Source organism: the organism of the source record quoted next, unplaced genomic scaffold (assembly GCF_019419815.1).
Source record: "Pyrus x bretschneideri cultivar Hongxiangsu unplaced genomic scaffold, Pyrus_bretschneideri_v1 Contig10, whole genome shotgun sequence".
NCBI classification, from domain to species: Eukaryota; Viridiplantae; Streptophyta; class Magnoliopsida; order Rosales; family Rosaceae; genus Pyrus; species Pyrus x bretschneideri.
In genome coordinates this window covers 2086467-2200836 of record NW_025999391.1, presented here as the reverse complement: position 1 = coordinate 2200836, position 114370 = coordinate 2086467, and the positions used below count along the sequence as shown (strand labels likewise).

Sequence of the window (114370 nt, the reverse complement as noted above, 5' to 3'; positions counted from 1 at the left end):
ATATGACAATCAGTAATAAGATGGCCTTGGCGAGCGAAGGCATCCGCCACAAAGTTAGCATCTCTACAAATATGTTTCCAGTCAATGAAATCAAAATTGGTTGTCGTCCCCTTGATATCTTCAATAATTGGAACCAGATTCCATGGAGTCACACCCTGGTCCAACACTGACTGAATGACCAACTTAGAGTCACCTTCAACCATAATCTTTGTATAGCCCTTCCTCTAAGCAAAAAGAAGGCCCTCTTTGAGAGCCTTAGCCTCCATTTCAAAAATAGTGGCACCATCCATATTTAAAGCTCCACCTCCAATAATCTACCCATTAGGATTCCTTAAAACAAATCCTGTCACCGCCTTGTCCCCAACCGCCGAACCTACAAAATTTAACTTAACAGAACTCTTATCCGACAGATGCCATTTAACAATTGTGGAAGTATCATCAGTATTTCTTCTCTAACCTTTACCATTGGCTTTAAGATATCACTCACCCATAAATATAGCCAATAACTTAGATCTTGCCGAGATGGGCAAAACATTTCTTAACACCATATTGTTATAGTTATTCCAAATTTGCCAACAAAGGAGCAAACACAAGCTCAATTCACTAGGAACTTCCTTATCAACATGCTTTAAAGAATTTAGCTAGTCTACTGCCGAGTTGAAGTTAGCATTAGTGAAATTGCCCAGCTTAATTGAACAAAGGTCCCAAATCAATTTGATGACACCACAATGAAAAAATAAATGCTTTTGATCCTCGTCTACGAAATTACAAAAATGACACATTTTATCACTATTAATTACAATATAACTTAATCTTTTTCTAGTTTGAAGTCTATCATGAATGAACAACCACGCAAACATCTTAACTTTAAGAGGGATATTAAGTTTCCACATCTTATTAATGAACTTATGCTTTGTAGATTGAGTCAACATCCCTTTTTGGATCCAAGTAGCTTATTTAACAGAGAACTTACAATTTGTATTTGGACCCCAAACTAGCACATCTTTGGAATCTTGCAAGGGAATTGTAATATTACAAATTTTCCTCACAATTTCATTACTAACCACTTGCGAAAGTTTTCTCCTATCCCAACAATAATTATCAATAAATTCACCAACTTTCAAGTCCCAATTAATGTTTTGGTTGTCAATATTAGTTAAGAGATAGAATAACAGGTAAGGAAAAACTCAATGTGGGACCAGAACAAAATGTCTTTACCATTACCCAATCTCCATCTCATACCCTTAAGAATAACATCCCTACTTTTCAAGATACATTTCCAAGCAAAAGAATGATTTTGTGTAATTTTATTATCTAGAAAATTTTCCTTTTTACGATACTTACTTTTAACTAACTTCATCCACCAGTTATCCTCCTAAGTCATTACCTTCCAACCCAACTTAGCAAGACAAGCATTATTAGAATGATCAAGTCTTCTAACTCCCAAACCTCCCACTTTCTTAGGAGCACAAACCGAATCTCAAGCCATTGGAAAGATTTTCTTGTCCCTATCCCAGAAAAAATCCCTACACTCTTTATTAAGCTTATTGACAATCCTGTCAGGACACTTAAAGTAAGACATAACATGATTAGGCATACCCATTAGATTAGAATTAATTAAAGTAAGCCTCCTTGCTCTTGAAAGAGTACTTGCTTTCCAACCAGCTAATTTTTGCTTAACCCTCTTAAGTAACACATTACCATTAACTTGGTCTTTCCATAAAACAATATTATGAATTCCTAGATAGTTACCCATGGTAGTTTTATATTGAATATTTAAAATATTAACAATATCAATTCTAGTTGAAGAAGTGGTATTCTTGGAAAAATACAAGGACGACTTATGAAAGTTTATTTGTTGACCCGCCTCTTTAGAAAACATATTAAGTATTTGAAGAATATACCTCGCACCCCTCGGCGTGGCCTTAGCAAACAGGAGACAGTCATTTGCAAACACTAGATTTGAGATTTTAAATCCTCCACTACTACAAAACCCTTAATTAGTGTCGCTATAATAATCGACAAGAAACTTATATTACTGTAGGATATTAAGCAAAATCCGATAGAAAATGGATGCAGTGGCGGATATAATAAGAGACATAATTGCTAGCGTCAGGAAATGAATTTTCCGACAGAAAATACCCTAAAACCGATAGAAATTGTGTCGGATATAACCGACAGAGAATATATTAATAATGAATCAATAAGAGTATTTTTTTTGTCGGATAAAACTGACAACAAATACTCTAAAACCGACAGAACTTGTGTCGGATATAACCGACAGAGAATTTATTAATAATGAATATAGAGCATACTCTATCGAATAAAACTTACAGAAAATATATTAATAATAAAAAAAATATAGACCACTAGGAAACAAAACCTCTCATACAATGGACAAAAACAAAGGAAAACAAAAACATAATCAACCCTAAAACCGGCGAAACCAAGAGATAAGATTACTTCCTCATCTTGCATGTTTTTCTCTCCAGATGGTTCGATCCTAGATTCCTATATACAGAGACTCGTCATCCGGACTTATTGATATCTCTCCAAAGAAATCAATCTCTTGCTGCACTTTGTAATCTGCCTTTGTGCTATATCTGCACAAAATCTGCAGGTTCTGCGACCATCATGAACTAACCATATGATGAAAAGCGAATTGACCTAGCAGCACCCAAGTTATTCTTCAGAACGGCAACTGGCAATGAATGATTTGTATATGGTTGGTAATAGTCTGGAATGACAAAAAAAAAAAACAAAAAAAACGGAGTTGTTTATAGTTAGTAAACGGTTCCCATCTTTGAAAATAAAACCTGGAAAATGCTTTTAGGTGTAAATTTGGAATTTAGAAGCACAACTGCTCTGCTAACACGAAGTTAAGGTATACTGAAAAATAAACAAAAAGTAGATATCTCTATGGTGAACAATTCTAAGAATTTGTTATCGTATTAAAGATAACACTTGTATTGGTAGTTTTCCACCATTAACCATTTCCTCAAAGTCTACATGTCTTGCGTTCAATTTTCAAACAGTTTACCTCATCTTATTAGCAAGAATATTTCTATGGAAAGAAATGCAGCAAAATAAGTTGCAGACAAGAGTATCATGATCAGGAAAAAGATCTTGGTACCTTCCCATTCTGCGAATCCATGAGCAATGTATCTACATGATCACCAACAACGGCAACAAGCCTACGATCTGGGCTTATTGATGTACGCTGCAAATAAGGTCAGCTCCACGTTAAGAAAAAGAGTTATGGGAGGACTAACCACAGAAACCAACACATTAAGCAAATTGCTCTACTTCTGGTTCCTGAAGTGGTCCTCTGTCTCAACCGAGAAAAGGGGGAAGGGAGAAGGCACCAACGCAAGGAAGAGATGAGGAGGTTTTATTTTGGAAAGTTTTCATAACTGTCGGTTAAAATCGACAGAAACATATTTTAAAATAAAAACCGACAGAAAAAAAATGGCGGCAAAAATCTCCCCAAAATTTTGTTACGAATTTAAAAAATAAAATAATAATTGTTTGGTTTAATAAATAAATAAATAATATATATTTAAATAGAATACGTTTTTAAAAATTAAATAAATAATTGTTTGGTCTAATAGATAATAACCCATGTAAAATATGCGATAAAGAAACAAAAAGATAATTGTACAATGAAAATGTCGTCACACAAACTAAATATTGTTTAATCAATACTTGAAAAACATAAATAAAAATTTAGCACAAATTATTTTTCCCACTTCAAAATTTAGGCAAATTTAACGGAGATATGAATTGTACGAAACTAGTTTCCATGATCTAACCGTCAAACTTGTTTGTAGATACTACAAGATCGCATATGTGAAAAATTGCAAAAAAAAAAATTCAGAGGTTAGATAATGGAACAAAAGTTTTCGATGGTTATAAACGAAAAATCTCAATTTAATCGTTATTTTAGCTCCAATTTTGATGATTTTTTACAGTTACACTCCTCGACCTTATAAGAATGCAAGGAACGAATTCGATCTTCAATTTAAAATATTTACACCAATTGATACCATAAAATCTTATTTTATACTTAATGGAAGTATAATATTAACTCTAAGCGTTTGTTTAATCTACCGTTTTGATGCGATAGGCATTCTACAAAACTTTTTTCAATGATCCAACCGTCAAACTTATTTGTACACACTCCGAGATTGCATACGTAAAAAATCATAAAAACAAACATTCAGAGATTACGTAACGGAACAAAAGTTTTCAATGGTTATAAATGAAAAATCACAATTTAACGGTTATTTTAGCTCTGATTTTAATGATTTTTTACAACTACACTCCCCGACCCTATAAAAATGTAACGAATAAATTTGATCTTCAATTTAAAATATTTATACTAGTGGATACCACAAAATCTTATTTTATACTTAATGGAAGTATAACATTAACTCTTTAAGTGTTTATTTAATCTACCTTTTTGACGCGATACACATTTTACAAAACTTTTTTCAATGATCTAACCGTCAAACTTGTTTGTACACACTCCGAGATCGCATATGTAAAAAATCACAAAAAACAAACATTTAGAGATTAGGTAACAGAACAAAAGCTTTCAATGGTTATAAACGAAAAATCACAATTTAACGGTTATTTTAGCTCTGGTTTTGATGATTTTTTACAGTTACACTCCTCGACCTTATAAGAATGCATTGAACGAATTTGATCTTCAATTTAAAATATTTACACTAATGGATACCACAAAAGCTTATTTTATACTTGATGGGGAACTATAACATTAACTCTAAGTGTTTGTTTAATATACCGTTTTGATGCGATAAGCATTCTACGAAATGTTTTTCAATGATCAAACCGTCAAATTTATTTTTACACACTTCGAGATCGCATACGTAAAAAATCGCAAAAAACAAACATTCGGAGATTAGGTAACGGAACAAAAGTTTTCGATGGCTATGAACGAAAAATCACAATTTAACGGTTATTTTAGCTCCGATTTTGATGATTTTTTACAGCAACACTCCTCAACCTTAGAAGAATGCAATGAATGAATTCGATCTTCAATTTAAAATATTTACACTAGTGGATAAATCTTATTTTATACTTAATGGAAGTATAACATTAACTCTTAAGTATTTATTAAATCTATTAATTTGATAGGATATGTATTCTACGAAATTAGTTTCAACGATCCAAACTCAAAGATGCATTTAAACTCTTGTGGTGAAGACCGTTAGCGAATTTAACTCAAAAATGGAATTTCCGCTAACTACAAGGACAACTATGGGTTTTTGTCTAACCCACACTTGCTCCTGTTCACTTCACACTCTCTTCATCGATCTCTGTCGAGGGCCATATTTGCGCGCTATATAGCACACACTGCACACTCTATCCATCGACAGAGTGTGAAATCTAGAAACACATACATCCATCTAATTCTGAGAATTTGAACTATACTTCTCAAGTTATTTAGCCATGGTTTCTCTCCGTAGAACCACAAACCCTTGTACCCTCCACCACCAACCTAAGACCACCACCAGTTCCATGAACAACCCCTAAGCCTCCCTACTACCAAAAGCCGCCCATATACTATCCATTTCTAGTCAAACGTCACCCAGTACCTATGTGCAGATCTCATACTCGCAAGTGTGATTAATTTTACGAATGCAGATTGAATTTAATAAATTGGATTGACTTGGGTACTGAAATCAATCAGATGGAGTAGGAGAAGGTGTGAGCACATTTGAAAGAATGGAATTTGAAATTTTTGGATTTTTAATTGTCAATCCGTGATAAATTTGAATAGTTAATTTGAATTTCTGGAAAAAGATGAATGGGTTGTGAAATTGGGGGACGATGAAGCTGAAGGATGGAGAAGAAAGGAAGGGAAGGAACTCAAATCACGTGTTTGTGTCGGTTATAGCTGACAGGGCCATGAGTGAATTTTTTTTTTTTTTAAAACCATCTATTTATTTATTTATAATCAATATAACATTTTAAAATAATAAAATAGTCAATTTTTGTCGGTTATAACTGCCAGAAACTTAAATAATAAAATAGTCAATATGTCGATTATAACTGCCACCATTAACTTAAAAACAGTCGGAATATGTTAAAAATATATTTTTTTAAAAAAAAGAATTCCAAAATACTGGCGGTTATAATACTTTTATGACGGTTGCATCCGACACTAAATATTCGTCAGGAATTTAAGAAATTTATGTCGGATATAACTGACAGCATTTCGTTGTTATCCGACACTAACTGAATTATGTGTCAAATATCTTTTATCCGACATAATGGCTTATTAAACCACCACCATCATCCGACACATAAAGCTAATATTGTAGTAGTGCTCTAGGTGAGGACAAAATACCAATACGAGACTTTGGATTATTTGTTAGGGTATTGAGGTGTCTATTAACAGTTCCATACAAATGATGAAAATAAAAGGAGACAAGGGGTCCCCTTGTCTAATTCCCCATTTGGGATAAAAATAAATTGTAGTACCTTATAATTTATTTATATTTATTTTTTGCATTTTATGTTTTCCCATTACAAGCCACTAGTTAGGACCCTACCCGACGCTCGATAATAGCCTAGCGATGTTTAAACATAGGTGTGAACAGAATATGTTTGCAAATCAAACACAAAATATCTTGATTATGCTCCCTCAGCTCATTTCCGCATTGCCCTTTTGATTCTTCCTTCGAATGGCGTAAAGCCCAGGTTTGAATGTTACAACTCACAACTCTTAGGTTGCATAAATTTTTCAGAGGCCGGATGATGCGTTTGACTTCTGAGTTAGGGGTCCATGTCCCCACGCCCGTAGGCCACCTATCTTAACCGCGCTTAATAGGGCTTGAACCTCCCAAGCTGCTAACCGAACAAGACGAAATAGGCCAAAAGAAACTCCTCTAACACTATCAATGTGAATTTTTTAAATTCTTCTAACATCACATGTATTGATAAGTAAATATGGATGTAGATGAATTTGTAAAAATAAAAAATAAAAAAAAAACACGAAATGGCTTAAATTTATCCTTGCGATGTAATGAAAGAAATCCTTTTGATAAGCATGCATCAGTTTTGGTTATGTTAGAGTTTCTAGAATGGAATAGGTTAGGTGGTTTGCATCCAATGCGTTATTAGTCAGTACGTAAGAGAAAAACCAAAAAAACTAAGGGAACATAAAACTAAACACGTCAAAAGAAATAAGTTTCTTTACCTTCTGCGCTCCTAAATTTAGACCCGTAAACCCTCCTTGAGTTGTTTAATTATAAATATGATCTCCATTCATCCATTGCTCAAATCAAACAAATAATTTGTAATCACTTTAGCATGATCAATTTAAGAAACATACACCTTGAGCAATGGACTCTCCTCAATCGGATATGCAACTTTCATTTCATTTTGCTCTTATGTCTCTCATCGTCTCCAACACCATTAGCAAATGCAGCAGCGTCTTCATTAATTAGTAGTATTTAGCTTCACTTTCTATCTATCAACAAAATGGGAACCCTTATTTATCATGATATGAATCTCCAATTAAGTTAGCTCTTCTGCGAAACAAACCCAATACGATTCGGCTACAACTACTATTCATGCGTAAAATCTCTTCGGAAATATATTCCAACTCGATCAACATCTAATCTCAAAGATCTTGATATAGCCATTATTAAGTTAGCATTAACATAAGCACAACAAAGCAAAGCTTTCTTTGTCAATGCGCTCAACGCCACCGGCAAAGGTATTGCTAAGGGCTTCAAAGGAGTAAAACAATGTGCAAATTCATATGATTTTGTGGTAGGCGGTTTCGCTTTCTCAGTGCGAGGAATCAAAGATAAGGACAAATCGGTCTTCCAAATACTCACAAAAGTGCAAGACGAAATTATTCGTTGCAAAAAAAAGCATTGTACTCTGCTGAAATTGAACTTCTTGATTTAGTATCTTTGACAAACTTTTTGACCACATTATGGAGGGATGTCCCATTCATTATTACTTCCCAATTATGAGATATCTAAAAAAGATACGTGAACAATGTATTAAATTTAATATGTATTACTTACATGCTAAATAATATACATATGATTACTATTTATTTAATTTGTAAAAGAAAAAAAAAAGAACGAAAAATGAATGTATGAAAACAAAAAGCTGTTTTAATACTGAATCCTTCCGTGTTGCTCCTTTGGCTGGCCATTTGAATGTTGACAGCATCAGTGGACAATTTCAAACTATAATTCTTCGTTGATTATTCAAATTTGAAAATATGAAGGTAAAAAAACGCAAGACAATGTGCATATATAACCATGATAGCATTTTAAATGACCGCAACACATTAAGGATAATAAGGAGTAACATTGATACTGATACAATTACACTTTTGAGTTTTTGAGGTTTGGATTTTCTTTTTCTCCACTTTTCTACTGCTTTCAGTTCGCAATGAGTTTTGGGTACACAATCTTACAAAGAAAAAGCCAATTGGCAAGAAAGAGATGTAAAGTCTGGTCATCGATCAACCTTCACTTGATAGAATACAGGGGTCAAGATGAGTTCAGGGACGAAGTTGGCTCGCTCATTGAATTATCATGGTGTTGTGGGTATCTCGACCTCCATCTTAATCCGTGCAAAAAAGTGTTAAAAATTTTGAGTAGAAATTTCATTATCCTACATTAGTCATTTCCAAAAAGTTTCCTCACTTTATAAGGCCTTATCCTTTATAGAAAATGATTGAAGTGATAGGCTTTGGAGAATAAAATTGGCTCACCCTTAGGGTTGGGCTTATTGGGCTTATATATCAAAAGATGGGCCTTGGAGTGTACTATATTTAATTAATTTCCAATTTAATTAAATTATTTTTTATTTGAACATACTCGTCATCAAAAAACGCAGAGAGCACAGCACCCCTCTGAAGAGATGTCTCCCAACAGTCACATCCCATTCTCATACCTGTTGCGAACATGCATAATCCCACTATATATACATCCATTTGCATGACATTTAGAATACAGAAAATATCAAATTCTTCTTCTACATTCCTAAACCTTCTTACTAAGAGAATCACACAGAAATTCGCCAGAAGTTAAATTTTCCGATGCTAGAATTCTAACTTGATCGTTGAATCCTGGTGAAGCAAACGTTCGTAGAACTACAAGCATTGAGTAGAGACGAAATTTCTATTTCAAGAACATTGTTGTACGCAAGCCTCGATCTTCAATTTGTTTGTTTTATATTTTTGTTTTGTTCATAATTTATTAATTTTTCTATTCGCATTTATTATTTATTAACATATATAATTATATCACAGATTGTTGACATACACACACACACAACAGAAAGAAACAGAATTTGTTGAAGCAGGTGGGAATTTCAACAACTCAAAGAAATGAACCGCACTCCGCCGCACAATTTCAAACTCAAGGTCGGACGCCAATATATTTACTCTCATAGAAGAAAAGAGCAGTACTTTCCACCATTAGAAAACTAGTGGGTGCATTCCAGCAAGTTGTATTCCTCTCTTAGAGACTAGTAAAACGTTAATACCGATCACATCCGTCGTAGCAAAAACAAATTGGTAACTTTCAATATGGACTTCGACTTCGACAACGGAATACTTTAGGTTTCTATAAGGCCTAACTACATTTTGGTACAAAATTAAAACTTAAGAGCTAGTTTGTTAACCAAATAGTTTTATGTTTTTAATTTTTACTTATAATCTATAGATTGATGAAAAATATGTGGTAGGATGACCAATGAAGAAAGGTGAAGGATAGATGGTGAAAGCAGTGTGAATCGATGTTCTAAAAAACGGTTTATACAGCTGGCCAACACCACTATTAACTACCAGTCGGTTAGAAAATAAGGTATGGCACCTCTGTGTGCCTAGGCGGAATAGGTAGTTGTCTTCTTTTTTTTAATTGACAATGAGTCTTGACTCGCTCTCTCCCAAACAAAAAAAAGAAAACCAAGAATGCAATGTGTTCATGTCCCTAGTACTTTATAATTTATTTATATTTATATTTTGCATTTTATGTTTCCCCATTACAATTATAGTTTTTATTTATTGATTTGTTTTAAGAATAAATATGCATTTATTTATATGTCGTATAATAAATTTAATAATTAACATAAGAAAATTAAAAAAAAAAACCCTAGGCCACCAATTAGGACCCTACCCGACGCTCGATAACGGCCTAGCAATGCTTAAAACATAGGTGTGAGGGGAACATGTCTAGAAATCAACACAAAATGTCTTGATTATGCTCCCTTGGCTGATTTCGGCGTCGCCCTTTTGATTCTTCCTTTGAATGGCATAAAGCCTAGGTTTGAATGTTAGAGCCCACAACTCTTAGGTTGCATAAATGTTTCAGGGCCGGATGGTGCGTTTGACTTTCAGGTCAGTGGTTTATGTCTCCACGCCCGTAGGCCACCTATCGTAACCACACTTAATAGGGCACAAGCCTCCCAAGCTGCTAACCGAACAAGGCGAAATAGGGTAAAAGAGACTCCTCTAACACTATCAATGGGATTTTTTTAGATTCTTCTAACATCATACATATTGATAAGTAAATATGGATGTAGATGAATTTGTTTAAAAAAAAAAAAAAACAAAAACAAAACAAAAACAAACGAAATGGCTTAAATTAATCCTTGTGAGGTAATGAAAGAAATCCTTCTGATAAGCATGCATCACTTTTGGTTATGTTGGAGTTTCTAGAAAGGAATAGGTTAGGCGGTTAGCATCCAATGCGTTATTAAAGCCCACAACTCTTAAGTTGCATAAATTTTTCGGGGTCAGATGGTGCGTTTGACTTCCGGGTCAGTGGTTCATATCTTCAAGCCCATAGGTCGCCTATCGTAACCACACTTAGTAGGGCTTCAGTCTCCCAAGTTGCTAATCGAACAAGACAAAATAGGCTAAAAGAGACTCCTCTAACACTATCAGTGTGAATTATATTCTTCTAACATGATATAAATTAATAAGTAAATATGGATGTAGATGAATTTGTAAAAAGTAAAAAAGAAAAACAAACGAAATGGCTTAAATTAATCCTTGCGATGTAATGAAAGAAATCCTTTTGATAAGCATGCATCACTTTTAGTTTTGTTGGAGTTTCTAGAAAGGAATAGGTTAGGTGGTTTGCATCCAATGCGCTATTAGTTAGCACGTAACAAAAAAAACCAAAAACAAGGGGAACAGAAAACTAAACACGTCAAAGGAAATGGGTTTCATTACCTTTTGCACCGCTAAATTTAGACCCGTACCTCCTCCTTGAGTTGTTTAATTATAAATATGATCTCCATTCATCCATTACTTAAATCAAACAAATAGTTTGTAATCACTTTAGCATCAATTTAAGAAACACACACCTTGAGCAATGGACTCCTCAATCGGATATGCAACTTTCATTGCATCTTTACTCTTATGTCTCTCATCGTCTCCGATACCATTTGCAAATGCAACAGCGTCTTCATTAATTAGTAGTGTTTGCAAGCAAACCCAAGACCGATTCGGCTACAACTACAATCAATGCGTAAAATCTCTTTGGAAAGATATTCCAACTCGATCAGCATCTAATCTCAAAGATCTTGATACAGCCATTGTTAAATTAGCACTAACAAATGCACAACAAAGCAAAGCTTTCTTTGTCAATGCGCTCAACACCACCAGCAAAGGTATTGTTAAGGGCTTCGAAGGAGTCAAACAATGCGTAGATTCATATGATTTTGCGGTAGACGGTTTCGCTTTCTCAGTGCGAGGGATCAAAGATAATGACAAATCGGTCTCCCAAATACTCACACAAGTACAAGACGAAATTTTTCGTTGTGAAAAAGCATTGGGCTCTGCCGAAATTGAACTGCCTGATTCAGTATCTTCGACAAACTTTTTAACCACGTTATGTAGAGATGTCGCATTCATTATTACTTCTCAGTTATGAAATATCTAGAAAAGATACGTAAACAATGTATTAAAATTAATATGTATTGCTTACATGATAAATAATATACATATGATTACTATATATTTAATTTGTAAAAGAAAAGAAAAGAACGAAAAATGAATGTATGAAAAAAAACAAAAAAAAAAAAACCTGTTTTAATATTGAATCCTTTTGTGTTGCTCTTTTGGCTATCCATATTACGCATAAACCCAGATATACTACACGTGGAAATCTTAAGAAAACAATATGCTATGCATCTTTAATGTTGACAGCATCAGTGGAAACTTTCAAACTAACATTCTTTGTTGATTATTCGAATTTGAAAATATGAAGAAAAAAACGCAAGACAATGTGCATATATAACCAGGAGTCACATTGATATTGATACAATTGTACTTTTGAGTTTTGAGGTTTAGATTTTCTTTTTCTCCACTCTTCGATTGCTTTCATCAGTTCTCAATGAGTTGGGTACACAATCATACGAAGAAAAAGTCAATCGGCAAGAAAGAGATGTAAAGTCTGGTCCCGTCGATCACCCTTCAAGAGATGTAAAGTCCGGTTTCGTTGATCACCCTTTCCTTGAAAGGACACACAGGTGAAGGGGAAGACTTGACTTCAGGGACGAAGTTGCCTCGCTCATTGAATTGTCGCGGTGATGTGGTTATCTCAACCTCCATCTCTATCTGTGCAAGAAAGAAACAGAATCTGTTGAGGCAGGTGGGAATTTCAACAACTCAAAGAAAAGGACCGCGCTCCACCTCACCACTTCCAACTCAAGCTCCGGCGCCAATATGCTGACTCTCCTATAAGCAAAGGGCAATACTTTCCACCACTAGTAAACTGGTGGGTGCATTCCAGCAAGTCGTATTCTTCTCTTAGATACAAGTAAAACTTTAATACCGATCACATCCGTCGTAGCACAAATAAATTGGTAACTTCCAATATGGACTTCGACTTCGACAGTGGAATACTTTAGGTTTCTATAAGGCCTCACTACATTTTGGTACAAAATTAAAACTCCAGAGCGAGTTTGTTAACCAATTTGTTTTAAGTTTTTAATTTTAATTTATAATTCTATAGATTGATGAAAAATATGTGATATGATGACCAATGAAGAAGGGGGAAGAATAGATGGTGAAAGCAGTGTGAATCGATGTTCTAAAAAACAGGCTATACAACTGGCCAACACCACGATTAAATACCAGTCAGTTAGAAAATCAGGTATGGCACCTATGTGGGCCTAGCCAGAATAGGTGATTGTCTCTTTTTTTAATTGACTTTGCGTCTTGACTAACTCTTTCCCGGACAAAAAAAAAAAAACCAAGAATGCGACGTGTTCATCTCTCTTTGCCGTAATTCTTTAATGTTGTCAAAAAATTGTTGTACTTTATAATTTATTTATATTTATATTTTTCATTTTATGTTTCCCTATTACAAGTATATTATTTATTTATTGGTTTGTTTTAAGAATAAATATGAATTTATTTATATGTGGTACAATAAATTTAATAATTAACATAAGAAAATTTTAAAATAAAAATAAAAATACCCCAGGCCACCAGTTAGGGCCCTACCCAATGCCCGATAGCAGCCTAGCTATGTTTGAAAGTAGGTGTGAGCGGAATATGTATGGAAATCAAACACAAAATGTCTTGACTGTGCTCCCTTGAATGATTTCCGCATCACCCTTTCGATTATTCCTTTGAAAGGTGTAAAGCCTAGGTTTGAAGGTTAGAACCCACAACTAATACGTTGCAAACAAATTTTGGATGCCGAATGGTGCTTTTGACTTCCGAGTCAGGTGTCCATGTCACCATGCCCATAGGTCGTCTATCGTAACCGCGCTTAATAGGGCTCGAACCTCCCAAGCTGCTAACTGGACAAGACGAAATAGGCTAAAAGAGACTCATCTAACACTATGAGTGTGAATTTTTTATATTCTTTGAACATGACATATATAGATAAGTAAATATGGATGTAGATCAATTTGTAAAAAGTAAAAAAAAAAAAAACAAACGAAATGGCTTAAATTAATCCTTGCGATGTAATGAAAGAAATCCTTTTGATAAGCATGCATCACTTTTGGTTTCGTTCGAGTTTCTAGAAAGGAATAGGTTAGGTGGTTTGCATCCAATGCATTATTAGTTAGCACGTAACAGAAAAAAAAACAAAAAACAAAGGGAACAGAAAACTAAACACGTCAAAGGAAATGGGTTTCCTTCAATTCATTACTTTTTGCACCCCTAAATTTAGACCGGTACCTCCTCCTTGAGTTGTTTAATTATAAATATGATCTCTATTCATCCATTACTTAAATCAAACAAATAGTTTGTAATATCTTTAGCATCAATTTAAGAAACACACCTTGAACAATGGACTCCTCAATCGGATATGCAACTTTCATTGCATCTTTACTCTTATGTCTCTCATCATCTCCGATACCATTCGCAAATGCAACAGCGTCGTCATTAATTAGTAGTGTTTGCAAGCAAACCCAAGACCGATTCGGCTACAACTACAATCAATGCGTAAAATCTCTTTGGAAAGATATTCCAACTCGATCAGCATCTAATCTCAAAGATCTTGATACATCTATTGTTAAATTAGCACTAACAAATGCACAACAAAGCAAAGCTTTCTTTGTCAATGCGCTCAACACCACCGGCAAAGGTATTGTTAAGGGCTTCGAAGGAGTCAAACAATGCGTAGATTCATATGATTTTGCGGTAGATGGTTTTGCTTTCTCAGTGCGAGGGATCAAAGATAATGACAAATCGGTCTCCCAAATACTCACACAAGTACAAGACGAAATTTTTCGTTGTGAAAAAGCATTGGGCTCTGCCGAAATTGAACTTCCTGATTCAGTATCTTCGACAAACTTTTTGACCACGTTATGTAGAGATGTCGCATTCGTTATTACTTCTCAGTTATGAAATATCTAGAAAAGATACGTAAACAATGTATTAAAATTAATATGTATTACTTACATGCTAAATAATATACATATGATTACTATATATTTAATTTGTAAAAGAAAAGAAAAGAACGAAAAACGAATGTATGAAAACAAAAAGCTGTTTTAATATTGAATCCTTCTGTGTTGCTCTTGCAGCTGTCCATATTACGCATACACCCAGATATACTACACGTGGAAATCTTAAGAACACAATATGCTATGCGTCTTTAATGTTGACAGGATCAGTGGAAACTTTCAAACCGTAATTCTTTGTTGATTATTCGAATTTGAAAATATGAAGAAAAAAAACGCAAGACAATGTGCATATATAACCATGATAGCATTTCAAATGACCACAATGCATTAAGGACAACAAGGAGTTACATTGATACTGATACAATTACACTTTTGAGTTTTGAGGTTTGGATTTTCTTTTTCTCCACTTTTCGACTGCTTTCAGTTGTCAATGAATTTGGGTACACAATCATTTGAAGAAAAAGTCAATCGGCAAGAAAGAGATGCAAAGTATGGTCCCGTCGATCAACCTTCAAGAGATGTAAAGTCTGGTTTCGTCGATCACCCTTTCCTTGAAAGGATACACAGGTCAAGGGGAAGACTTGACTTCAGGGACGAAGTTGGCTCGCTCATTGAATTTTCGTGGTGATGAGGGTATTTCGACCTCCATCTCTATCCGTGCAAGAAAGAAACAGAATCTGTTGAGGTAGGTGGGAATTTCAACGACACAAAGAAATGGACCGCGCTCCACCGGACCACTTCCAACTCAAGTTCCGGCGCCAATATGTTGACTCTCCTAGATGCAAAGGGCAATAATTTCCACCATTAGTAAACTTGTGGTTGCATTCCAGCAAGTTGTATTCCTCTCTTAGATACTAGTAAAACCTTAATACCGATCATATCCGTCGTAGCACAAACAAATTGGTAACTTTCAATATGGACTTCGACTTCGACAGTGAAATACTTTAGGTTTCTATAAGGCCTCACTACATTTTGGTACAAAATTAAAACTCCAAAGCAAGTTTGTTAACCAATTTGTTTTAAGTTTTTAATTTTTATTTATAATTCTATAGATTGATGAAAAATATATGGTCTGATGACCAATGAAGAAAGGCTAAGAATAGATGGTGAAAGCAATGTGAATCGATGTTCTAAAAAACAATCTATACAGTTGGTCAGCAACATGATTAAATACCAGTTGATTAGAAAATTAGATATGGCGCCTATGTGGGTCTAGGCAGAATAGGTGATTGTCTTTTCTTTTTTTTTTTTTTAATTAACTTTGAGTCTTGACTAACTCTCCCAGACCAAAAAAAAAAAAAAAAAAAAAAACCAAGAATGCGATGTGTTCGTCTCTCTTTGCCATAATTCTTTAATGTTGTAAAAAAAATTGTAGTACTTTATAAGTTATTTATATTTATATGTTTCCCTATTACAAGTATAGTATTTATTTATTTGTTTTTAGAATAAATATGCATTTATTTATAAATGGTACAATAAATTTAATAACTAACAGAAAATTAAGAAAAAAAACAGCAGGCCACTAGTTAGGACCCCACCTGACGCTCGATAATGGCCTAGTGATATTTAAAACATAGGTGTGAGCAGAATATGTTTGGAAATCAAACACAAATTGTCTTGATTATGCTCCCTTGGCTGATTTCCACATCGCCCTTTTGATTATTCCTTCGAAAGGCGTAAAGCCTAGGTTTGAAGGTTAGAACCCACAACTATTAGGATGCATAATTTTCTTGGACAACGAATGGTGCTTTTGACTTCCGGGTCAGGGGTCCATGTCCCCATACCCGTAGGCCGCCTATTGTAGCCGCGCTTAATAGGGCTCGAGTCTCCCAAGTTGTTAACCGAATAAGACGAAATAGGCTAAAAGAGACTCCTCCAACACTATCTGTGTGAATTTTTTATATTCTTCTAACATGATATATATATATATATATGTGTGTGTGTGTGTGTGTGTGTGTATTGATATGTAAATATGGATATAGATGAATTTGTAAAAAGTAAAAAAAAAAAAAAAAAAGCAAACGAAATGGCTTAAATTAATACTTGCGATGTAATGAAAGAAATCCTTTTGATAAGCATGCATCACTTTTGGTTTTGTTGGAGTTTCTAGAAAGGAATAGGTTAAGTGGTTTGCATCCAATGCGTTATTAGTCAGCACGTAACAGAAAAAACAAAAACTAGGGGAACAGAAAACTAAACACGTCAAAGGAAATGGGTTTCATTACCTTTTGCACCCCTAAATTTAGACCCGTACCTCATCCTTGAGTTGTTTAATTATAAATATGATCTCCATTCAATCATTACTTAAATCAAACAAATAGTTTGTAATCACTTTAGCATCAATTTAAGAAACACAAACCTAGAGCAATGGACTCCTCCTCAATCGGATATGTAACTTTCATTTCATCCTTACTCTTATGTCTGTCATCGTCTCTGATACCATTTGCAAATGCAACTGCGTCTTCATTAATTAGTAGTGTTTGCAAGCAAACCCAAGACCGATTCGGCTACAACTACAATCAATGCGTAAAATCTCTATGGAAAGATATTCCAACTCGATCAGCATCTAATCTCAAAGATCTTGATACAGCCATTGTTAAATTAGCACTAACAAATGCACAACAAAGCAAAGCTTTCTTTGTCAATGCGCTCAACACCACCGGCAAAGGTATTGTTAAGGGCTTTGAAGGAGTTAAACAATGCATAGATTCATATGATTTTGCAGTAGACGGTTTCGCTTTCTCAGTGCGAGGGATCAAAGATAATGACAAATCGGTCTCCCAAATACTCACACAAGTACAAGATGAAATTTTTCGTTGCGAAAAAGCATTGGGCTCTGCCGAAATTGAACTTCCTGATTCAGTATCTTCGACAAACTTTTTAACAACGTTATGTAGGGATGTCGCATTCGTTATTACTTCTCAGTTATGAAATATCTAGAAAAGATACATAAACAATGTATTAAAATTAATATGTATTACTTACATGCTAAATAATATACATATGATTACTATATATTTAATTTGTAAAAGAAAAGAAAAGAACGAAAAATGAATGTATGAAAACAAAAAGCTGTTTTAATATTGAATCCTTCTGTGTTGCTCTTGTGGCTGTCCATATTACGCATACACCCAGATATACTACAGGTGGAAATCTTAAGAACACAATATGCTATACATCTTTAATGTTGACAGCATCAATGGAAACTTTCAAACTATAATTCTTTGTTGATTATTCGAATTTGAAAATATGAAGAAAAAAACGCAAGACAATGTGCATATATAACCATGATAGCATTTCAAACGACCGCAACGCATTAAGGACGACAAAGAGTCACATTGATACTGATACAATTACACTTTTGAGTTTTGAGGTTTGGATTTTTTTTCCCCACTTTTCGACTGCTTTCAGTTCTCAACGAGTTTGGGTACACAATCATACGAAGAAAAAGTCAATCGGCAAGAAAGAGATGTAAAGTCTGGTCCCGTTAATCAACCTTCAAGAGATGTAAGGTCTAGTTTCGTCGATCACCCTTTCCTTGAAAGGATACACAGGTGAAGGGGAAGACTTGACTTCAGGGACGAAGTTGGCTCGCTCATTGAATTGTTGCGGTGATGTGGGTATCTCGACCTCCATCTCTATCCATGCAAGAAAGAAACAGAATCTATTGAGGCAGGTGGGAATTTCAACAACTCAAGTAAAAGGATCGCGCTCCACCGCATCACTTCCAACTCAAGGTCCGGCGGCAGTATGCTGACTCTCCTAGATGCAAAGGGCAATATTTTCCATCATTAGTAAACTGGTGGATGCATTCCAACAAGTCGTATTTCTCTCTTAGATACTAGCAAAACCTTAATGCCGATCACATCCGTCGTTTCACAAACAAATTGGTAACTTTCAATATCGACTTCGACTTCGACAGCGGAATACTTTAGGTTTCTATAAGGCCTCACTACTTTTTGGTACAGAATTAAAACTTAAGAGAGAGTTTGTTAGCCAGTTTGTTTTAAATTTTAAATTTTTATTTATAATTCTATAGATTGATGAAAAATATGTGGTCTGATGACCAATGAAGAAAGGCGAAGGATAGATGGTGAAAGCAGTGTGAATCGATGTTCTAAAAAAGGGTCTATACAGCTGGCCAGCACCACAATTAAATGCTAATCGATTAGAAAATCAGGTATGGCGCCTATGTGGACCTAGGTGGAATAGGTGATTGTCTTTATTTTTTTTATTATTGACTTTGAGTCTTGACTCACTCTCTTCCAGACAAAAAAATGAAAACCAAGAATGCGATGTGTTCGTCTCTCTTTGCTATAGGAGTGAGTTTGTTAACCAATTTGTTTTAAGTTTTTAATTTTTGTTTATAATTCTATAGATTGATTAAAAATATATGGTTTGATGAACATTGAAGAAAGGCAAAGACAGATGGTGAAAGTAGTGTGAATCTATTTTCTAAAAATAGTTTATATAGCTGGCCAGTACCACGATTAAATACTAGTCAGTTAGAAAAGCAGGTATGGTGCCTATGTGGGCCTAGGCAAAATAGGTGATTGTCTTTTTTTTTTTTTTTACTGACTTTGAGTCTTGACTCACTCTCTCCCAAACAAAAAAAGAAAACCAAGATTGCGATGTGTTTGTCTCTTTTTGCCATAGTTCTGTAATGTTGTCAACAAATTGTAGCACTTTATAATTTATTTATATTTATATTTTGCATTTTTTGTTTCCCCATTATAAGTATAGTTTTTATTTATTTATTTGTTTTATGAATAAATATGCATTCATCTATATGTCGTATAATAAATTTAATAATTAACATAAGAAAATTAAAAAAAAAAAAAAAAAAAAAAAACCCCAACCCACCAATTAGGACCCTACCCGACGCTCGATAACAGCCTAGCGATGTTTAAATCATAGGTGTGAGAGGAATATGTCTACAAATCAAACACAAAATGTCTTGATTATGCTCCATTGGCTGATTTCCACACTGCCCTTTCGATTCTTCCTTCAAATGGCCTAAAGCCCGGGTTTGAATGTTAGAACCCACAACTCTTAGGTTCATAAATTTTTCAGAGGTTGGATGGTGCGTTTGACTTCCGAGTCAGGGGTCCATGTCCCCATGCCCGTAGGCCACCTATCGTAACCACACTTAATAGGGCATGAGCCTCCCAATCTGCTAACCGGATAAGATGAAATAAGCTAAAAGGGACTCCTCTAACACTATCAGTGAGAATTTTTTAGATTCTTCTAACATCATATATATTGATAAATAAATACGAATGTTGATGAATTTGTAAAAAATAAAATAAACAAACAAACAAAATGGCTTAAATTAATCCTTGCGATGTAATGAAAGAAATCCTTTTGATAAGCATGCATCACTTTTGGTTATGTTGGAGTTTCTAGAAAGGAATTGGTTAGGTGGTTTGCATTCAATGCGTTATTAGTTAGTACGTAACAGAAAAAAGAAAAACTAATGGAATAGAAAACTAAACACGTCAAAAGAAATAGGTTTCTCTACCTTTTGTGCCCCTAAATTTGGACTCGTACCCCCTCCTTGAGTTGTTTAATTATAAATATGATCTCCATTCATCCATTGCTTAAATCAAACTAATAGTTTGTAATCACTTTAGCATCAATTGAAACATACACCTTGAACAATGGACTCCTCAATCAGATATGCAATTTTCATTGCATCCTTATGTTTCTCATTGTCTCCAACACCAATGTAGCACACGATGTGCTGATAACATAATTATGATTATGTAATGGTAAATCGATAATTCTAGTCAGCATAACACTATTCTTGACCGTAAATATAATTAAGGCATCCCATAATAGTACGCATACCAATGCGTACCATAGGATTCATAATTCTCAACATTACAACATTTCTTATAAACGTTAATTTAATTATGGCAATCACATGGAAAATTCATTATTAAATATGTATGTGAAAACTAAACAAATACACACACACACACTATATAAAAGAAAATACCCACTCACAGATACTTGCGAGGTCACAACCTTCGAACTAGGAAAGCCGGAGTCTCCGATAGTAATCACACCTAAGTATAATATTGGGACCCATTAGTAGTACTCAACTAAAATGATTAGATTTGGGAAAACGGAGTGCGGATTTGGAATTAGGACGTCGAAATATACCAAGAAGGGTCCTGGGCAATTTTTATAAAAAGTCAACAAAAAGTCAACGGTCAACCTCAAAAAGTCAACCGAGTCACCGAGGCAGTCAACTATGTTAAAACTTTGGAATTTCACTAAATGAATGTCAAAAACGAACTCGGACAACGAAATTAGCCTATGAGGATTTTCGAGAAAATTTCAAAAAAGTCAACTAACAACCAATAGTTAACTTTAATGGATTATTCCATCCTTAGACAAACTACTCTGTTAAAGTTAACTGGAAGTTAATAGAATATTCCAAATGAATATTCCCTCCAAATTCTGAAATGGACCTGGGTCGGTTTCGTGGATTTGGGTTAGATCTGGTTCTCGGATCCGTGTTTGGATCCCTTTTTTTTGTCGAGTCGGGTCGACCCAGTCCCAATTGCTGGTCCAGTTGTCGGCTTTTGGAAAATTTGGCCGGAAAACTTCCACGGCTTTGATTAGCTCCAAAAATGAACTATTTTTCACATTCTAAGTTAAAGCTTAAGAGGAAAGGAAAGGAAATATACCATCATTGGGCCTTGCCATGGCCAGAAAATGGCTGGAAAAGCCTGCACCATCTCGCGAGTTCGCCGAAAAACTGGGGAGAGTCTTCCCTGAGATGATTTCATGCTAATCCATCACCAAAATGAGTATACAGACTTAGTAATCAAACCAAATATCAATTTGAGACAAAGAAAAAGTGATCTCGAGGCTTACCACAGTCGAAACAGTGGAAATTCGCTGGATTTTCCTTTGGTTTCGCACCGGATTCCATGGTGCCTATGTTAGACCAAGTCAGAGTTATGGTTGGATAAGGACTGCATTCCTGAATAAATGTAAAACTTTAGAACTCTCAGGTTTTCAACTCAGAATGTGCATACCCACCAACTGATGGGTTGCATGTATTTATAATAATTTTGAGATTACATCAGGGGTTTATCAACCGTATTTAGACGGCAATATTTGAATTTGAATAATACAACATCTGGGAAAACAAACTTTCAAACATTTAAAAATAATCTAGAACTATCAGAGTTATCATTGGATAAAGACTGCATTCCTGAATAACAGACTTTAGAGTTTAAACATGAGTTGGATTCTTGATAACTCTGACTTGGTCTAACAGCCTATGTCTCATTTCGAACCTAGCACTTCGATCTGAGGATCTTAAACTCGAGAAGAAGTGGAAGAAAGAGAGGTGGTGGTGGTCACTGTCGTTTGTTGTGCAGTGCACAGGGAGGGTGAGGAGCTGATAGAGAAATGAGAGGTTTAGGGTGAAGAGAGATAAGGAAAAGTGAAGAAGGGATGTCGAAAGAGTTCCAAGGGAGTTGGAGGGAGAGTGACGTGGGGCAAAAGGAGAAGTGGTCACGAGACCCACAATAAAAAAAAAATTAAAATTAAAGCAATAAAATAACATAAGGGAAAATATCTGAATTAGTGAGTTTACCAATACACCCTTCAACTTCGTAAGTCTGTAAAATTTTCATCGTGATTTGAATTCGATTCTGCTTGTACCCATACATTTGTAACAATGAGTACTACATGAATACGGTAAAATAGTAGCTCATACATGTCATGAAATGACAGTTAATGAAAGTCAACAATCTCTTCTCAAGGGCATTTTTGTCAATTCATACTTATAAAATTAATAAAGCCATAAAATTAGGGACGGGTTGGTACAAGAGCTTAATATTTTTTGAAAAAAATTAGAGGGAAACAACGTTCGCCAGACGAAATTTTAGAGTATTTTGTCGGGTAAACCATTTAATATGGGAAAAATTTTGATATTTTGGGTTAACATTTGCCCGACGAAAATAACGTTGTGACCCGACGAATATGTATATTTTTGCCCAACGACCTTCACCTATTCGTAGAGCAAACACCAAAAATCTATTTATTTTTTTCTTATTTTATCTATTTATTTATTTTCCAAAGGTTAAAAGACCATCGAATTTAATTATTAGGTCCCTTTAATTTGTGGTTATACTCTCAATTAGCGTTCTTAAAAAAATCATCGAAATCGTTCCTAAAATAACCGTTAATTCGTGATAATCTGTTTGTAACCCTTGAAAGAATTTGTCCCATTACTTAATCCCGAAAGTTTGTTTTTGGTGAGTATTGATGTAAACGATCTTGAAGTACTACAAACAAGTTTAATGGTTGGAAAGTTGAAATTAGTTTCGTAGACTCTGTATCATGTCAAAACAAATATTCTACAAACACTTACAGTTTATTCTACTTAAGTAAAATGTAAGATTTTGCGGTAACCACTAGTGTAAATATTTTGAATTGATGTTCGTTATTGTATTCCTTTAAAGACAAGGAGTGTAGTTGTAAAAAATCATTAAAATTGGAGCTAAAATAACCATTAAATCATGTTTTTTCATTTCTAATCGTCAAAAGATTTTGTCTTGTTATTTAATCCTCCAAAGTTTTTTTTCTTGTGATTTTTTGCGTATGCGATCTTAGAGTATATACAAATAAGTTTGATGGTTGAATCGTTGAAATTAGTTTCGTAGACTGCGTATTCTATCAAAACAATATTTCAACTAACACTTTTATTTTATACTTTCCATTAAGTAGAATGTAAGATTTTGTGATAACAACTAGTAAAATTGGTACCTGGTGGAATAACCTGTATATAAAAATTGTAATATGCTGGATTGACTAGTCAAGCCCGTTAGTCAACTAAGATAGATTTGTTAGTCGATATAAATCGAAGGTTCAATTTCCAATTTCAATTACAAAAAACTATCTTAATCAGCAAGGCTGCAATTCGTTGCAAGTTATTTATGTGTCAAGTGGCCAAGATTGTGAGCATGTACCATTTAAGTGTTCAATAGATATATGTATCAAGTATGTGTATTTGAGATGTGTGACACAATAAAAATAACTTGAACAAAAGATATTTTTTGCCAGAAAAACCGACCTCTGAGTTAAAAAGTCGGGGACTCTCCATTGAGTCCAATCCACTAGTGTAAACAAAGGTTCATACAAAGATCACACAAGATGGAGCAGCTTTACCTTTGTGCAACCTTACTTTACACGAGATAGACTCCTTCGGTCTTCACGAAGTGGCAACTTCTCCTGAGCTCATAACCTCGTGCACCGAGATTAACACGATTAATGATATGATATGATTTGATGATATGCACATGAAATCTGGATTCAAATGACCAATCAGATTCTTCAATTAAACAGTTGAAGGAAGAATCTAACTTGAACCAAAAGCTTGGTCTAAAAATGAATTTAAAGCTTAAAAACTAGACCAAGACATAAATGCAAAACCTTAAAACAATGCAACCCTAATATACAATGATTGGGTGTTTAATGCATGAGGAAGGTTTGGCATCTAAGGTTTCATAAATGGAGAAGATGCAAGCTTAAAGCCTTAAAACAACTTTCTCTCTCTAACAAATGAATTCTAAAACCACCAAAGAACAATATGCAACCCTAAAAGTAAATATAGCAAAGGAAATCTGATTTTCCATCAGCCAACTTGTCCTAAGGACACTTGTCGGATGCAAAAGAAATCTAGGCAAATCAATGGCTATAAACTAACTACCATCATAAAGTGTCAGTCAGCCCATGTGGGCAGTCTTAATCTGTGTGCCTAGACAGTTGGAAGTCAGCGCGTAAAACTAACTAGACAATTAAATTAGATAGAATGCAACACAAATAGAGATATGAGATACACATGCATGAACAAACCATTTGAGATGAAATGTGCCACTTCTTGAACATTTCCTCCAGCAGCACCAGCCCATAATCTGAGTATATCCTATAGCTAGATTGAGCATGTGTGATGGTTTGATTACAATATTTGACGAGAAAAGCCAAACACTTAAGACTAGACTTCACAATCTCCCCATTTGGCTTTCCTTGACAAAATATCCCAGCCTATAACTAATTTCACTTAAAACTCAGACTCAAGAGAAGATCAATCAACAGAAAACCGAGTAACAACTCTTGCAAAAGAACAACTCTTGACAAGAACAAGTCAAATTTATCATGGGTAAAAGACTTGCAAGATATAAAGCACAACGGAATTTTTCTCTCTCATTTTGTCATGGTAAGATAAAGAAAAGGTGGAAAATCAAAGAGAACAGTCAAATTTGTTGCAAATACACAGGACAAGAACAACAAGAGCACAACAGATAAAGAATATGCACTAGATCAAATGAATATGCCCAAGCAAAGTGTAGCAACAATTAGACTAGTAACAAGTAAGCACGAAAAGATGCATGCATTGTGATTGAACTTCCCCATAATGGAAACTCCCCCAGAAATGATGCTTGCAATATGAACAGATTCTTGACCAAGATTACCACACAGAATTAAAGAATTGCACCAATAGACAACCAACAACGTAACAACTTGAGAGAATGAGCTACGGTGTAGCTTGAATATCTATGCTTCTAAGAGATATGTAATTTGAAGAACACAAAAAGATAGACATGCAATGCAGTTCTCAATGGACGAATCTTCTAAGGAATACACAAATATTAATAATGAGATTAACACAAGCTCATAATCCTACAATGATGTGTCAAGTTATGGGAGAAATGATTTGTAATAGACATCTTAAAATCATAGAACAAAGCATTCAATCTCAAAAGCATTTTCAAGTTAACCATGCTTTTACTATTCCACTGACCTTAAGAGACAACACTTCCTACATAATATGAACAATGGACAAGACTCACAAAAAGCAAGGCATAATCCTTGGAAAAAAAAAAAAAAAAAAAAAAAAGCTAACTTTGGTGAAGAACTTGAGTGAGGCACCAATTGGAGAAATGCCAAGGTCATTTGAATGAAAGTGAAATTTTGATGAATCACCATTGATTTTTTATAGAATTTGATTCATGACCTATGGAAAAGGATCTTGAAGCACTACACATGACATTGCATGGAAGGCCAAAATGAAGGGCTTTTCCCATTTGATAATATATATACTTTTCTTTAAGACACCACTTTCATATAACACTCTCCCATTTGATTTTTTTTTTCTTTTAATTTTAGGAAGAGGACAAAAAGACGAGAATTGGCACTTGGTCCATATTAGAGTAAGTAGAGTCACTACCACTCAATTAGGACCAAGGCAACATTAAATTCAAGTACACCACCAGATTTGGATGATTGGAAAAATAATTTTTCAAAGGCCATCATGATTATAGGGAGAACCTTCGACATTACAGTGAATAATTATCCAAGGATAATCACAAAAATATCATGAATGTATGACAGTTATGATAAGCATATAGAGAGATAAAACATAGGTATTTGATGAGCATGCTGACAAGACAGACACAACCTGGAAGCGTAGCTATTCAAACAATTCAATTTATAGCAGAAATGCCAATAGATCGTCGAAGATCTTCATACCTTCGATTATTTAGGGCTTTAGTGAATATGTCAGTTAGTTGTTTTTCAATTGGCACAAAGTTTAGTGTAAGAATCTTAGCTTCCACTAGATCTCTAATGAAGTGATGCCTAATGTCGATATGTTTGGTTCTCGAATGTTGGACAAAGTTCTTAGAAATATCAATTGCACTCATGTTATCACAATAAACAATAAAAGTGGATTGAGATATACCGTAGTCACTGAGTATTTGTTTCATCCACATCAGTTAAGTGCAACAGCTCCAAGCAACCATATATTCTGCCTCAACAGTAGATAAAGAGACACAATTTTGTTTCTTGCTGTGCAAAGCAACCAAATTGTTCCCAATATAGAAAGACCCCTCCGAGGTACTCTTTAGATCATTAATGCACACAGCCCAATCAACATCACTGTACCCAACTAGGTTTTGCGTTGATGTCATAAATATATTGAAGTCCATAATCAGTGGTCCCACTCACATACTTGATAACCCTCTTAACCGCTTGTAAGTGAGACTCATTGGGATAGCTTTGAAATTGTGCACATACACCAACAACAAATGTGATGTCTAGTCGACTAACAGTCAGGTAGAGTAAGCTTCCAATCATGCTTCTATACAAAGTCTGATCAACAACCTTGCCAGTTGAGTCTTTGTGAATTTTGGCACATGTGCTCATTGGAGATCTAGCAGCTTTTGAACTCTTAAAGCCAAACTTCTTCACCAAGTTCTTAGCATACTTTGTTTGAGAGATGAAGATGTCATCTTATTCTTGTTTCACTTGAAGTCTAAGGAAGTAGTTTAATTCACCAACCAAGCTCATCTCAAATTCATTTGTCATCATATCAAGAAAATCAGAGGTAGATTTAACAACTATGTCATCCACATACACTTGAGCAATCACAACATGAGATTTAACCTTCTTAACAAACAACGTTTTATCAACAGAGCCACGAGTATAATCTTGAGTAAGAAGATGAGAAGACAACATGTCACACCAAGCACGTGGGGCTTGTTTAAGATCATATAGAGTCTTCCTTAGTTTGTACACCCCATCTAGCTTGTGAGGATCCTCAAAGCCTTTAGGTTGTTCCACGTAGGCCTCGTCATTAAGATATTTATTAAGGAATGTGGTTTTGACATCCATTTGAAAAAGTTTGAACTTTAAATGGCATGCAATAGCACAAAAAAGTTTAATTGATTCAAGACGAGCAACATGAGCGAAAGGTTTCATCAAAATCAACACCTTCAAGTTGAGAGTATCCTTGAGCAACAAGCCTGGCCTTATTTCCGATCACATTTCTTGACTTATTAGATTTGTTCTTGTAAATCAATTTTGTGACAATAACATTAGTGTTCGATGGACGATTAACAATAGACCAGACTTCATTCCTCTCAAACTGATTTAACTCTTCCTACATGGTCAAGATACATTCTTCATCAACTAGAGCATCTTTGATATTCTTGGGCTCAATCTGGGAGACATAACAAACATTTGCAACTTCATTAGCAATTTTTCTATGAGTTCTAACGCCCTTGTCAATTAGACCCGCAATTTCCTCATCACGATAACCTCAGGCCCACTTCGGTTTATCCTTGAATTGGACACGAGAATCTTGATCAGTGCTAGATTCACTCTCATTGTCCTTTTTGACACCCCACTTGACTCAACAAAAGTATCATCATCATCCTTAGAAGAGAGAAGTAACACATCGTCATTTTTAGTTTTCAAAAAGGGAGGACCATCAGTGTCATCCATCTTGACATTTATGGACTATATGATGGTTTTTGTTCTCAGATTGGAAACTCTATAAGCCCAACTTCTGTTGGAGTAACCCAAGAAGATTCCCTCATCACTCTTAGTATCAAACTTTGCTAGATGTTCACGATCACATAGAATGTAGCAAACACTCCCAAAGACTTTGAAATACTTTACCATTGACTTCTTACCCTGCCAGAGTTCATAAAGTGTCACATTAGTGCCAGGTCAGAGAAACACCGGATTTGAGATGTAGCAAGCGATGTTCATGGCTTCGGCCTAAAAATGCTTTGCCAAGTTTTTGTTGTTAAAAAACACCCTAGTCATCTCTATCAAAACACTTTTTTTTTTCCTTTCCACTACACCATTTTGTTGACAGGTGATTGGAGCAGAAAATTCACGCTTGATGCCGTTTGTTGAACAGAAATCATCAAAGTGACCATTCTCAAACTCAGTTCCAAGATTAGTTCTGATTCAAACTAGAGCAGTATGGCTAGACAAAGATTCATTCAAGTTTACTCTATACACAGTGAGAAACTATTGGAAGGTATTAGATCTTTTTTCTTAAAAAGTATACCTAAGTGAATCTAGAGTAGTCATCCACAAGTACCAAGATGTACTTCTTGCCACCAAGAGATAAGGTCTGAATATGAATCAATTGAAGAGGCTTAGTTGTTCCAATGTCAATCATTTTTTTTGTGAGTCACCCTAGATTGTTTTCCCAATTAACATAATCCACAAACATAAGAGTTAGAAATAGAAAACGTGGTAGCCCCCTCAAAACCTCATGTTTGGACAACTTCTTGAGGTCTTTGAAGTTCACATGCCCAAGTATCTTGTGCCACAATACACTAGTTTCATTAATAGCTTTATGGCACTTGGAGTATTCAGCAACTTTAGAGACATCAAGAATGTCGCAATTGTCTCCAGATCTCAGGAGTACAAGCAAGTTCTTTCCATGTTCATCCACAATCCGACAACCTTGTTTTGAGAAACACACTTCATCAGCCGCATCATCACACAAGTGGCTAAATCTAATGATATTTGACTTCAACCGATCAACATAGCTAACATTTTCAAGCTTAGGAAATCTAGGGATCTTGACATCACTTTTCCCTATGATCTGAGACTTGTCTCCACCACCAAACACAACACCACCGCCAATAAAAGGAGTAAGAGATAAGAAAGCCTCATTGTCTCCAATCATGTGACAAAAGGACCCACTGTCAAGATACCATACATTGGCTTGGTAACAGATAGAGCTTTTAAAAAGACAAGACACCTTTTTAAGGCCTTCTAAACCCATTTTGGACTTTGCTTAATATTTCCAGATGAAGAAGACTGAACAAGCTGAGCAATTTTGTTGACTTCGATGGCCAGACGATCTACCTGACCCTTCAGTGAATTGGTCTTTCCAGAGTACAATTTTCTACATTTTGGACGAATGTGCCAACTTCACCGCAGTGATGACACATAGGAACACATCTTTTCTTTGGACATTGTTTGACTTTCTGAGATATAACCTTAGATTCTCTGACAAATTTTCTTTTGGTGGGGATAAAACTTGAGCCACTTTCTACATAACCAAGACCAAATTTGTCACCGTGTAGTTTTCCAATACTTAGCATCTTGTCAATTTTTTTAGCCCCAATAGTGAGACGAATAACCTTGTCACTTGCCTCATCCAGTTCAAATAGTTGTTTCATGTTGGCCTCATGATACATCACATTATTTACCTTCAGTGCATGAATTTGATTTATCAAGTTTTCTTGAGATTCTAGCAAGTTTTGAACCTGTGCTTCAAAAGTAATAATAACATCATCCTTTTCAACTTTGTCATTGAAATTAGAAGCCTTCTCATTCAGCTCCGCAACATGGGCCTCAAGATAACCATTTTTTCATCTAATTCAGTTTTGACTAGACATAGAGACATGTTTTCTTTCTGTTACTTAGCAACCTTCTCGGTTAACTCAATCTTCTCCACTTTTGTAGTACAAGTCTCATCAAATAAAGAATCATACTTGATGCACAATTCATGATAAGACATATCCTCATTGCCATTCAAAACAATCATTATTACTCAAAGACACTTCCTCAATTGGAGCAACAAAAGCAACAACCTTTTTCTTCAATATCTAATAACTCATCAGAATGCATAGAACCTTGATCATTGTTATCACTCTAAGTAACCATCATCGCCTTTTTGTGATTTTGACTAAGGAGTTTGGTGTTAACACAATCAGCAGCACGATGCCCACTTCCCTCACATGCAAAGCAGGGACCAGCTACATTTAACACAACTTTGTCTCATTTTCTAGTGAACCCTTTGTGCTTCACTCCAGTAGATTGTTTTTCCCGATTGTTTAATGACTCACCACACCATTTAGAATCCCTTCCTTTGTTTTTGAGAATTCTTCTAAATTGTTTGACAAATAGGGCAAGATTATCTTCTGAGGCATGTCTACACACATCACCAACAACCTCACAATTCTCAACACTTTGAAGGGTCACTTCTTTTATTTTCTTGGAGTCACTTTCATCCATGCCAAGCTCCATCTCATAGGTAATGAGCTTCCCAACCAATTTTCCAAGCTTGATCTCATTTAGGTTCTGAAACTCTTGAATGGTAGCCTTCTTTGCTTGAAATCTCTTAGGCAAGCATTTCAAAATCTTTTGAACAACAGTTGTTTCATCAATAGGCTTCCCTAACCCCAAGGCTTCACTTGTTAACATTGCAACTTTCTCAAAGAAGACCGAGAAAGTCTCAGACTCGAGCATTCTCAAATTTCAAATTTTGAAAGGGTCATTTGAAGCTTTAAGTCTCTCACTTGCTTATCACCCTCATGAAGAATTCGGAGTTTGTCCTAAGCTTGCTTGGCAATTGTGCAATATCGAACATGAGCAAACTGATTAGACGAAATGGCAGAAACAATTGTATTCTTTGCTTTCCTATTAGCCATGGCTAAAGTAACTTCTCATTGAGTTCATTCACCTTTTGGCTTAATCACAGACGCTCCATTGACTAGCCTTGATGGAGCATTCCACTTAAGAGTGAGATAATCAACAGCTATAAGATCTTGAGCCTCAAGGAATATCTGAAACTTCTCATTCCAAGCAGCATAATTTGTACCATCAAAGAATGGAGGTGTATTGCACGAGCCACTGACACGATCACAATCCATGGTGAGATTCCACCCAAAACCAACAAATCCCAGAAATCACTCTAAGTATATCTAGAGTTAAGCTCTGATACTAATTGAAATTGGTACCAGGTAGAATAACCTATATATAAAAATTGTAATCCGATGGACTGACTAGTCAAGCCCGTTAGTCAACTAAGATAAATTTGTTAGTCAATAAATTGAAGGTTCAATTTCCAATTTCAATTACCAAAAACTATTATAATCAGCAAGGCTGCAGTTCATTACAAGTTATTTATGTGTTAAGTAGTCAAGATTGTGAGCACATACCATTTAAGTGCTCAATAGATATATTGATCTAGGGGTGGTATTGGTACAATTACCGTATCAAAACCCATGTACCAATTATCATACCAAACTTTTGGTATGACAAAATCTATTATCATTACCATGCCAAACTTTTGGTATATTGAATTTTGGCATGCCAAATAGTTCGGTTGGCATGGTATGGTAATGTTAATTACCACTTTGTTTTGGGCTATTCTTTTGGGCCAAAATTTATTTTTTTTTCCCAACCCAATTCAAGGCCCAAACGTGTTTTGGCCACTCCCCTTGGGTTTCTAAATTTTTTTTATTTAATTATGAGAATTTTATAGAGATTCATTTAAGAAACAAGAAGTCAATAGATGTCATATCCCGGCCCAGGGCGGATCACTTCCCGGGCCGACTCCACCACCGTAGCACGATATTGTCCGCTTTGGGCTTACCATTCCCTCACGGTTTTGTTTTTGGGAACTCACGAGCAACTTCCCAGTGGGTCACCCATCATGGGATTGCTCTAGCCCCCTTCTCGCTTAACTTCGAAGTTCCAACGGAACCCGAAGCCAGTAAGCTCCCAAAAGGCCTCGTGCTAGGTAGGGATGGGAATTTACATTTAAGGATCACTCCCCTGGGCGATGTGGGATGTCACAATCCACCCCACTTAGGGGCCCGACGTCCTCGTCGGCACACCATGGCCAGGGTTAGGCTCTGATACCAAATGTCACATCCCGGCCCGGGGCGGATCACTTCCCGGGCCGACTCCACCACCGTAGCACGATATTTTCTCATTTCTATTTTATTACTATTACGTTACACTGTCACTAGGTTAGCCATTTGATCGACGGCGCTTTAGCCGACACTGATGCTGCCATTTCGAAATCAAGGAATATGGTTACGACTTGGTTGGTGTGGGTTTACCATTCCCTCACGGTTTTATTTTTGGGAACTCACGAGCAACTTCCCAGTGGGTCACCCATCATGAGATTGCTCTAGCCCCCTTCTCGCTTAACTTCGGAGTTCTAACGGAACCCGAATCCAGTGAGCTCCCAAAAGGCCTCGTGCTAGGTAGGGATGAGAATATACATTTAAGGATCATTCCCCTGGACAATGTGGGATGTCACAATAGATGGAAGAATTGCTGAAAGAACCCAATATCCCAAAAAAAAAAAAATACAAAGATTCCTAAATTTCATCTCTACGTTCTTTAAAATTGTACAAAAATTAACTTAATAGACGAAGCCAGGGAGAAAGACATCTCAATTCGATGAAGGAGAAGATGAGATGGACTCCAGAGATAGAGAGTCACCGGAACTGGAGCAACAGAGATGAAGTCGGTGGCTAGATGAGTGAAAATATAAAGAGTCGCAGCGCAAGAAGGCTTGGATTTTTTTTATTGAGAAAGTAAAAGTTAGAGGGTGGGATGATTAGATAAATGACTAGGAAAAAAAGTATATAAACTACATATATAATGATAATAATACCTAATATAAATGATATAATATTAATAGTAGTGGTACGGTATACCATTGGTAATGGTTTTGAATCCATTAACGTACCAAAAATGTATGGTACGGTACAAATATTGTACTATTATCATTGGTACAAACTTTTTGGCACAACTTTGGCATGGTACATTTGGTAATTCTGTTGGTATGGTAATTTGGCAAAAAATTCCACCTTTATATGTATCAAGTATGTGTATGTGAGATATATGACACAATAAAAATAACCTAAGCACAAGATATTTTTTACCGAAAAACCCCACCTTTGGGTTAAAAAACTGGGGACTCTCCACTGAGTTCAATCCACTAGTGTAAACAAAGGTTCATACAAAGATCACATAAGCTCATTCCTAGACCCCTATCTATGCAGCAGTTTTACCTTTGTGCAACCTTGTCTTACACGAGATGGACTTCTTTGGTCTTAACGAAGTGATAGCTCTTCCTAAGCTCATCACCTTATGGCACCGAGATCAACATGATCGATGATATGATATGATATGATTTTATGATATGCACATGAAATCTGGATTCAAATGACCAGTCAGATTCTCCAGCCAAACAGTTGCAGAAAGAATCTAACTAGAATCCAAGAGCTTGGTCTAAAAAAGAATTTAAAGCTTAAAACTAGACCAAGACATAAATGCAAAACCTTAAAACAATGCAACCCTAATATAGAATGATTGGGTGTTTAATGCATGATGAAGGTTTGGCAGTTAGGGTTTCATAAATGGAGAAGATGCAAGCTGAAAGCCTTAAAGCAACCCTCTCTGTCTAACAAATAAATTCTAAAATCCCCATAGAACAATTTGCAACCTTAGAAGCAAATATACCAAAGGAAATCTGATTTTCCATTAGCCAACTTGTCTCAAGGACACTTGTCAACTGCAAAAGAATCTAGGCAGATCAATGGCCAGAAACTGACTACCATAAAAAAGGTGTCAATCAGCCCATGCAGGCTGCCTTAATTTGTGTGCCTAGACCACTGTTCTAAAAATCCCCGCCTAGTGTCGCCTAGGCGTTAGGCAGCTGGCCACCACCCCGATTAATGCCCAGACATTTGAAAATTAAGAAATGACGCCTAGACTTACTGAAGCAACTGCCTAGCCCGCCCAAACCCGCTTAGACACCTGTCTAGGTTGCGACTTACTTAGATAGAAAATACATAACTCTCCTTTTGCATTTTATTATTTCCAATAAATTGTAAGAGACTTATTAAACACTTAAATAACACACACATTATATGTTTACTCTGCATGTTTTCATTATGTTCCAATATTTCATAATATATATGTCATTCTATTTTCTAGTTTATAATGAAATTATATATATTTTAAGTATAAACAAACACTTATTTACACGAAATACAATAGATTTACTTAAATCCGCTTAGCCGTCTAGGCACTAAGCCCCAACCCGCTGCCCGACTAGCGCCTAGCGCCTTTTAGAACCTAGGCCAAGATAGCTAGAAGTCAGCGTGTAAAACTAACTAGACATAATGCAACACAAATAGAGATATGAGAGGCACATACGTGAACAAACCATTTGAGATGAAGGGCTGGTTTGGTATTACTGTGCTTTGAAAAAAAAATTGCTTCTGCTGTGTTGTGAGAATAAGCAGCTGTGAAATAAACTAGATGAGTGTTTGGTAAACTTTTTTGTAAAAGTGCTTTTGGAAAAAGAAAAAAAAACAGCAATATTATAGTATTTTGGTAAACTTTTATGTAAAATAGCTGTAACTGTGTGAAATGATCAAAAATGATATAATACTAGATGTGCCATTAATTTAATTTTCTTAACAAATAAAGGTGAATTACTAAATATACTTTATTTTTAAAAGAAAAATATTTATTAACTTTATCTTAAACATATAATCCAACATTTAACAAGAAATCATAATCCAACATTCAACATATAATCCAACATTTATGCTGCTTCACGTTTTCAGTTTTTTTTCATCCAAAACTGTGAAAATAAGTTGTTTTTAAGTGTTTACCAAGCACTTTTTTGAGTTCAGCTTTTTTTTATACCCACTTTTTATAAAAGCACCTCAATACCAAACCAGTACGAAATGTGCCACTTCTTGAACATTTCCTCCAGCAGAACCAGTCCATAATTTGAGTATATCCTAAAGCTAGATTGAGCATGTGTGATGGTTCAATTACAATATTTCACATGGAAAGACAAACACTTAAGACTAGACTTTACAACTAATGTAAATATTTTAAATTGATGATCAGGTATGTTCATTGTATTTTTCTATGGTCAATTAGTGTAGATGTAAAAAAATCATCATGTTGCGGGGCTAAAATAACTGTTAACTTGTTATTTTTCGTTTCTAACCGTAGAACGATTTCGTCCCATTACCTAATTCGAAAGTTTGTTTTTGGTGATTTTTTGCGTATGTGATCTCAGAGTACATACAAATGAGTTTGACAGTTGGATTACTAAAATTAATTTTGAAGATTGCGAAAATCATCGAAGGAATTGAATATACCAAAATGTCCCTCGCCTTTACTTGACGAAATAGTATATCTTGCCCTACAAATCATAAATCTTAAATATATATTTGCGACGAAACCTGAATGGTTCATGCCCAGAGGATGCCATGATAAGTGCCAAGTTTTTTTACTTGACACAAAAACTTTACCCGATGAATGACACTTTACCCGTTGAACTACTGTTGTCGGGAAAAAGCCTTTGAAGAAGAAGCCAAAATGTTGACAAGTTTTACCCGACGAACGTTTGTATTCCGGCTGGTAAAAATAATTTGTTTCGTTGGATAAATAGTAATTTCAGGTAATGTATGAATGTATGCATGCGTGGCAGATTGACAACCACTGCCTGCAAGGAGTCATTGACTCAGTAAGTTGGCCAATTCCTCATTTACCATCCTTTTCTTTTTCTTCTTAACAAGTTTGGTTAAATATATCCACATCTACATACCAAATTCATCTCATATGCTAGCAAGTATTTTCATATTGGATCGAGTTTCCTAGCTAGGGGTGTTCATTGGTTCGAAACAAATTGAATTGTTTATTTTCGAATCCAATTCGGCCTTGGCTAGTTGGAGCCCGAGACTCCTTAGGTCAAATTAGCCTTGGTTCTTGCCTATAACTCCTTACGAAGGCAGTTTAGGACAAAACTGGTAGCCAATGAAAATTAGACACCTAACACTTTTTAGTGTCTAACCGCTCTCACCATTAGAACAAAAAGAACTTTGGAAGGCTAAATTTAGTAAATTGTGTCAATTTGAGGGGCTAGATTTCGTCAATTTGAAAGGCTAAATTTATTTTAAGGAACCTCAAGTTCGATTCACTTGGTTGTTTTTTTTTTTTCCATTTAAAAAAAAAAAAGAAAAAGAGGGATAACTTGTGGCAAGCTATTGTTATCCACTCCTTCTGGGTCCAGAGAGGTTATGGGAAATTTCACTTACCTGTGGCCACAGTCAAGTAGATTCACACGGTTGTGAGTATGATATATATTTGTAGTAAATATAATACCAAGTTTGGATCATTCTGACCATGTACGAAAATGTTGTCTTAAAGCTTCATCGTTCAGAAGTTCTAAATTAGAGGTGTGCTATTCACACATCTCTTTTTACTTCTCACACACTCCTGATTAATTTTTGTCAATTAATCTTCTTCAATTCATTCGATCTGATGATTGAAAATTGAGAGGGATGCGCGGAAAATGAAATTTAGGAGGTGTGTAGATAGCACACCCCCTAAATTATTGTAGGTGGAAGTTGGGTTCACCCATACTATACTAAGCTAACTTCTGGATTATTTGAAATAAAATAGATTGAGGATTTGATTATTCTAAATTGAAATCATGTGTATGAACTTTACCTCATAAGGTATGTTAATTAGTTCTTGCTTTTTGAATCTGAACACTTTACTACCCGTTGCAAGATTTTGATAAACTTTCTCTGTTGTTAAACTACGTTAGAAATTTAAACCGACTGTTATTATTTCAAGTATAAGAAGTTAAGGGCTCCTTTCTAAAGTCATTTTAAATTACTGAAAATGTTTTTAAAGAATGTTTTTTAAATCAATCATTAGAAAATAAAGGGTAAGTTTTTTATGGAAGAGCAATATAATTGCAATAAGCACTTCAAGTGCTTTTAGAACCAAAAACATATTCTCTAAAAGTGTTTCATGTCATTCAAAAACACTTTCATGTAACATTGCCAACTACAAACTTTGTATACAAGCCCAATAACAACAACCCTACTCAGGTCATCCTTACAGGTCTAGGAAATGGCAATATGGCGGATTGGGTTCAAATGTGTCATTTCCATACCAAAATCCATTTATTTTCCCCAAACCCCAACTTGTAGAATCTCTAAATGGGTTTTCCCCATAACCGAACCCATCGAGTGGCAGATTTTTTATCAAGGAACAGTTTTCCCCATTGTGATATTTATATATTTATTTATATTATTAACTAAATGAAGAATATTAAAAAAATTATTATTAATACAATTGATACAATGCATCTAATAAGTAATACTAAAAATTTATATTACTAAGAAAACATTTACACTCTTGAAAATTATAAGCATATAATTCCTATTATTAATGATATAAAAGTAAATAATTAATTTCATATTTAATAATGCATGATTATTAACAACCCATTTTCATATAATAAATATTTATATTTTTTTTATTCATAGATGAAATGGTTCGGTTTCGGGTATGAGTTTGGGACAGATACCCCAATAACCATAACTGAACCCGAAACCAAAAAATTTACCCGACGATTACCCATAACCATAAAATACCAGAAATTTTATGCCCAAAACCGAACCATTCGGATCGGTTACTTGCGGGGATCGGATTTGACGGGTTAAATTGCCATCGCTATATGGGCCTCAAAATCAAAGTGTACATAATAGAAAAACAAACGAACTAAAAAAGTGCAAATATATTACGTAATTAACTGCAAATGAATAAATAAGAATGAGGATCCTCTTCGGATTCTCTTTGTGAGGATTCAAGGGATCCTTTAATCGTGTATGTTTATTGTAAATCGTGGGACCAGTTTTCATCAGGTACTATTCGTGTTCAATTTTAAATAAAAATTTTTAAATGATTTATGATCACACGGCGTATGATAAATGAACACGATTAAAAGATCACCAAGAATCCTCATTCAATAAATAATACATAATCTTCAAGAAGGTTACATCAATGAAAGAGACTACATCTTGATAGACTTACACCTAACTGAATTACAAACATCTTATTTACATATAACTAACCCTAATTTTAAGGGGCAAAGAATCCAAATTCTGTTCTTAATAAAAATAAAAATAAATGTGAAATCAAATGCATGTGGCGAACTTCCTACCAGAAAAATGTATGTGCCAAAATCAGCATGCTATGCCATGGCCCTTAACATCTTTTATGATCGCCATTGTTACATGATATGGATTAACTCGAGATTGAGCAACTCAATTTTTCGTAAAATTAACACGTGAAGTATCAAATATCGCCTAACATTATGGATGCAACGGTTCACATATCCAAAATATAGTACGGAAAAACGAACTCATAAGTTGAAGTGTAAGAAAAGTGACATAACGCATAAATTTGCACTAAAGAATTTTCCTTGAGGTCACATTGATCACCAAAAGCCATATGATCATTTCAATTAGATATACAACAAAAGTGTATCCTACTTTCTCAATTGGGCCTCCTCCACATTACCCGGCCCACTTGAATTTTGGGCCTCCACAAACTCCTTGATCAAATCAGGATCAACATTCTCCTCCGGCTCCCACGTGGCCTCATCTATATCCGTCCACTTCACCAAGTACTCCAGCTTCCCTTCATCCCCAACTCTCTTTCCCACCACCCCTTCCGCCACCGCGTACTCGAGCCCCGCCTCGTAGTCCGCCACCAGATCCTCGCCGATCAGCTTTGCGTTGACCCACTCGTTATCTCCGCCGTCCTTCCATTGGACCAAATACTCCGTGCGATCCCCTTTCCCGCGCTTCTCAAGCAACTCCTGCACCTCCGCGTACTCGAATATTACCCTCTCTAGCTCCCTAATCACGGCCTCCAACCCCAACCGCCTCGCGAAGTGCATCGGGTTCCCCTGCGGCGTCGTTTTGAGTATCTCCCGCGCCAAATCCAACGGCTTCCGCCCCCTCTCGTCCTCCACTTCGGGATCCGCACCCAGCTCCACCAATAATTTGACGACACCAGGACGGACATAACCAGCAGCCATATGTAACGCTGTTAGTCCCCCGCCGTTATCGCGGTGGTTCAAATCGGCTCCGGCCTCGGCCAGAACCCGAACGCACTGCTCCGACCCGAGACCCGAGACGAATATGAGAGCAGTGCGGCCGTCCCCATCAACTGCGTCAACGTCGCGCGAGTCGTTCTCGGCGCTTATGAGCTGACTCAGTGCGGATTCGTCAGCATTTTTGGCGGCGGTCCACCACGGGTTCTCGTACTCCGCCACCACGTCCTTGGCAATGGAACCCGACGGGACCCACGATGGCGAATGGCCGTCTTTCCAGGAAATTAAGTACTGCATCCCCTTGCCGCCCACCAGCGCTCTACTTCCGATGATTTTGTCTACCTCTCCGTAGGACTCGTCGTTTTCTTCCGGTTCATTGGCATCCGGGAGCGGAAGTGGGTTATGGGTTTCGATGGATTGGGTTTGTTGTTGGTTTTGGATGGCGGAGACGGTTATGAGGGTGGTAGGCTTGGTGGCGGTGTAGGTGGTGGGTTTAAGGCGGTGGAAGGATTGGGGAGGGAAGGAGGAGGTGGGGGTGGTGAGGTTTGGGGAGAGTCTGAGGCCGGAGATGGAGTACTGGTTGACGAAGAGAGCGTCCATGGAGTTTTGGTGGTGGTGGTTAGAGAAGTGACTGAGGTTTCATTGGCGGTGTTCCGAAGAGTGTTCGGGAGAGTGGATAGTGTAGGGGAGAGGAGTAGAGAGGGAGAGAAGTATTCGTTAAGGATAAGAAATCCCATCCAATCCATTTTACTTGTTTTGGAGTCAGAGTGGGACATTGGTGGTATTTTCAAGTTTTTGGTTTCGGAGGTTTCAAATTCGGCACCACAATCCCGAGGTTCAAAACTAAACCCAAAATGTTAAACTGGGCTTATAACAGATAAGCCCATTATTTTTCAATCATTGATAAGCCCATTTTATGCTTGCATTTTTGACCCACTTTACTGTTTTACCTTTTTTTTTTTTTTTTTTTTGGAAAAAAGGTAATTATATTACCACAAGAAACAGACAAACTTACAACCAGAACAAACTAGGGTCCAAACACAAAAGTACATATACAAACAAAAAGGACCAGCTCAGCAAACAAAACCTAAGCCCAACCCACAACGTGGGCCCAAAACAGAAACACCACAAGAACGCCGGAAGAACCAAGAATTCGACAGCCGCCGCCTCTGCAACAGTATTTCGAGATTCACCCAATTCCATGCCTCCAACCGCACGCCAACCCGACGATCAGAGCATCCAACCCCGAGCACCACCTGGTACGCAGCCACCACAATAGAAATCAGGCAACCAGAAGAGGAATTCTGGCTACCAGAAGAAAGAAGCCCGTGGAGATCCACAAGCAACACTGCCAACAGAGGCAGACATCGAGAAGGTGGTGGTGTTGGGAACACCCGAGCCTGTGCATGCACCGAAGCTCTACACACCATCTCAGAGAAGCGTGACTACAGATTGGAGTGTGAATGGCCGAGAAGGAGGGACGCCAGTAGGAGAAGACGAAAAGGGCAAAACGAAATAGAAAGCAGGGGGAAAACTCTGCCGAAGAAAGGAAGAGGGGACCAAAAAAGGAAGGACAGATGGGCTAACCAACCCCAGCAGAAGCTAGGGTCAGCGCCCCCTGATCTGCACTGAAATAAGGCCCTCAGACAAACACTGAGAAAAACTCTCAAGCAGAGAGAAGGGCTCTCACAAAGGAGAGTATTTCGTGTTTTACCTTTAGAGAAGTGAAACGTGCAAAGAATGCTAGTTGACTTTTTAAATTTTCTTTTGACTTGTAAATCGCAAACTAAGAAGTTGACACGTATCAAAAAATAACTCATTAAATTATTAAAAAAAAAACATTTGCAAGTGTCAAATTGATATTTATCAAAAAAGAGTGAATGACTTACTACACGTAGTGAGCATGGTATTTTTCATCTTCTATGATGAAATTTGGCAAGGGCTTTGTGTGTACTTGTGACTACTAATTGGAGAAGATATTCTCCTTATATCATGGCGAGAGTTGGAAAACTAGTCAAAACAAGATTAGATTTCATCTTCAACGATGTTTTATTCCTTTCAAATATTATACTACCAATAAAATTGTAATGTAATAATTTGGCAAGGGCCTTGTGTGTACTTCTTAGTTTACCACCATTAAGATATGTTGAATTGTTTTGCAAGCGACGGAATTTCAATTACGTAGAGAAATATTGTTTCCCTTTTCTTTTCGCACAAGCAGTATTAATATGAGTAAGTTACAATTACTATTTTTTTAATAGAGATAGAACCATCCAATATATGGATGTCTCATCTCTATAAGAAAGATAATACAATTATATTATAAAAAGTATACAAAAAATACAGGATTAGTTTCCGTACAAACACCCTACGCCCTAACCACGTAAAGCAAGTAGTAGTCAATACAATCGTGTCAAAATCGTGATTTATGGTTGCGTAAAATAAAAGCCATAGAAAAATGAATATCATCATGAGTCCATGACTGGCTGTATAACAACCGATGATCACAGGCGAGATTTCTAGATGGAACAAAATGTTTCTTGTCAATTATTATATAATCTCCACCGTCTCCATGTATTAATTTTACAAGGCCATCACACTTCATGCTTTCACAATTAGATGGACGTAGACTTTGCCATAATTCGATACACCTGCCAGTTCATCACCAAACATTATACTACTTTCCAGTCAACTCACTCCATTCACATTTAAATTGTTAGAAGTATTGGATTAATGGCTAAGAGACTGCCACTTGTCAATAGATTACATAGGTAGTTACAAAGATAGCTTATCTTGTAAGCTATTATAGTTGTTAAGATTTACACTTGTACAAAAGACTAGGTTTGTAAGAAAGAAATTAGTTAGAGTGAATGAAATATTTTTTTCTTCCTCTCTAAGAAATCTCAAGAATTCTCTCTCTGTGATCATCTTTCTCTATGAGTTTATAGATTGATGTAGGTTGGTTTACAAGGTATCATCGCCAGAGAAAGCTTAACAGCTTGACAATGATCGATCTTGGTGATTTGCTTCTGCTCTCTTGCTAATCTCTTCTATCAGTATATTTTCTTGATCTTTTGTTGCCCAATTCTGCTTTTAGGGTTTCGTCTTCTTCTCAATTCTATGATTCTACGTGTGCAATTCTCTGCACACAAGGTGTTTGATTGCAGTACTCAAACATATTTTCTCTCAGTTCTTGATTTGCAACTGCTACAATGGTGACAGCATTACAATTACAGATCTTACAATCCCCAATTACATCCCTGAATTCATCAGTCTCAATCTCTATTACTTTGAAGCTTGATGACTCCAATTATTTGCCATGGCATTTTCAGATGCAATTGTTGCTTAAGGGGCACGGTATTGCTGGTTTTGTGGGTGTGTCAACACCTTGTCCTACTCAGTTTCTTGTGACTCAATTTGGGGATTCAGAGGTTGATTATGGCAATTCTTCAACTCATACAGCTTCTGATGAATATACGACTTGGAAGATGCATGACAAGGCATTAATGCAGCTGATTACTATGACATTGTAACCTGCAACATTGTCATGTGCAATTGGAAGTACTAGTTCCCAAGATTTATGGACTAGGTTAAAGGAGCAATTTTCAACAGTTACTCACACAAGTATTTTCCAAATAAAGCTTGAACTACAGACCATCAAGAAGGGTAATGATTTTATCATTGTTTACTTACAAAAAATCGAATAAGGTAGGGATTACTTGTCTGTTGCAAGGGTAATGTTTGAGGATGATGATATTGTGATACTCACTTTGAATGGTCTACCTATTGAGTATAATACAATTAGGTATGTTATTAGAAGTCGTGAAATTGTAATTTCTTTAAAGGATCTGTGATCTCAATTACTTGCTAAGGAAGTCATGCTTGAACACTAGGGGTGGGTTCGGTTTCATTTGGTTCGATTTTTGGCCGAAACCGAAAACCAAACCGAAGTTACTGTTCGGTTCGATTTTTCTTTGGTTTTTTTTCGGTTCGGTTTTTTCCATGAAAATTGATAACAAACTATCATGAAACTAGGATCATGATGATCTTTATCTATCGAATTCAAACTCTACAAAGGAAGCCAGACCCTCACTGATGCCTAACTACGGACAATAATAGTAATGGCCCATCCACTATATTAAACATAACCTGATTTTGTAACCTGTTGCCTTACTACTATGATTTCGTGGTAGAGTCTAATGAGTTTGAACTCATTAGCATCAGCATAGGTCCTAACGTAGAAACTAAAACTAACAATTCCTTTCTAAAGGGACTGGAAATCTTGGAAACTAAAACTAAATGGGCTTACTGATAGGAGCATATTCATGCGACTTAAATGGCTTGTTCTCGTGCATTTACGTTATGTTTCTTTAGTTATTTTAGTACTTTAAGCTATTTTCGTGTGTTTGTAGGTCCAAAGGGCTAAAGGAGCAAAAAGATGCATTTTGGAGACTTTTGGAGCACTTTTGGGCTAAGGATGGATAGCTTATGCTTGGAGCCAAAGTGTTGGACGAAATTGAAGACCTAATTGAAGACCAAAGTGTTGGAACCTTGTTCCCTTTAGTTTTAGGACATTTAAACCTTTCCTATATCCTTAGCCGTGCATAACATTCCAACATTCCACTCCTTCATTTCAGCCACACTCCCACATATTATTACTTATCATAACCATTCACTTATCACTTATCAAACCATTCACTTATCACTTATCATCAACATTCACTTATCACTTATCATAACCATAACCATACCTTCCTCCTTGCAATTCCACATGCATTCATCACCAACACAATCATCAACAAACCCATCACTCCCATTCTTTAATCCAATTCAGCCATTTAACCATTCACCTTGCATTTCCAGATTATTCCTTTCTCCACTCACCACAAACAAGTCACATGCATTCATCAACATATCTAGCTGTCATTCACATGCATTTCATTCATCATTTCCACCCCCACATGTCCCTTTAATCATTCAAACATGCACTCCCTTTAATCACATGCATTTCCACCCACATGCTCTCCCATTTCAGATTATATTCCCATTCACACACCAACAACACAAAACAGCCCATCCTTGCCGTGCATTACTCATTGCATTTCCAGCCATTGCACATGCATTTCCAACCCACATGCATCCTTTAATCATTCAAACATGCAGCCACATTCCCTCCTAGCTGTCATGTTCCCCCCATTTCGCCTATAAATAAGCATCCATTACACCTAAATTCACATTCATTCTTCCATACACATTTCAGTCACAAACACCAACCATTCCCTTGTGCCTTGCTCTCTTACTAATAATCCAAACACCACACCAGAAATCATCCCATTGCCGTGGCCTCCTCCTTCCATTTTCACCACTCCCCAAACCATTCACACCATCAAACTATCCTTAGACCTTGTGCTACAACGAAGAGGAAGATAAGAGGGCCTAAACGTTCATACAATTCAAGTTTGAGTTGTTGGAATGTTTAGGTGTTTCTTTGATTTCAATGTTTAATTTCAATACTCTTTGTTTTGTACGAATGAGGAATGGAAGAGAAGAGGGCCTAAACGTTCATACAATTCAAGTTTGAGTTGTTGGAATGTTTAGGTGTTTCTTTGATTCTCTTTGTTTTGTATCATGAGGAACTAAACCCCCCCTTGGCTAGGGGGGATTCGAAATATATGTTTATGCTTGCATTTTGATTTGATTACTTCTAATTGCGTTTCATAAGTTGTGGATTCAATTCGTTTAACCGTTTGATTGATAACTTATTTATGTATGTTTATTGAGAGTGCACACTTAATTTTCATGCATGAATACGACGCTAGAATATAAGTGAGTTTCACCTAATAGTTACGAACTTATATTCACAAGTAGTGGAGGTTGCTTATAAACAATCGCGTTAAACGAATTCTTGGCATAAGTTTCATGCAATCATAGTAACGAATGTCTCGTCAACACTTATAATTTTCATAGAGCGTAATGATTCTTGCTTGTATCTCTATTATGCAATCATGTAGGGGACTTGTGGGGAATGTTTTGGGTTGTCGTATGCAATCATCCAATTCAATAACGTTAGGAAGATTTGAAGGTTAATTTAAGCGGACCTAATTAACCCGGGGTGATGAGTTTCATAATTTATTGAAATGCAATTGGAAATCTTTTTATTATGCAAGTGTAACATGTATGGAGATGAACCCCTTGGCTAGCATCCATTCATTCCATTTCATCAAATTCGTTTTACAATTCTGCCTAGTTTATTAATTTGTTTTGTTATTTCAATTATCGTCAAATCAAAACCCCCCTTTACTTTCTTGTTCTTTAGTGCTTAGAATCAGTTTAGTTTATGTTTTAAAATGTTTTGAATCAAGCCATAATCTTAAATTCGTCCAAAATTAGGTTTAAGGTCAGAAACTGCCTAGTTAGTGTTTTTAGGCAGTTTTGAGTCTTTTGAACTAATTTTGAGTCCTTTGAGTCTTTGTGAACGTTTTTAACCTTGTTTTTATGTTTTTGAGTCTTAGTTTGTGTTTATAAGTGTTTTGATTCAATTTGTTGCACAAATTCGTCCAAATTCACCAAAGTGCTCAAAACTGCCCAGAAAGTGTTTTTAAGGCAGTTTTGAGTGTTTTGGGTGATGTTTGAGTCTTTTGGTTTGTTTTAGTGTTTTAAGCATTTAGTTTCGCATTCTTTGAGTCTAAGTTAGTGTTTTAAACTTTATTTTACATTTTTGAGTCAAATCCAAGTGATTAACAATCCCTCCTAATCCCCGGTCCAGAACGATCCCTACTTATACTTATACTACAATTGACAAAAAGAGGGTTTAATTTGTGTGCGTATAATTATCGCATCACTTACAAATTAGGTTTAGAAAATAATACCAAAAACAAATAATTAAATAAAAATATTTAATTAATTCGGTTTGGTTCAGTTTCTAGACCACTGAAACCGAAATCGAACCAAAAGAATTCGGTTCAATTCGATTTTTTCAATTCGGTTCAGTTTTTTTCGTTCAGTTCAATTTTTCAGTCTCAGTTCGGTGTTTGGTTCAGTTTTTTTCGATTTTCGGTTTTTTGAGCCAACCCCTATTGAACATAATGTTGGCAATTCTGTGCTTACTGTTCTTGTAGCTGATGCCTCTGGATTTAATCCTAATAATGGTGGTTCTTTTTCTAATAATCAAGCTAATCCTCACAATGGTGGTTATAAATCTTTTCACAATAAAAACAACGGCAGAGACAGGTTTTCACAAAATTCTAATAATGGCAACTATAAATTCTCTGGGAGGCCAACTAATAATGGCAATTCCAAGTTTTCTTTTGCTGGTATTCTTGGTGGACCTCCAAAACAGCAAAATTTCATTCCTCGGGTTTCCATTTGTCAAATATGTGGCAAAAATAATCACGTGGCTGATGCTTATCGATTCAGGACTGTTCAAGGTTGTCAAATTTGTGGCAAGAACAATCATTTTGCTGATAAATGCAGATTTCGAAATGTTCATTCTCAGGGTAATTCTCAAGGAAATTTTCAAGGGTGTTACATTTGTGGCAATCCTAATCATTTTGCCTCACATTATTTTCAGAAGAATAATTTTTTTGTGATTGTTATGCATGCTAATTACCAATCACCATCTGTACCTCCTTAATTGCAATCTGATCATCCTTCACAAGTATGGATCACAGATTCAAGGGCTACAAACCATATGACCTCTGAGCTCAACAAGCTATCTCTGGTTGTTCTATATCCGTCCAATGAAACAATTCAGCAGGCTAATAATGAAGGTTTATCAATTTCTCACATTGGTTTTTCCACTCTAAATACCCCAGTTCAATCTTTGAAATTAAATTCAGTGTTGGGTGTGCCAAAGTTGACACAAAATTTACTCTCAGTTCATCGAATTTGCCTTAACAATAACTGTTGATTAATTTTTTATGCGTTTTGATTTTGGATTCAAGACAAAACCACAAGAAGGATTCTATTTAAAGAACTGTGTAGTGATGATCTGTACTGATTCCTACTTATCAATATGGTTCCAAGAAGAAGATTGTTGTTGGTGTTGCCTACCTTGGCAAGCAAGTTACTTCAAATATTTGGCACAGTAGGCTAGGTCACCCTTCAAACCCAATTATTTATCAAATGTTAAAGAAATCCAATATGCATTTTGTTGCTGATACTATACCTATCTTATGTCATAGATTTCTGGAAGGCAAGTTTACTAAACTTCCTTTCAATAATGATGTGTCTAAGTATGTAAGTCCATTTGAAATTGTTCATAGTGATATTTGGGGCCCTACTCCTTGTGTATCAATTGAAGGGTTTAAATACTATGTAACCTTCATTGATGAGTGTACTAGATACTGTTGGATTTTTTTCAATTATCAATAAAAATGAAGTTTGTTCCACTTTCATATTCTTTTACAAGTTCATTTTGAATTAGTTCAATGTTTCAATTAAGGTTTTACAGAGTGATGGTGGGGCGAATATATAGGCAATCAATTCAAAACATTATTGTTAGACAAAAGTATCAGTCATCACTTGTCTTGCCCTTATACACCAGAACAAAATGGATTGGCTGGATGAAAGCACAGACACATCACTGAAACCACAATCACATTTCTTCAATATCCCTCATCACCTACTACTTCTTGGTCTTTTGCTTGCCAAACCTTAATCTATCTCATTAACAGGATGCCAACTTCTGTTTTAAACAATAAGTCACCCTTTGCAGTTCTATATAATTCAATACCTGAAATTAATCATCTCAAGGTATTTGGTTCTTCTTGTTTCCCATTGCTTAGACCATATAACAGTTGCAAATTGCCACTTAGGACTACAAAATGTGTTTTTCTGGGTTATGCATCTAAGTTCAAAGGTTATATTTGTTATGAAGTCTTACATAAAAGGATTTATATTTCTAGGCATGTCCTGTTTGATGAGTCAGAATTCCCTTATTTTGATTTAATTCTTTAAGTGTCTCATTCCAACCCTCCTACCAAAGTCTCAGTATCTTCACCAATAGTAGTTGTTCCCGATTATCAAAATGTGTTAGTAATTCCCTAACATCACCAAAATGTGCACTCTATACCTAGTCATGCACCTGTGCCAAATCCTGCTCTTATGCCAAGTTCAATTCATGTGCTTATATCTACATCAAATTCTCAGAGTGTAACAAAAGAACACTCCATCACTCCATCAACACGGTCCTCATCCTCTCATGTCCTTATGGTTCCTGATTTCCATCCTAAGAGTTTGCAAGTGGTGTTATCCATTCCCCCACTTAATTTGCACCCAATGCAAACCAGGTCCAAAAGTGGTATTTCTAAGAAAATTGCATTGTTATTTGCAATTCATGAACATGGTGGTGTTGATCTCACTAAGGTTGAACCTGCAACCTACAAATTAGCTTTAAAGTATTCTGTTTGGACTGCAACTATGAAAGAATAATTGGCAGCACTCTATTCTCAAGGCACTTGGTCATTGGTTCCATTTCCTGATAAAAAGAATCTGGTAGGGTGTAAATGGGTTTTTAATATTTAGAAGAATGTAGATGGCACCATTGAGAGATATAAGGCAAGGTTGGTTGCCAAGGGGTTCAATCAAGAAGAAGGGTGGACTATGGTGAGACTTTTAGCGTAGTTGTTAAACCAACCACAGTGAGATTAGTTCTAGCCTTGGCTGCAAATTATGGGCGGTCTTTAAGGCAGCTAGATGTAAAAAATGTCTTCTTACATGGCATTCTTCATGAAGAGGTTTATATGGCACAACCTCCAGGTTTTGTTGACAATAAGCATTCATATCATGTGTGCAGGTTACGCAAATCATTATATGGTCTGAAACAAGCCCATCGGGCATGGAATGATAGGTTCACAATATTCTTGCTTTCATTGGGATTTCAAACAACATATTCTAATACTTCACTGTTTGTTAAAACTGTTGGCAAGTCAAGTGTGATTCTTCTTTTGTATGTTGATGATATAATCATCATTGGAAGTAATGATGTTGCAATTTCTAAGGTCTTCACTGCTCTCACATAGGAATTTGACATCAAAGATTTATGCTTGTTACACTATTTCTCGGGAATTCAAATTGTTCACAAAACAAATAGTATTTTTCTATCTCATAACAAATATGTCACTGAGTTTCTTACAAAGTCTGAGATGTTATCTACTAAGCCTTGTGCTACACCTTGTTTACCATATAATAGATTGTTAAAGGATGATGGGGTACCTTTTAATAATCTAGCACTATATCGAAGTCAGGTTGGGGCACTGCAATATCTCACCTTTACCCGGCCTGATATCGTTTTTGCAGTTCATCAGGTGTGTCAATTCATGTAGTCTCCCATGGAATCTCATGATATTGCAATGAAACGCATTCTTAGGTATCTCAAAAGGACTCAGGGTTGTGGTATTCATTATGTTAAAGAGGATTTAGATCTCAGAGCCTTTAGTGATGTTGATTGGGCTGGTGACCCTAATGATCGAAGATCAACATTGGGATGTTTTTAGGCTCTAATCTGATTTCGTGATCCTCTAAGAAACAACCAACTGTTTCTAGGTCTTTTACTATTGTTAAGCTCAATTGGATTAAACATCTTCTCAAATTTAAGCAAAATCCAGTTTTTTAAACACCAACACTTTTCTGTGATAATATGTCAGCTATTGCTCTCACTTGTAATTTGATTTTGCATCAAAGAACAAAGCATATAGAGATTGTTGCTCACTTTGCTCATGAGAGGGTAGCTAAGGCACTTCTGCAAGTTTAAGTTGTTACTTCTAATGACCAGTTTGTTGATATTTTGACCAAGGGTCTTTTTGCATCATTGTTCCAGAAGCATTGTTTCAATCACAGGCTTCAGTTTTCAACTACTGAGCTTGAGGGGGATGTTAGGAGTATTGGATCAATGGATGAGAGATTGCCTCTTGTCAATAGATTACATAGGCAGTTACAAAGATAACTTATCTTGTAAGCTGTTATAGTTGTTAAGATTTACACTTGTATAAAAAAACTAAGTTTGTAAGAAGGAAGTCAGTTAGTGTGAATGAAATATTCATTTCTTCCTCTCTAAGAAATCTCAAGAATCTCTCTCTCTTTCTGTGATCATCTTTCTCTTTGAGGTTATAGATTGATGTAGGTTGGTTTACATAAATTACAATTTTCTTCATATAAAAAGTAAAAATGTTAAGACTATGAAATGTGATTCTTGTATCGATGATTAAGGAATTTGCATGTGATTAAATTTTGAAGTTGAACTACACGTATGTTTAGTTTTGATAGTTGCTTTTGTTTGATTTATCAATTCGATTGACATAAACAAAGAGGGGTGTTTAATTTTATGGTAGAACTTTTCATTGTTTAATAACATTAAAGCATGTTAACACCACATGTTGAGCCTAACGCCTCACACACTTTAACGTCAGTCAATATGTATTGTCCACATGTCAGACTACTCCCCCAATACTCCAATATTAGAACATGTTAACCCCTACGTGTTGAGTTTAACGCAGCACACCACTTCAAAAACAAACAAAAAAAAAAACTTATATGTGATTATAAAAGATGTGAATGCAGTATATCAAATGTGAATGCAATATGGAACCTTGGACTACTCCTTAATTAAGGAACCTTAACTTAAAAAAAAAATAAATAAATAAAATCCTACTTTTTCCAAGTAAAAATGTGAATGCAGTATATCAACCAAGGAAAGAAAAAGAAAAAGAATCATTAATTGGATTGCAACATTCAATTTCATATCTGTCTTCCAATTTCAAAACAGCTACCATCCAAACCCAAAAGAAAAAAAAAATTAGAAAGCCATCCATTGGAAGCTTCACGGTGGTTGTATTTCAGATGCTTTTTAAGAAAAATCCAAAAATTAACACTCATTTGGAAGAATAAGAATAAAGTTAATTAGAATGTCCCGTAAGCATAGGGAATTATTTGTTTCCGCGTAAAATCCAGTCAAAAAATCTCCTAATTAACTTGTTCCCATAAATTAATTTCCCCACCACTTATTTCCTTTTCCTTGCGCCCACCAACAACACACACACCCTTTTTCTCTTTGGTAGACCAGAAATTTTTCAGCACATGAAAATGCCGTGTGTCGCGTCAGAATTCACGGGCTTTCCCGCTCATTCCAGCCGTGCAGATTGCACAAGAGGAAAAACTTTTACGCGGTTAAGGCGCGGCGCCACCCAAGTCCCAACTAGACATGGGCAATACAGTCAATTCACCAACCCACATATGCAAATTTTCATACGTATTGCCCATTGGTCCACATCGTTATTTGCCATGTGGGCCCTCCACCGCTATGAGTGTGTATTGTATTGCTTTCTACTGTAGCAGACTGAAAAGGACAAATTATATGGCCACTCGTTTAGGTTTTGGACCTTGGCTTGCTTGCTTGCTCTTTAAATAAGTCGTAGACTGTTACCTCTTGCCATATTGAAGTGTTTTCTTCTGTAACCTTCTCTGTAATTGCACTGAGCTCTCGAGCACTCATCTTCTCCCCCCGTTGTTTCTTCTTCGATTTCTCTTTTCGATCACCACCACCTTCTTCCAAATGCTGCTCAAGTTTCTAGCTGCTGTTGTTTTGGTTCTGGGTCTTGTCAGTGCCGAGGACCCTTACCGATACTTCGACTGGAACGTAACATATGGTGACATATATCCCCTCGGTGGTGCTCGTCAACAGGTTTTCAAAACATTTATTCTCTGATCAGCTGTGATCATGATCCTCGATCATGTCTTTCAACTTGATAAAATGTTTATGTTTTTATATGACTAATTGTTGTATAAACTTCAAATTTTTGTTGCAGGGAATTCTTATTAATGGTCAGTTTCCGGGGCCGGAAATCTATTCTGTAACCAATGACAACCTCATTATCAACGTCCACAACAGCTTGCCGGAGCCTTTCCTTATTTCATGGTCCGATTATTTTCTTCCAGCTCTTTACCCTACATTTTCTTTTCTATTTTTCATTTTTTTCCCGGCCACCATTGTCATCATTTTTTTTGGTCGGATATTTTGTCATCCTTTTTCTTTAAATTCATTGGTAGGTAGAAAAATGTATTTTTTTTTAAATGGGATTAAAGGATGTTTTCAAGAGTACTCTATTTTCAATCACTTTCATGGAAACTAAATCTTCTAGTTCGAGCAATTGATAAATTTGATATATTATTTGCACATTTCGTACATGCACAAAAATGTTATGGCTAAATCTTGACTGGTAATACAAGGCAAAAAAACTAATTAAATTATGTAATCGCAAGAATATTTATTCTTTAATTAGTAAAGGATATATAGTCTAATTTTCTTCCCAAAATATAATATTACACTACTATTTTTTGTTTTTTGTTTTAATTTTAATTTTTAGAATATAATCACAAGATAGTGAGATAAGAGTCTAAACAATAAACATGCACATGAACATAAGTCGCGATCATTTTAATGCCCAGAATTTATTTTGTCAAATCGCCAGCTTTTTATTCAAAAGTCCAAACAATGTGTGGTAGATATTTTTTTTTTCTTTTCAAATACATAAATCTATCCATAGGTTTTTCTACATTTTTCTTTAATTGGTTTGGGTTTTATACGACTATATATGTCATGTAAGATTAATTGTCACGTAATCTTGCATGTGGGTGGACAATGACAAGTCACAACATGACATGCATATTTTATGATCAATATTACACGGGGTTTGTTGCTAGCATTTGCAATTTGACATCTATAGCCGTTAGCCACACGCATTTATTTAATTTTGGTCAAGAAAACCAAACTCATAAGGAAACTTTTATTGACTATTTCCAAATTCTCTCCACTTTGTGATTAGACGGTACTCAATTCCTTCTTGTCTAGCCTATGTTGGAAGTTCTTTAATTGATTGTAGATGGAATTTCAATTGTTGACGTAGTAGTGTTAAGTTCAGTCGTTCATGCACGCATATAAATTGATCTTAGCTTACACGAATTTTAGTTATAGATACATATAGGGTTTACAATGCATTAACGATCAGATTCATGATTGATCGTAAAACGAGTTAAGTAATTACTAGACTTTTGAAGTAAAACAATTTCTATTTGAAACTTAAGTGGTAAATGGGGAATTTGAAACAGGAATGGAGTGCAACAAAGGAGAAACTCATACCAAGATGGAGTGTATGGAACCACATGCCCAATCCCACCAGGCAAGAACTTCACCTACACACTACAAGTGAAGGACCAAATTGGAAGCTTTTACTACTTCCCATCTCTTGCCTTCCACAAAGCTGCCGGTGGCTTTGGAGCCATTAAAATCCTCAGCAGGCCCAGAATCCCAGTCCCATTCCCAGAACCAGCTGGGGATTACTCCATTCTGATTGGAGATTGGTACAAAACTGATCACAAGGTAATGACGATTCAAATTTACAACGTCTTTCAATAAATGAGAATATAAATACTACTAAACTAAAAGCAAGTTGGTATTTCCGTATATGGTTAGGTGAAAATGTAGTTTATTGAATTTTTTTACCCTAATATTGCAGGTATTAAAGGCCATTCTAGATCGCGGTCACAGGCTTCCCTTCCCAGACGGTGTTCTAATCAATGGACGTGGACCAAGTGGTACAACTTTCACATTTGAACAAGGTAAATTTTTGTTACACCCTCTAAACTCTTACAGTCCATTGTTTTTTTTAATGTTTTACTGCTTTACATTTTCCCATTATTTGAGCTTTTTTTTTTGTCTATTTTCTTACAGGTAAAACCTACAGACTTCGAATATCAAATGTTGGGCTCCAGAACTCTCTGAACTTCAGAATCCAGGGACACACATTGAAGCTGGTTGAGGTTGAAGGAACCCACACTCTCCAGACCACTTACGAGTCACTTGATATCCACGTGGGTCAGTCCTACTCTGTGCTCGTCACAGCAGATCAGGCCCCTCAGGACTACTACATTGCTGTGTCAACTCGTTTCACCAGCAAGGTCCTCACCAGCACTGCAATTTTTCACTACAGTAACTCCGCCCGTCAAGTTTCCGGCCCAATTCCTGGTGGCCCCACCCAAACTGGCTGGTCTCTTAGCCAGGCCCGCTCCATTAGGTATGTGACTTTTACCATATCTAGCTCATTACCAAGTTGAATCCATTTATATAAGTGAATCCCGTCTCTATTAGTTATGCGGTATAATAATCTATACGATAGTATCAATTGAAAAGCTCTCATCAATCTCGCACCATTAGGTAGCATCTAATCCACTTTATACACTTGGGTTTGAGAAGACATCCAATTTACCCTCTTCCGTTCTACTAGAGATGTGCATTAAGTAGACAATCTATAGTATTGGATCAATGAAATGCTTCATTTAAAAGGATTCCGAGTCCGGATCCATGCTTCATTTGTAGTTGTTGTGCCCCTATCTAACATCTATAGTTTGGACATTTTTCAGGACTAATTTGACAGCAAGTGGACCAAGACCAAACCCACAAGGCTCCTACCACTATGGTCTTGTGAATGTGAGCAGAACAATCATGCTACAGAGCTCAGCAGCTCAAGTAAGTGGGAAGCAAAGATATGCAGTGAACAGTGTATCTTTCATCCCTGCTGACACACCATTGAAGCTTGCGGATTACTTCAAGATTGATGGAGTTTTTAAGGTTGGAAGTATCTCAGATTATCCCACTCACCAAAACATGTACCTTGACACTTCAGTCATGGGTGCTGATTTTAGGGCTTTTGTTGAGATTGTGTTTGAAAACAAGGAAAACATTGTGCAAAGTTTTCACTTGGATGGTTACTCCTTCTGGGTTGTTGGGTAAGTAAACAGTAATAATAATAATAATAATAATAATAATATATCTGCATAATTCAATGAGTTTAAAGATGGTAAATTTGATTTGTAATTCTCACATTTTTTTTTACTTGAATTTCAGAATGGATGGAGGTAAATGGACACCAGCTAGTCGGAACGAATACAACCTTAGAGATGCAGTTTCAAGAAGTACCACACAGGTTAGTTGCCCTAATGATGCTAAAAATTGGTTCAGCGATATACAAAAAGTGAGAAGGGTGAACAATAAGAGTGAATCGTATTAAATTCCGGCTATACTCTTCACATATTTAAATGTGGTATAATCAAGGTAGGAAGTAGAGCATGAACATAACCCTATCATATAACAATATAATCTTCATTTGTATTTTGAAGCATATATTATATATAACCGGCACATACAATAATTTGTGTTACACGTGATTAAAGTTTTGGTTTTGATTATGTGACAGGTGTATCCAAAGTCATGGACTGCAATATACATTGCTTTGGACAATGTTGGTATGTGGAATGTGAGGAGTGAGTTTTGGGCGAGGCAATACCTTGGACAACAATTTTATCTACGAGTTTACTCGCCTGTGGAGTCAACTAGGGATGAGTACCCAATTCCCAGAAATGCCCTTCTTTGTGGTAGGGCTGCTGGCAGAACAACCAGACCTTAATCAACAAGCTGCTGAGGATGATTATACACAAAATTGATTAACCATTACAATTATATAAATTAATCACATTCTTTTGCTACAGAAATTGTAACATTTATACTTTGGCAATAAAAATGAAGCTTTCAGTTAATTCTTTGGCATGTAATTAATCTGTGCTTCATGTATTAAAAGCCAAGTGGAACAAACATATTGTAGTTTATTTATCATTATTAAAGAAGAAAAATAAAGAAATTTGATTGCAAATTGGTGAGGACAAATAAACAGGCCACTGTCCTCCTTGATTGTGTCAGACAACTATGGACTTAAGTATCATGTGTTTACAAAGTAATCACTAATAAAACAACCAAATTCGTTTAGTACTATGCGTTTACAAAGTGATCAGTAATTAAACATTAACTTGTAAAACCCTAAACCCTAATCTATTTTATAATATGGGTCTCGCTTTTATTAAAGATATGTTGCATATGATTGTGTCTCAAAGCGTTGAGTTAGTAACTATTACTACTTAAACAAAATCGAACACGTGAGAGAAGTGTAGTGCACCATAGTTCTTATCATTATATTTAACATTAAGTTCATGATTATTAAATACTTAACGAAGCAATTAAATATTTGGCCAATGCTCAAACCGGCCATAGGTAAACACAGTATGACAACTCCAAAGCATTTGCATGCATATTCTAAAGCATTTCCATGCATATAAATTCCCCTTTCGATCTTAATTGATTGGAAAGGGAAAGTGAAGCTTTCACTAACATTAAATTTTTTGGGTACACCCTGTTTGATTAACTTAATTATTTCTTTTAGTTATATCTAAATCTCTCATGGCAAACAAATCATGGGTTGTTGTTTCTCTGGTCCTCTGTGTGGCTGTAGCTGTTGTTAGTTCATCAGACCCAGGTACGCCACTAATCTTCGTACAAGGTGACTCAACGGGACGTTGGAACCAATAACTTCTTGCCCACCAGCACGGCTAGGGCTAACTTTCCACACAATGGCATTGACTTTCCTTCCTCAAAACCCACTGGAAGGTTCAGCAATGGCCTCAATAGTGCTGATTTTCTCGGTTAGTATATACAGTTATTCTCTAGACAGAACGTCTATGTCTTTATCTTTATCGAATGATATGTCAATAATAAAATGAACTCTAAACCCTGCATGGATTATAAAGCTTAACTTAACCCATTGCTTTTCTTGTGGTGATCATAGCTCAGATACTCGGTCTCAGGAGAAGTCCGCCACCTTTTCTTTCTCTCAAAGCTAAATCTCTTCGCAAGAAGAGGTTTAGTGGAGTTAACTTTGCTTCTGGAGGGTCAGGCCTTCTTGACATAACTGGAAAAACATCGGTGCATTATTCAGAAAATTGTTATCTTCATAAGCATGAGATGTTGGAAAAGAAACATTTTTTTACAGTTTTCTCATTTTCTTGTTTCAGCTGAGTCTAATGAAGTTTGGAAGACCAGAGAAAACTCCGCTTGCTGCCCCATCCATCAATCAAAAAAATGTTGTGTCATTAACAGAGCAGATACAACAATTTGCTACCGTCAAGAGAAATCTTACCGCCATAAAAGGGAGGAGGAAAGTGACTAAGAAGTCTTTGTTCTTCATCAGCATTGGTAGCAATGACCTTTTCGAATATTACCACTCAAACAGTTCCATTCCAAAGGAAGAATTCTTAACTTGTTTATTACTTGCTTATGAAAACCACTTGAAGGTGATACTTTTCTCTATGTTTAGCACTACCCTAAGCCCCTTATGCACAAGTTTCGTAGTTTAGCTGAGCCCTGTATTGAAATTGCAGAATTTAATTGATCTTGGAGCGAGGAAGTTTGGCATCATTAGCGTTGCCCCGATTGGATGCTGCCCGTCTCAAAGGATTCACAACACTGCCAGCGGATGTTTGGAGGATTTGAACGATCTTGCAGTAGCTTTCCATGGAAGGTTGGATGCCTTAATGTTCAAGCTGAGCTCAGAATGTAAGGACATCAAGTATGCACTTGGGAATGCATTTGAGATGACAATAAATGTCATTCAGAATCCTCTTCCATTTAGTAAGTCAATACTCTGTCAGTTCAGTAATTTCTCATTTTGTACATTTTCTTAAGGCCCGTTTAATAACTATTTCGTTTTCTGTTTTCATTTTGTACCTTCTAAAAATAGTTATTACCAACCAACTTCCAAACTGTTAGCAAACGAGACCCTGCAGCTAGGAGTTGAAGGAAAACGCACAATCTAATTACCATCAAATTCCTCTTTATTTTTCAGATTTTACACAAGTGGAAGCTGCATGTTGCGGAGCTGGGAAGCGCAACGGTGAATCCTTCTGCAGTCCATATGCCAATCTTTGTTTGAATCGCGACAATTACTTGTTCTGGGATCTATATCATCCAACACAGGCTGCTTCTAAGTTAGCAGCTGTGACCCTCTTCAATGGTGGACCACAATTCGTAACCCCAATAAATTTTGCTCAGTTGGCCATGGCTTAATGGTACAGAGTAACCATTTTGAAGTGATAACTGTATCCATGAGAAGAAAACAATTGGAATTGAATTGACAAGTTACGTAAGCAGATTTTTAAATTTTCTGCTTCTGCAAACTCCAATCTGTAATGAACATGTTTTTATTTGCAGGAATCATATGACATGATCAATGAATTTCTAATTAAGAATACAATTTCTTGTATACAAGAAGTGAAAATAAACATTAAAATATTTTATATGTGGCTTCATTGAGTGAGTCATGCCAGGTGATTAGAACAATTAATTGGGCACAAAAAAGCTTCAAGAAACATTGGAAAACTTGTATACAACTATCAATGAAACAAATTCTTAACCTAAAATCTGAAAGTTGCCTGCAAACTAAAAATGTTTTGAGTTTCTCACGCATCGTGTTTATAACTTGGTACACAAGTTATCTTCTCATAATTAAAGTATTGAATACCAGATTAGGTGTTTTCTTCTTCTTCTTTTTTTCCTGCATGAAGGAGTAGAAAACAAGGGTCAGTGTTTTCGTAGTTGGCCTTCTAGCTATACGATGAATGCATAGGCAGAGGCGTGCAGTTTTCATCCATATTTTGCGGATCTCCTGGTGAGATTGAATCGCCTCTTTCCCAGTGACAAGTTATAGGAGCACTACTCCATAGGAGTAGATATCCATCTTTCCATCAACCTTACCAGTTGCCATACCACGTGTACTCCAGGCTAATTATCTATACGTCCCAACAACATCGGATGGTGTCTTTTGTGTTTGCAGAGATTGCTGAAGCATCATTGCTGCTTCAAAATCAGACAACTTGGATTGAAAGTTAAGGTAAATCACTGGTAATGGAAACTTCGATTTTTTTTTTTCTTTTTTTTTTTTTTGTGTGCAAGTAGATTCATACGTATCAAATTCAAAAGTGGAATTATTGAGCATAAAATTTTCTATTGTCACATTATTATTGTGACATTTATACAGTTTAGCAACAAAATGCAGTCAGTTACTTTGGCTCATAATCGATTTGTGCTTTGCGTATGAGAAGCCAAGGGAACAAACACATTGTACAACTATCTTATTTTAGAAAGAAAAAGAAGAAGAAGAAGTTTAATTGCAAATTGGTGTATTTAATTAGCCCAATGAGGACAAATGAACAGGCCACTAAGCTCCTTGTTTGTGTTAGAGAATGTGTTGACAAAGTATACTCCCATAAACAACCAAATTTTGTATAAAACTCGAAACGAATGTACGAAAGAGTTGGAAAGGCGGCAGCAAGTTTAATCAGTTCTACATGAGTCTCACGTCTATTAAAGATGCCACTGCGAGTATTTGTGTTTGAACGCAATGAATCAGTAGCTATTACTACGTAAGCAAAGTTAGCTAGTGAGGAAAGTGCCAAATCCGCCTTTAGTTAACCTCTTGTGTTTGTAAGTTCATCATCATTATACTTGACAAAGGAAGAACTTCGTCAACGATCAAACCGGCCATATATAGGTAATCACTATGCAAAATCCCCCCTCAATTAACCTCTTGTATTTGTAAGTGCACGCTCCAGGACTACAATTCTAAACCATTCCATGCAATATAAATTCCCCATTACGTAGCTCTTACTTGAAAAAACAACATAAAACTTGTTCTCCTTTGTTGGTCTAGCACCGACCTGGCCTGCGCTTCCCTGGGTCGTCAAGGAAATTCACAGATTCCGACCTAACCTTTTCACATTAGATCTTAATCTCCCATGGAAAACATATCATGGGCTGTTGTTTCTCTAGTTCTATGTGTGGCCATAGGTTTTGTTAGTCCAGCAGACCCAGGTGCGCCACTAATCTTCATATTTGGTGACTCAACTGCTGATGTTGGAACAAACAATTTCCTGCCCACCAGCATGGCTAGGGCTGACTTTCCCCACAATGGCATTGACTTTCCTTCCTCAGAACCCACTGGAAGGTTCAGCAATGGCCTCAACAGTGCTGATTTTCTGTGTAAGTATATATAAAGTTTTTCTCTGGACAGGAAGTCCGTTTCTTTATCATTATATATGGATGACATGTCAATAACGAAACAGATCCTAAACCCTAAACCCTAAGCAGTGTATCGATCACAAAGATTAACTTAACCTATTTCTGTTATTGTGGTGATCATCCATAGCTATGACATTCGGTCTCAAGAGAAGTCCGCCGCCATTTTTCTCTCTCAACGCTACGTATCTTTCCAACAAGACATTTGGTGGTGTTAACTTTGCTTCTGGAGGGTCAGGCCTATTTGACATAACTGGAAAAAAATCAGTGGTACGCGCCTTATTATCTTGCAAAAAGTTGTTATCATCATAAGCCTGATATGAGAGGAAGATACTTTTTTGTAACAGATCTCTCAATTTTCTTGTTTCAGCTGGCTCTTATGAAGTATGGAATGCCAAAGAAAACTCAGTTTGATGCCTCATCCGTCAGTCAGAAAAATGTTGTCCCATTAGCAGAGCAGATACAACAATTTTCCATTGTCAAGAGCAATCTTACCGCCATAAAAGGGGGGAGGAGAGTAACTGAGAGGTCCTTGTTCTTCATCAGCGTTGGTAGCAATGACCTTTTCGGATATTACCACTCAAACAGTTCCATACCAAAGGAAGAATTCTTATCTTCTTTATTACTTGCTTATGAAAACCACTTGAAGGTAATACTTTTCTCTATCTTTAGCACTTGTATCAAATGCACAAGTTTTAGTAGCTCAACTGATCCCTGTGTTGAAATGGCAGGGCTTAATCGATCTTGGAGCGAGGAAGTTTGGCATCATTAGCATTGCCCCAATCGGATGCTGTCCATCTCAAAGGGTTCACAACGCCTCTGGCGGGTGTTTGGAAGATTTAAATGATCTTGCTGTAACTTTCCACTCAAGGTTGGATGCCCTAATGTCCAAGCTGAGCTCAGAATACAAGGACGTCAAGTATGCACTTGGCAATGCATTTGAGATGACAATAAATGTCATTCGGAACCCTCTTCCGTTCAGTAAGTCAATACTCGACAGTTGTTATTGGAAAAAGACTTCCGCACACCCTTGTATCTTTATATCCCTTGATTCTCCGTTGATTTATTAAATCCAAAGGTTATAAATAAACAAAGCTATGCAGGGAAATCACTTCCCTTCTTATTTCGGTACATATTCATATGCTCTCAGCAGCTAGAATGGTGAAGGAAAAGGAACAATCTAATAACCAACAAATCTCCTTTTCATTTTTTTCAGATTTTACACAAGTGGAAGCTGCGTGTTGCGGAGCTGGGAAGCTCAACGGTGAATCCTTCTGCAGGCCAAATGCCACTCTTTGTTTGAATCGTGACAACTACTTGTTCTGGGATCTATTTCATCCAACACAGGCTGCTTCTAAGTTAGCAGCTGTTACCCTTTTCAATGGTGGACCACAATTCGTAACCCCGATAAATTTCGCTCAGTTGGCCATGGCTTAATGGAGTAACCATTTTGAAGTGATCAATTGTATCCCCAGAAGCAAATTATTTTCACCAATTTTTCAAATTTTGTTTTGTATTAGACGAAAACAATTGCAATGATTGATAAGTTATGTGAACGGATCTCAATTTACAAAAAGCTTAAGTGATAACATAAATCTAAGAAGCTTTATTTTGCAGAAGCTTGTGAAAATCCCTGGATGCACATCCAAGTTATTGTTTCAAATAATAGCCAATTATTGTTTTTGATACTAGGTGACCAGCAGGAAAATCCATTTGGAATCAATTTTCTTGTTGGTCATCCTGCATAAAATAAAATAAAATTTTGATATATATTTCGTGTACACGGATTTTTAATAGCAGGATGCAATCCCCTCGAGCTGCTGACTGCACGGTTATATCAACGTGATCGGTTGTCAAGATAGAGCTGTTTTGCCTCTTTCAGTTACGTTTAGAAACTCGTCTCTTTCTCTCTGCATCCTTAACCAGCTATCTGGCTTCTCAAGTAACTTCAGTATCTGCAAACAGAAACAATAATTGGAGCCATGTTAGCCCGAACAGTTTGACACAACGTTTCAAGATACATTTGCAACAGAGTCTTAAAATAGTTTATTAAAGTGGCCTGCGGAATAGTAAACATTTTGCAGTTTGTCATTCGCCGTGTTGATAACTTGATACAGAAGTTACCTTCTCGGTGTAATTATTGTGTAGCAGATTTCGGTTTGTGTTCTTTTTCTGTATGAAAAAGAAGAAAACAAGGATTACCGTTTTCATGGTTGGCCTTCTAGAAGATGAGTGCATAAGGCAGAGGCGTGCCGCTATCATCATTATTTCCATCTCTTCCTTGTTGTAGTGTTCGATCAAGTGAGGATCGATCAGACGTTCGCATATGCCACAGCTCAGCAAGGACCTTGCCTGCAAGTGCACACAAATTCAAAGGAAAATACAATTTTTCAGAATCAGTTTTATAGCTTATTGATTTCTTCGCTTACCCATAATACTAAGCTTTCGCGAATCTCCTGGTGAGTTTGAATCGCTTCTTTCCCCGTGATAAGTTCTAGGAGCACAACTCCATATGAGTACACATCTATCTTTTCATCAACCTTTCCATACATCATGTACTCCGGGGCTAAGTATCCAAACGTCCCAACAACATGGAACGGCGCCTTTGTGTTTGCTTGAGATTGATGAGTTTGAAGTAACATTGCTGCTCCAAAATCTGATAACTGGCATCAAAAGCCAAAGTGATCAGAGACAAATGTAGACCTATTGAGATAAAGCCCTTGCTCGGAAAGTTCTAGGAATTGAACCTAATTGAGTTTTAGCTTTCTGCAAGTATAAGAAATTGTTATCGAACTTACTATCGGTTCGCAATTGTGGGAGAGGAGAATGTTAGATGACTTCACATCCCTATGGATGATGGGAGGACTGTGAGAATCATGAAGGTAGTCCAACGCCTTTGCCATGCCGATTGCAACTTTCATCCTCTCACTCCACTTTAGCTCTCTTAAATTCTGCCTCAAGCTTCCCATCAAAAGTTTATACACAATTGCTTGCATCTCCCCACTACGACAGAACCCGATTATCTGCACGATGTTGTCATGCTTCATACCAGATAACAAATCTACTTCTCGAAAAAAATCCGCTGTTGAGCACCGTGTGGTTTGGAGGACTTTCACAGCTGCAGCTTCACCATTTCCAAGTTTGGCGCAGTACACCTTGCTATGTCCACCCTCTCCAATCACTGTGGCTGGGCTGAAATTGTTAGTTGCATCATGAAGCTCTTTCGGCGTGAAATGCCTGCTTGAACCTTCTGCTTCTAGTACTTCCAATCTTTGAAACAGTTTTTCGGACGCCAAATCAGCGACCTCCACCATTTTATTTAAGGCAGAGAGTGCTCTTCTAGTAGTCGTTGGCCGCATCAACGACACTGTAGAGGAAGGCGGAGTTGTTAAGGACTTTTGCAACTGGCGGGTGGTATTTGATTGGTCATGGCAAGTGTAGGTTGAGGAAAATGAGTGAGAAGATTGTAGGGCTGCTGCCCTTACAGAGCCTTGTTGGCAAGTCCCCTGCCCCTCCATTAGGACTCTTCCCACGGTATTCATCACCAGTAGTGTGCATGTTGGAGGTAACCCTTTCAAGCAAGTATGGATAGCTGAAAAACTTGGCCTGCATTGCAATTTAACATCCATGAGAGAGAGAGAGAGAGAGAGAGAGAGAGAGAGAGAGAGAACTCTCATGCGTAACTAAGTTGGCTAGAGCAGTTTACCCCCGCAACTTAGTTCCAAACCCCTCCTTGTAATTCAGATTAATTTAGATTAATTTAGAATACCGTTTTAATCTCTCATAATTTAGATTAGATTAGAATATTGCATCAGGGTAGAGAGGGGGTGGGCGCAGGGATACGACAAGTTCCCCTCCACACCCTCATTCAAGTCCCCCTCCTCGTAATTTAGATTAGTTTACAATATCGCTAGAGAGAGAGATCGGAGTTATTAGTTTCATTACCCTGAGAGGCTGCAACCAAGTACAAGGATTGATGCAAAGCCGATCCTGACTTGGTAGGTTAATTCAGAAATGTAAGAATCTGCAATGCACACTTTTAGTTGGAAATCCACCTGCAAAGAAAAAGCCATAAGCCAAAAGCCAAAAGCCAATGCCATAAGCTCCCAAGTAAAAGGAGTTCACCTGCTTGGATTTGCAGAAATCTTCATGGATGTGGAAAGTGTTGGGATCAAAAGAATCATCGTTCTCTTGAACATGAACAGCAATCACACTGTCCCTGTGTTTTACAACAGCAATGAGCAATCTCAGAAGCATTTCTCTGCTTGAATTATCCGATTTCAGACCGACAATTATCGTCCTCTTCTTCGATTTCTTGGACCTGAACGACAACATTTGGGGCCAAAAAATCAGCACCACTTCATTGCACAACCGAAGAGTAGCTTGCTTTCAATTCTGGTTATGGCACCTTCCACCTTGAGGCTTGAGTTTTCTGAGATAATGTTGAAGTAGGTGATGGGTTTAAGTGGTTACCAATAGTGGTTAGATATTAATGGCAGAATACAACCATTTCCAAAGGGAGTTAGCAACTGTTCAAGTGTTGTACTCTCTCAGAGGATAAAAAACGAGATGATAAAATGCATTATTAGCACGTGTTATATTCTTAAACAGACGAGAGATTCTCTCATGTCACTAATTTACTGCGTGTCAATCATCTACTAAATAAATAGATGGATACTTTTTTAACACAAATATTTATTAGGCGGTAACGGCATCAAATTAAATATTGGTTGGAATTTGTTTGATTTTGTCTGCAATTTTAAAATTGAATAGCCACGGTAATTAGGTATTTGCTTAAAATCATAAATGAGAGCTCCAAAAGTGGGCAACTAAAAATCACAGAATAAGTGCAAAGCTTTATTATAGTGCGGTGAATGGACCGCATCCTCTTTCACAATACTTCAAAAGTCTTGAAAAAGTTGGAATCTGCAGAGGAGAAAACGAACCGTGCAGAAATCTCTTTCAACGTACAAATATTATGAATCAAGGCGGAAAGCGTTGTTTATAACGGTTGTTACGTTTGATTCGGGTTTTATACCGTAATTTTTAAGCCACTTAAGAGTTTGGCGTCAACTCTTTCAAAATTTCATCTCTTCAACCGCAAGAAATTTTCTCCAATTTTATTCCACCTAAGTCTACGGCCTAAATCCAACCAACTCGAGTAGGATTGGAAATCCTAAACCGAACCGAACCAAACCGTATTATAAGGTTGCGCCTTTTCCGGCGTTCTTTTTCGTTTTCTTTTTTCTTCTCGTCTTTTTTCCTGTATGATTGTGTGTGCAAAGTTGAACGGTTTTAAGAGTTGGTGCAGCAAGAAATAAATTGCAAAACAGGAATTAATCAGAAAGATATGGTGACAAAAATCAAAGGATAAGATGGTGAGCTTCTTTAAAGGCTTTGTCCCAATAAACCAGCAGATACGGGTCCAATAATATGCCTGCTTCGCTAGCATGTATACAATACAAGACACTACCACCTAAAAATATGATCATCATCCACAATAATTCTAACCACGGTGTGATGTCCCGAAAATCGGGTTGTTACTTTTGGATTTTTAACGGAACATAAGAAGATGAAAATGTTAAATAACAATTACCAGTTTTACAGCAGACTCTATCTGAACAAAAGTTCTGTGAATATGTAGGGAGTTAATTAGGCTAATCGAGCGAAGATTGCATAGTATTCAGATTATGTTTCAAGAAGCGGATGTAGCACATACAGTAGAGCAGAAACCATATATGCGTTTCAAATTACACATGTACGTTGGCGGACAGGATGATGAAATCAAGAAAACCAGCCCAGGAGAAAAAGCTCAGATGCCCCGTGCATGGCGAGGATGCGAGGCGATCATTCAGCAAGCTGCAAATTTGAACAACGAAATTAGGCTGGCTCCATTGTTACAAAAAGATATCGTAAGTCCGAACACTTAACCAAAAAATAAAAGATTTCCTAACCAATGATTAACTAACTAATTAGTAACGCTCTACACATCCGAACATGTCGCACAAATCTACCAGCTTGGATGATTGACAGCACAGATATATGCTAAACACAAATCCCCATTAAATACTCATATCAAATGCCATCACCATGCGTCAACGTATTTAACAAAACACTATACACTGGGGCAACCAATATATGAATGAGGATAGCAATTCAAAGACTTAAGTCGCAAATCACTGTAAAGGAACAATAAATTTTACTTTACCAGAGAAAACGGCATAAGTAAGTCCTAGCATCTAGTGACGGGGCAGGGGGGGGTTAGACATTATTATTAGGTTGGCATTGCCATGTTATGATTGGATTGAAGGTTCTTTGTATAAAGTGTGTAACTTACTTACGTTGACTAATGCAAGTAATTATCACACAAACAATGACTCTGACTGTGTGATATCCGAGACAAAACTAAACCTGATTTAGAGGATTATCCGGAGATTTCTTCCATAGCTTCCATATCATATCCTTGTATTGATTGTGAGTAAGACCTGGTTTCTCTTCCTTCAGCCTGGGGAGCTCAGCTTCTTCAAAAGCCTACAATTATTACCCGAACTCGTCACATTATAAACACAGAAGAAATGACTAATGTCAATATTTAATTAGATCAAAGAAGCAATCACCAAAAGTTAAAATTGATTATTAACAACGGTTGAATTATCAATGAAAGTTTAAAAAGACATGGATGGAAAAGTTCCGTGGCTGTTAACCAAAGAAATTAGCGCTCCTAAGAATATGACTTAGCTTCTACCAATAGCCCCTACAATTACTATTATTCAGGAAACGACAACAATTAACTTTATATTTCACCAGCAGTCAACAATACTGTACTATCGAAGTGGGGCAGCAACGATAATTACAAGAATCATAAAAATTTAAGCAGCCATTCCACAAGAGGCATCAAATATGAGATACATCCGTGCATGAACAAATAAAATAAAACCTACAAAACTTCAGCTATTGTTTTGAGAGACGCAACAGCTACAACAGTCTACAAAAAGAACACATGAATTTCTCTCATAAGACCGCTACAAAAAACCAACAGAGCACTGCTACATCATAAATTGTGCAACATGAATTCGTCTTATAGGATGCTAGCTAGAAATTACTGAGATCACGAGTGTAAAGAAATGATGTAAAAGTTCAAGTTCATAGCTTTAGTCTACGTTTGTAATCCATGAGAAAATGAAAAACGATCAGAACTCAAGAGGCAACCCGTCTGTCTAAAAGAGGTCCTCCACTAACACATTGCAAAGATTTCAGTGCCAACACAAGCAATCAAGCACACTAATGCACACCCAAACTTTCGAGTAGCTGATCACGACCATTTGAGCGAAGTTAAATCATTGCGGCATATAACACACTAAGCTGTCTTCTAGAAGGCGCTCATTTGCGTCCATTCGTATTGTATATTTTCAATGCCGAGTCGATTTGTTACTCTAATAATAGCTAGAGCTTCAAGCTAGTACAAGTACTAGTCCTAATTCCTAAATGACAACAATTCTATGTAAATGCATCAGATTTTAGATTTCAAAGCTAATCGAAACCAATGCAATCCAATCCCCCTAACCAAACAAACCCTAAATTCTCCCAATAACACAGAAAAGGTACCTTAAACGAAGCCTTGAGCCTCCTTTCCGGGTGGCGATCCACCGGCAAGCTCTCCGCCACCGACATCTTCGCAACCGCCTCCTCCACCGTCCTAGCCTCAATAATCGAATCATCCCGATTCCTATTCTCCACAACCACAATCCTCTCATACTCCTCCTCCTCTGCCGTACGGCTCTGCTTCTTCTTCACCTCATCCGATTTCTTCTCCAACGCCGCCTGCTCCTCCTCTTTCCGCCGTGCCAGCTCGGCCTCGGTCACCTTTGGAACCGGGATCGTGACTCGCCCGACCTTCTTATCGGGCTTCTTCCCCGCCTTCTCGAGTTCCTTCTCCTCCAGCTCCGCCAATCGGCGCGCCTCGGCTTTCCGCGCGGCGGCCTCCGCTCGTTTCTCGGCTTCTTCCTCGCGCTTCTTTGCCGCGCGGGACTTGCTGCCCTCGGCCTCGCGCCAGTACTGCTCCTCCTTCTCGCGAACCTCGCGCTCCTTGCGCTCTGCTTCGGTGGAGCTCTTCCGAGCCTTGGCGGCCTCCGCCTTGCTATTCAAACCCATCTTTTTCGGCATCTTGTTCGGGCACACGCTTTAGGGTTTTGATCGTCTTCGAGTCTGCGACGACGGTGGTGATATTCTCCGACTCCGCTCAAAAGCGATGTGATGGGAAGAGTTACTGGGACTCTGGGCACGTGTTCCGTTCACAGACAGAAACAGAACAAAAAAAAAAGCGGTTACGGTTTTTGGGTAGCGGCTAGCAAACTAAGTGGGCCTTTACTGGGTTAAATCAAAAGGCCCAAAACAATAAATCCAGACGCTTGCTGGTCAAGAAACAAAAGGCCTGCCCAAATTACATCGGCCCGTTGACAAATGGTTCTTAACGTTTACGTTCGTAAAATGAGTTGATGAGTAACAAAGTTGCTAGCTTTTTCTATGTTGGTTCCTTTACGTTGAAAATCGATAAATGTCATCTCACGTGTTGTACTTTAAACATCAATGTTGTTCCTGCTGTTACATTCCGTCAAAATCACTTAAGAGCATTTCGATCTCTTCATGTCTCTACACATACGAATCGATTATTTCATAACCATGCTACAATTTTCCCCAACTCTCCAAGTGCCTAATTAAGCCGTAACATCTTTGGCATAATATTGAATTGCCATCATAGTGATCTTGTTGGAACCTTTTTCTTTATATAAATAATGATATGGAGAGATTGAAATGCCCTTGTGTCGGTTACTGCATTTTTTGAGATTTGATATTTTAGATTTTTTTCGGGTTGAGTTTGGGTATTTAACTTTTTTTTTCATCACTAATATCATGTGCAGGTCGCATAATCCCTTTTAATAAGGATTCTAACATGTTCGGATTTTGCCTTCAATTAACACATAAGTCAACGGATAAGAATCGAAAAACCAATGCCAAGCAATGACTAGAGGATCAAAAGAGAAAGTTGTCATAAGGGAAGAAAGTAGGACAACAGCCTCTGTTTTCCCTCCTCCCCTCTCCTCCTCCATTTTTTTTTTTTCTTCTTTTCTAGTCTATTATGGTGATTGGTGAATATTATTCTATCTTTTGGCGACTTAGGGCTAATTTGGAATTGTTGTTCTTTTTTAATAAATTGCTTATACTGTGCTTTAAGAATAATTAACTGCAAAATAAAGTAATTGAGCATTTGATGCTTCAAGAATAATCAACTGCAAAATAAAGCAATTGAGCATTTGATAAACTGTATTTTTAAAAGTGTTATAAGTATGAAAAACAATGTCTAGAAGGATAAATAATAATTGGGGAAACTTAATATGAGTCCAATTTTATGAGTCATTATTAGTTATAGTCCAATTTTGTTTTAAATTTTAGGTTAGGTCCAATGATTTATTATCCACTTAAGCTTATTTGTATTTTCTTGCCAAATTTAACCTCAAATTGACTAACTAAGTAATTACTGTTTTTTTAATTTGTTATGAATGTTAATCTTATCCTTAATTGTAGGGTTAGGGATTGAAATCTCTTTTTTTCTTCTCATTTCCCCAACCATTAATTTCTCTTTTCTTGTTTCTCCCTCACAATATCTTTCTCTTCCTGTGTTATTTTGCCGAGTAATCTTCTTCCATAATATTCCTCTTCTCCTCCTCTTCCATAAGAATGATCAATATACATTTGATTGGTTAAAAAAAAAAATTGCATTAGTGTTTTGGATTCTTCGTCTTTTTTTTTTCTTTTTTTTTTCTTTTTTTGCTTCTTTTTCCTTTATATATATATATATATATATATATATATATTTTTTTTTTTTTTTTTAATTTTGAAGTTCTATCGAATTAGCATTTTCTCTAGTGTTTCCTCCCTCAATATCATTTTTCTTCCCGATTTTTTTTGGTTTTATCTACCTATATCACTTGTCCTTTTTTTTTTTTATATATTATAATGTACATGTATCATGAATAATTGTATTTATCTACCTATATATATATATTATTTTGTTGATAATTTAAGATTAATTGTATTTATCTACCTGTACCATAGGATTTTTTTTTTTATAATACTCTACCCATATTAGAGATTAATTGCATATGTATCATATGTTTTTTTGTTTGTAAATTAACTACATGCATCGCAGATTGATTGCATTGCCTACTTGCATCATAGATTAGTTGCATTATCTACCTACACCATAGTTTAATTAGATATTATTTAAATATATCTTCATGACATATTTTGTATTTATGTACCTATATGATAGGTTTTTTCTTTTTATAATCTACTTTTATCAAGAATGTATATCACAGTAGATTTTGTTGGTGATAAACATGCCATGAATTTTAATTTTAATTTTTTTCCTTGGATATTGAATAGATTAAAGGCTTTAATATTCAAAATTTGGATAAATCAAGAAATTTAAATATATTTTCATTTAGATTATAAAAGGGCAAAATAGACATAAAAAAGATTAGTTGAACCTAAACTGATAAGGCACATGGAATTGGACTCAATTGGAAAGTAGCTCAATTTTTTGGACTCGGATCTAAATGCCCCTAAATAATTTCGTTGTTTAAAATTAATAAGCTTGTTACAGGAATTAAAAATATTCTAAAGGCTCAACTCTGCTTTTTATTAAAGCAAATTTTAAAAGCAACCTATATGCTGCTTTTAGAAGCTGCTGTTTGAAGGCCATTACTTTTAAAATAAGCAGTATATTTTATTTTTACCGAACACTTTTTTATTGCTTAACTTTAAAGTGAAGTAATTTTTGATAAAAAAATCCAATACCAAAATGGACCTTAGTATTTGTTTAAGTCATGCTTAGATCTAAGTTCCATATCACTTACTTTTTTTACCCCATTTTCAATCCAGTTTATTCTCCCAAAATTACCACCCCTAAATTTTAAACAATTTTCATTAGTTTTCCTTAAATTTTATCCTATTTTCTAAATTTAATGTCACCTTGCTTATGATATTGGATAAGGGCAATGTTATCCACACATCCTTTTCATTTTCCAGGCATTGAATCGAATGAATTGAAGAATATAAATGACGAAAAATTAACAAAGGTTTGTGAGAGATAAAAATATGTGTACAAAAAAATAGCACTATCCATTGGATAATTGGAGACCAACCCCCCCTAAAGATCCAACCCCATGTTCTACAATTGTATCTTGACTGTATGCTGGGTAGTTTGATGACGACGCTTGTTATGAAGATGGTGATTTTTTTTTAACAAACGATATTATCTACACTAAAGGGGAGGGGTGGACTTAGTCTCACAATGGGCTAGCAATAATATTGTTCAAATGGTGATTTAACTCATGATTTAGGATTTTGAGTTTGTTTTCGGTTGAATGGGCTTGGCAAAAGATTGGACTTAATTATTTTTTAGGATAAATTACATAAAACTATCTCAACTATTGGCTCAGTCACAGTTTTATACCTCATCTTTAAAAAATGCCAATGTCATGCATCATCTTACAAATTTGTTACAATTTCATATTTTCCGTCAGTTTGTCTGTCAATTCTTTCATTAAATAATGACGTGGCTTGAGACAAGACCCACTTTCAATTCCAACTAGAAAAAATTAATTAAATATAAAAAAATATTAAAAAAACCCAACCTACACCCAGATCCCTTTTGCTTCCCCCTCACCTTTCTGCAACTCCCACCCCCTCCTACACACCCATCACCCTCTCTTCCTCCATCTCCACCTCCCTCCCATAGCGCTCCTCCCCATCCTACACACCCATCACCCTCTCCATGTACACCTTTCTCCTTCGCCGTCGTCGTCGTCCGTACGATTCGTGACTTTTAATAAAACTCCCTCCCCCTCATACAATTAAGGAGCCATGTCGGAGATTGAGGTCGTCGTCGATAATAGCGACGACTCCAGTGCCCGCGAGGTCAACCTATTTGGGAAGTTCGAGGTTGGGAGGCTTCTGGGCTGCGGGGCTTTTGCGAAGGTGTACTGCCACTCACGGTACTTCGAGCCGCTGATCTCCGCCATCGGTAGTGGTGAGGGTGATGGGCGTGTAAGAGGGGGCGGAAGTTGCAGAGAGGTGAGGAAGCATTGACAGACAAACTGACAGAAGGTATGAAATTGTAACAAATTCGTAAGATGAGGTATGACATTGACATTTTTTAAAGATGGAGTATGAAACTGTGACCAACCCAATAGTTGAAGTAGTTTTATGTAATTTACCATATTTTTTATGTGGGCTTTCTAGGTACTAGTGTTGTCCGTGTTAGATTTGCTCTTGTGGGCATGTGTCTTTGTTTGGTGCAGTCTATCCAAACTTTGTAAGTGATTTTGTGTGCAAAGTCTCTACTATGGCAAGGTGTGTGGTACTTATCACGCCCTACATATTCAATAATATGGTTGCTAGGAAGTTGGTCAAGTTTGCAGCATTATTATTTAATTTTAAATCGCTTTGGTTTGAAAGGCCCTCAAATTTAATAACATTCTAATAAAACCACTATCATTTAATTTTAAAAAACCTAAACAAGCAATCAGGGAAGTTTTTAGCACTAATCTACGCGCATTTTAAATGTTGGGAGAATTCAAAGGGTTAGGTTCATCTTACATGTGAATCAACAACCCAAGATTATTAATTTGCATATGTCATTGGGATCGTTAATATTTTAATCTTCCCATCATTAACTCCAAATCTCTAAAATATTTCAAACCAATTAATATTCCTACCAATACCATCTTAAAAAAATAAGGAAAACTAATGAAAATAATTTAAAAAGTTTGAGTTTTAACGATAAGGACAAAATAAATGATAAAGTAAATAGTACCATGATTGATTTTTTAGTATAAAAATGTGGTTTTTCGTTAAGATGAACAATACCGCCGTCTTTTCTTTAAAACTTCCTAAAAAATACAAATAAAAAACCAAATTAATTATCCACTAAAAAAGTTCAAAAAGTCATTCACGACGAACACAAAACCATACTATCGGAAATTACGGATAAGGATCCTCTTTGTGAGAATCTAGATTCTCACATTCTAACTGTTTATCGTGTATTATGCGGTTAATTTTTAATAGGTATTGTTTATGTTTAATTTTAAATAAAAATTTTAAAATAATTTATGACCTCATGATAAACAGTTAAAATGTGATAATCCTTAGAATTCCCATAATTTGAACATAAATAGAATCCAAATCCGAAAATTACAACATGCATTGAGCTCGCAATCACGAGATTATACGCAGTCCATCACGCAAAGTGGGTCAATCCAAATTAACGTACACGACCCGCCGACTTAGTGTTTGCGGGCTACATGTCGGTCACGTGCAGTACACACTCTACGGGGGACCTCACCTAAAATTCTCACGGGTCAAAACAATACGCAAATGGACTGTTCAGTGGCGACTCGCCCCGATTCGACACTTTCGACGCAGTCACACAAATATATACTTCGTGGAAAATAGTTATCGCCAAGTGTCCGCAGATGCTCTGTCTCTCGGGTGAGTGTATCGTTGTAGACTTTGTACAACGTAGTATACAGTTACGTATACGACCCCGACCGGATACCTTGTCGTTCACACAATGCCAGACGGCTCAGACATGTTCGCTGCTCAAGGAGATTCCCTCCGCCATGGCGTTGGTCATGCGGGGCCCCACTCCTCTTACAAAAACAGATCAACGGTCCAGGTCGTACCACTTAATTAAAATACGGGAGTCGTTAATTTAGGTCCTCTTAAATATCAGTAAAGTAGGATTAAGATTAATAAACTGCGCGAAAATAATTGTTTAATAACGTAATTACCCAGAACGAATTACTAATGACTGCAATTAAAGAGTCGTGCACAGAAAACGATGTCGTATATCGAGAATAATAGTCATATTTTGGATGCGAGCGCACTGAAAGCAAACCGGGGACGTCCACACCGTTACTTTCTCTCCCGTGACAAGAAAACAAAACAGCTCTAACCGCCGTTTGGTATCTTTCCCACGCGAAATTTCTGAAGTCCCGCCGGGTCCCACCCCATGCCCCTGCACGTCAGCAGAAATCGCCACGTCACTCAAGCACAGTAATCCTCATAACGCATAAGGTGGGTCCCGTGGAAAAAGGACCGTGTCGGGTGCTCTGGCTCTGCAGACCAAACGGCGTTACTTTTGCTTTTTGGGGCCTTTCTCATCATCATCTCCTCCATCATCAACCCCACCGTGGACAGTCACACTAGCAATTCTAGAGAGAGAAAGTTGAAGAGAGAGAGAGAGTGGAAGAGTGTGGTGTGAGTAAACCTGAAAGCACTTTTTTATCCATCACTTACTGCCTCTGCAGCAATCTTCCGACCACGCGACTGCTGCTGCTTCTGCGCTTCTTATCCTCTGGGGAAGGCTTCACGGCAGCGAATGTGAGGCTGAGATCTGAGCTTGTACGGACGACGCTCGTTTTGGATCTCCTGGACGCAATGGGGAGTGTGTCGTCGGAGGACGGCTTGGACCAGGAGAGCGAGCGGTGCGGGAGCTACAGCCTGAGCGCGGACGTGAGCGAGTCTGAGAGTTGCAGCAGCTTCTCGTGCAGGAGGTTCGACGCGGAAGGGGCTTCGAGCTCCATGACGTCCTCTCCGCAGCCGGTTGCCGGAAATTTCTGTTTTCAGCCGCCGGTGATGCTTCCGGTGATCGGAGGGAAGGATGTGGTGGCTTGGGATGAGAAGCCGGAGAAGCGAGATGCTGATTTATCTGGTATTTCATTTTGTTTTGTTTTATTTATTTGTTTAAACTTTATTCTAGATTTAGGGTATTCAATTGAGAATCTGAGAGAGTTTAATAGATTTATAAATCTAAGAATTTTTATTTAATTGATTTGTAGAGATTTGATATAAAATTTTAATTCAATTATCTTAAAATTTTATGAAAAAATGAGAGATTTGTGAATGTTTAAAATACACTACAAAATTTCTTCAATTACCTCTAATTCCTCAACTTTCTCAAAATTTTTAAAATCAATTTTTAATTGAATATACCTTAAATATTATAAACTTCTTTAAAATCCTAATTGAATACACCAGATTTCGGATTTTAATAAAGTATCTTAAAATTCTAATTGAAACGTCTTGTGAATTTCAAAGAATCACTTCAAATCTTGATTGAGGACGCATAGATTCATTAAAAGAATTAAAATCCCTCAAAATTCCAATTGAATACATCCCTAAGGAGATTCTAGCTCACTGTTTGGATTCCGAGAAAATTTAGGGGAAATTATTGAAAAATGTACTGAAAATTATTGTCCTTTAATACATACAACCTGAAAACTGAGTGAAAATACGTACTAATTTCTCTGCAGCTGAGAAAATTTTGCTCAGATCTGATTCTGTTCTAATTAAGATAATTTGCTTTGTTTTTGTAGATTTTAATTATTTTGTAATTATCTATGATTGCAGAGGTTGAAATGATGAAGGAGAGGTTCTCGAAGCTTTTGCTCGGAGAAGACATGTCCGGAGGAGGGAAAGGAGTCTGCACTGCCCTTGCTATCTCAAATGCCATCACCAATCTCTCTGGTAAGTCACATCCCTCTTGGAATATGCATATTCTTATGTAATGTTGGCCGAGATTTTTTCGATTTTATGTGGAGGTTCTGTTTTCGGAACTCAATTTTCTATGTTGGAATTGCAGCAACCGTGTTTGGCGAATTATGGAGGTTAGAGCCGCTGAAAGCGCAGAGAAAGGCAATGTGGCACCGGGAAAAGGAGTGGCTCTTGTGTGTGAGTGATTCAATTGTTGAGCTTGTGCCTTCAATACAACAGTTTCCAGGTGGGGGTACATATGAAGTCATGGAGATGCGGCCACGCTCTGACTTGTATGTGAATCTACCCGCCATAAAGAAGCTTGATGCAATGCTGCTTAGTATGCTGGATGGGTTTTGTGAGACAGAGTTTTGCTATATTGACCGGGGGATAATTTTGGGTGATTCGAAAGAGGGTGAGGGGTTTATGGGTGGAAGGCCTTCGATTAGGCAGGAAGAGAAGTGGTGGTTGCCCTATCCTAAAGTTCCGCCAAATGGGTTGTCCTGTGAAACAAGGAAGAAGTTGCAGCAGTGTAGGGACTGCTGCAACCAGATATTGAAGGCGGCCATGGCAATTAATAGTAGTGTACTTGTTGAGATGGAAATCCCGAGAGCATACATGGAAACGTTGCCCAAGGTATGGGTTTCTACATCTCTTTTCATTATTTTGCTCATATGCTAACTATATTAGTGACTAGTAATGTTTTATTAGCTTTCGCAGTATATTTATACGTATCTTGTCTTGTAGTTTTCAGTTCATGCTGCATATTCTGCATACAACTTTCACTTAGTTGATCTTAAATTTCTTTTGACACCATCTGTTTTTCAATTCTTGATAGAATGGCAAGGATTGTTTGGGCGATATCATTTATCGTTACATAACTGCAGACCAGTTCTCACCCGAACATCTTCTTGATTGCCTGGACTTGTCGTCAGAACATCAAACTCTAGAGATAGCCAATAGAATTGAGGCAGCTGTGCATGTTTGGAAGCAGAAGGACCAGAAGAAACACAACAATCATAAGGCTAAACGGGCATCTTGGGGTGGCAAGGTTAAGGGGCTTGTTGCTGATAGTGAAAAGAACAATTTTCTGGCCCAACGAGCAGAGACCCTCTTACACAGCCTAAGGCATCGTTTCCCTGGCCTCCCACAAACTTCACTAGATATGAACAAAATACAGTATAACAAGGTACATTTGATCGCATGTTTTCCCTATCCATCTACATTAAAATGCATAATCCATCTACGTTACATTACTTAATACATGTCACCTTAACTTGGGATGTTGTGAAGTATTTCATCCATCAATTTTTAAACAGTGGTTTGACAAATATGTTAAATTCCTTGGTTTGGGAAATTTTGACTGTCCGAATTCCTTATTGCGCATTATTAGTTACTTCCTGCACACTGCAATAACTTCTGGATTTCTATATTTAAAAGAACAAATCCTCGGAGGATGAAGTTTCTGAAGGATTTTTCGTTGTTGATTTTACAGGACGTGGGGCAGTCAATTCTGGAAAGTTACTCAAGAGTTATGGAGAGTCTGGCCTTTAACATCATGGCAAGAATAGATGATGTCCTCTTCGTTGATGATGCTACCAAGCGATGTGCTGCAGCGGAATCAGTGTCTATCTTCAGCAGGGGAGGTTTGAGTGGCCTTCCTATCCAGAAGCGGATGTCGCCAAGCCCCTTCTCCATTCAACACACTCCTTACGCGTCTCCACTTGCAACACCGACTTTCTGCTCCTCCACCCCAGTTATTGGAAGTCCAGGAAGGACACCTCTGTGTGTAAAGCGCAGCGTTATAGTAGACGAGAAGTCAGAGAAACTACTCGCAGATGATTTTGAGAGGGTGTGGTCGTATGCCGGAAGCCTAAGCTCAAGAAGAACTACCGGCGATGCTCCTGAACGGGATTGACTAAGATAACGTTAGGTCGGTTTAAGATTAAGTAGGTTAATGTGACAAAAGGAAGGTGCAGAGATGGGTCTAAAGCCTAACCCCCGTGGTGCTGTTGAGATCTAATATTGTATATTCTTTATTAGCAGTAGAAATAGGTTGGTCTCTATAGTTTTGACCTGGTAGTAGATGAAGAAAGGACAATTTAGTTTCATGCTGGTTCTCAAATTCTCGCATGCCGTATGGTACTTGTAGCTCAAGTTGTTAAAAGCTTCTATCGATTTATGTGAAGTCCCCTAATATCTGTTGTATCGAAAGTTAAAATTCTTGGATTCACAAGTTTTGATTATATCTCTGCTACCATATTTAACACCGAGATAGTGTGAAGCACAACGTATCCGATGCACTCTTTTACTTCAAGAAATGACGTAAGAAGACTTGAAAAAAGAGTAAAGGAAAATTTAGGAAGACTTGAAAAGAGACTTAAGAAAAGATATGGAGTAGCTGGAGTTAACTAACTGAAGACTTAACGTAAAATCGAACATGATGGAATTTTAAGATTCATACAGCCAACACTAGTGGGATAAAACTTTATTGTTATCTAAATGTCAACCACGAAAACAAGATAGATGTCTCCAAGAACACTGATAATTCATTCATTAATTTACAAGTTTAGTAAAATACATAGAAAAGATTCATAATTTAAGAAAATAAAAGACTTAGTTTATTTGTTCGTTATTTACTTTTCGGTTAAACAAGGAATTGGGTCTCTTAACAACCCCCCTTGTAGGTTTAGGTGCTTGCAGAAAGTACAAATCCTTCACTCATAAAGCCCCTCGTGTCTACGGCAACTTGGATTGACTTATTTTGCTTGCAATGGCTGGCTAGGTCACCTGAACTCGTTGATGCCGAAGAAATCATGGAGAAATTCCTGAAGAGCAGGCAAAGTCTGTCCTTTAAAGCCGCCTGGTGCAGCTGCTTTCGCCTTGCACTAGACTAAATAAAACAGCTAAGCTTGAAACTCCTTCGATTTCAGATGCATTCACGACTTATTAGTGTCGTGCATCGATTCCATCTCCACCTCATATAGCCAATTCTTCAAGCTGAGTTTGCACCTGTTGCATCAACTAAATCAGCATTTGCATGCCTTGATATGATAATTGAAAATGGATCGGACTACTGATGATGAAAATACGAACGCATAAGGCAGGAATATGCAAGCTAAAGTAGCACTTATTGTAATCTACAACCAATCCAATCAAACAAATTCCCTCATGGGCTGCTAATCATTTGGTTGCTACATCAGAAGGAACGGTCATCAAACTATCAAATAAGCCATGTGGAAACGTGCAATTAGCTTAGTAAAGAATCTATGACGTGACCCTCAGCACACCATGTTCTTCGTAACCTTAGATACACCATTTTCTTCATTGCTCTACATGAGTTCATGGAATCATGACGCACATCAAGAATGTTCACACAATCAAGCTCAGAGAAATTATAGAATCTAGGGTTTGTACGTAGAGAGAGAGAGAGAGAGAGAGAGAGAGAGAGAGAGCTCAGAGAAGACCTTTTTCTTTCTACTGAGATTAACCTATTATTTTTATAAAGATAGCTATCTATACCGAGAGATTGAGCTCAACTGTAACTAATCCTGCAACTAATAAAAAATTAAGACTACCCAATCAATAGCTTAATCAAACTATCATTGCACATATGGCACAAGCCCATCTAACAGCACTATTTGACTGCTCAATATGTTCGATTCTAAGCTGTAAAAGTTCTCAAACCTAATAAAAAGTTACTCAAAAGACTGGTTGCCTGGTGCCCATATAACGGCAACAATTGGAACCTTGAAGCAATGGACTAAATAAAAACTTGAGAAACAACCACCCTTAAGCAGCTTCCTGGCTGACAAGAGGCAAGATTGGTTTATCAGGACACGCTTCTAACATATTTTGGCTAATCAACACATGTACGTGTGTCTCCTCACCCAACTTAGAGATTTCAACAGAGTTGAACCATAGTACACCTAGTAGCAATAGCAGCTGGCCATCATGGTTTCTCTGTAAGTATTCAGTATCGGTTAGCTGCTAATATACTAGTTGTTTCATATCACGGACTTAAAACAACTATAATACTACATTATGTTGTCAAAGCCCTTGAGCCAGGGCCCAGAGATTTTAAAAATCTGAACACATATAATTGGATATGCAATAAAAATCTGTCACTAACCTAAAAGGCATAACTGATGTCTAGAAAATTGGGGATTTATCAGAATAATATACTGCCTACAGCACCATACAACAAATAATTACCAGCATCTTGGCACCGGAAAATGACTGCAAGGTCGCATTAATTCTAGTTTTTCAATTAGAACTACACCTAGCAGGGTAAGAAATGAATTTATAACAATGGTCAAATGTCAAACACAACTTGGCAAGATTGATGTCATTAAGCAGCGAAAACACCACATAGAATGACATAAAACACGACACAAAATTCTAAATGCAAACAAAACTACACTTACTTCTGACGTTGTCGATGCAACCCAGTCAGGGGGTGGCCAAAACAACTTTGAATACTCTGGGTAATCAGATAACGGTGCAATACCACCATCATCCAAGTCAAACACACCTATATCGCGGGCCTTGAACACACACTCTTCTTCACTGCCCATATAGAAGAAATTATCCGTGAAAAGTATACAATTCCCTTTACAACCCGATAACTGGGAAGCCGAGGCAGAAAATGTGCAGTCATCCCCCAAAAACAACACCCTATCCCCCAAGCTTTTCATTTCAACCAACTTCTTCCCCTCTCTATCCAACTTAAAAACCTCGAACCTAACAGTTCTCTCAGTCAAACAACCACTGAATTGCATTTGTAAAACTTCATCATCGACATCCAAATCATCCAAATCCTTCGGCGCAGTGATGCTCAAGTACATATCAACCACCAGCAATTCACCACTCGATTCAACCAAAAACTTCTTATCACCACCAAACACCGGATTCGCAACCAAGCTCAAATTCGAATTCAACCCCACCGTCACAGTCCGGCCAGTGCCATCAACAGCATAAAATTGTCCTTTAAACATTATAACATCATCGTAAGGCGACGGCATATCATGAATTATAGTCCACCTCTTATCCTCAGACTTAAACATTGCTAATTTCCCAGACACATGAATCGTAAGAAGCACAAAATCGTTGCTTTCGGAACCCGAACACATAAAAACCACCTTTTCCATATACAAATTGCCATCATCGACCAAAGAATTGCCATTCCCAAAAGGCCTAAAATGGACATAATGCAAAACAAATTCTCCACCCAACTCAAAAACACTAAATTTCGATAAATCCAATACCTTCGGAAATGCTTCGGGCAGCGGCTTCAGCTGAAACCGCGAGAGAGGATTCAGCAAGTGCATCCGACCCGGTACGTCCTCTTCGATCTTGACCAGCCAGCGATCTGGGTCTCTTTGGTTGCGGGAATTGGGCAAACCCATCAGGAAAATGCTGCGCTGGGAGAGGTGGAACCCTAGAGAGGTGGCGCAGATACCGTGGTTTGTGAGGAAGGGAAATCGGCCAGGTAGACGGCGAGGTCGGGAGGTGACGGAGGACCGCCATGAGGAGCAGACGGATCGGAAACGGAGCAAGTAGAAGGCGCTCTCTAGGCGTCTGGCGATTTCTTCTAGGAGGTCTTTGGGAAGTTTAGACCAGTCGGCCATGGATTTTCAGTTCAGTTTCCCGGGGAAGTTTGGGAAAATTGGCGAGAAAATTCAAGATACACAGATACTGGAACTTGTAGGGACCATATGCTGGTCGAAACGACAGGTATTATCGTCGTTTACACGCTAGGAAATATGCGCTGCTGTTTATATTTCATTTCAGTTTTATTTGGGCCTGTTTGACAGATCAGATAAAGGATCGGATATGATTAGTTATACGGATTCGGGCGTTTGGCGTTCACTCGTACTAAATAAGTGCCGGATTAATTTAACTGGTCAGATAGGATAACACGGTATACACCCGCTTAATAAAACCAACCAAAACGCCCGGATTATTTAGTCGGGGAAGAAGAATATGGGAGAGAAAGGGAGGGAGTTTGGGGGGTGTGACAGAGAGAGCTAGGGAACAATTATTTGGGATTCTTCTGCAGTTGGGGAAGAAGAAGGGAGAGAGAGGGAGGGTGTTTGGGGGGGGGTGCGGAGAGATCTGGGAACAAAAAAATGATTTCATTTTTTTTAAAATTTGTTTTTTAAGTTTGATTCCTCCTATCTAATATAATACCAAACACAATATAAATAATACGGTCACTAGTCTGATACTGCACCAAATACCCGACTAATTTAGTCAATACTATCCGGTGACTATTTATCCTATCCGACAGAAATAATCAGTATAGTCCGAACTGCCAAATGTGACGGAGATACTGGAACTTGTTGGAATTCTTCTTATTGAAGCTTTTCAAGGCACAATTTTTTCATTCAGTTTAATATCTTGACTCTTCTTATTAATAGTGAACCCCAAACATTTCAAATTACTTTGATTAGACACACAAATTGCCTTGATATTCACCATTCTCTTCTCTACTTAGGTCTCATTTGGCAGCTCGAACTGTAATGACTATTTCAGTCGAATATGATAAATAATCATCGGATAGTACAAATTAATTATGATCGTATTATATATATTATGTTTGGTACTATACCGGATAAGAAAAAAAAAAAAACAAATTTTTTTTCAAATTTATACCAATTGAAAACCACACAAATGTATAATAGAAGAATAATGAACTTGAGAGTCCAGACATCAAAATTGATATGTCAACGAGGTCCGGCAACAACCTCACAAGGCAAATTATCTTCACCGCAGGAAACAAATGCCCAGGACCTGTCCCCCTTCTTTCAACACACACGAACAAATACAAAATCTAAATCTGAAGCAAATTGAGGACGAAGACATAATCAATTGAAAAACATAACAAGTTGAATTTTTCAATTTGTCTTAAATTTTCAGATTTGAAATAAATGAGAAACCCTAATTTTAATTAAAAAAAAAAAGCAAGATTACAAATCAATTGAAATGGGGATAATAATACTATTAGTTTGATTTATTACATAAATCAAGCAAGAAAAAACATGAAGTTGCATGAAAATTTGAGAGATGGAAGAATGAAAGAGAGAGAAACTGTGTGCGAGAAAGAGAGCATAGAGAAGAAGAACAATTTATGGAGTTAGACGCCAAGACGATGGAACGGATGAAGAATTCGCGAACGCCGATGCGATGGAACGAGAAAGGAATTCAAGGAGCATAATGTTGTTCTCCCGACTAATTATCCATGGGTTTTTGGGTGGGATAATTAAGCAGGCCTGGAGCGCAATGAAGTAGTGGACCCGAAGATTTAGTCCGGGTACTAGAATGATACATCACGCGCCAAACACCGTATTTGTATTAAATAGTATTCTGTTATGCGTACCAAACGATTAGGGTTGTATGTAGCTTCACTAAAGTTGTCGAATTTTTAATTAAATTGGAAAAATAGGGAGTCAAGAGTTTAGCATCTGCTTGCTATCTCCACTAAGGCTTTAAACATTGAAAAGGAAAAAAAAATTGGAGCTACTACGCGGAGGTCAATCCTCGACATCGAACTTGGCATTTTTAGCTAAAATGATATTTGAGATTTATATAACTTTTTATTTTGATTTTTGAGATTTGAAATCGATAGAATTGGTCACTGAATTTGTCCACAATAAATTATTTTGATCATTTCGTGAAAATCTAAATAAAATAAGGATAAAATGATAAAAATACCCTTAATTTTTGTTAAATCATTTACCCTACTGTTTATTATATTGAGAGTAATTTTGTCATTGGATCATTATTTAACATAATTTTTCACTGAATGACCAAAGTGATTGATAGTGGACAATCTTAGAAACCACTTCTATTGATTTAAAATCTTAGGGATCAAAATAAAGAGTTAGACAAATCTCAAAAACTATTTTAACTGAAAAACCTTCAATTATTGACAATAACACACCATTACAGTAATTCGTTAGATTATCGTCAAACACTATGAGCAACATTCGGATTTTTTTTTTCTGATAAATTGTTAATTATTTAACCCCTTCATTTATATTCTTATCATCATTTTATTTAAGGAAAAATAATAAAAAATATTTGAAAACTTTAAGTTTTAATGACAAAGATAAAATAAAAGATAAAATGAATAATATGAGGATTGACTTTTTAATGTAAAAATATGATTTTTCGTTAAAGTGAACAATAAAAGAAGTTTTTCGTTAAAATCCCTTTTTATTTAAGACTATAATAGAAACTATTCAAATTTATTGAAAAAATTCGGTTAACTATTCTTTTTTATTTAATTCCAAAGAATAAAAATAAATCAAATTGCTAACTTGTGTATTCTCCAAGACTTGCTAGTTAATATATTAAATTGAGCCCGCCCAAATTTCCAGCCCTACTTTCTGAGAGTTGAGAGTGAAGCTCATAGCCATGGCGGAGAAGGAAAGCACCAAAGCAAGCGGTCCAGCCAAGAGGAAGCCGAAGGTCATATTTGGCACCAAAGAACTTCAGACGAGCGACGGCGATGGAGCTTCGAGCTTAATCGGTGGCATAGTCGAGAAAGGTATTTCCGATATGCCGCTGTCGGGCCCCACTCCACCGCCTCGGCCGACGGTTCTTCCTTTCCCCGTCGCTCGCCACCGTTCCGCCGGCCCGGTAACCCCTGCAAGTTTGTTACTTTGATCACCACTGTGAAAAGTTTAAAATTTGATAATTTGGTCACATAGGTGAAAAGTTTTAATTTTTTTGTTTGGTTGATAAGAAAGTTTGATAATTTAGGGAAAACGGTGAATATATACATGAATTGTGAGTGGTTTTGGTTGATTTTACAGCATTGGGGTCCGGTGAATAGTAAATTGGGTGGTGAGGAGGATGGTGGTGAAGGGGATGATGAGAATGATGAAGATGTTATGGACTTCGAACACATCAGGGATTTCGCTATACGGGTTGAGAGGAAGAAGAAGAAGGATATGGACTTCAGTAAGTGGGCAGAGAAGGAGCTTGATGATAATAGCTCAAGAACTTTAAGGGAAACAATGGAATTTAGTGCTAGAAAAATTGAGTCAAATAAATTGCATTCCCGGCAAAAGAATGAACATGTATTTGCATTGGGTAACTCGAAGATTGAACAAGAATTTGTGTTGGGTGACTCGAAGAGCGAACAAGAATCTGTGTTGGGTAACTCGAAGAGTGAACAAGAATCTGTGTTTAACAACATGGAAATTGAAGCCGACGTGAATGCAAATTCCATGCCTGATAATATTCGAAATGAACAAGGGGCGTCTGTGTCACTTGATGCTCAGATTGATGAAGAGAACCGTGCACGGTTGCAAGGGATGTCTGCAGATGAGATTGAAGAAGCACAGGAGGAGATCATGGGGAGACTGGACCCTGCATTGCTCCAAGTACTCAAAAGGAGGGGTGAAGAGAAATTGAGGAAGCAAAGAAGCCCCAGCTCAGATAACAATGAACCAAAAGCTTCCTCTAGCTCTCACAGTGGGCCGTCTCATGTGGCTACAAAAATTACTTCAAATGATACACAAACTTCGGTTAATGATAGATTGGAGCAGAAGTCAGGCAAAGCCAGTGGTAGTTTGTGGAATGCTTGGAGTGAGAGAGTCCAGGCTGTTAGGGACTTAAGGTTTTCCTTGGATGGAACTGTTATTATAAATGGCTTCCACCAGATATCTCAGAGTAGTAAGTTTTAATGCTTGTTTATATGATTTTTCGGTAGAAGCTAATTTTCTTTTTCGTTCCATATTTGAAGAGATTATGGTCTCCTCATCACTCCTGTTTTGTTTTCTATTTTTACTGTTTTATTTTCTCCAAACATGGGACTTAGTTTTGTAGTTGAATTTTCTCTTAATATGAAATTTGTAGCATCTTAATTTTTATTTGTATGGGAAGCACAACTGCACTGAATGCTATTACTTTTAAAATGATGAATATACCTCAATAGAGCATCAGGTAAAATTTTCTCCCATTGTACAGGTGATTTATCTGAGCGTGACTACCTGCGTACTGAGGGGGATCCCAGTGCTGCTGGTTATACAATTAAAGAAGCAATGTCTCTTACTAGGAGTGTGGTAAGTTTATATTCTTGATTGCTACAATAGTACACCAACTGTTTTGATAATGTAATAAATTTGATGATATACTATGTCCATGACCCTGGGTCTATTATATTATGTGTCAAATCTTGTTGCTACTGGTAAAGTTTGTGTCCTGATTTCAATTATCTTGTTTTACCATATGCTGCTCGGTGGTTTTAGATTCCTGGACAGCGGACACTGGCTTTGCATTTCCTTTCAACTGTGCTTGATAAGGCATTACAAAATATTCAAGCACAAGATCAGTTTATTGGAAAAGATGCTAGTAAACTCGACAAATCTGCTGACTGGGAAGCCGTTTGGGCTTATGCACTTGGCCCAGAACCTGAGCTTATTTTATCTCTTAGGTGAATAATATCTGGATCCTTATGTTCCAAAATTTTGTTGAAACCAGCCATACCTAAAGTGTCCGCCTTCATCTCGTAAACTTACTCTTATGTTCGATTGTTTTGTGGTGTTATTGCATACTAGTTGATATTTCAAACACGATTATGCCATCTTTCTGATTATCTGAGTTTTTTTTACTGGATATTGTTGCAATTTAACCTCTAATTTATTGTAGGATATGTCTGGATGATAACCACAATAATGTAGTTCTGGCTTGTGCCAAAGTTCTTCACCGCATATTAAGCTGTGATGTGAATGAGAGCTTCTTTGACGTCTCAGAGGTAGGGTTTTTCTTTTCTGTTCTTATTCTTATTCTAATCGTGCAACCGATATCTACAGCTGTGGCAATAGGAGCATGATTTGGTAATACGTTTCTTTGTTCTTTTTCTACTTTTATGAAGTTTTAATCTATCAGTTTTTTATTACTTCAAGCTTAATATATTCTGCTCTCAGAAAATAGCAACCCTGCATATGGATATATTTACCGCCCCTGTATTCAGAAGCAAACCAGAGATTGATGTTGGTTTCCTTCGTGGTGGATTTTGGAAGTACAATGCCAAGCCTTCTAATGTTTTTGCTCTTGATGAGGAAATTATTGATGATGAGACTGAAGGGAAACGTACCATTCAAGATGATGTTGTAGTTGCTGGACAAGATTTTGTGGCAGGTTTGGTGCGGATGGGAATCCTTCCACGGCTTCGCTATGTTTTGGAGGTTAGTCCTTTATTTTCTTTCTATTCAGGACAACTATAAGAGCTATGCAGGGATTTGATAATCACTCAAGCTTCCCAAGATTTATAATAGAGAACCAAATACTAATCTAAATTCAGACCCTCACCTCCTTCCCTCGTAGTGGGACTTTGACATTCATACTGCATGTCTGTAATCTTTTGTTAGTTGATGTAGAGAGTTTGTTTAATGTTACTAAATTGCACAGCATCTTTAACATTAAACATGGGTGTAACACATCAGAAAGTGCATAAGTGCCAAGCTTGAAGGATTCCTAAACTCTTAACACAAGGCTATTGGTGTGTCGTGTGTGTGCGCATACATTTTTTATTTTCACAATTTTTTTCTGATTCTTCTATCAAGGTAACGAGGGCTGAACTACATTCTTAGTTCCCATTGTTGGATGGATGTAAATGTCGGTTTGTGGTATATGACAGAACACAGATTCAACAATTAATAGTGTTAAAAATATAGTAAGATGCTGCTAGAAAAGTTTTATACTTAAGGACTTTTTATGAACTTGAGGAAAGACCTACAATTACCTCCTAAAGTGTATTGTTTTACGTGGTTTCAGTCAGACCCTATGGCGGCTTTGGAAGAATACACAATCTCTATACTTATTGCAATTGCAAGGCATTCCCCAAAATGTGCGGTTGCAATCATGAATTGTGAAAGGCTTCTTGAAGCAATTATCAGCAGATTTATTGCAAAAGACACTTTAGATATCCAGCCTTCTAAAATAAAGTCTGTTAGACTTCTAAAGGTAAGCAGTTTCTGTACAACTTTTATGTCCAATTGTCTCGCATGTTTTGTTCCCGGTGAACTATTATAAGGGAATTATGCCTGCATTTAATTCTGGATAAAACTAATACTTTTATCCTTATTTTTGTGTATATAAAAGGTGTTGGCTCAATGTGATCGGAAGAACTGTGTTGCTTTTATAAAGAATGGGACTTTCCAAACTATGACATGGCATTTGTATCAATCTATTTCCTTCCTTGACAACTGGGTAAAATCTGGAAAGGAAAACTGTAAACTTTCTTCGGCTTTGAAGGTTGAACAACTGCGTTTTTGGAAGGTTTTTATTCAGCATGGCTATTGCGTGTCATACTTCTCAGATATTTTCCGTAACTTGTGCTTGTGGCTGAACCCACCTACAATTGAAAAACTTATTGAGAATGATGTACTTTGTGAATTTGCATCCATCTCTGCTGAGGGATACCTTGTTCTGGAGGCTTTGGCTAGAAGGCTCCCAAGTCAGTTCTCACAGATGCGTCTGAGTAATGAAATCTCTGAGCACTCTGGTTACGGAACTGAATTCTGGTCTTGGAGCCAGGTTGGTCCAATGGTTGATATAGCTCTAAAGTGGATAGTTTTGAAGAATGATCCCAGCATATGCAAGTTCTTTGAGAGAGAAAATGGAAGTCGTGGTGGTCTTACTGCCCAGGATTTATCAGTCACTTCCTTGTTATGGGTGTATTCAGCTGTAGTACACATGCTTTTCAGAGTGCTTGAAAGAGTGATACCGGATGATTCTGTCCACTCGTTTGAAAGTGGTGGTCATGTGCCATGGCTTCCAGAGTTTGTTCCTAAAATGGGACATGAAATGATTAAAAATGGGTTTATGGGCCATTCAGATACTCATGATGCAAAATATGGAATAGATCCCAAGGGAGATGGCTCTTTCATTGAGAAACTGTGCCATTTGAGAAATCTGGGTAACTGTGAAACATCATTAGCTTCTGTATGTTGCTTACAAGGGTTGGTGGGGATTATCGTTAGCATCGATAAATTGATAGTGTTAGCCAGGACAGGGGTCCAAACACCTCCCCAAAATTACACTTCATCTAGAGAAGAGAAAATACTCAAGGACGGTTTACTTAAGGGGTCTTTGGTTGAATTGAGAAGTGTGCAAAATACTTTTATGAAGTTAGTTGCTTCTGAGTGGCCCCGTGTGCAGTCCATTGAGATGTTCGGCAGGGGAGGACCTGCTCCCGGGGTGGGAATTGGCTGGGGTGCCTCTGGTGGAGGATATTGGTCTGGTACTGTTTTGTTATCACAGGCAGATGCAAGATTTCTCGTTTACTTACTTGAAACTTGGAAGCTTGTGTCCAATTTTGATAGCCCCACAGAAGAAGAAATGACTTTTACTATGCTGGCAATTAATTCATCTTTAGGAGTATGTGTAGGTGCTGGACCAACAGACAGGACTTATGTGGCAAAGGCGTTAAATATTTTGCTTGATGTATCTGTTCTTAAGTATCTTGATCGCTGTATTCGACGTTTTCTTTCCTCAAATGGGGGAATGAAACTGTTTGATTGGGATTATAAAGAAGAGGATTACCTACTCTTTAGTAAAACATTAGCTTCTCATTTCAGCGACAGATGGTTATCTGTAAAGAAAAAGCTCAACGATAGTGATGGCATGAAATCCTCTGATAGTAAATCACTGAAAAAGGGTAAAGCTTCCCTCAATACCATATACGAGGAATCGGACACACCACCTATGATCAGTCAAAATTGCACATCTTTAGTTGCAGAGTGGGCTCACCAGAGACTGCCACTACCCATTTCCTGGTTTCTCAGTCCAATCTCGACCCTTTGTGATAGCAAGCATGCTGGTCTTAAGAAGTTCTCCAATTTACAAGATCTCATGCAGGATCAAGGTGATTTTCTTGGAGTTGCCAAATCTGGGCTTTTCTTCCTTTTGGGTATTGAAGCACTGTCCAGTTTCTTACCAGTTGACGTCCCATCCCCAGTTAATAGTGTTTCGTTGGTTTGGAAATTGCATTCTCTATCTGTGATCTTACTCGTTGGAATGGGTGTGGTTGAGGAGGAGAAGAGTAGGGTTGTTTTTGGAGCTTTACAAGATCTCTATGGGAATCTTGTTCATCAGGCAAGGCCCTCTACCTTATTGCCAGAACCTAGAAACAAAAACAACCTGGAGGTTCTGGCATTCCAATCAGAGGTTCACGAGAGTTACTCAGTATTTATTGAAACTCTTGTGGATCAGTTTTCTGCTGTATCTTATGGTGATTTGATATATGGCCGGCAAGTTGCAGTTTATCTGCATCGTTGTGTGGAAGCTCCTGTGCGCCTTGCTGCCTGGAATACACTAACCAACTCTCGTGTTCTTGAACTTCTGCCACCTCTTGAGAAATGCTTTACTGATGCAGAGGGGTACCTTGAACCTGCTGAGGTACGCTGATTAGTCATTGACTTGTTTGTGCTATTCAGTATTTACTTGATATGAGAATTGAGTGATTTGTTATTCAGTTTTGAGTTTTGAATGTTATGTGTGAGATAAAAATTATAATAATGAGAATGAAAATTAGTGGCCTTATTACGACAAAGGTGATAAAAATTTATCTGGTGCTTGTGCAGGATAATCCAGGTATTTTGGAGGCGTACGTTAAGTCATGGACTTCTGGTGCCCTCGATAGGACTGCAAGTCGAGGATCACTTGCATATAAAATGGTTATCCACCACCTTTCGGCTTTCATTTTCAACTCATACACTGGTGACAAGCTATTGCTTAGGAATAAGCTTTCAAGGTCTCTTTTGCGAGACTTCTCTCTGAAGCAGCAACATGAGGTATGCATATTTTTCTTACAATCGTTAAAACTCTTCGTGTTCATCTTGCAGTAAGTCTGCCTAGAGAGTAGGTTGTGTCTACCAAGTGGGTGAAACATAAATGTACAAAATATGCCTTCTTACACTGAATGTATAGCATGAATGTTCATTCAGAACTCCCTCTGTGTTGAAAATGATTATGGACTGTGCCATATTACGATACTATAAATACGTAATTCCATAATAACTATTCATATCAAAACTGCTTTCTCCTCATCTCCACGAATCAACATTTGAGAGAGAATCTAATGCAATGTGGAATGTAATTGCAGGCTATGATGCTGAACCTTATTCAATATAACAAGCCATCTATACCTCATGAGACCAAGCATGAGGATGGAGTGCCTCTGGGGAATGACGTTGAGAAGAGGTTCGAGTTACTGAACGAAACTTGTGAATTAAATTCCTCACTTTTAGCTGCTGTGGAGAAGCTAAAGTCATCCTTAAAGAACAATCCGTCGTGAGCAATTCTGCACTTAGTATGCTTTTTTTTTTTTTTTTGTATGTGAGAGAGGCCGGCTAGGTCAATCAAATGTGTTTGCATAGATTGATCAATTTTCTAACTTGTAGACGACTGAACTAAAACTCCGGTAACGTCTGTACATAATAAAGTTAACAGGAATTCTTTTGACACCCTCGATCCAGCTTCTGTAAATCCAGTATGAAATAGCATTGGATTTTGGCCAAATAAGACGAGGCTCCTTCAGAGAGTTGTTGAAGTTCAAGTATCTACAGTTTTCGCCTTGAATTTGAAAACGAAAATCATTAATTTCTTTCGAATTAGATTTGCCAATTTAGTGCCCAGCCCGCCATCCCTTCCCCACCTCCTCTGCAGTTCCCTTCCCGCAGCCACAAGCCGCTTGTCCCCGTGGTGGCTTTCTTCTTTTCTGTTCTTTTTTAATATTCTTTGGCGTTTTTCCTTTCTAAAGAAAAATTAGACATATATCGGCTCATTGCACTCGGGACAATTGTGTAACTTCTTGAATTAACCGCAAAACAATACACAATTTTTCTATTTTTTTCATGCATGGATCTTGTCATATCCCAACCCGAGATCCTTCAACATCTTCTTCAAGCCAGAATGATTTAGAAGCAATGAATTTGGTTTCAGAAGCATACGTTTAACAATTTGTAGCATCATATCGTAGTTCCGGTTGGTTGTAGGACACTATGCTTTCATGTGCATCAACTCTACGACGACTATTAGGATGAAAAATCTTAACAACTAGGATGCAATTCTTGCTGAGTTTCTTTCAACAATTTATTGTACTTCTCGGGACCTGTGGACGAATTTTTGTCCGTATTGAGCAAAGCATTAGGGTAAACATCATTCAATATCACTTGTCGTCATCAACAAGGCCAGATGAAGAAGGTTCATGCCTAAGTGCCCACTACCGGAGGATGTTGACAATGTAATGGGTGATTCTCAATGATAAGTCCAATTAGAGTAAGTGTGTACCATCCCATTCATATGCAAATGATCTCGGTTTTCGTCCAGTGTCATCCAAACACAGTTGTTACATTTCACACACATACACCTCATACGGTTCTAAGCATTGCCAGGGTTGCTTGTAAATTGAATAAATTTGTCGATCCCATACAAGTATTGATCACAAATTCTATCTTGCAACTTGCTCCACTCTCTGTCCATTGTGCCTTTTTTTGGAGAATTTAGTTTATCATAATAATTTGACACACGCTTGAGAGCCTCTTTATGCCTCCGGTGATGATCCTATCCCATAAAGTGCACTTTTTGCGGTTTGCGATTCACACGACTATTTTTTATTGTAAAACATTTGGCAGGATATCCCTAGATTCCCTAGATGCACGACTTAGATATTTTAAACAAATATGTAGTATGCACTTGGAGAGCATAAAGGGATAGAACAAGATTTTGCACAATCCAAACTTAGCCACGTTCATCGCAAACAACAAATACATACTAGTGCACTTCTGAATTGACCGAACTAGTCACAAACTGCGTCTACAAACACATCTAACCGACTCTCAAATTGGTGATCAACAAAATAAAAACCCTAAAAAAAAATTTTATCCCAAATCCGAATTTGTAAATCCTTATATTGAACCCGAATTCAAAAACAAGATACCCGTCCTTCAGCTTCCTCCAAATGCCCAATCTGCAGCAGTTGCACCACAAATTCCAATTCTTTAAGGGAATAGAATGTGAGGTGAATGAAAGGAGATGAGGGAGAGGTGAGTGAAAGGAGAGCAGAGAGAAGGGTAAGTTGAGTCGTTCGTGGCAGAACGACAGAGGGAGAAAACGAGTTTGAGAAAGAAGATGCATGTTGCAACTAAGTGAAATCTTGAGAGAGAGAGAGAGAGAGAGAGAGTATAAAAGGAAAAGATGGTTGACGGCTAAGTGAAGTCGTGAGAGAGTGCTAAAATAGTATAAAAAGTTCATAATAATACTTGGATACTCAAAGATGAGTAGGAACTCCTACTTAAAATTTCTCAAAATTGTTCGTTGTCAATTTATAGAACTTTGTGTTTATAATCAGAACCATTCATATTATAAATCACCCTGTAAAGATCACATTTGCAAAAAATTAATTAAAATTAAGGTCGTTTAGTCATCAAATTGTTTAAAAACAAATGAAACCGTCTATGTATTTGCTCCAATAGATTGACTAAACGACCTTAGTTTTAATTTACTTTTTGTAGAGATGATCTTTACAGTGTGATTCATAGTATAAACGGTTCTGATCATAAACATAAAGCTAAGTGATTAAAATACTAAGAGTTTTACTAAGGGCTGGTTTGGTATTGCCGTACTTTGAAAAAAACCTGCTTCTGTTGTGAGAATAAGCAGCTGTGAAATAAAGTAGCAGAGTGTTTGGTAAACTTTTTTGTAAAAGTGTTTTTGGAAAAAAAAAAAGAAAAGAAAAAAAAAGCAATATGATAGTGTTTGGTGAACTTTTATGTAAAACAGCTGTGACTGTGCGAAATGACCAAAAAGGATATAATACTAGATGTGCTATTAATTTAATTTTCTTAACAAATATAGGTTAATTTTCTTTACAATTTTTAATCCACTATTGCCATTTTTTATTTATTTCATTCCAGCATTATCTAGTCATTAATCTTACGATATTTTAACCACTTTGCCATTTTTTTTATTCCATTCCATTATCCTCTTGTCTTCTTCTTCAATGATACATTTGCAAGCACTCCATCCAAATCCTCTCTCTCTCAAAAGCTCAAATCACCTTTTTTTTTAAAATTTTTTTTTTATCCGAATCCCTTCCAGCGCCGATCAAACGACTCTGATTTATACAAAAGCAGGACCCGATCCGAAGCCAAAATGAACCTTAAAGACTAGGAGCTTCTGGTTCTAGAGAGAGAAAGAAGAGAGAGAAACAGACTCATGAAGAGCTCTAGGAGAAATGGAGGAGGGTATTTATGAGATTGTGAAAGTTTCATTAATTAATTATAGCAAAAATTGAAAGCAAGTCGAGTACTTGGTACCTGGAAGGTGATGGCGGTGTGGTGCTGAGACCGACGGAGAGAAAGGAAAAGGAGGAGGATGAAGAGGTGCAGCGGTAGGAGGGAAGAAGGGCGTGCAAAGTGTTTTGCGAGAGAAAGAGAGAGTGCAGAGTGTAGGAATCAGGAGAAGGAGAAAGGAGAAAGGAGAAAGGAGGGGGCAATATTGGCAAATTGAAAAAATTCATTAACTTGGTATTGTAGCTCTGTGTTTTGGATAATAAGGGACTTCTTGAAGCTACAAAATGCAGCTTCCACTTTTTGGCTTTTTTTTTCATGTGAAACTTTGAAATAAAGCTGTTTTGGGATGTTTACCAAACACCAAAACCCCTACCAGCTTTTTTCATCCTAGCTTTTTTTTAATCACCTTAATCCCAAACTGCACCTAAGAGTTTTGAGTAGGAGTTCCTACTCATCTTTAAGTAGCCAAGTATTGTTCAAAAGGAAAAGATGGTTGATGGCTAAGTGAAATCGTGAGAGAGTGACGGCTAGGGTTTGAAAAAAATGTCGTAACTAATAGTTATCCAACAATATAAATATGGGGTGTGATATCGACATCCCTTTTTACTTCTCACACTCCCTTCTAATTTTCAACTGTCGGATCAAAGAATTGAATAAGATAAAAAAATATAAATTAACAAAGAGTGTGAGAAGTAAAAATGGATGTGTGAATAGCATATCCCTATAAATATATGTTATATTATAACAGCAAAAGTTGACAGCTGGCTCAGTGGCTATTGGCTAAGATCGAATGTCATGGGTTCTTGTCCATCTAGCTTCATTTTTCAAGGTAATTAACTTACGTTATTTTTAAATAATATTAAAATATATAAATGTCGGTTTGGTTCGGTTGAACCAAAAATTCACAAGCTCTAAACCAAGTTTCAAATCGAACTGGCTGGTTCCGGATAAAAGCCGAACCAAAGATGTTTCAAAACTGAAAAATTCGGGTTGGTTTCGGTTCGGGTTCGGTCGGGATCAGAATTTTCGAGATTTTTTTCTAGCCCCACACACACATATATAATTAAAACTTACTAATTCATAACTAAGAGACAAAGACAAATATTTCCTTTAATTTTCTTCCAATCCAATCACAAACCTATAAAATAAAAATTAATGAATCGCACATTAAACAAAACAATATTAACAAATAGGAAATTAACCTTAAATCAATTGGGAGAGAGAGAGAGAGAGAGAGAGAGAGAGAGAGAGAGTTAAAAAAATGGCGCGTAATTGTAAGGGTTTGCTCGACAAAATATAAGTTTGTTGGCTTGAGGTTTTTTACCAGATGAAACGTGTCGTCGGGCAAAGTGTTTATACCATTGGGCAAAGGGCCACACTGACCTATAAGAAATCCACCGACAAAAAAATTGCTTAACGATTTGATCCTTGCCCCACGAAAACTTTTCATCGTGTAACGACTTTGGCAAAACCCTAAATGTTGACCAGATTTGCTCGATCAAATGAAAGTTTTGTCCCGTAGAATTGGTTAACCCGACGAAATGTGGTTCGCCGGGCCACATTTCGAAAGGCAAGGACTATTTTCTAGTACCGTCTGCTCTAAGACGCGGTTCTTCTCGCCTTTAGCATCATGAGGGTTCTAGTACGTCTCACAATATTAAAAGAAAAAACCACAACCCAATTAGTCTCCAAAAGTAATGCAAACACCTTTTTATTGTTTTATTTTACCAAACTCCCAAAACATCTTTCTCAACACATGTATCTCGTGGAGCTTGGTCGATGTTACAGCTTAGATAAAGTGTCTTCACTAATTTCCAGTAATCCAACATTGTTAGGTCAGATACTTAAAGTAAGCACATTTTCCATATGTATCTAGTACTTTTTGTAAAGATACTGCTTCAAAGATTGAGTAATTGAAGAAAAGGATTTGAATCAATCGCGCATAGGATTCCACAGGATACATTTATAATAAAAAAAAATTAAATTAAATATTGAGTAATTGAATCTTTGTTACAGACCCAATGAAATTCATGGATTACATCAACACTAATCACATGTAATTAACCAAAGAATAAACTTAATGCGACTCTAAACTATTTGGCTTCTACTAATTGACGCGACTCTAAGCTATTAGACTTCTACAATGTCCAATTGGTCCTAGTGGAAGACCAATAGCTTAGAGTCACATCAAAACTGCAATATCTTCTCCTAAACAGTAGCGGAGCTACACTGGGGGCAATGTATGCTTACGACCCCAATAACCTAGTGCTCCTCCTTGTATTTTGTTGTCTTGACCTCATAATTAGTTCAAAGAAGACCAAATTTGAGGGTGTAGGTGGAGTGGTGCTAGGTATTTTGCATACCATCCAATTGGAATTTGGCTTCATCAATGGGACTGGAGATACGAATTTTACTTCCTAATTCATCTTTCGCTTGCCAATTAGAATATTAAAGAACTTATTTAATTACGTCTCTCATTAATTGTTTCAGCAACTATCTTCTTATTAAGTCTTGAAATTGATCACAATTTACATTATCATACCTACTATCAATGATGGAGTTTTAGTTTTTCTTTTCAATGGATTGAATTGATCTAATAATTGAGCATTTGTAAGACTCATGGCAACTGATCACATATATTTGGTAACTTTTTTAATACAACGATATATTTATACTCAAGGGTGGGGGAATGAATTGGCTGTGAACTCATCATTCACGAGACTCGAACCTAAGAACTCTCACTTACAAGTGAAGAGTAATAGTATTAGACAGTAGTATTAAGTGAGACATGTATTTATACTTACAAGTAGGTTAATTCATTAAGTTTTTTTTTCCTTGTGAAAAGCTTATTTCTCATGACCCCATTATTACAAAATTCTGGCTCCACCATTGCTCCTAAATATTATATATACAATGCTAGCTCATAGCCAAAGAGACACAGACGGAGAAATGGAAGATAACCAAAGTGTGCTAACATGGGAAGAGGAAGAAGAACATGCCAAGGTGGATGTGTGGAAATATGTGTTCAGGTTCGTTGAAATCGCGGTGGTAAAATGTGCTATTGAGCTCGGAATAGCTGAAGCAATTGAAACCCGTGGAAGCCCGATGACCCTCTTAGAGCTCTCTTCTGCTTTAAGATGCGATCCTTCTCACCTTTACCGCATCATGAGGGTTCTAGTACATCTCAAAATATTCAAAGAACAAACCACAATCCAATTAGGCTCCAAAAGTTATGCACAATCACCTTTGTCCCGCCTATTACTGAAATCCGGAGAAAATAGCATGGCGGCACTGATCTTGCTGGAGAATAGTCCGACAATGCTGGCACCATGGCACAGCCTAAGTTCCCGAGTTCAAGGAAATCTTAGGAATCCAGTGTTTGAGGAAGTACACGGTAAGGACCTATGGAGCTTTGGCGTGGCCAACCCTGATCACAACAAGCTCTTCAATGAAGCAATGGCTTGTGATGCAAGGTTGGCTGTGCCTGCATTGGTTAAAAGTTGTGTAGAGGTGTTCAAAGGGGTTGGCACGCTAGTAGATGTGGGAGGGGGTAATGGGACTACTTTGCGCTTGTTGGTTGAGGCTTGTCCTTGGATTCAAGGCATCAACTTTGATCTTCCTCATGTTGTCTCTGATGCTCAGAAGCCTGACCGCATTGAGAATGTTGGAGGCGACATGTTTGATTGTGTTCCGAAGGCTGATGCTGTAATTATCAAGGTTAGTGTTTATAGTTTGTGAAATAAATATTTAAATCATGATAAAGGAATAAAGAATGGTCTGACAAAGAAAGACAGAGAAAAGAAATGTTAGACCTAAATTGACGTATTCGTTGATCACATGATGTGTCCTTAAATGCTTACTTATTAAGATCATATAAACATTATTTATTAACACATCAACTGTTCCATCATGAGCTTCAAAAAGAGGGTGATTCCTCAACAATTTTTTTTGCTCAACAAGACATGTTACGTTAATTTACGTTTTCTTCATTTGCAGTGGGTTCTTCATGACTGGGGAGACGATGATTGCATCCGCATCCTGAAGAAGTGCAGGGAAGCTATTCCTATAGACAAAGGGAAGGTGATCATCGTAGAAGCTGTTATTGACGAAAAAGATGAGAAAGCAAACTCAAAGCTAACAAATGCGAGACTGATGCTGGACATGGTGATGATCGCCCATACAGGCACAGGCAAAGAAAGGACCATGGAGGAATGGGAATATGTTCTTGGGGAGGCTGGCTTTAGTCGACACACAATCACACCTATTCATGCTATACAATCTGTTATTCAAGCTTTTCCTTAAATTTAAAGAATACAATGTCAAGGGTGTAGATTTGTATTCTCAAATAAGTGTTTCCTTGTATTTTTCTAGTTACTTTTTGGTGTTTTTCCTGTTGAAACTTGTAAGATTGTCAAAATTGTTAAGTTAATTACCTTTACTCTTGCTTTGTGTAACCAGTTTGTAGTTTTTCGAAGATTGGCAATAAATTTTATGAAATGAGCTGTGGCTGCTATGTACCTTTCTATCTCAGTAGGAATATTTTGGGAAACCAAGTTCTTAGCTCTCCAATGTCTTTTTGCGTTAGCTTGGTCTTTTGATGTCCTTTGAGACAAAATCAAAGGATGAAACGTGATCTACTTGGCGACTTAACTTTTCCTTGTCTTTTAAGGCTTAGCCTTACGGTAATTGTTCTATTTGATATACCTAGTTAGAAGCTTTCATAGTAATGCGTCATGAGCCGTTATTATCTAACAGTTTGGAGTTATTATTAGCAAAATTGGATTTCCTTTGCCCAAGAATATCGACGTTTTGGATGAAATTTATTTCATACTTTTGTCATGATAAAAACTCAACAGAAGGCTTTCTATGTTGATATGAGGCTGTGAGCGTGAAGTTGATTTCAACAGTTATTTTCTAGACGCTAATTAAGCTCAGCTTGCTCCGTTGCACAATGTAGATGCTGGTTTTGATTTCTTTTTCCCCCACAATCTAGCTGCTGGTGAATGAAGGAAGCACTCAGTTTACCAAACCCTAATCCGAACACGTGTAGCTCGATCCATTAACTAATGTCAAGTAACAAAGCCCTGCGCATCTATGCTTATTTTTTGTTCTGGTTGTTTGGCGCCAATACTAGGTTCATTTGTAGGAACTGATCCATTCGTTATTATTTCACTCCTCTTGTAGTTTATGCCTAACCATTCTCCTTGGGACTAAAAGTTTCAGTGGTAATATCTTTCGAAATCTACATTGATTGCATTTTATTTTAACCCTTCTCTTCCGACACTAGGCATCTTCGAAAAAGTGCTTCACGTTCAAAATAGCATATACAAATTATTGGGAGGGGACCGGTTATAATTTTCAGGCTTTAAACATGAAACAGCTTTATTTTGATCAGCTTTATTTACAATTTAGTGATGTCTAGTCGGTATCGTATCTACATAGATCCTTTCTTTTTGTTGTTTTAATTTACTAAACTCCCAAAACATCTACCTCAACACATGTATCTCGTGGAGTTTGATGTTACAGCTTATATAAAGTGCCTTAACTAATTGACACTAATCCAACTTTCTTAGACCACATACTTTTTCAGCAAGCACATTTTCCATATGTACCTAGTACTTTGGCAAAAATTGTATCAAAGATTGAGCAATTGTGGAAAAGTATTTGAACCAACCGCGCATAGGATTCCATGGGATATACACTATTTATGATAGGAAATTTATATTAAACATATATTAATTGAATCTTTGGTAAAACCCAATCAAATTGATGGATTACATCAATGCTAATCACATGTAATTAACCAAAGCATAAACTGCAATCTCTTCTCCAAAATATTATATATACAGTGCTAGCTTATAGCCCAAGACACACACACATAGAGAGATGGAAGATACTCAAAGAGTGTTAACATGGGAAGAGGAGGAAGAACATGCCAAGGTGGATGTGTGGAAATATGTTTTCGGGTTTGTTGAAATCGCGGTGGTAAAATGTGCCATTGAACTCGGAATAGCTGAAGCAATTGAAAGCCATGGAAGCCCCATGACACTCTTAGAACTCTCATCTGCTCTAAGTTGTGATCCTTCTCACCTTTACCGCGTCATGAGGATACTAGTCCACCTCAAAATATTCAAAGAAATAACCACAAACCAATTAGGCTCCAAAGGTTATGCACAAACACCTCTGTCTCACCGGCTACTGAAATCTGGAGAAAATAGCATGGCGGCGCTGATCTTGCTGGAGAGTAATCCGGTAATGATGGCACCATGGCATGGCTTAAGTGCCCGAATTCGAGGAAATATTAGCAATCAATTGTTTGAGGAAGTACATGGGGAGGACATATGGAGCTTTGGTGCGGCCAATCTTGATCACAGCAAGCTTTTCAATGATGCAATGACTTGTGATGTAAAAGCAGCTGTGCCTGCGGTGATTAAAAGTTGTATAGAGGTGTTCAAAGGCCTTGAGACAATAGTAGATGTCGGCGGGGGAAATGGGACTATGTTGCGCTTGTTGGTCGAGGGTTGCCCTTGGATTCGGGGCATTAACTTTGATCTTCCGCATGTTGTCTCTGCTGCTCAGGATTGTGATCGCGTTGAGAATGTTGGAGGTGACATGTTTGATCACGTTCCAAAGGCTGATGCAGTAATCATCAAGGTAAGCAATAAGCATTTATACTTTTGTTTATGGTAATACTAATAGAATTCGTCATATGTTAATTAATACTTCAACTTTCACATATCGAGTGGTCTGCTAATGCAATAATTTGAGAAGAAAAAATAATGTTAAGGGTGGCTCTTCTAGCCTTACTCTATTATTATCTCTCTATAAATTTTCTTGCTCAACAAATTCGTGTTATGATACACAGTGCGAGTTGGTTGATTGTAGGGGGTTCTTCATAACTGGGGTGACGATGACTGCATTCTTATCCTTAAAAAGTGCCGGGAAGCTATTCCTAAGGACACGGGGAAGGTGATAATCATAGATGCCGTTATCAACGAAAAATATGAGAATGAAGACAAGAAGCTAGCAAATCTGAAATTTATGTTAGATATGGTGATGATTGCCCATACTAACAAAGGCAAAGAAAGGAGCTTGAAGGAATGGGAATATATTCTTGGGGGGGCTGGCTTTAGTGGACACACTATCACACCTGTTCCTGCTATCCAATATTCTGTTATTCAAGCTTTTCCTTAAATTTAACGAACACAAAATTAATGATGTGAATTTGTATTCTCAAATAAGTGTTTCATTGTAATTCTAAGTTTACTTTGTGGTCCTTTTGTCTTGCTTTGTGTAGTGTGCTTTGCAGTCTTTGGATGGTTGGCAATTAAAATTTGTGAAACTTGTTGTGGCTGTTGTAAGCCTTTCTATCTCAATGGGCATGTTTTTGAGCAATATGGTGCCATGCGAATATGGAACTTAATTGCAGGCAATGACGCTGATAAATAAAGGGCAAAGTTTTAAAAGAAATTTCACAAAACCACTTATCCAACTATGAGACTAAAAGCTTGAGGAGTAAAAACACTCCAACATGTACATCAAAAATTAGACCTTCGCCTTTTCGCTTTTATCTACTTTAGAATTTAGGGTATCATTGTAAGGCGTATATTTAAACACGACACATTAAGAACGACAACCATGAGCATGCATGAAACGTAGAATGAATGGAGAACTTACCTGAGGAAGGTCCTGCCATGGAGAGTCTTCTCCACTCAAGCAGTCGTAAGTCCTTTTGCTAGGGAAATAGGGTTTAGCACAAAACAAAGATGATTACTGTGAGTGCAGGGACTTCTTCATATATTAATGACTATCCCTATAATCCGACCTATTAGCTGATTATATGAGACATTCCATATCAATTAAAGTATCATAATAGTCCTAAATGGTAATGATTTCTTTGTCAACTAATTAAGGTTTTCAAGATTAATTGCACTAAATAAGGACTCTTAGACCTAACCAGATAAGGCTCCATGATTTCTTCAACTATTTACTCGGATTGGCTGAGTTGCTTGTATGTCAAGAAACATTGAGCACATGTTCTTTGACACTCACAACTTACATTCTCTTACTTAAGTATCCAAACATGATCCTTACTTGGCTAAGTGATAGGTGATCATTGAGTCCCTCAAAATTTGCAACTATACCTCTAACAACCTATCGCTAGTAGTTTAAATATTGGATTATAGAAAATAACATGTAACTGCTTCCACATGTGTCCTCTATTACCACAAATATCAAATTATGAGCACTATGTTGCTGACATCATTCGTTAATTCAGGTTGATAAGCAAAAAACCAACTCTTGAACTGAGCCTCATGCAAGCATGGCTCATATTTTGTCAAATAAAACAAAAATGTGAGAACAAAACAATCAGTATAGCAAATCCAACATATCAGTTTAAGGAAACATAACAATAAAAGAGAGAAGAGGAACATGTAAGTGTTTTACTCCCACTCATTAACAGATCAAAAGTCTCTCGCATACTCATATTGTAGTTATGCTTCTTGAACACAACAACTGCCAAACTCTTGGTCATGGGATTAGCCATCATGAGATCAGTGCCTACATGTTCAATATTCAGAAGACCCTTTCTCACTTCATCTCTAACATGCAGATACTTGATATCCATCAGCCTGCAAGCAATGGGTCTCTTGTCGTTCTTTGAAAAGAAGACAACTGCTCTATTGTCACAATATATAGTTATTGGTCTCTCAACTGAATCAACAACTTTCAGTCGTCCCTTGATAAAGTTTCTTAACCAAATTGCATGCTTAGTAGCAGTATATCAGCCAATAAATTTAGCTTCCATGGTTGAGGAAGCTGTTGCCTTTTTTTTGGAGCTTTTCCATGAGACAACGCCATCAGCCAACAAGGAAACATATCCACTAGTTGATTTTCAATTATCCACACAGCCAGCCAAGTCAGAGTCTGAGTAAGCAACCAACTCAAGATTTTGAACTTGTGTATAACACTAGAACAAGGTCTTTAGTCCTTTTAAGATACTTAAGTACCTTTTTTGCAGCAGTCTAGTGAAGAACACTAGGATTGGATTAGAAACGACCCAACATACTCACAGAAAATGCTAGGTCAGGCCTAGTACAGACTTGAGCATACATAAAACTGCCAACAAGTGATGCATAGGCTTGTCTTTCATCCATGCCCTCTCCAAATCAATTTTTTTGGGGATTGGTTAGTGCTGAACTTGTCTGTTTTTGCAATGGAAAGCTCTCCATCTGCACCCCTTGTCCATATTGAACCTCTTCATTACTCTATCAATATAGGTCTTTTGAAAAAAACTAGCATTCTCTTTGATATGTCCCTCTCAATCTCAATACCTAGTACAAAATGAGCTTTACCAAGATCCTTCATATCAAAACTCTCAGTAAGCATGCCCTTAGTTGAGTGCAGTAATGAAAAATCTGAGTTTGCAAGTAAGATTTTATCCACATATAGTACTAGAAAGATAAACTTGAAACATTGACCTTAAGGTAGATGCAGTCATCTATCTTGTTTCTTCAAAAACAAAAGTAGTTACAACTGGATCAAATTTAATGTACCACTGCCAATAGGATCGTTTTAAACCATAGGTCAATTTGTTGAGCCTGCAAACCATGGATCATTTTCCTTCCTCAGTAAAACCAGGTGGTTGATTCATGACTATATCTTCATGTAAATCACCTTTAAGAAAGACTGACTTAACATCCATTTGATGCAGTTCTAAGTTGTCAAGGCTATTATTACTCTCATGGAGGCATTGGATGAGACAGGAGAGAATGTCTCCTTGTAATCAATGCCTTCTTGTTGTGTGAATCCCTTAGCCGCAAGCCTGACTTTGTCTCTTTCAACCTCTTCTAGTGCATTTCTTTTGGTTTTGAACACCCATTTGCAGCCTATGGGTTTTGCATTTGGTGGAAGAGGAATCAGTGTCCAAACATGATTCTTTTCTGTTGCTTCAAGTTCTTCTGTCATGGCAGCATGCCAAAGATTAGCTTGATGGCTGTTGAAAGCTTGTTTGAATGACAATGGATCATCTTCATCTCCAATGTTATACTCCACTTCTTGCTAATAAACAAAAGCAGGTAATAACACATGTTTCTTTTGCATAGTCGAGTGCCTTAATGTCACTTATGCTGGTTCTACAGGTTGCATAGTTGAGTGATCTTCAATGACTTGTGCTGCAAGGTTGTGATCATTAATGTTTGTAGGGATCAGTTCTTCCAAATTCGTTGTCATATCCACATTTGGTAGAGTTGCATTATCAGGGGCCAATACGACAGGGAGGGTAATTGAAAAGTCTTATGCTGCAATCAAATCATTCTCACCACATCTTATTTCTTCAAACTCGATACTTGGATGTTGTACTTTATTGCTGCTTTCTTCTTCAAACTCAGAACTTGAATGCTGCACCAATTCCTCTTCCAATCTCAAAGAATTCAACATTGTTGGTCTCTTGTAGTTTGGTATGGGAATTAAGGCAGTAGAACTTAAAACCCTTTGATTTCTCAGAATATCCAATGAATCTACAACTTGTATAGTTCTTGGATCCAGCTTTTTCTCATGAGGGTTATAAAAACGAGCCTCTGCTTGGCAGCCCAAAATGTGAATATGATTGAAGCCAGGCTTCCTACCTGTCCAACCTTCAAAAGGTATTACTTGAAATGAGTTGCTGGGAACCCTATTCACTGTGTAATTGGCTGTTTTAAAAAGTGGTAACAGAGACCTTGAAAATATGGATTGAATCATTGACCCTTAAGGTCCTATTCTTTCTTTCTGCAACTCTGTTTTGGTGTTGAGTCCCGGAGTTGTATATTGAGCTACAATGCCATATGCTTCAAGATATGTTACAAAAGCACCTTTATGTTGACCAGTTTCTGTGATCCTGCCAAAATACTCACCACCCCTATCCGATCTCACTATTTTAATATATTTTTCAAGTTTTCTTTCCACCTCAGTTTTATATATTTTGAAACAGTCAAGCACGTATGATTTTTCTGAAACCAAGAACACATAACAATACTGTGAGAAATCATCAATGAATGTTACAAAATAGAGTTGCCACAGATGGTTTTATTTGGAAAAGGACTACACACATCAATGTGTATGATCTCCAAAAGAATTTTACTTCTTATTGATCGCATTATTCTTGTATTAGTTAGTTTTATCTGGAAGACTTTTAAAATCAAGATTGGGGGTGAGATTTTGCTTGGTTAGTGTAATTAATCTTTCTTTTGAAATGTGGCCTAGTCTCTTATGCCAAAGTTTGTCATTATGAAAGATTCTTTTGGAACCAACATGACAGACGGTGAAGCAATCGAGAACATAATCACATTGTAATTGCCACATATCAGATTGAAGTAAAGCAATGCCAAGTACAATGTGTAAATTATTTGAATGAAAAAGTTTTACCCCTTCATTGTTCCCAACAAAGGTATAACCAGACTGGACTAACTTTAAATTGAAATTAAATTACTTCTCATGGAAGAGATATAAAGAACTGGACTGAATGAAAAAATAAAACCAGATGAAAGCTTAAGTTGCACACTGCCAATGGACTCAACCACTTTGCTTCCATTCCCAATGAAAACATTGTAGACATCTTTATTTTCTCCCTTAGTTTTGTGAATCTCTGCAAGGTTTTTGTGATGTGAATTGAGAAACCAGTATCAAACCACCAATTAAAAGGAGGAACACAAATGAAATTGGACCCAAAACAAACAAAAACATTGATTTCACCTTTCTTAACGAGCCAGTTTTTAAAACCATTGCAATCTTTCCTTAGTTGACAATCTCTTTGCAAACATAACATGACTTTGGACTTTCAGAGGTGACTTTGAACTTTTGTCATCGTTTAAGAGGGTTAGTACCATTAAAAGAAGAAAAGTTTAAGGTTTTCTTCTGCTTAAAGCAGCCACAGAAGACTGGTCATTAGCAAGAAAGTGTTTTACGTTAAAATAGGTGGCATATGCAATATCTGTGAAGGATTAGTTTTCTTGACAGAATCGGAACCCTAGCGAACAACTAAAGAGAAAAGAAAACCAATCAGTATTTAAGCATGATAATAGAATTAACATTATATCTTTTGCATGACTTCATATCACTGGGGGTCTTTTGTAATAAAACTCAACACCTAGTAATAAGTGGTTAATTAAGTTGAGACAATATTGATGATGTTGGTGGTGGACCATGCTGATACTTAAATTTTATAAGTGTGTTTTTCTTCGTCAACTCTTGTTAGATTAAGGTATGGTTCACTTTTTAAATTTTAGTTCAAATCAAGCACGCTCTTAGTTGATTCCCGTAAATAAGATACATCAATAATAGACAGAGTCTCCCTTAATACATATTGAAAATTGGGTAGTTGAATCTTTGCTACAGTCCTAATGGAAGTAATGGATTTTTTTTTCACGAGTGTTCAACATATGAAATCAACAAAACTAACGTGATTATAAAAATTGTTGTTCCTCCAGCATTTACTTTATTGAATTTAACAAGCACAAAGTTAATAATGTGAATTAGTGTCTCAAAAGTGTTTCATTGTAATTTTAAATTTACTTTGTGGTCCTTTTATCTTGCTTTCTGTAGTCTGCCTTGTAGTCTTCGGATGGTTGGCAATAAAAATTTGTGAAACTTGTTGTGGCTGTTATGAGCCTTTCTATCTCAATGGGCATGCATGTTTTTGGGCAAAATAGTGCCATGCTAATATGGAATTTAATTGCAGGCAATGATGCTGACAAATAAAGGGAAAAGTTTTAGAAGAAATTTTACAAAACCACATATACAACTATGAGACTATTGAAAGAATCGGGACCCTGATGAACAACTAAAGAGAAAAGAAAATGAATCAGTATTTGAGCGCGATAATAGAACAACATTATATCTGTTCCATGAACTTAATATCATTGAGATCTTTTGTGATAAAATTCAACATCTAATAATAGGTGATTAATTAAGTTTGTACAACATTGATGACGTTTGTGGATTTTATTAGTAGATGTCAAGCAAATCAACTCTTTATCTCACAAGTATAAGTGTGCTTTTCTCCATCAACTATCGTTTCTCTAGTTAGATTAAGGCAATGATTCACTTTTTAAATTTTTGTTGAAATCAAGCACCCTCTTAGTTGAAATTAAGGATCCTTTTTCAGATTCGGAAAACAACTCTTATGGTGTGTTTACGAATCCGTAATCGAAATTAAAATACAAAATTGGATTCCGATGATAGGATATGCCTTCGTTTACTAAACTTGGAGAGTAAAATGAATGGTGAGACCTATACAAAATAAGGAATCCAATTCCTCATTTTGAAGGAATTCGATGTCATAATTAGAGGTCATATTTCAATTCCGGATATATGGAGGAACCCTATATCCATTTTTCTTGCCCATTAGAGCACTTCCAGTGTGGGAAGGCCCCCCAGGGCAATTGGCAATTGAATACCCTCCATTGAATAGTAACTGCCTTTAATGAATAGTAATTGCCTTTTCTATTTCCACTCCTAAACTGAATAGCCATGACAATAGGCAATTAAATATTAGTATTTTTATTTTATAAAATAATAAAAAATAATTTTATTTGTAATTTCGAATAGGATTTTTAACCGGTCTCGTCACGCCACTTGTCATTATTTGAAAGTACAATTTTTTGTGATAGATTTCGATAAGATTTTTATTCAATTCTGTCACACCACGTGTTGTTACCTTTTTAGAATCATTGAGGATAGATTTCTGATAAGATTTTTAATCAATCTCATCGCACCACATGTCACAATCTATTTAGAATCTTTAAGGATAGATTTCAATAAGAATTTTTAACAAATCACGGTGTGCCATGTGACATTATCTCTAACCTGATCCTTTCTTTTTTCTCCATATAACCCATCATCCATCTTGAGAAATCACACACCAAAATCAAAATCTCTATCCTTATTCATACTTTTTGCTTTCTTCTTACAATGTCTTCTTCAAGGATGTTGTGGGAAATCGATGAGCAAGAGAAATAATTGTTTAAGTAAGGGGAAGAAAATTTCAATCTCCAGGAGGGTGAAAATGAGATGGAAGAGGAAGATGATGAGGAGCGTAGAATGAGAGATGACGAAGCAAGAAGCCAAAGTGTCTGACATTCCCATCGAGTCATCCAAGCTATGGCTGAGATCTCCAGGCCCAGCTGTTCCATAAACATTGATAAAAGCAGGCAACGATGAGGTAAGATCTCTTGGACGATTATTTTGTTTGTAACAGTGCATTCCCTGATACGTACTTTAGACGTCGTTTTAGAATGTAACGACATTTGTTCAACAAAATCATGATTGTTGTTTGCAACCATGATTCTTACTTTGTGCAAAAGAAGGATGCTTTTGGTGTCATTGGTTTATGAGCAAAAATTTACTAATGCCTTGTGGATGCATGCATATGGAGTATCTGCAGACCAAGTGGATGAGATAGCGAGGATGGGGAAATCAACCATTCTTGAGTCCCTGATGAGGTTTTGCTCCGCAATCGAATCTACCTACACCAAAGAGTACCTCTTGAGACCTACGACAATGGACTTGCAAAGGCTTCTGAAGAAGGATGAGATGCGAGGTTTTCCTGGCATGATTGGAAGCATCGACAGTATGCACTGGACCTGGAAAAACTGTCCAAGTGCACGACAAGGAGCTTATGGGGATAGAAAATGAGCAAAAAGTATAATTTTGGAGGTGGTGGTATCATTTGATACATGGATTTGGCATGCTTTTTTTGGTGTACCAGGAGCTCAAAATGATCTCAATGGCCTTGCCCAATCCCCATTGTTCAATTATGTCCAACGGCTACATTTTCAATCCAATGGCTGCTTTTCAAGGACTGTTGGTTGATCCAACGGTCCAGATTCAAATTTGATTTTTTAAAATATGTTATTTTAAAATACATTGAATCCAACGGCTGAGATCAAATATAATCAAATCTAACGGTAAAAAAAAAAGATCTAACGGCCCAAATTTAAATCTAACGGTTAAAATAATTTAAAAAAATAATTTAACTCAAAATTCACCCAAAAACTCTATAAATACCTATGTATTTGTTCAAACATCCACACAAAACTCAATTTCTCTTACAATTCTTCCAATTTATCTTTCTGCCATTTCTTTCCATTTCCAAATTGTTCAACATGGCAAGAGAGCATATTAGAGGTCGTAATTGGACTTGTGAGGAAGATGTTGCTCTATGCTTGGCATGGGTTTCTATTAGCAAAGATGGTGAGTTAGCACTAATCAAAATAAGATGGTTTTGTGGGATAAAATCATTGCAAAGTTTCAAGAAAACTACAATGGTAGCAGGCGGGATGGTGGTGGTGTTCATAACACTCTTCTCTATCACGCTGCACATATGAACGCCCCGTGACAGAACCACGATGGCTAGATTTGCCATGGTGCTCAGATTGTATAAACGAGTTGATAAGTTCAACTTCGGCGTTGAACAATTCTGCATCCTCAATCTCCATCCTTGCTTGGTATTGTGCCATCTGCATTGCCATACTACTCCTTCTTCTATCACCCATTGATGAGATATTGAGGATTTTTAGGAAACAAAAACTCTTTGAAAGTTGAAATATTGGTGAATATAGAGGATGATTGAAGGTTGAAAGGTTGTGTGATCAACAAATATTGGACATATGTTTATATAAAGGATGATTTCTGAAAGTTTGGTGTTGAATGGTTAGTGAAAGTTGAAAGTTTGGTGTTGAACAGTTGATGAAAGTTGAAAGTTTGGTGTTGAACGGTTGATGAATTGAAAATTTGGTGTTGAAAGGTTGGTGAATTGAAAGTTAGCCCAGGGTTGAAAGATTGGTAAAAGTTGAAGGCTTGCTTTGTGGGAAATTTAGTGATTTTTCAATATTTATCGGAATTAAAATTTTTTTTAGATTCAAATGTTCATAAAATTAATTTACGATAGTCTACATATTTATTTAAAAAAAAAATTAATTTAAGAAAAAAAAATAGCCTAAGTTCATTCTTTAATAATCCCGGGCTAAAATTTTAGGTCAGAACGGTTGGAGTAGAAAAGTTGTTTCTGGGCTAAAAGCCAAATATTAAAAGCTAAATTTTTCGGGCTAAAATATTTGGCTTTTAGCCTAACCATTGGAGATGGTCTCATGAAGTCACTGAAGAACCAGTGCAACACGAGCCATTAGAAAGGGATGGACGTTACAATGAAAGGCTCATTGAACGATATACTTTACTCCAATCCTCATACTATCACAAATCCATGCAAATTTACTTGATAGAGCACTTGTGTGGATTGAAACAAGCTCAAAAAACTTAAAAACAAGTTTGTGGTGGAAGAAGAATGCTCTTAATTTGTTTGGTGTGTTTTTTAAGTTCATTTAGTGTGTTTATGTAATTTTATTTGGTGTGTTTTTCAAGTTCATTTAGTGTTTTTATTTTTTTATTTATTTGGTGTGTTTATGTTCTTTGAATAAAGATTCTCTTAGTTTAAATAAAGTACCAAATTAAATAAAGATACTCTTAGTTTAAATAAAGTACTAAATTAAATAAATACGAAATTACATAAAATACTCAATTCAATAAATACGAAATTACATAAAGTACCAAATTAAATAAATAGGAAATAACAACTCAAAGTGATTGGAAAATTATGGGTTCCAATTATAAAACAAATTCTCTAGTCCATCGTGAATGGAAAATCATCACCTAACCAATTTGTGGTGCTAGGACCATCGCATCTACAGGCTCCTTCATAATGTGACGATGTTTTTGAGCCCTTCTTTGTTCTTTAAGCTCTTCACTTTCTTGCCTAAGTAGCTCTCTTTCTCTCTCATTAGCTTGAAATAATCTCTCAGCAGCTGCAGGTTTTGCCTTATCTCTAGCTTTATCAGCCTCAAATTTAGCCATTTCCAGCGCCAAAGTCAATTCACCTTAGCGAGCAAGTTCTTCCATATATTTTGCATAATCATTCTTGGAAACACTCCATTTTCTCTTTTGAAGCCTTCTTATCTTGAGGCCTAAGTGGATAACGGGTCGACCATCTCTACTTGTTCAGGGGTCACTTTTGGCACTTGTGCTGTGTCGCTTTCATGAACATGTGAGTCGTGATCTGGCGTAGAGTGTAGAGGGGTGCTGTTCATGACAACTTCTGGACCAACAGGCACAACTCTGATTTTGGGACAATCTTTGACAATATTCCAACATTCCCACCGGTTGAATGATTTGTTTTTATTTTTGGCATTATACCAAGCTTGTGCTTGAAGTGTCTACAAAATGCATGAGAAGAAAAAATTATAATCAAAGTAGCTAATGTAAATTTGGGTATAGTACAAACAAACAAATAATATATTGTTACCTGGTCCGCGTAATTTTCCCCACTTCGAATATTAGTACTAGCTTGTGCCAAGATGTTTCTCCAATGAGTGAATGATTGACTAAGTATCCCCCAACTACTTGAGAGCGATTGTTCCGTTCTTCTGCCACCAATTTTCTCAAGAAAAAGGGAATGAATATTGCTCTACATTTCTCGCAACTGCATCTCATTACCCTTGATTGGATCATGAGTAACTTCAACCCAGTTAGAATATAACGTAACATCTTCAGTAAGCATCCAATTCATACCTATATCATTAGCCATTTTTTTGGAAACAAAAGTATATAGAAACTTTTTGAGAAACATTGGAATGTGGTTGAAAGTATTTGAGAAAATATGAAATTGTGGTATAAGGTGGAAGAAAATGATAAGGTATTTGTAGAAAAAAAAAATCAATTTTTTTTTTTTGATTTTTTTTATTAATTTTTAACATTTATTAATTTTTTTATTAACTTAATTAATTTAGCCATTGGATTAAAGAAAATTTGAAATCCAACCCTCCAGATTGTGCCACGTATCATAACGATAACATATTAGATTTTTTTTTTTAAATTTTTAAAGTCGAAAAAATGTGGACGTTGATCTGGAATCGAGCGGCTGAGATTGTGCCACGTCATTTAGCCGTTGAGGGAGGTTTGTAATTTTTTTTTTATCGTTGGAAATCCAACGGTCTAGAAAAAATAGCCGTTGAAATCCAACAGCCGAAAGGGTGCCGCATGGCACCAGTAACGGTAACATTTCAGAGTTCAAACAGCAAGCCCCATTGACTGAAATCTTGTCGGTGATGCGCTCCCACGTGTGCGTGCTATGCACGCGCTTAACGCAAATTTTTTAATAACGTGGCTAACGCCATCCTGACGTCAATCTTGTATCACAGAACCCTCAGGCACTCGGGCCTTGGACTCGCGCTTGCCCTCTCTCACGGGCTCCCCCTTAGCCCAATTGCCCACATGGGTTAGAGCAAGTTTGGGAGGCTATTGGGTTGCTTTGGTTCCCTGTCCACCGGGCTATCTATACCGCTAAACTTGCTCTTATGCTCTTAAATATTTACTATAATTCCAGTTTTGTTGGCCATCACTACCCACTGCTGGGTTATTTTTCTTGAATTTCTTGTTTCTTTGATAAACATTATTAATTGTACACATGCTATGCATGTGTTTCTTAAAATTTAGAAAATAAAACTTACAACAGAGAAAATATAAAATGGTTGCTAAAGCTTTTTGGTGACAACCTTCAAACAATTTTTCATCACTGAAGAGATTGTTCATATCTTTAGTGACTATTTCTAGATAATTATTTTGTCACTAAAAATCTATTTTATTTTAGAGAAAAATATGAAAGAGAAATGAGAGTAAATGATAGAATAAATACACAGAGTACCTCACCATCAAGCTGGATAAAATACATTATTTACTCATAACTTTTCTTCCTTGTAGTATGGACACTTATTTACATATTAATTATAGACAAGGCTATTTCCATTTTTTACTATTTTTTTTATGAATTAAACTCCCAAAATATCTGTCTCAATACATATACATACATACATATACATACATACATACATACATATATATATATATTGTTTTCTTAGTTTCGAGATGATCCTAGACAACAAACTAGCCCTTCTAATTATTCGACTTTTGACGTTACCACGTGGGACCATCCCCAACTTCTAGTTTAAAACCTAAAATATTTAACCCATAAATAGTTTTTCTCCTCCAATCATTCTAAGTTAAAATTTTAACCCGAAATTATTAAAGAATGAATTAAGGATATTATTTTCTTAAATTTACTTAAAAAAATTATGTAGACTATTTTTTTGATAAGAAAATGAATATATTAAAAAGAGAATCCTCTGGAACAACTAGAACCATTACAGTCAAAGTTAAAAGCTTGTAACGCTGAAGGGGGAAGACAATGATCCCAAAAGTTGGGATCTGAAACCGAAGCCCCCACATCAGCCAGCTTATCAGCCACAAAATTAGCTTCCCTAAAAACATGCCTCCAACGAATAGACTAGAAACTAGCAGCCATCCATTTAATGTCTCCGATAGTAGAATAGAGATGCCAAGGTGGTTTCCAAACCCTAGTAACCAGTTTGATAATCAGTAAGGAGTCACCTTCAACCTCCATCTTCTTGATATCCTTCTTTCTAGCTAAAAGAAAGCCCTCCTTGAGTCAATGCCTCTGCAATCGAAATCGTGGCCCCATCCAAATTGCCGGCCCCAGCACCAACCGTCAAACCTTGGTCATTTCTCACTACAAAACCCCCTCCAGCCTTACCTTGAGTCACCAATCCATCAAAATTACGTAGACTAGCCTAATTTAATTTTTCGAACATTTTAACCTAAAAATATTTAGATTCCGATAAATGTTGAAAATCACTAAACTGACACTATGAAACTTGGGAACACTATGAAGGACTATGAAACACATAAAAGAATTTTTTTAATTACTTTAGCTGTTGGATTTAAATTTGGACAGTTAGATCTTTTTTTTTTTACAGTTGAATTTGATCATACACTAGTAAAAAAAAAAAAAAAACAGTTTGCGCGGTGCAGGTCCTTCGTCGCTCAAAGTCAAAAAAGTCACGCAAAAATTAGCCCAACGAAACCTTCGTCGCACACCAACCGTTGTGCCAAGGTAGTGAAAACAGGGTTTGCGCAACAAAGAAGTAACATATGTCGCACATG

General features: G+C 36.8%; 10 protein-coding genes and 1 pseudogene across 12 annotated transcripts; 7 read left to right on the top strand and 4 right to left on the bottom strand.

Annotated features, from left to right (window-relative positions):
• Positions 1–38774: 38774 nt before the first annotated feature.
• On the bottom strand, positions 38775–40130 carry LOC103942461 (signal recognition particle 43 kDa protein, chloroplastic). Its single transcript, XM_009352646.3, has one exon. It carries the CDS (start codon positions 40061–40063, stop codon positions 38894–38896), a length of 1170 nt encoding a protein of 389 aa, XP_009350921.2. The 5' UTR covers positions 40064–40130; the 3' UTR covers positions 38775–38893.
• Positions 40131–51895: 11765 nt separating this feature from the next.
• LOC125468832 (L-ascorbate oxidase homolog) lies at positions 51896–56050 on the top strand. Its single transcript, XM_048565299.1, has 8 exons — positions 51896–52142; positions 52267–52376; positions 53567–53837; positions 53974–54076; positions 54189–54531; positions 54878–55243; positions 55362–55440; positions 55711–56050. The coding sequence occupies exons 1-8, from the start codon at positions 52014–52016 to the stop codon at positions 55918–55920; spliced, it is 1611 nt and encodes a 536-aa protein (XP_048421256.1). The 5' UTR covers positions 51896–52013; the 3' UTR covers positions 55921–56050.
• A 694-nt stretch (positions 56051–56744) lies between these two features.
• On the top strand, positions 56745–58545 carry LOC125480715 (annotated as a pseudogene).
• A 1588-nt stretch (positions 58546–60133) lies between these two features.
• Positions 60134–61890, top strand: LOC125468825 (GDSL esterase/lipase At5g55050-like). The gene is made up of 5 exons (XM_048565285.1): positions 60134–60377; positions 60544–60683; positions 60784–61062; positions 61145–61394; positions 61630–61890. The coding sequence occupies exons 1-5, from the start codon at positions 60134–60136 to the stop codon at positions 61848–61850; spliced, it is 1134 nt and encodes a 377-aa protein (XP_048421242.1). The 3' UTR covers positions 61851–61890.
• A 106-nt stretch (positions 61891–61996) lies between these two features.
• LOC125468795 (PTI1-like tyrosine-protein kinase 1) lies at positions 61997–64932 on the bottom strand. The gene is made up of 6 exons (XM_048565255.1): positions 64539–64932; positions 64359–64468; positions 63212–64019; positions 62843–63076; positions 62616–62765; positions 61997–62368 (listed from the first exon to the last, which is right to left on the bottom strand). Exons 1-6 carry the CDS (start codon positions 64746–64748, stop codon positions 62267–62269), a joined length of 1614 nt encoding a protein of 537 aa, XP_048421212.1. The 5' UTR covers positions 64749–64932; the 3' UTR covers positions 61997–62266.
• Positions 64933–65936: 1004 nt separating this feature from the next.
• Positions 65937–68723, bottom strand: LOC125468830 (coiled-coil domain-containing protein 124-like). Its single transcript, XM_048565291.1, has 3 exons — positions 68019–68723; positions 66825–66944; positions 65937–66272 (listed from the first exon to the last, which is right to left on the bottom strand). Exons 1-3 carry the CDS (start codon positions 68574–68576, stop codon positions 66261–66263), a joined length of 690 nt encoding a protein of 229 aa, XP_048421248.1. The 5' UTR covers positions 68577–68723; the 3' UTR covers positions 65937–66260.
• A 5933-nt stretch (positions 68724–74656) lies between these two features.
• Positions 74657–78239, top strand: LOC125468789 (rop guanine nucleotide exchange factor 1-like). The gene is made up of 5 exons (XM_048565250.1): positions 74657–75189; positions 75888–76004; positions 76120–76646; positions 76849–77199; positions 77506–78239. Exons 1-5 carry the CDS (start codon positions 74916–74918, stop codon positions 77926–77928), a joined length of 1692 nt encoding a protein of 563 aa, XP_048421207.1. The 5' UTR covers positions 74657–74915; the 3' UTR covers positions 77929–78239.
• A 298-nt stretch (positions 78240–78537) lies between these two features.
• Positions 78538–81755, bottom strand: LOC125468802 (F-box protein SKIP23). Its single transcript, XM_048565263.1, has 2 exons — positions 80438–81755; positions 78538–79022 (listed from the first exon to the last, which is right to left on the bottom strand). The coding sequence occupies exons 1-2, from the start codon at positions 81638–81640 to the stop codon at positions 78990–78992; spliced, it is 1236 nt and encodes a 411-aa protein (XP_048421220.1). The 5' UTR covers positions 81641–81755; the 3' UTR covers positions 78538–78989.
• A 2600-nt stretch (positions 81756–84355) lies between these two features.
• LOC103939489 (transcriptional elongation regulator MINIYO) lies at positions 84356–91587 on the top strand. Of its 2 annotated transcripts, none has more exons than XM_048565236.1 (10): positions 84356–84656; positions 84833–85697; positions 85992–86086; positions 86273–86457; positions 86673–86778; positions 86951–87211; positions 87801–87989; positions 88128–90425; positions 90611–90820; positions 91132–91587. In XM_048565236.1, the coding sequence occupies exons 1-10, from the start codon at positions 84432–84434 to the stop codon at positions 91321–91323; spliced, it is 4626 nt and encodes a 1541-aa protein (XP_048421193.1). In that variant the 5' UTR covers positions 84356–84431; the 3' UTR covers positions 91324–91587. The 2 variants fall into 2 exon arrangements, with proteins under 2 accessions (XP_048421193.1, XP_048421199.1); XM_048565242.1 differs by having other exon boundaries at positions 84514–84669.
• Positions 91588–97160: 5573 nt separating this feature from the next.
• On the top strand, positions 97161–98838 carry LOC125468811 (acetylserotonin O-methyltransferase-like). Its single transcript, XM_048565270.1, has 2 exons — positions 97161–98038; positions 98318–98838. Exons 1-2 carry the CDS (start codon positions 97235–97237, stop codon positions 98621–98623), a joined length of 1110 nt encoding a protein of 369 aa, XP_048421227.1. The 5' UTR covers positions 97161–97234; the 3' UTR covers positions 98624–98838.
• Positions 98839–100118: 1280 nt separating this feature from the next.
• Positions 100119–101716, top strand: LOC125468818 (acetylserotonin O-methyltransferase-like). 2 transcript variants are annotated; one of them, XM_048565278.1, is made up of 2 exons: positions 100119–100975; positions 101187–101532. In XM_048565278.1, exons 1-2 carry the CDS (start codon positions 100208–100210, stop codon positions 101292–101294), a joined length of 876 nt encoding a protein of 291 aa, XP_048421235.1. In that variant the 5' UTR covers positions 100119–100207; the 3' UTR covers positions 101295–101532. The 2 variants fall into 2 exon arrangements, with proteins under 2 accessions (XP_048421235.1, XP_048421233.1); XM_048565276.1 differs by having other exon boundaries at positions 100128–100975; positions 101207–101716.
• The last annotated feature ends 12654 nt before the right edge of the window (positions 101717–114370 follow it).

Coding starts and splice junctions, on each gene's coding strand:
- LOC125468830 (XM_048565291.1), bottom strand. CDS start 68,576: ATGCCGAAAAAGATGGGTTTGAATAGCAAGGCGGAGGCCGCCAAGGCT. Junction 66,945..68,018: donor GGCTCAAGGCTTCGTTTAAG/GTACCTTTTCTG, acceptor TAATAATTGTAG/GCTTTTGAAGAAGCTGAGCT.
- LOC125468832 (XM_048565299.1), top strand. CDS start 52,014: ATGCTGCTCAAGTTTCTAGCTGCTGTTGTTTTGGTTCTGGGTCTTGTC. Junction 52,143..52,266: donor TCGGTGGTGCTCGTCAACAG/GTTTTCAAAACA, acceptor TTTTTGTTGCAG/GGAATTCTTATTAATGGTCA. Junction 52,377..53,566: donor GAGCCTTTCCTTATTTCATG/GTCCGATTATTT, acceptor AATTTGAAACAG/GAATGGAGTGCAACAAAGGA.
- LOC103939489 (XM_048565236.1), top strand. CDS start 84,432: ATGGCGGAGAAGGAAAGCACCAAAGCAAGCGGTCCAGCCAAGAGGAAG. Junction 86,087..86,272: donor TGTCTCTTACTAGGAGTGTG/GTAAGTTTATAT, acceptor CGGTGGTTTTAG/ATTCCTGGACAGCGGACACT. Junction 86,458..86,672: donor GAGCTTATTTTATCTCTTAG/GTGAATAATATC, acceptor AATTTATTGTAG/GATATGTCTGGATGATAACC.
- LOC125468802 (XM_048565263.1), bottom strand. CDS start 81,640: ATGGCCGACTGGTCTAAACTTCCCAAAGACCTCCTAGAAGAAATCGCC. Junction 79,023..80,437: donor TTGCATCGACAACGTCAGAA/GTAAGTGTAGTT, acceptor TTGATGCAACAG/GTGCAAACTCAGCTTGAAGA.
- LOC103942461 (XM_009352646.3), bottom strand. CDS start 40,063: ATGGACGCTCTCTTCGTCAACCAGTACTCCATCTCCGGCCTCAGACTC.
- LOC125468789 (XM_048565250.1), top strand. CDS start 74,916: ATGGGGAGTGTGTCGTCGGAGGACGGCTTGGACCAGGAGAGCGAGCGG. Junction 76,005..76,119: donor TGCCATCACCAATCTCTCTG/GTAAGTCACATC, acceptor TTGGAATTGCAG/CAACCGTGTTTGGCGAATTA. Junction 77,200..77,505: donor ACAAAATACAGTATAACAAG/GTACATTTGATC, acceptor TTGATTTTACAG/GACGTGGGGCAGTCAATTCT.
- LOC125468825 (XM_048565285.1), top strand. CDS start 60,134: ATGGAAAACATATCATGGGCTGTTGTTTCTCTAGTTCTATGTGTGGCC. Junction 60,378..60,543: donor CAACAGTGCTGATTTTCTGT/GTAAGTATATAT, acceptor GATCATCCATAG/CTATGACATTCGGTCTCAAG. Junction 61,395..61,629: donor TCGGAACCCTCTTCCGTTCA/GTAAGTCAATAC, acceptor CATTTTTTTCAG/ATTTTACACAAGTGGAAGCT.
- LOC125468795 (XM_048565255.1), bottom strand. CDS start 64,748: ATGTTGTCGTTCAGGTCCAAGAAATCGAAGAAGAGGACGATAATTGTC. Junction 63,077..63,211: donor CCCACAATTGCGAACCGATA/GTAAGTTCGATA, acceptor TTTTGATGCCAG/TTATCAGATTTTGGAGCAGC. Junction 62,369..62,615: donor GAAGGCCAACCATGAAAACG/GTAATCCTTGTT, acceptor TTCTGTTTGCAG/ATACTGAAGTTACTTGAGAA.
- LOC125468818 (XM_048565276.1), top strand. CDS start 100,208: ATGGAAGATACTCAAAGAGTGTTAACATGGGAAGAGGAGGAAGAACAT. Junction 100,976..101,206: donor CTGATGCAGTAATCATCAAG/GTAAGCAATAAG, acceptor GGTTGATTGTAG/GGGGTTCTTCATAACTGGGG.
- LOC125468811 (XM_048565270.1), top strand. CDS start 97,235: ATGCTAGCTCATAGCCAAAGAGACACAGACGGAGAAATGGAAGATAAC. Junction 98,039..98,317: donor CTGATGCTGTAATTATCAAG/GTTAGTGTTTAT, acceptor CTTCATTTGCAG/TGGGTTCTTCATGACTGGGG.